Source organism: Medicago sativa, chromosome 3, assembly GCF_051527215.1.
Source record: "Medicago sativa cultivar Bolivia chromosome 3, Bolivia_mono, whole genome shotgun sequence".
Classification (NCBI taxonomy): domain Eukaryota; kingdom Viridiplantae; phylum Streptophyta; class Magnoliopsida; order Fabales; family Fabaceae; genus Medicago; species Medicago sativa.
In genome coordinates this window covers 88,517,032-88,660,264 of record NC_140751.1, presented here as the reverse complement: position 1 = coordinate 88,660,264, position 143,233 = coordinate 88,517,032, and the positions used below count along the sequence as shown (strand labels likewise).

The 143,233-nt window shown below is 32.6% G+C and overlaps 12 protein-coding genes and 4 long non-coding RNA genes across 28 annotated transcripts; 8 read left to right on the top strand and 8 right to left on the bottom strand.

Annotated features, from left to right (window-relative positions):
• Positions 1–10,120: 10,120 nt before the first annotated feature.
• On the top strand, positions 10,121–13,347 carry LOC146941589 (uncharacterized). 2 transcript variants are annotated; one of them, XM_085755414.1, is made up of 2 exons: positions 10,121–10,631; positions 13,050–13,347. In XM_085755414.1, the coding sequence occupies exons 1-2, from the start codon at positions 10,380–10,382 to the stop codon at positions 13,260–13,262; spliced, it is 465 nt and encodes a 154-aa protein (XP_085611540.1). In that variant the 5' UTR covers positions 10,121–10,379; the 3' UTR covers positions 13,263–13,347. The 2 variants fall into 2 exon arrangements, with proteins under 2 accessions (XP_085611540.1, XP_085611541.1); XM_085755415.1 differs by having other exon boundaries at positions 10,130–10,631; positions 13,053–13,347.
• Positions 13,348–19,276: 5,929 nt separating this feature from the next.
• On the top strand, positions 19,277–25,875 carry LOC146941587 (uncharacterized). Its single transcript, XR_015032443.1, has 2 exons — positions 19,277–20,152; positions 25,554–25,875. It is a non-coding gene; the product is annotated as an uncharacterized LOC146941587 (long non-coding RNA).
• On the top strand, positions 20,182–24,183 carry LOC146941588 (uncharacterized). 3 transcript variants are annotated; one of them, XR_015032441.1, is made up of 6 exons: positions 20,182–21,024; positions 21,138–21,349; positions 21,435–21,504; positions 22,479–22,570; positions 22,929–22,960; positions 23,868–24,183. It is a non-coding gene; the product is annotated as an uncharacterized LOC146941588 (long non-coding RNA). The 3 variants fall into 3 exon arrangements; XR_015032442.1 differs by lacking the exon at positions 23,868–24,183 and adding an exon at positions 23,644–23,861 and having other exon boundaries at positions 20,640–21,024; XR_015032440.1 differs by lacking the exon at positions 23,868–24,183 and having other exon boundaries at positions 20,642–21,024; positions 22,929–23,221.
• Positions 25,876–27,384: 1,509 nt separating the features above from the next.
• Positions 27,385–29,367, bottom strand: LOC146941586 (uncharacterized). The gene is made up of 5 exons (XM_085755413.1): positions 29,080–29,367; positions 28,951–29,001; positions 28,740–28,873; positions 28,360–28,457; positions 27,385–27,914 (listed from the first exon to the last, which is right to left on the bottom strand). Exons 1-5 carry the CDS (start codon positions 29,347–29,349, stop codon positions 27,727–27,729), a joined length of 741 nt encoding a protein of 246 aa, XP_085611539.1. The 5' UTR covers positions 29,350–29,367; the 3' UTR covers positions 27,385–27,726.
• A 792-nt stretch (positions 29,368–30,159) lies between these two features.
• On the bottom strand, positions 30,160–40,909 carry LOC146941585 (E3 ubiquitin-protein ligase RKP). 4 transcript variants are annotated; one of them, XM_085755409.1, is made up of 11 exons: positions 40,748–40,909; positions 38,822–40,446; positions 37,181–37,996; positions 36,450–36,610; positions 34,983–35,121; positions 34,553–34,636; positions 32,790–33,071; positions 32,563–32,694; positions 32,041–32,240; positions 31,588–31,792; positions 30,160–31,044 (listed from the first exon to the last, which is right to left on the bottom strand). In XM_085755409.1, exons 2-11 carry the CDS (start codon positions 40,301–40,303, stop codon positions 30,745–30,747), a joined length of 3,801 nt encoding a protein of 1,266 aa, XP_085611535.1. In that variant the 5' UTR covers positions 40,304–40,446; positions 40,748–40,909; the 3' UTR covers positions 30,160–30,744. The 4 variants fall into 4 exon arrangements, with proteins under 4 accessions (XP_085611535.1, XP_085611534.1, XP_085611538.1 ...); XM_085755408.1 differs by having other exon boundaries at positions 38,822–40,396; XM_085755412.1 differs by lacking the exon at positions 31,588–31,792.
• Positions 40,910–43,973: 3,064 nt separating this feature from the next.
• On the bottom strand, positions 43,974–47,605 carry CPR5 (protein). 4 transcript variants are annotated; one of them, XM_085755407.1, is made up of 5 exons: positions 47,212–47,605; positions 46,659–46,761; positions 46,244–46,279; positions 45,376–46,095; positions 43,974–44,788 (listed from the first exon to the last, which is right to left on the bottom strand). In XM_085755407.1, exons 3-5 carry the CDS (start codon positions 46,277–46,279, stop codon positions 44,222–44,224), a joined length of 1,323 nt encoding a protein of 440 aa, XP_085611533.1. In that variant the 5' UTR covers positions 46,659–46,761; positions 47,212–47,605; the 3' UTR covers positions 43,974–44,221. The 4 variants fall into 4 exon arrangements, with proteins under 4 accessions (XP_085611533.1, XP_085611530.1, XP_085611531.1 ...); XM_085755404.1 differs by having other exon boundaries at positions 46,659–46,715; XM_085755405.1 differs by lacking the exon at positions 46,244–46,279 and adding an exon at positions 46,168–46,180 and having other exon boundaries at positions 46,659–46,715.
• A 4,867-nt stretch (positions 47,606–52,472) lies between these two features.
• Positions 52,473–69,693, top strand: LOC146941583 (protein ACTIVITY OF BC1 COMPLEX KINASE 8, chloroplastic-like). 2 transcript variants are annotated; one of them, XM_085755402.1, is made up of 21 exons: positions 52,473–53,007; positions 53,269–53,404; positions 53,821–53,987; positions 55,134–55,254; positions 56,250–56,350; positions 56,611–56,709; positions 57,683–57,793; positions 57,901–57,980; positions 58,099–58,168; positions 59,507–59,580; positions 59,708–59,777; positions 59,902–59,990; positions 65,047–65,171; positions 65,658–65,738; positions 65,820–65,880; positions 65,988–66,042; positions 66,127–66,225; positions 66,339–66,428; positions 67,065–67,124; positions 67,266–67,393; positions 69,197–69,693. In XM_085755402.1, exons 1-20 carry the CDS (start codon positions 52,579–52,581, stop codon positions 67,380–67,382), a joined length of 2,235 nt encoding a protein of 744 aa, XP_085611528.1. In that variant the 5' UTR covers positions 52,473–52,578; the 3' UTR covers positions 67,383–67,393; positions 69,197–69,693. The 2 variants fall into 2 exon arrangements, with proteins under 2 accessions (XP_085611528.1, XP_085611529.1); XM_085755403.1 differs by having other exon boundaries at positions 69,149–69,693.
• A 1,766-nt stretch (positions 69,694–71,459) lies between these two features.
• Positions 71,460–72,890, bottom strand: LOC146941582 (uncharacterized). Of its 2 annotated transcripts, none has more exons than XR_015032432.1 (3): positions 72,572–72,890; positions 72,234–72,393; positions 71,460–71,769 (listed from the first exon to the last, which is right to left on the bottom strand). It is a non-coding gene; the product is annotated as an uncharacterized LOC146941582 (long non-coding RNA). The 2 variants fall into 2 exon arrangements; XR_015032431.1 differs by having other exon boundaries at positions 72,234–72,378; positions 72,572–72,881.
• A 9,690-nt stretch (positions 72,891–82,580) lies between these two features.
• Positions 82,581–87,979, top strand: LOC146941581 (Leucine-rich receptor-like protein kinase family protein). Its single transcript, XM_085755400.1, has 3 exons — positions 82,581–83,654; positions 85,339–86,934; positions 87,170–87,979. The coding sequence occupies exons 1-3, from the start codon at positions 82,733–82,735 to the stop codon at positions 87,748–87,750; spliced, it is 3,099 nt and encodes a 1,032-aa protein (XP_085611526.1). The 5' UTR covers positions 82,581–82,732; the 3' UTR covers positions 87,751–87,979.
• Positions 87,980–93,632: 5,653 nt separating this feature from the next.
• Positions 93,633–95,088, top strand: LOC146941580 (LOB domain-containing protein 15-like). The gene is made up of 3 exons (XM_085755399.1): positions 93,633–93,920; positions 94,146–94,410; positions 94,497–95,088. Exons 1-3 carry the CDS (start codon positions 93,907–93,909, stop codon positions 94,926–94,928), a joined length of 711 nt encoding a protein of 236 aa, XP_085611525.1. The 5' UTR covers positions 93,633–93,906; the 3' UTR covers positions 94,929–95,088.
• A 5,191-nt stretch (positions 95,089–100,279) lies between these two features.
• Positions 100,280–102,151, bottom strand: LOC146941579 (peroxidase P7-like). Its single transcript, XM_085755397.1, has 4 exons — positions 101,777–102,151; positions 101,370–101,561; positions 101,060–101,225; positions 100,280–100,928 (listed from the first exon to the last, which is right to left on the bottom strand). Exons 1-4 carry the CDS (start codon positions 101,993–101,995, stop codon positions 100,537–100,539), a joined length of 969 nt encoding a protein of 322 aa, XP_085611523.1. The 5' UTR covers positions 101,996–102,151; the 3' UTR covers positions 100,280–100,536.
• A 621-nt stretch (positions 102,152–102,772) lies between these two features.
• LOC146941578 (uncharacterized) lies at positions 102,773–107,023 on the top strand. Of its 2 annotated transcripts, none has more exons than XR_015032438.1 (3): positions 102,773–103,116; positions 103,265–105,194; positions 105,279–107,023. It is a non-coding gene; the product is annotated as an uncharacterized LOC146941578 (long non-coding RNA). The 2 variants fall into 2 exon arrangements; XR_015032439.1 differs by having other exon boundaries at positions 103,234–105,194.
• Positions 107,024–107,739: 716 nt separating this feature from the next.
• On the bottom strand, positions 107,740–110,085 carry LOC146941577 (receptor protein kinase TMK1-like). Its single transcript, XM_085755398.1, has 3 exons — positions 109,794–110,085; positions 109,585–109,675; positions 107,740–108,248 (listed from the first exon to the last, which is right to left on the bottom strand). The coding sequence occupies exons 1-3, from the start codon at positions 109,983–109,985 to the stop codon at positions 107,938–107,940; spliced, it is 594 nt and encodes a 197-aa protein (XP_085611524.1). The 5' UTR covers positions 109,986–110,085; the 3' UTR covers positions 107,740–107,937.
• Positions 110,086–111,280: 1,195 nt separating this feature from the next.
• On the bottom strand, positions 111,281–118,164 carry LOC146941576 (peroxidase P7-like). Its single transcript, XM_085755396.1, has 5 exons — positions 117,864–118,164; positions 114,993–115,184; positions 114,739–114,867; positions 112,581–112,617; positions 111,281–111,966 (listed from the first exon to the last, which is right to left on the bottom strand). The coding sequence occupies exons 1-5, from the start codon at positions 118,080–118,082 to the stop codon at positions 111,575–111,577; spliced, it is 969 nt and encodes a 322-aa protein (XP_085611522.1). The 5' UTR covers positions 118,083–118,164; the 3' UTR covers positions 111,281–111,574.
• A 5,070-nt stretch (positions 118,165–123,234) lies between these two features.
• On the bottom strand, positions 123,235–124,972 carry LOC146941575 (peroxidase P7-like). Its single transcript, XM_085755394.1, has 4 exons — positions 124,674–124,972; positions 124,277–124,468; positions 124,027–124,192; positions 123,235–123,900 (listed from the first exon to the last, which is right to left on the bottom strand). Exons 1-4 carry the CDS (start codon positions 124,890–124,892, stop codon positions 123,509–123,511), a joined length of 969 nt encoding a protein of 322 aa, XP_085611520.1. The 5' UTR covers positions 124,893–124,972; the 3' UTR covers positions 123,235–123,508.
• A 12,567-nt stretch (positions 124,973–137,539) lies between these two features.
• LOC146941574 (large ribosomal subunit protein eL6-like) lies at positions 137,540–141,520 on the top strand. The gene is made up of 4 exons (XM_085755393.1): positions 137,540–137,835; positions 139,553–139,659; positions 140,920–141,101; positions 141,200–141,520. The coding sequence occupies exons 1-4, from the start codon at positions 137,579–137,581 to the stop codon at positions 141,353–141,355; spliced, it is 702 nt and encodes a 233-aa protein (XP_085611519.1). The 5' UTR covers positions 137,540–137,578; the 3' UTR covers positions 141,356–141,520.
• Positions 141,521–143,233: the final 1,713 nt, after the last annotated feature.

Sequence of the window (143,233 nt, the reverse complement as noted above, 5' to 3'; positions counted from 1 at the left end):
ACCGTTTTTCAAGAATTTAAGCAAGATTTGAATGTCTGTCATATATACATCGTTTCTTATTATGAAATTCGTGAAAATTTATTATTCATTTCATTGATAAAGTCTTTTATTGTTATTGCACTATCTTTTTACAATATACAAATATATGTAGAAGGCTCATACATTCAAAAATAAGGAATGCATTTCAATTTGAAATTTCTACCTAAGGCATGTGTTAAAGGATTTGAATAATATTTATTTTTTCTCGCATCTGTTCTTCTAATTTTCTGACTTCCGTTTTTTTTCTTCTTTCAAAGCATTATAATAAATTGCATATTAAGGACTGATTTAACTTCTCTCAAACATCCTAACAAGACCGACTCACATGACATGTTTTAGGACCCTGCGAATGTCGTTATTCTCTAATAATAAAATATATGAATTAATTTCGTCCAAAATATATATGATTTAAAACACTCATTATGAATAATTTTTTTTTTTTAACAAATCAAAATGGAATATATTGCTCAAAAGAGAGTGAATCACCCCGCACAAGGTGTGCTAAAGTGATGAAACACCCAAAGTCTGTTACAAACCACAGTCACCTAACAAGAAAGCCACCATCTAAAAAAGAAATACAAAGAATAATTACATGACACTCATACAAAGTAGTGGGTATCTCCACCAATCATGAAAACTGAACGCAATAGGTACTGGATGCGAAGAAAGCCACAAAAAGGAAGTTTGCTTCACTTTATCAACAATACTAGAAGGATCAAATACAGCATTTTTGAAGACACAGTTGAGTACATTGTGGTAAGCCTGCCAAATGAATAAAGTGAACATAATGGTCTGTAACTCATTATGAATAATTAAATGTCGCTTAGCTCAGTTTGTTGGGACAATGCATAAAATATGCAAGGTCCAGGGTCCAAACCCCGGCCACTACCATCCAGGGTTCAAACCCCGCCCACTACCAAAAAAAAAGAAGAACTACAAAAAAAAAAAATAAAAAAATGTCACAAGCATTTTCTTAATTACAATTATGCACATTTAATAAATGCTAAAACACTCTTATTTAACTATTTTTTTATTCTATCATTAAAAATCTCAATTAATAAATGCTAAAAAGTCAGAATCGTTTAATAGTTTATTGTCATTCAAGAAAAATAAAAAACTTACTCTACTCAGTTAGCAAATTCTTTTTTAAGGGAGTGAGCCAATTTTTTTTAATGTTTTAATATATTCATTTTAAAATTAACTTTATATTGTAAATTTTGAATCTCTATCTCTATTATAAACATTTGCCTTAATTTTTTTGAAAAGTACACATGGCATCTTCAAATTTCTCATCTCATTTATTTTTTTTTATCAACCAATCAAAATGGATCATGACTCATTTATTTTTTATTAGCCAATCAAAATGGATCATGACTCATTTATTTTTCATTAGCCAATCAAAATTGATCATGACATGATTTTTTTCTTATATATAGACAAATTGTTTTTCATTATTTTCATCTACCTCTTCCTCTCATAAAAAAAAAAAACCACTTTCAACCACATTATCTTTTCTTTTATTTGTTTATTTCCTATTTTTTTTATTGTTTGATTAACATTTCTTATTCTTATGTTACTTTTTATTGTGATTTTGTGTGTGTGAAGAATATTGTGATTTCTTATTCAAAATTGGTGTTTATATGTTCTTTGTCTTTTACCGGATTCTTATTTTGGACTTGGAAGCCAATCAAGAGAAAAGAAGAAATGCATCACATATCATCATTGTAAAAGTCTTATAATGACAAAAGAATAATTGAATTTTTTTATCACTTATTAATCATGTTTCAAAGGCAACCATCAAATTATCATCATTGTTTGATTTCTCAACCAATCAAATGTAGTCATGTACTCTTTGCCTTAACTTTCTGCCAATTAGAGTAACTAAATCATCATAGGTTTCAATCATACACGAATTTGTTAACAAGTTGTGTGTGTGTGTGTGTGTGTGTGTGTGTGTGTGTGTGTGTATGTGTGTGTAGGTACAACAAATATAACTTACTAACAAGCAAAATCTTCAACTTTCATCTAGCATGTTGACGTGACATTTTTTCTTGGGCTTTAATTTTTCCTTTTTTTTTTTTCGTTTCTCAAACATGAAACATATCATTGATGTCATTACAAGGACCATTGAATTGCTTCTAAAATGCAAGGACCAATGAGTACGAGTATATGATATAACATAACAAGTATGTGTAACATCACAGTTTAAGTATTAAGAATTTAAAACCTTTTCAACTCAAATGGAGTTTTACTTTAAGATTTGAACTTAAAACATCATAAAAATGACTTTGAATAACTTTATTTAGAAGAAAGATTTACAAAATATTTACATTTACATAAAAGACACCTTTTAAAATATAGCGGATAATGAGACCCTAAACTAGACTCTACTGTGATCCGGCCTCTGATGATACTTTGAAAATTACTTATACCTGATAAATAGAAATAAACATGGGTGAGAGTATGAGTGTATGTCATTGCAAGGACCTTTGAATTGCTTATAAAATTGATTTAATTCAAATTATTTTTGGTCAATTTGTTTTGATAAAAAAAAACGGATCCTAAAAATATGTCAGATTATATAGTTGATTTAATTATAATGTTACGAACAGTATCATTTTTTTTTCTACAAAAGATGCAAAATCATCTTAGCATTTAATGAAATATCAATTATCTAATTGAATGTATTTATTGATTTCCTTGATTGTGTTTTTCCGATGATGTTAGAGGTTCTTGGTACAAACTCGGATGAAGAAGAAAAAAATTAATTTTGTTTTGAGAAAGAAATAAAAATTAATCTAACAACTAATTATTAAATTTGGCATTAAAAAAGCCTTTGTTAAATAGGATATCTTTTTTCTTAATTAAATACATTAAATATATAACTTTTAACCTATGATGATCAATAAAATCTCATGTCTTTCATTTTAAATAGTATTCTAGACATTTTTTAAATTAAAAATAGAAAATAATTGATATTTTAAGGATCGTTTCTAATAAGTATTCTTAAGATAAAAATTTATGGAGAAAAAAAAAAAAAAAACTAGAAGACGTAAACCTAATCTGATAAAAATTTAGGGACATAAATTGAATCCAAGAAAAGAGCTAACATGAACTAAGTTGTATAATCACATTAGGTTAAAAACAACCACATTAATTGACACTACATCTTCGTCAAAATCCTTAAGACATTAGATATATGGATCATCTCATTTATATGTTTCTCTTCATCTACTGATGCATTCAATATGGAACTTTAACTCACATATGACACATTAACATCACTCTATTTAGTGTGATTTAATGGATGAAGCTTTATGTTCATTTCTTTCATGAGTAAAGAGAAAGTAAATTAGGAAATGAAAGATGATAAAAAAAAAATCTAAACATGAGAAAAATGATAATGAATATCTCCACAATCAAAAGAATACATCATAGAGTTCAGAGCTATGAGGAAGCCTACAATGAATTGGATGATTACATTTGTCTAAGAGAAACCTCACAAATGAGATTGACACCACATTTTTATCTAAAATCTTTAGATACATGTATATGAGTCATTTCACTTCTATGTTATTCATCATCTACTCTTCCATCTAATGTAAAATTTTAACTCTCTCTCTCTCTCTCTCTCTCTCTCTCTCTCCAATGTGCGACTCTGTGTCCATAATTATGTGACATACTACATAGTCAAACAAGGTCACACGGAGGCACAACATGGTCAAAAAGGTGGATTGATGTAATTTAATGGATTGGGGTTTATGTTCCTATCTTTCATGAGAATAGAGATAGAAAAATTAGAAAAAGAAAGAAGATCATGAAAAATAAATTTCAGATTAAGAGATATGATAGTGGTAAAAAAAATAAGAATTGTGTGTTTTGTCCATAAGGTTATAACAAATAGAGTGATTTTATAGTAATTTTATCGGTTTATTGAAGGAGTTTGAGATATTTGGGTAATTAATTTATCAAAAAATTAAACTCAATTAAAAATACGCCACAACATTTAAAAATGTTCAATAAAGATGTATTTTGTCAACTCAACATAACACGTCAACGTTTTTCTATCGTGAAATCCCAACGAAGACCAAAACTGAAGGAAGTTGAAATAATAGAGATTGATATTATAAAATATTGCATGAAAGCGAACAAAATCAAAAAACTTCAATTTAATATAAAAATTATACAAACATCGTTGAAAAAACTAACGAAATAATTCATCAAAATGTTTAGAGTTTCAAGGCCACCAACAATGAGTTAGATCATCACAAAGCACACAACTGAGATTGACACCACATCATCACCCAAAACTTTAAAATATTATGTATAATGGTCATCTCACTTATATGTTTTTCAAGATCTACTTGCATCTATTGTGGAACTTTAAGTCACAATTGACACTTTAACATATCTCCCATAAGTGTGAGACTCTTGCGTATGAAGTCTGGTGACATAGCCAAATAAGGTCAACCAGAGGCACAACATGGTAAAAAATGTGGGTTGATAGTGGTTTGATGGATGGAGGTTTATGATCATCTTTCATAAAAAAAAAGAAAGAAAATTAGAAAAAGAAAGAATATAAAAAAGAAATTTAAAGATAATAGAAATGATAAGGGAAAAAAGTAGTGTGTGTTTTGTCCATTGAAGTGTTAGGAATAGAGCGAGTTACTGATAATTTTATGGGACAGTTGAAGGAGTTGAAGATTTATCAGTAATTATTTCAGCCAAAAAGAGAATCAATTAAAAAAATATCACATCATTTTTAAATGTCTGATAAATATGTAATTTGTTAATTTAACATAACACGTCTACATTTTTCTATTACTAGATCCCACCAAAAACCAAAAGTGAAGGTATTTAAAATAGTGGAGATTGGATAATTTTTTTCTTTCATGAAAGTGAACATTGAAAAACTTATATTTAATATAATAAAATTAAACTAATGAAATCCAAAAACTAAAAAAATAGTTCATCATAGTGTTTGGAGTTTTGAGTGAGCTTATAATGGATTGATCATCACATTTAACTAACAGAAACCCCAAAAATGAGATTGACACTACATCTTCACCAAAACCTGAAAGACATTATATATATTGGTCATCTCACATTCATGTTTCTCAATATATACTTTTGCTTTGAATGTAGAAGTTTAACTCACACATGACACATAAACATATCACTATTATGTGTGAGACAATCCGTATTTCTGATCTGGCGAGAGAGCCAAAAAAGATCAAAGGCATAACATGTTAAAAAATGTGGGTTGGTAGTGGTTTTATAGAGAAATATTTTTGTTCCTTTCTTTCATGAGAAAAAAGAAAGTATATTAGAAAAAGAAAGAAGACGAAAAAGGAATTTGAACATGAGAGAAATGAAAAGAGAAACAAGTAAGGAGTTATTGTTTTTCTCTAAGAGTATAAAGTATATAACGAGTTACTGGTACTTTTATACATTATTGAAGGAGATAAGAATTAATGTTCAATTAATTTACCAAAATATTAGACTCATAAAAAAAATGCCACGACAATTTAAAATGTCTAATAAACATGTATGTATTTTTTATGTCAGCAAAACACATCTACATTTTACCATTGTCAGATCTTATCAAAGATCAAAAGTGAATGAATCAAATATAACAGAGGTTGAATAATTTTTTGACATTTGAAAACTAAAATTTAAGATAAAAAATTAAACAAAACGACATTCAAAAACTAACAAATAAAATTATCACAACGTTGGAACTTCTGTGAGAGTCTGAGTTGAGTTGTATGATCACATTAGGCTAGGGTATTCGCGGTGCAGTTTGGTTCGGTTTTGAGGCTAAAAGTCATCTGAACCGCAAGATAAAAAAGCATGTGGTTTGGTTTGGTTCGGTTGACTTTTAAAGCACAATCCGAACCAAACCAAACCAAACAAATACGGTTTGAGTTGGATCGGTTGGTGCGGTTTTTTTGAGACAATACAATTTTTTGTTTACAACATTAAAATCGAGTTAAAAAGGTAACACACAACATATTTTCAACAAGGTTCCGACAATGTTTTTAATTTCATTCCACATTAAATTTTCATTTTCACCAAACAACATAAACCAAATTAAAAATGTGGACAAAAATTAATTCTATTATGTAAAAAATGTAAAATACTTATATTTTATCATTCTCTAAAAGTTCAAGTAGAACATAAATACATTTTTGAAATAAAAAAGCAAAGAAGAAACTTAACAAGAGAAAAAATATGTCATTTATAAAAGTTTTCATTGAGTTTCTATGAGTATTGGTCTAGGTGACATAGATTTTAATTAGTGTTTTTATTATGTTGCAGTTTGGTTTGTTTTGGTTCGGTTGGTAAAATGAAAACCGCAAACCAAACCAAACCATGTGGTTGAGTAAAAAAGTGATCCGAATACATCCAAATCAAATGCAGTTTTTTGCAGTTTCGGTTTGGATTGGTTCTGTTTGTGGTTTTTGTATTGGATTGGTTCAGTTTTGAACACCCTTACATTAGGCTAAGAGCAATCACACTAGTGAGATTAACATCAAACCTTCATCCAAAGTCTCAAGGCATTACAACATGGATCATATTATTTATATGTTGTTCACATCTACTATTGCATACAATATAAAATTTTAACTTACACTTAACACATTAACATCTCTCCATTAAGTTTCAGATTCTCCGTGTTCGTGATCCACCACCTAGAACACTCCCTCTCCCCTACAACATTGAACCAGGATATCATACCACAGTTGGACTTTTTGGTGGAGCCAACAATAATGTGGATCAACACATCGGAGAAAGGGCAACAACACAGTGAAAATGAGACTACAGTTTCATCCAAAACGTTAAGGCTTAAGTATGAGTTTTTCACTCTTTTGATGTTCAACCTGCACTCTTTCATCTAATGTTGAACTTTAACGGACTTCTGCTACATCACAATATTATCTCCCTTAAGTTTGACGGAATTCTAGCCCGTGCTTGGCACGGGTGTCCATGCTAGTTAATATCAATTGCATAACTTCCAATTCAATATCTTTTACTTTATGTTTGCGATAATTGTGAATGCATTGATACTTGACAAGTGTACTTAAAACTCTCTCTCTCTCTCTCTCTCTCTCTCTCTCTCTCTCTCTCTCTCTAGCATGCACACACTCACAATTTTTTTGGTCATATTTAAGAAAATGTCACAATTTTTAAGGTATAATTATTATTTAAAAGACATTTATATCCCTCATTTAATGTTGCATTGAAATATGTAAAGTGACACTTAAATAGGAACAAAAAAATTCTCCAAAAGTGACACTTAAAAAGGAACGGAGGGAGTAGTAGATTTATTTAAGGCTTAAATATTGCATTGGTCCCTGCAAATATGGCCCGGTTGAGTTTTGGTCCTTGTAAAATAAAAATTCAGAAATCAGTCCCTGCAAAATTTTATGTCTTTTAAAAAAGTCCCTGGGCCCATTGTAGCTGCTAGGTGGCACTCCGATGCTGACGTGGCACATGCTGACTGTGCATAATTGCCCACGTGGCATCTGACGTGGCATATAAATTAATTTAAAAATGTAAAAACAATTTAAAAAATCTGGAAATTAATTTTTGAAATAAAAAAATAGAAAAAAATGGAAAAAATAAAAAAAATATTTTTTTAAATAAAAAATATGGATTTTAATTTTACAAAATAAAAAAAAAAATTAGAATTTTTGTTTGAAAATTATAAAAAAAATTCGAAACAAAATCGGAAAAATTATAAAAAATCTGAAAATTATAAAAAAAATTCGAAAAATCTAAAAATAAATTTAAAAATCATAAAAAATTTCCGAAAAATCTGAAAAAAAATTTAAAAATCATAAAAAAATTCTGAAAAATTCTAAGCCTTTGTTTAATTACATATTTGATCGTTCAATTCAGGAGGGAACATACCAAATGGAGCTAATGTAATGGCTTCTAAAAGCAAATTTGATGAAAAGATAGAGCCATCTTCTGCAAAAATTATTTTTTCCTAATATTCGGAAAATATATTTTATTTTTTAATTCTGGATTTTTTTCCAGATTTTGGAAAATGCATTTTAATTTTTTTAAATATAAATTAATAGTTTTTAATTTTGAAAAAAATCTGAAGATAAATTTCCTAATTTTTTTTTAAATTCTCAAAAAAAGCTATGTAGCTTTTTGTTTTTTTTATTTACGAAAATTAATTTCCGAAAAAATAACGTTTTTTTTAAAATAATTTTTTCCAAAAAATTTAAATGTTAATTTTCGAAATTTTAATTTTTTTTGTAAATTGCGAGAATCAATTTTCATATTTTTCCTATTTTTTTTTAAATTAAAAAAAAATCTAATTTCATGTTCTTTTATGAAAATTCTAATTTTAAAAAAAAAATTCAGAAATTTCAGAATATATAATATTGAAAAAAATTAATTTTATACAAAAAAAATAAATTCAGAAAATTATTTTAATATTTTAAAATTTATTTTCAGAGTTTTTAAAATATTTTTTTAAAATTTAATATTCGAAAATTTTTATTTTCAGATTTTTTTTAGAAATTTTTTATGATTTTTAAATTTATTTTCAGATTTTTCGGAAATTTTTTATAATTTTCAGATTTTTTACGGAAATTTTTTATGATTTTTAAATTTATTTTTAGATTTTTTGAAATTTTTTTATAATTTTCAGATTTGTTTTTATAATTTTCGAAAAAAAATTCTAATTTTTTTTAATTTGTAAAATTAAAATCCATATTTTTTATTTTAAAAAAATAATTTTTTTTATTTTTTCCATTTTTTTATTTCAAAAATTAATTTCCAGATTTTTTAAATTGTTTTTACATTTTTAAATTAATTTATATGCCACGTCAGATGCCACGTGGACAATTATGCACAGTCAACATGTGCCACGTCAGCATCGGAGTGCCACCTAGCAGCTTCAGTGGGCCCAGGGACTTTTTTAAAAGACAGAAAATTTTGCAGGGACTGATTTCTGAATTTTTATTTTACAAGGACCAAAACTCAACCGGGCCATATTTGCAGGGACCAATGCAATATTTAAGCCTTTATTTAATCTAGAATATATTGATGCATTTAAATACAAGACTACCCAGAAGTATACCCTTAGGCTTTGTTTGGGAGTTTGGAATGGAGGAGAAGGAAAGACATTGGAGGGTTGGAAATATAGGAAAAATGGTAAAATCTTTCAGATTTTTTGAAAGAGTAATTTTTTAAATCATGATAAATTAATGTTTATTATTAATATATTTTTAATTTCAAGAATATTATAATTACATAGAATTTGAAAAATTGATATGAGCCCTTCAAAACCCCCTAAAACTCTCCCCCAATACAATTTTTGAGTTCCCCAAATAAAGAGGATCATGTATTATGAAGAAAAATGAACCCTTAAATCCTTTTCCTCTCAATGTGTCATATATTTCTTCCACTTGCTCCTTACTTTTTTTTCATACCCCTCCCTTCCATTTCCTCCAAACTCGCAAACCAAGCCTTAGAACGTTGTTATTCATCTAGAGAGATTCTATCTAGAATTAATCATGAAAAGGTTTCAACTATAAAGTTCTTATTGGCCGGAAATCCATGGGATATACTAAGAAAATGTGTTTAGCAAAGTGCCGTGACATTTTCGTGAGACTTTTTTTTTGCTATATCTATAATTCGCATACCCTTAATAATACTATAAATGTATTTTGGAATGTGAAAAATTAACATTATATATATATATATATATATATATATATATATATATATATATATATATATATATATATATATATATATATATAAGGACAATTTGATAATAATCATAAATATTTGTGACAAATTTATTATTCAACCAACTTTTCTAAATATTCAAAAAAATTGTAAAGGAAATACAAAAATAAAAGACCTTGAGATAATTAAAATTGAGTTCCTTTCAACTTTCTTCACCCAAGATAAAAAGTTGTTTCCATGTTACCGTCATCACCCACCAACGGCACACCGATTTCAACACAAGACAAGTAAACACACGTGAAACACATTCCTTGGAGCCAACAGTCATCATTTTATTTCTTGTTCTTCTGAAAGGGTAAAAAACAAACAAGGAAAGGTTTGCAAATTGCATACGACGCGTAGAAACACGCGTGACTCGTGATCATTATTCATATGTGTTTATTTTATGACTTTAATATTCATTCATTTTCCTTATTCTAGACCTTAACGTATCTTCCACTTCAATTCAACTCAACCAAAACTTCTCATAATTCATTCCTTTCTTTCTTTCTATCCGTTCATAATTTTTTTATCATCACAAATCAAATTCAAATCCTATGTTATGTTAATAATCACCGATTAACATGTTAGACGAGTTCATTACAGAAAGCTATAGAATTCCATGGTTGATTTGGATTCAACTAATTGTCCTCTTTCTCCTCCTTGCACTCTTTTATATCTTCATCTTCGACGACGATGACGCCGCCACCGTCTCTAACTTGCCGGAATCTTCCTCCGCCTCTTCTAAAGGATTTCTTTTCGAGGAGATTCAACAGATTGACTCAATTGCCCCTGTTTCAACTAACCATCAACACCGCAATATTACGCAGCAGCAGGTTAGTTTTACCTAATTTTTCTTCTAATCAACTTAACCATTTCAATCTTGTGCCAACAAATTCAAGTATAGTTTTTTTTTTTTTTTTATGTTTATATTCTTTTGTTTTTGTGTCTTTTATTAGGGTAACACTTTGCTGCCATTAATGACACCGTGCCATTAAATCTGGGCCACACAAACATATTGTCATTGCATCTGGGCCACACAACACATCTATTTTGGTGCCATTAATGACCCAGATTTAATGGCACGGTGCATTAATGACACCAAAGTGCGTTATTAAGTATTAACTACCACAGCTGTTGCAGTCGGTGAAAAAATTCAAAGTTTTTTTTTTAGTAGTATCTAAATGCATAATATATTTTCATACTACTACCTCCGTCCCTAATTATAGGACCCTTTTGAAAAAATAACGGGAATTAAGATAGTGGATATTTGTATTAAATATGTTTGTAATTAATATTATTTTTACAATTTTATCCTTTAAGAGAGAGGGTTGGTTTATGTTTTCAACATGTTATTTATTGCTGATTGAAGAAAAAGATGTATAATAAATAGGGGCATGTATGTAAAGAAATAATTAATATAGTTGGAAATAACAAAAGGGTCTTATAAAAAGGGACAAAAAAAATTCTCAAAAGGGTCTTATGATTAGGGACGGAGGTAGTAGTTTAAAAGATTGTAGCCAGATTCACTACCATAGATCAAACTAATCTAAAAGATTGTAGAGTATTTTGTTTCAGGAAAAAAGATTGTAGAGTTAAAACATAATTAATGCACGCGGATTCAAATAATGTGCGTTTAGTCGTTATCATATTAAAAAATAATAATTTATTTTCCACCAAAAAAATTAATTTATTTATTAGATAAAGCATATAGTTTTTACTATATTTTACACATTTATTATTAAAAAAAAAGATATTATTCTCTCAATTATTGTTTGACAAATTTGATGGCTTTTAGAATACTTGGCTAGGTAAAGAGGATTTGTGTTAAATTTATGATTTATTTATTAATTAAAGTGATACTAACGAACTCCTTTACTATTGTTTTTGAGAAATTTGATTGAACATACCTTAAAATTACAAGGTTAAACTCCTACTAGTAGTATTGTTCTTTGTGTGTGACCGAAGTAGTATTCTATGAAATTGGATTAGTGTTGCATATGTACATTGCTATGTTTCTATATACATAAAAATTGCCTAAATTTATGCTCATATTATTATGTGAGATAGTGGGTTCTAAATTAAGAAAATTATTCATCCAATAATTCTTCTATTGGACTTTATCCTTTCTAAGTGTTAGGAAAAGGATGTGGAGCCACGACACTGGCCCTCTTATCCAACCCAACATGCTGCTAGTATTTGATTATTTGGTACTTATTATTTTAGGAAAATTGGTGTCTTAAAAAGAAGAAATTGAAGGCTGGCACTCTAACTGTTTCGCAGTAATCATAAGAGGCTAACGACAAAACAAATGTACTTAATCCTATTCCAATTCATCTATTCTAAGAAGTTAAGAAATTTTTTGTCAAAAACAAAATGTTAACAATTTCACTCTTTACTTTTCATAAATTCTATCTCTAGCTGTTTCACATTCACAATGTGTCTGTTTGATGTGTAGGTTTGTTCAAATCACGTTGGTTTAACGTAATTTTGTTAAACTCAACCATAATTTCAAACATACAATATAACCATTACGTGGGTCTGGACCTTGAGCAGGCTAAAGATAGCGTCATTCCTCTTTTATGAGTGGACTTGGAATCCTAGAGAGTGCCTAAATAGAAGATGAATGCCGCTGTCTTTTTTGGTTCGGCTTTTGGGTGTTGGTCTGTTTGGTTTTCTCGGCTGTTAGTGCAGTTTTTGCCAGTATTGGTTCAGTAATTGGGAGGGTATTCTTTTTTGGGTCTTGTTAACTTGTGCCCTAAGGGCACAGGATAAGAAACTAAATGTAGAAACTTAATCTTGGAAATTGTGCATTCATAACCTTAAAAACTTCAAAACTTATATTTTCAATGCAATATTTATTTTTATATTCTATTTTAATATCCTTATCTTGTGCCCTGAGGGCACAAGTTAACATTTTCCTTCTTTTTTTGGTTCTTTGGCTGTTTTTGCCTTCCCTGTTGCTGTTATTTTTTCTGCTCTTTGCCTTGCTGCTGTTCGTTGTTGGTTCAGTTAGCAGGGTCCTCTTTTTGTTTCAGCCTGCCGGTTTAGCACCTCTGGTGCCTGGCTTTGGAATATATATGCCGTTTCAAAAAAAAAAAAATCTCTTTTTCAATAAACATTAAATAAATACATTTATTAATTATCTTTTGCATTAGAAGATTGGGCATTATTGTACCCAAGAAAGAGAGAAAAAAATGATTATGCATTATAATTCGAGGTAGGTGAATTGATGGTATATTTGGTTTTTCTAGCAGGATGGACAGAACCTAAGTATTGCAGGTGAAATAGCAACATGTTCAAACATGAGAAGTGGAGAGATTAATGAGGGGGAGTCTTCAACACTGAGTTCCCACACTTGCCATTTTTTCCAATTAGCCACTGTAGCATTTCTCAAATGTTTTGGTCTTGATTCCACGTCGGATTCTTCATCAAATCAGAAATGTAGAAAAAGGAAAGAAAGTTGAGTGTGAAAATTATGCTCTTGTAGATTATTGTAAATGTCATTCGTGGAATAAATTAAAATGAAAAAGAGGAAGGGTTGTCATTTAATCAGTTCCTTGATTGATTGTCCTCGTGAGCTTAGTTCAGTTGGTTTGGACAATGCATAATATATGCAAGGTTCAGGGTTCAAACCCCGGCCACTACCAAGGGTTCAAACCCCGGCCAAAAAAAAAAGTTCCTTGATTGATTTTCCTATTTTTGCTCGAAGAAAGAAAGCTTCCTTGCTCCACAATTTAACAAAATTAACACCGTCAAAATGTTATGAGAATTTTTGTTAGTTTGGTAACAGTGCGTAGTAATAAATAGGATCACATCAATAAATTTTAAGAACATCTGATAACGAATTTAAAAGTTTTTTTTTTTTTTAACAAAACAAACATTGTCAAAATGTGAATGGAAAGTTTCTTTTTTTGTTATTTTACTAATAGTAGTAATAAATAGGATCACGGTAATAAATAGGGGTGTTCGCGGTGCGGTTTGGTTCGGTTTTGAGCAAAAAAGTCATCCAAACCGCGAGATAAAAAAGCATGCGGTTTGGTTTGGTTCGGTTGATTTTTAAAAAATCATCCAAACCAAACCAATGCAGATTGGATTGGTTCGGTTTGTGCGGTTTATCACGAGATAAAAAAAAATATTACATCAACTATTATATTGCCAACTTTTTACAAAATAAACATAGGACATTTTATTTTGCTGTTTACATGATAAAATATTAGGTAAAACTTATATCAAAATAGGTAAAATTAAGAAGAAACATAAGCATGAAACAAATTATTGGGAAGAAAAGGAAACAAATTCATCACTGAAAATGAATTGAATAAGATGGAAAGGAATTAGAATTGAATCTGATGGTGCAACAATGGAAAAGTCAAATCAAAAGAGATTATTCTTGGGCTATGTAATTGGGATATTACATGTTTAAGTAATATTCATTATTCTTGCGGTTTGGTTCGGTTGCTGAGATGCAAACTGCAAACCGAACCGAACCGCGCGGTTCATTGCAAAAGTCATCCGAATTCATCTGAACCAAGTGCGGTTTTTTGCGGTTTCGGTTTGGATTGGTTTGGTTGGCGGTTTTTCTATTGGGTTGGTTCGGTTTTGAACACCCCTAATAAACATTTTAAGAACACTTGTTAACGAGTCTAAAAGAAAATAATCATATCAGAAAAAAATACATTGTTTAGACTTTTAAAAAATTGTTTCCGCAAGTTCCAAAAGATTATTATTATAATTGCTTAGCATTTTCCTAATAAATAATACCTCCTCCGGTCCTTTCTACAAGAGATAAATGGGTCAACTAAAATTGATGTATTTGGTTCAAAATGTAGACCAAATACATCAACTTTAGTTGACCCATTTGTCTCTTGTAAAAAGGATCGGAGTGAGTACAACCATTTGTCTTGTGTACGTAAACTAAAAAACAATAGGAACATTAGATGTGTTTTTTGAAGTAGGGAACATTAGATGTGTTAATGCGTGAATTTCAACAAGCAAAGTGTGTAGTACAATTTAACTAAAAAAACCACCATTTTAGTTTTTGGAAGTGTAATTAGTTGACACTTTGACCCTTAAATGTAAAATTGCAAACATATCTCTATTATCTCTCTTTTTTCAGTAATTTTTTGGGCTAAATTGTACAACCAAAAATACATAGGGGAACTGAATTAACAACTTAAAAACATATTTGAAGAATAAATGACTACAAATTCAAATATTCACAGAGCTTTTCCAATTTCAATATATTCAGTGATCAATGTGGTTTATAAACTTTTTTTTTTATGCTAACTACTATATTTTTGGAGAAAGTCTAAGTTGGTCACAAACACAAATAAAATGACTTAAACACACACATAGATAAAAAAAAATTAAAGATAAAAGTAAAAAATGATGTGACTAATTTATTTTTCTTTTAATTCTCTCTATTTATGTATGTGTGCCCAAATATTTTTGATTTAGGGTTGTGACTAGATAAGAATTGCTCAACAAGTCCACAAGTCCTAGCTCAACTGACAAAATGCCGAAATTGTTAGGCCGAACGTCATGACCGGGGTTCGAACCCCGGTACCTCCACTCAGCCAGAAATTTTAACTAGTGGAGGCACAATTGTTCTCTATGATTTGCCTTTTTTTTTAAAAAAAAAAATAATGAATGATTTTCTCATTTGACAAGGGTCCATTTGAAAATAGTATCTCCTAATTTTTTTTCTCCATCACTTGGATGATAATCTGAAAGTCTTGGCCTCAACCCATGATCACCGGAAAGCTTTTCCAAATTCAATTCTAAAATTCTTTTTTTTTTTAAAGATGGACCCAATTTTATACTTTCACATTCATCAAGTGTTTGAGGATTAATTGTTGATGATTGCTCTAAACTTGACTTTTTTTTTTAAATATTTATCCATTGTACATAATTTACTAGAAATAACAAGTTTATTGATCACAATCAACTATAAACACTACTATTTTTTTATAACTACCCTATTAGAGAGATAAGAATGAAACACTAGGGTGTGTTTGTTTCAAGTTTACCAAATTTATTCATAGGAATAATATTCCGTGGAACATAAAGATGAGAATATTATTCCAAGGTATCTAGAAAAAAGATGTTTGTTTAACATTATAATATTCCTGAGAACCATAAAAATAGGAATTATAATAGAAAATTACTCATGAATTTATTCTCATCTCCATAGGAACTTTATTCCCACCTTTTTCTTTGGGAATTTTTTTCTATTCCCAAGAACATTTTATACCCGAGAATAAAATTTACTAAACTTGTAACAAATATAGGCATGTGTATTCCTATTGTTTTATTCTCAGAAATTTACGAAGATAACTTGAAACAAACGCACCCTAGAGGAAGGAAAATGAAATTTTTTGATAGAAAAGTTGATGTGGTTGATTTTTTTATCCATGAAACAAGGATGAAGGGCGTTTGTTTTGTTCACTGAGAAGAGAGAGAATTTCGCATGGGTGGGATGGTCGTGTGTGATATATGGGGGCTTTGTTTATTTATTAAAAAAAACTTAAAAAATATGAAAGAGAGAAATGGTTGGTTTCGTCGTAATGGGTGGGGGTTTGAGTATTGACCATCAATATATGTATATGTAGTATGTATATATGAAAGTAGTGCAGGAGCCCACACAATCTTGTGTGTGGCTCCGCCACTACCTCCACTTATGTGTGTGAGTTTATAATGACTTTGTCATTTCGTCTATCTAACAAAAAAAATGCTCCACAAAATCAAGCGCTAGCCTGCAAACTCGTTTTATTTTATTTTTTAAAAAAATATTTATATATAAAGTTATAGTACGTTTTTTGAAAATCGAAAACTTAAGAAGCTGATTCTCATGTTGCTTATCTAATTAGAAAGTAAAAAACATGAAAGTAAAGTTATAATTTAATGAAAATAGAAAACATTTTGTCAAATTTTATATGTAAAACCAAATGCATGCTGATTAGGCATGATGTGATTGATATGGATACCGTCACACCGACCAACATATTTTTTACTAGCACCATTGGTTGCTATGAGTACAGGATTTTTTTTTTTTTTTTTGAGGGAATGAGTACAGGATTTAGATAGTAGACACCACCCCTTTATCATTTGAAGAAACTTATGTAGTATCCAAGAGACAGCACTTTGTGCCATTAAATCTGGACCATTAATGACATCAAGATAGATGTATTGTCAGTCACGGATCTAGTGTGGGGGCAATGGGGTCAAGCGACCCCACTTGTCTCCACATGTGTATAGTATTTTTAACCTAAAATTAGATACTCCCTCCGTCCCATATTACTTGACCTATTTAGAATATTTGCACTATTCATGTAACATGCTTTGACTCTATTTTTCTACTAATATATAAAAACAAAATATAGCATATAAGATGTTGTTAGATTCGTCTCGATTAATATTTTCAAAATATCAAATTTTCGTAATTTTTTCTACTAGATTATTAAAGAAATTTAAGTTTAAAATTGTGCATTGGCATACGTGACAGAGTCAACTAGGTCAAGTAATATGGGACGGAGGGAGTATATATTTAGTTTGACCCTTCTTTATATAGTATTATTTTCTTCAAATAGTCTATTTATTACACTATAAAAATTACAAAACTAAGAAGGATCCAAATGAGTGTTCTAAGAGCTCTAGTTAATAGTTAATAAATCAAAAGAAGTAGTTTTTATTTATAAAAAGTTGTGATAATTATTATATTGATACAAATAATGCTTAAATTTAAGATAAAATTTTCATTTTCTTTTATGAAATCTTTAACCAATTATCTTAGAGCATATCGTTGGCAAGACCATACAACTACTATTATAATATAAATTATTCTTATATTTGTTGAAAAAGGTTGTGACTGACGCTACGTTGGTGATGAAAAATTAATTAACTATGGTTATATTTTTTATACTATGCTAGAAATGGACAAATATTTTTAAAAAATCAACATTTTAGGGCAATTATAAATATAACTTGTATAATTTTCGCACGCTTACGCGTTTATAAAATTTTATATAAATTTTTATGATATAACTTGACCCCACTTATTAAAATTTATGGATCCGTCACTGTGTGTTGTGCGGCTCAGATGCAATGACAATGTGTTTGTATGGTCCAGATTCAATGGCACGGTGCCATTAATGGCACCAAAGTGCTACTCGTATCCAAGCTGTTGTTGATAGAGATGGTTTTGTGCCTTTTTATTTAAATGATTAGGTTTAATCTAGCATACCCTACCACTTGTGATATTGAGAAAGTAGTGTTTGAAAAAAGTATTTTTTACTGGTTAATTATACAATTAATCAAGACAGCTAAAGCCTATTCAAAACTAAAAATACAAGGGGGCGTTTGTTTCTTAGATGAGAAATTTATACTTAGGAATGATGTTCCCATGAATTAAGAAGAGGAATCTTAATCTAAGGTACTTTTTAAAAACAATAATGCTTAATGTCCCGAGAAACCACTTCCTGAGAACAACCCGAGCTTTATGCCAGCTACCTCATTTTCTGAGTAGCACCCATGATTTGTGTGCAGGGGACAATCCAAAGGCTGGAATTCATTCATGATAAATTCGGGATGTTATTTGTCGGGAAAAATAGCATAGCTCTTTTAAAAAAAAAGTGTTTGGTTAATATTTACTACATTCCTAAGATTATTTATAAACATGAGAAATATGGGTAGTTGATGGGTGGTTACTTGAGTTCTATCCCCACCTTCATGGGAATATTTTATTCCCACCCTTTTTTTTGAATAAAAACATGGAAAATGAGAAGTTATTATATTCCTGAAAATGCTATATTCCCACCCTTTTTTTTGAATAAAAAACATGGAAAATGAGAAGTTATTTTATTCCTGAAAATGCTTTATACTGGGAATTAATTTCCTAACTTTGTAACAAACATAAGAACCTTTCTTTGTAACTTCAATATTATTGGGGAATGATTTTTACAGCCAGAAAACAAACATCCCAAAGTGATTTATTTACCAATTTGGATTTGAAGATTAGTTCTTTCATAGTCTTATAATAATTGTGATATTTACAAAGAAATTTTTGTCTCGATAAAGTGCAACTTGCAGTTTTTTATGTAATTTTAATATGTTTTTGGTTTGATCCCTATAAATATTTAAACTTTTCGGTTTGGTCCTATTAATTTTTTATTTTGATTTTTGATCCCAAAAGCTTTGCATCACCACTTTCGTATACTTTTAACTCAAGTCATGTGTTTCATTCAAAATTTTGAATTACTTTTGCAGGAAAATTTGAAACATCAGAAAAATTTCTTCCAAGAAATATTAGAATTTTTAAAGAAAATGTGAAGGTCAAAATATTATACATCTACCACATCAACTTCTCTATCTATTTCTTTTGGGTGTCAAAGGTTTTGGGTGTTTATCAATAATTTCCAAGTTAGTCAAACAAATTAATATGGCCTAGAGTAAGAGTTGTGTTATTTGAACAACCATTTGATTGATAATTTTTAGGACAACCATATTTTACAAAGAAAATAAGGTATTGGCACAAAAACCAAGACAATAAAGAGAGAAAGTAAAAACATAATGTGAGTATAATATAGAAAATTGTCATAAAAGTTGTCAAAAATGGTTGTACAAATATCATTTCTCGTAGAGTAAACTATAGGCACTGTTGTGCGATCTGATATTTCCATGCCCAAGTACAGTGCATCGTATGTTAGCTATGACATCGATATCACACAAAATCCTATACAGCTAAACTATAGACACACACGTACACATTTTGTGGCAGGTGTCTCTTACTAAGACAACTTCCAAATGCAAAGCGGCTTGTTATTATATTTAAAAGAGAAATGATATTTTGACAACCATTTTTTGACAACTTTTGAACAACTTTCTCTCTCATACTCACATGATGTTGTTATCCTCTCTCTTCCTTTTTCTCTCTCCATTGTTTTTGACCAATAAGAAGTGAGAAAAACAAGGTTGTCAACAAAGTTGTCATCAAATGGATGTCAAAATATCATTACTCTATTTAAAACCGCTAAGCAACACACTAAACTAGACAAGTAGTGACATATATACATCAAAGAGAACGGAGACAGCAAAATAAGAGGAAAAAAACATGGATACGGAGCCTAGAGAAAGAGATTCAGCATGCCATTTCATTGAACAAGTAGTGAAAGCTTTCTCCAAATGCCTAGGTCTTGATCCAACAGCTGAAAAAATTCAATATCGTACTATTGAGAATGATGGTGAAGTAACATCATCCATAATATCACGAGCCTTCAAAAGGCCACCAAAACCTCGTTTAAGTGCAGGACGTGGAGCTCAAATTAATATTTCCTCCTCTTAAAATTTATACAACAACGTACACTCTGTAACCTTTATTTTATTATATATCTTAATAATATACAAATGGGGAACAACAAATAGCAAAAAATTTTGCACCAATCCAATGTGTCAAAATTCTAAGCCACTTCATGTCACATCATCATTAAAAAATAATTTTATTTTTGCCACTTTAAGCATTCACACAATGCAAATAATAAAATATCATTATCACACATTTTCCCTCTTCAATTCAAAATTCAAATCTCAAAATTTTTCAAATCCTTCTTTCCCTCCTACTTTTTCTCTTATCCCAACAAACATCACTTTCAAATTTGAACTCACCTTTCTCTCTAATTCATCTCAAATTTCTTTACTTTTTTTCCTCACTAACACACACCAACATTAAAATGTTATTTCCTCTCATTTTCCCTCTTCAATTCAAAATTCAAAATTCAAATTCATTTAAACCCTTTTTTTCCTCATACATTTTCTCCCTTATCCTATCCAACATTAATTTCCCTCATTCCATTTTTTTACTCTCTCTCATCCTGTTTTTCATCACTTTCTCTTTCATTCCCAAACATTCCACCACTCCCGCTCTTCTCTCTTACGTTACAACACAAACCTTTTTCTTCATCTTCTTCTTCAAAAAAATCACACCCGAACTCTTTCTCATCTTATTTCAAACGTTATTTCGAATCAATCCTTTTCTATGCATCCTTCACGAAAAGATTATGGGTTTCATGATTCTCAATCTTCTACTTTTGCTTTCTCTCAGTCGCTCATATCTTCGACCCTTTTCGAAAATCAGTTTATGGGTATCAGGATTTGAGTTTCACTGCTGAAAGTTTGTGGGTATGAAGAAGTATTCACTCAACATGAGAAAAAGGGATCAATTTTGAGTGTGAGGTAAATTTTTTTCTGTCTTTGTTAATCTCCTATCAATTTTAGTTAATCTCTTATCAATCTTCTTCCCTTTTCACATTTAGTCTCATGTTTTGAGTTATTTCGTTTTCGTACAGGTTCTTTCGGAGAAAACGAAGAAGAAATTAGGGAAGAATAATAATCAAGGTGAAATATGAATTTCGAAACCCTAATCCATTATTTTCCCATATCAGAAAATAGTCTATTAATTTATCTTTGGTTTTGAATGATTCTGTTTTGTGCATGTTGGAGAAATCTTCACTGATCCATCAAAATCACTTTTGAGAATGACTAATCGGATGGGAACAGGGTATTATTGCTAAAAACTCATTTGAGATTAATTTCTTTTAAATTGAATTTTGTATAATGTTTACAAAAATTCTCTTTTAATTCAGGTGAAGATTCTAGACAAGAAGGACTTTCTTGATTTAACTACATATGCGTGGGTATAATCACTACTTGAAGGTATATACAATTACTTTTATCTATTTTCTGTTGGATGTGTAATTTGATGATTTTTTTAGATTGGTCTTTTGTTGAATATGAGATTTGGTTTTTTTTTAGATTAGTCTTTTGATGAATGTGTACTTTTGAAAATCTATTTTCTGATGAACATGTACTTTGAAATGTGAATTGATTGAGATTAAGTTTATGCTATGTGAAATGTTACTATGATTTTTAGCTTTAATTATGTTACTCTCAACGCTTTTGAAGTAATACTAATAATGTTGCATAGAAACCTTTGTATAAGTTATGTGATTTGGCAATTTAGCTGGTGAACTTTACTAGATCATAGTTACAATACCAAGCAAGTGGGGGTTGGTCTTAGTATCAATTTAATGTTAGGAAATGACATAGCCCTTCAATTGAACTATTGTGCAACAGAAAATCAAGTCATATGCCATCCAAAATGGGTATTTGTATATAATGTTGTACATCTTGAGTTTGAGCACGTCGGTGCTTTAGTTTATAGTGATTTAGAACTATAAGTGATTGAATGAGTAACCTTTGCACGTCATTGAGTGGCCATTTTCTGCTGTTTTTTAGGCTTCTCTACTATAGGTGCAATATTTGTTTGTTCATAATGCATAATAATTTTCAAAACTATATGGATGCATCCTTCAAAATTTGAGATATTTTTGGTTCTATACATTGATATTTTGTTCTTTTGGGATTCTGATTTTTTGGTTGTTTGTAGAGTTTACATATCCTAAACTACTGTGTATCTTTTATAAGCTAATAAATTAATTTGGTATCAACATTGCTAATGCAAAATTATTTATTATGCAGAATTATTTTCTAGGATTATGAGTAGTTTTTTAAGAGAACAACATAGACATGTTCAAGTGAATTTTATATGATCATTTGAAATTTTCTCCAGTAATATAAGGCTATTGATTTTCGTATTTTGGTATTGATTTTATGCATTTTTTTTGCAGCAAATCCTGAAGTACACTGATTTTGTTAGTTACGTGAATGTGTAGATTTATTCAAAGGAATGGAAATGAAGGGTTTATTAGATATGACTCAGGTACGTGCAAATTTTTAGTACGTACATCTTGATCTCTGGTAATTTTGTTCCATAAGGTATGTTATTTTCATGAAAATGAAATTTGTTTTGTTCTCAATCATGTGATTTTATTTTAATTATTTCTTTATTTCAGAATTGTGCTTCTTCGATTATGGTGTTTGATGTAAAAAATGAATGGTTTGCATTTCATTTACATTTTGGATTTAATTTTTTCATTGTTATAGTGAGCGCTCACTAAATGTTTAAGGAAATGTCTCAATATGTATTAAGTAGGATTCGTCTTGCTTCAATTATATTCCTATTTGTATTTCATTAATTGAGATTCTAAATTACGTTTTTCTCTAATATTACTTGGCAGGCTCAGAGTTGTTGATGAAGGTTAGGAATGAGGTAAGTCTTTTGATCAGTTGCCTACAAAATGTCCGTCTATGTATAGTTCTAAGAGAATTCAGAACTAGGTTTTGCTTATTTGTTGCTTGATTGTATGTAAATTTGAAGGTTAAATTTGAAGTCTCTCTTTTTGAAAACTTAGATTATAATACTTAATTATGATCGAAGATTCACATGGTATAACATTAATAATGCCAAACATTTCAAACTGCTCATACAAGATTCTTCTTTCTAATGTCATGAGCTTAAGCTTTTGTAAAATTTTATTATTACATTTTTATAATGTGTTATATTATTAGCTCTTAATGGCAATCTCATATGACTTTTGATATTCCTTAAAGACTTATGCATCAAATTTTTAACCTGTTTACCATTAATATTTCAAGGCTTTTGGGTATAATAGCATTATTAGGTTATAGTCTTATAACTCTCTTCAAGGTTTTCATTAGACAAAGAGAGGTTATCATTAGTCTTATGTATGCAACAGAGAGATTGACATTATGAGCATAAAGTAGAATACATGCAAGTAAGTTTGGCCTCTAACTTGGTTTCTTTTTTAATTTGGTTCAACTATGAGCATATTGTTTTTGAATCCACTTTAAATTCCAAAGCATCTTTTTATCTCAAATTTCTTTTTATTTATTTATTGAAACGACTCATTTTCCATTTACCATGGGATATAGAAAAGCTATGAAAGACAAATATATAGTACAAGAGAACTAAAGTTTTTTGTTTTGCTCAAGGCCATCTGAAAGAGTAAGATAGGTATTGTAACCATCCATAGTTTTCCCTTTTGTTTAAAAAAAAAATGTTGTATGTTTTAGAATAACGTAGTACAAAGGTTACATACACTTAGTAGATTGTGGAGATATTAAGAAAAGTTCACAATTGAATTCCTATTTTGTAGTCTATTCTGAGATAAAGTTGGAGCTGAAGAACAAGCAGAGCGACCAAGAGATAAAGTTCAAGGGCAATGCCAAACAAAGACTTTTCTTGATTAATTCTATTGTAGGAGATAAAAAAAAACTTTTAGAGTTGATTCATATCATATTCATTTTATTTATTATTATTTTGACAAGAGGTTTGAATTAGACATTCAAGTTAACATTATTCAATTATTTATAGACTTTAGATAAAGTGATTGTGAGTATTTTGCTCATCTTTGTAAATAATTTTATGATTCATATTCATAATGGCATGGGATCTCATGTGGGAATAGATAACTTGATAGGTCAGAATTCATGCCGCCACACTCATAGGTCAGAATTGAGAATACCAATTTTGCAAAAGAAGGTTTTTAATGAACATAATATTTTGATTATGAGTAATCAAGTAATATGTGTAAATATCTAAAGTGGATTGGCAGGGTCTCTATTATTAGTTACTAATTCTGCAGAAACCAACATTGAACCACTCATTTTAATTTAACACACATTTTGATCATTAGTTGAAATTAGTAATTACGTTTCTCTTCTATTCATTCTATACTCTATAAAAAATGTTGTTTATTATCACAAATTTTAAAATAGTGTCGTGATTTTTTTCCCGTTGCTATCGATAATTTGGATGGTCCTAGCTAGAGAACATTGATTTGGAACACAAATGCTTTAGAGTTATATGTCAATGTCTGAATTTATGCTAGACATAAGTGAATGTATAAAAAACATATATGCTTTAGTGTTTGAACATCTATTTTCTACTTTTATAAGTGGATTATTTTTGCTTATTGTCTCTTATTATAATGACAGATAATGAAAATAAGATCAAATGAATTTGTCTATCAATACCACCCAAGTTTCTCAAACAAGATACAAGCTCAAACCAAAACATTAACTAGACTGATTTTATTATTGAAACTGGTGGGACAAGGGAAATTTGACTACAATCACACTTATGACTTATGAGTATGACCAATTTATTTTTCTTTTGTTTAAGAGATTATGTTTGAGGATTAAAATAATAGGCATGCTAATTGTATTAGTATTGGATTACGACCATTTTTAGCTTCATTTCAAATGCTCTATCAAAATATACTGTAACATTCTATGAACTGATTCAAATTAATTCACATTTATTAAATTTAGAGTGGAAAGTGTCTATATAGGCATGTGTCTATATGTAAGTTCTTGACTAAATATAGATTCCATGTAAGTTCTTATATATATAAGAAAAAAGGTAATTTTTAAATGCCAAATTCATATGTCCTATATAGATTCCATGTACAACACTAACTATGTTGTATTTGCTCTTCAAAGTGTCAACTACTTTTTTGTGTCAGTTATAACATATGTAGTCATTAATTATCATTGATCAGAGATATGTAATTGCTTTAGATTAAATTGAACTATATGTCAAACGATGACATCTTTAATATGATGATGACAACATAATCCGATTTGTCTAACAAATACATTGTATGTTTTTATTTTGGTGATACGTTCAGAGTAATAATTTGCTAACGCCACAAAAAATCTTTGTTCGCCCGTGCGTTGCACGGGTGGAAATACTAGTAGTATAACATATGTGCTTTGATTTTTATATATATCATAACATGGTCTTATTAGATTTCCCTGTTATATGTTGCATGTGGAAGTGATTTCAGTTGTACTCAATATGGAGCAGGGAATCAAGAGACTTAATTGTTAGACGGAGCACGTTAGAGTTGAGACAGCATTTCATGTACCGTTTTCCTTCAAAAAAAAAAATGTAATTGTACCGTTCCTTTTTTTTTTTTTTGAAAGATTGTACCGTTCCTTTTGTTAGGACAAACACAAAGGTTTTTGATATTATACAATGTTTTAATTTTGTAGCTAGATCGATTATATCCTTTAAAGTTTGAAGCTTTAAGTCGCTTCCATGTAATTGTACTGTGAAGTTTGAAAGGTACAGTATCATTTTCCTTTTATTAGGACAAAGATGAATGTCTTTGGTTTTATTTATTTATCGTTAAATATGAGGACATAATATTAATTGATAATCATTGACCAAAAAAAAATTATTAATTGATAATCGACTAGATGACTGCCAACCGCTTGTCAACTTTTCTTTTGGTGGTGGTCGGGGTTTGAACTCCGGACCTTGCATAATTATTAATTGATAATCGACTAGATGATTGGTGGTGGTCGGGGTTTGAACTCCGGACCTTGCATAATTATTAATTGATAATCAACTAGATGACTGCCAACCGCTTGTCAACTTTTTTTTTGGTGGTGGTCGGGGTTTGAACTCCGGACCTTGCATATTTTATGCATCGTCCATACCAACTGAGCTAAGCTCACGAGGACTACTTTTAACATATAGATATATTCGTAGAACCTTATGCTTCACATCTGGAAGCATATAATATAAAATTAATTATGAAACAAATCAAATATTAAACTGATTTTAATTGTAATTATTGACTTTCCTTTATTAAACTATGCTAAGTAAAAAAATAATATTTAAAGCGAGAACCTCCCCTCCCCACCGGCACCACTTACTCATTTGTTCGCGCCAAAAAAATTTTAGTTTCAAAGCTTCGTCCTTACTAAAAAATAGGAAGTAGATCACATACTCCATAAACGAACTAGTTATGTCTGGTCTTCGACCCAAACCAAAACTTAAGGACTAGTAAACAGTTCAACTAATCTAAAGACTAGTAAAAAATTGATTCTAAACGTTGATCAGTAGTTAACACGATGGTTTAATGATTAGTCATTGGTTGATGTATTTGTCACCACGAAGTTGAGTGGTCAAAATTATAGTTCAAGAAGCTAATGGCTAACTAACTACTAAGGTAAGACGCTTGTACATTGTTTGGGAGTTGGGAGTTTAGTGGAGAAGAGAGAGAGGACTTTAGGAGGAGGAGGGGAACAAGGGAAAAAACAGAAATCCTTTTATATTTTTTTGGGAGTGTTTTCATTAATGCTTTTGATGAATAACATATTTTGTAAGACCGAAAATAATACAACAATCTAGATTGGATTTAGAGAATTTATCCAAATCCTTCAATACAATTTTTGAGTTCCTTCAAATTCTAAGAGTTTTTTATTATGAAGAAAAATAAATCTCAAAATCTTTCTCTCCTAAAGCTATTCAAACAAATCCGGGTAAGTCACACCCAACATCCGGTTCAACCTGGTGAATCGTAAATGGGCGTTAACTATAGTATGATTGTTTTTACAGTTTGATAACATTTTTGTTTCCATTCCTCACTTTGTATTCAGATTTTAACAGATTAATTTTGGAACAGTCTAAGTAACAAGCATTCCAGAAACAATTTGCATTTTTTTTTTAGCATATGGACTTTTTTAAAAGGAAACACATGACTCGTATCTGGCTTTATTACAGGGCATTTCATCAACATGTGCTTGGATAAACAGAGTTCATTGATCAATAGCTAGACGAAACCACAACATTGAAAGCAGAAAGCTACTTAATCGTAATTTTATAACTTCAATTTTTCCATCTTATATTTTCATAAACACGTTATTACATTTACGGTACACAAGAGTTTGAAACAACAGATTCAAGTATCAAGGTAATTTAGAGTGAGAAATGCACTCAATCTGATGTTCCTATTAGATTTCTATACACGTCATCGATTCAATAGACGCTATAGCCTCATCTAAGGGGAAATATCTCTATTGCAATATGTAACAAGAGAAAAATATCAAAAGTACCCAATCAACACATCCATGAAAATGAATTGAAGATCATATAACAATAGAGAAGAGAGCGTCGATGCTGCTGCTAACAACGAAGAAATCTGGAAACTTCTCTGGCCTCTACCTTTTTCCACGTCCAGTGATGAACTTGAGAGCAAAACTTGAGAATTGAGCAAGGGAGAAAAACATCTTCAACATAGAACGACCCTTAATAATTCCGTCTCTCGCGCCTTTTGCGGATCTTGCCACCGCAAGTGCACCCGAGTCAGGCTCAGTTTTGGGCCTTTGTTCGATTCCCTGCAACGAAGCTAAATAGAACCAAATGAACAATATTTTATGACACCATAGTTCTAAATTGCATTCTACAGTCGCAATTGTGGCAGCATTATAATAGTGTTATAGGTCATGACATTTGCAACCGCAATTTGCAATTGTGGCTGCATCAGCTGCATTTACGAATATTTTACCGCAGTGTAATTGTAGCAATTTAAAATCATTTTGACCTATCTACAATCTCAAATTATAGAAACCTAACACCTATATGTTGTAAGACCGACGCATATGGTTCCTTCACATTAACGGCTTGTCCGTAATCCAACATGTATCTGTTGTAAGGCCGACACGTATGACTAGATCGATTTTGTAAAAAATTATTACTGATGTCAACATAACAATATTGTGTCCAGTATCCATGTATGTGTCGACGCTTAATATCAATGTCATAGCAACACAAACTCATGATTAGTAGGTAACCTGAAGATGAAGAAGGCATGGTGGTTAAACGGCGAAGCCCCTCCTCAGCCGAGCGAACCACGCGAGTGGATCTTTTAACTCCTTGGGTAATTTCTTGGCTGCATCGCAGAAACAAAAACCAAATACTGTTTCAATGTGTGTTTGGTTCTTGAATTTGTAAATCTTGATTTCGACAAAAAGTGAATTGAATATAAAGTGATTTAAGTTTGAATAGACTATAGATTGATCATATAAAAGCAGGTTGAATAATAAATTTGACGCTAAAAATCAATTGCAGCTACAAAAATTTCGAATTCTAACTTGAATTTAGAACAAATTAATTCAAACATGATAAAATCAATTACTCATGACTAGAATGAATTCAAAATGGAATTACCCACCCAAGATCACTGAGTTGAGTGGTTAAGTCACTGATTTCCATTCCAGATAATCGAATTGCAGCCATTGTATCAGGAAGTTCCTCTCTTGCTGTATCCATAAGCTTTTCAAGTGATTCCGCTGCTCTCTTGAAAGCCTTCATTATTTATTACATCAGATTCTGAATTAAGCTATTCCAGAAATAATTATCTACGACTACCAAACAAGGCTTACCAGAAGAGTGGGAATTGCAGAACAAAACAACCACGTTGTACATATCGCTGTCTGCAGAAAATTGCAAAAAATCAATTTGAGGAATCAACAAATTCAATTCAGTAACGGATTTGGATTCAGAGTAAGTACCACTACGGCGAGAGCTTGGAGAAGAGTGAGGTGGCGTTGGGAGAAGTTCCAATGAGAGAGGTGAAGAGATGAAGAACCAACGGTGGAGATGTAATGCGAAGGTTGTGGCGTAGAGAGGGATTGGGGAAGAGCGAGGGGTTTAGTAGTAAAAGAGAGGGTACGTTGTGAATGAGTGTTGGGGAAAGGATTCTTCAAGCTTAGACAAATCGGTGGTTTTGAACTTGAAGCTTGAAATTGCAGGGATCTCAACATCTCTTTTCCTCCTTGCATTCTCCGAAACTAATTCATGCAAACACAAGGAACAAATATTACTCATATCTAATCTTTCTTTCTTTCTTTTTTTTTTAAGAAATTACTCTTATCTAATCTATTATATAAAAAAATAGGAAAATTAGGGGCAGTTATGAATATTTATACATTAGAATTTTATCGTTTCTTGTCAATTAAAATGAAAAAACTAGACACACTCGTGTTGAGGCTACTTATTATAAATATTTTTTTTAGGAATAAAAATATATTATTTAACTTCAGACTAATATATCGTCACACTTCAAACTAATATTTATTTTATTAAAAAAAGCACGATAATCATCATAGAAAATCACTTAATGTTTTTGTATAAAAAAAAAACATTTTATGACTTTGTGTACTTCGATTTTTTCTCATTTTGCATTCAATTGAACAAGATAAAACTTCTACTATTTCTTTTTTACCCTATGGGATAGATCTGAATAAGAGATTTAATTATAAAAATGAAAAGGAAAAAAATTGTAAATATTAAATTTAAATACATGTCTGAACCTCTATAATTTACATCAGCGTACTAACAGCAGTAACATGTAATTTTTCTAATTGAATGAAGTGTAATTTGCAGATAAACAATCGACAAAAAAAATATGAATGATGTTATTTTAAGTACAGAAGAATAATATGTATAATCTACAATATTTCCACCATTCAATAAAAATGCATTGTTCCTTCAAAAAAAAAATGTATTTAAAGCGTTGCTAATCAAATTCTTGGCAAGCCACGCCTATAGCTTGCTAGTACTACTGAAACGTGATGATCAAAGCATTAGTATTTCTTTACAATTATGACTTTTTATTATATCATTTTTTAATGTGATGAACAAAGATATGTGACCCCCCACTAACTTAAATTAGTACTGCATGCTCACATTGCATTTGTCAAGGAAATTGTTTTGATGATACTGTACCTGCCATCTAAAAATTAATCCCCATGCGGCCATGCATCGAATCTAACCATATGATGTTGTACTACTGCTGAATATGATCTTGTGGCCATCCAAGCCAACCCAGTGACTACTGCAAAGTTGTCTTTCTGAAAGAGATAAAACTATAAGGATTTTGCTTCCCATTTACATCGCATATTTACAGCATAATACCCTCTAACATTACGTAGCCTACAAAATTTCCCGAAGGCAGTTCTAGCCCATATGAATAACTTAACCACCTCAAACAGATTAACTCCTACCCAAACTACCCCCTTTCCCAGCCTCCCTTTATTTTTCATTACTTTTCCCCTTGTTGTTCTTTCTCCTCCAGTTCTTGTTTCTCAAGTAAGAAGTTCATAAATAGGCAAATAATCTGTCACCAACCAACTCTCGTCAAACAGGAACCAAGCAAAGCACAAAATAAGAGCTCCTTAGCCTGTCTTCTCATTAATTCTGCTAACATCTGTCACTGTAGCATTGCAAAAGAAACATCTCTGACAGTTCAAAAGATGCCTAGTTACACAGCCATAGCAAGACCTATGTGAACAAGGTGCAATCTGGGCATCAGCTTCACAAGCGTAACATATGCAGCATAAGTTATCATCAAGGTCTGTATCTACAACACTGTCCACTTCATCACGTTCAGACATAAGGCGGCAAGCAAGAAGAGTCAAGAAATTTTCTAACTGCTTATATTTTGCCGCGTAAGCTCCCCCTCGACACGATCCATCCTGAGGAATGAAACGTCAAAATGATGATAAACACGATTAATTTCACAGTATAAACTTCAATTCAATAAACTAGATCATTAAATCTTTGAAGATTGCGGAAACTGGAATCCTGACGTGAACAGGGAAGAATATGATATTTTATGACAGCTCTCTATTCGTTTGAAATTATTCATAAAATGTTCAAAATGCTAAAACTCTATTGGTTACAAAAGAAACAAGATATCCATGTTTCATACTATAATACAGGTCCAGAAAAATGTGAGGGACTTGTACCAATGAAAGATCAATATGATTAGTAATGTATAACCTAGCAGTCCTATAATTAATATTTCCTTGAGGATGTTTTCGAATGAATGCCAAACTTTCCAGGGTTATTAGCAATTAGTAGCACCGAGTTCAAATCGAAATAAGCAAACTAGACCAAATGGAATTTTCAAAATGTTGGATAACGAGTGCGTTTTGAATCAATCTAGGTGATCTGCATACAAAGGCCTTCTAAATACTTAGGGAAAAGAAAAACATAGAAGAATGACAACAACTAACCCAGTTATAATCCACAAGAAATTGGAAACCATAAAGAACAGTATCTGGACAGTCCATGCTTAGCAAAACATCGACAAGATCATTGTTCTCTCGATACTCTGCCAACTTAGTAGCATCCAATATATTTAACATGATCCCTACAAGAGGCGCCAATATCATGCCTCGATTTACTTTCTCTGAAGATTGGCTATGCCGTCTAAGGGACCTGAAATTGAATAAAAAAGAAAGGCAACCTCTCAAAAAAAAAAAAAAACAATGATGGAAACTATTTTCAACAAAACCACATGGTTCCAAATTCTCGAGAATCTTTTAAAGGTCGTTTTAGGAGATAATAAGGTTGGACATCAGTCTCTCCAGAAGCAATATCAATATATTGAAGATGGATAAACAATAAAAAAAAAAAAATACTTCTGGTCTATAAGCTCGAGTTTAAGTCACAGGCTTGTAACTTACAATTCAAAGAATTCAGCATCAGCTGAAGAAGTCATGTGATTCAAGATAAATACAACCAACTCAGTTAACCTCCTGAGGTTTGTTTCTGGTCCAGACAGGAATGCTTGAGGAATCTCATGAGTGCAGAACTCCAAAATCCTTGCAAGATTACATGAAAGATCAAATATGACACCACATTTCTTTTGCTGAAACTCCATTACCTGTGAAATAAGTGTATGGAGTATAAATCAATGGAAAGAACTACGCATATAAGTAAAACAGTAAACTATAAATTTGACCAGCAATGATTATGTTAATAGATATAAATTCAATTGTATCCACGCAAGATGTCTTCCAAACCAAACAAGAAGTTAGAATTAAAAAATTGATAAGCTACAAGAGTGAGTACATAAAACTGAAATCCCAGACCCTGTGTATGTACTATTATACAGCTACAGAACACTATCTTAAATCCCCCTGAATGAGAAGACAGAAAGAAACCAAGAACCAAATCCAATAATGGATGGGAAAACAATACCATACCTGGTACTTCTCTTGCATTTCTCGAACAGAAACTGAAAATTCTGTCATGGCCCAGCTAAGTGTATTAAATAGACGGTTTAGAAAAGATGAAAATAATCCTTCATCATTTATGCAAGCTTCTTTTAGCAACCTCTGCATTGCATCGAAAATCAAAGGGGAAAAACCTATATGGTGAGAAATCAATCCACGTAAATATTATTTGGTAACAAAAAGTGGTTGCTACATACTTGGAAAAGAATTGATGATGAAGATGATTCCCCGTTCTTTGAAAAACTAAAACCAGAACCCTTGCATAATCGCAGGAGTATGTTCGTCACAGGGATCCAAGATCTGTTATCAAATGCTGATAATAATGCTTTTGGCAGCCTTTTGTTGGCTGCCTCGTTGCTCTCAAAAACTGCCAAATACTCTTTGTACTGCACCAGGACGGATATAGACTGGAGAAGAAGATCTCTAAGATCCGCACTTGATATCCTTGGATCATTGAAATGAGTAACAACAAAAGTGACCTGGCGAAAATGATATCCAAGCATAATAACTTAGAAGTTAGAACCGATGCTAGAAACACTCAACAACCTTGCTAAGGCAAGTTTACAAACATCGGGCATGCTGCAGCATAAATGACAGGTTATTTTCTAACATTCATATGTAAGACGGTAAATTCAACATCGTGGCTTGTATAACATCCGCTCTTTAACAAAAGTTTTGGTTTCTTTACTTCTTCCAAAACTAGTCAAACAACTTAGGATGCACCCAACAAAGAATTACATAAAGCAGTAGCAGCAAGACAATGCAAGTAATGGAAACAAACTCTAAGCTCACACATAAGGTCATCAGGACATGCATGTGTAGAGGGAACTTCAAATAAAAGAGGGAGCGTCAGAGAAAAGACTTAATCTTAGAGGGAGCTGGAGGATTTCAAAGGGGCTGCGACAGAGCCTGGTTCCATTAACACATATTGCCTCTTAATTTTTTCCTCTGCCCCATTTCCCCACCTTGTGTAAACCTTCAACACCTGTGGCCCTCATGTCTCATGGGAGACAAGCTGCTCATCTGGGTTTGTTGCAAAAGCATGGGCTCCGTTAACTTAAGAATTGAAAATAAATCAGATTTGCAATGGCAAGGAAACACCCCAGAAGGATGGAAACGCCAAAATTTCTTTATCTGGATTGGTGGACAAAACAGAATCAAGGAGACTCACAAGAACCTCCAATTGAAAAGATTCCCTATTATTTAAGTTGGGGTGGGTGGGGGAGCAAAAGAATTTTAAATATCTTGTGTAAAAGACCAAGGGAAAGCTAAATGACAAGGCTATCCCAACGCCTTCTATATTGTACTTTTATTCTCTCTCATACTCTCATTGTACTTTTATTCTCTCTCTTCTTTTTTCTCTCTCTATTGTTATTGTCCAATAAAAAGAGAGGAAAAAGGTTGTCACTAAACGTTGTTGGAAATTGCATTCCTCATAAATAAACTATCCCTTTCCTATATTGGTTGTTTCACAGTACAAATATTTCTAGATGCAGCTATGTTAGAAGACAACATATGAAATCTAAAATATATGAATTGCATAAACAATTCCTCGCAGTTCTGAAGATTCAAATCTCATTCACTAGAATCAAGTAATAAATACTCCCTCCGTTTCAAAATGAGTGTCGCTTTAGCCAAAAAAAATTGTTTCAAAATGAATGTCACTTTACATTTCCAATACAACTTTATTTTCTTTCTTCCATCTTTACCCTCTCCAACTTTTCTCTCACACAATTTTCAATGCAACTTTAAGTTTGTCTTTTTCTTATAAAGTAAGGGTAGTTTAGTAAAAGTGTTATGTCTAATGATTATTTCATTCCATTCCTTAATATGTGTGCAATTGTCTAAAGCGACACTCATTTTGAAACGGAGGGAGTATAAAATAGACATTTACTCCCAGAACAAGTCAAATATAAAAAAGAAAGAATGAAGTAACTGAAACTGAAATGTTGGAACATACAAATGAAACAAGTCCACGCTTGATCAAAATTGTGGACGGAACAAATGGAGGATCACTCTTCCGCAACACATGAAAGCAATCAACCTGTACGAAAAACAAATGTTACTACCAGGATATTTTCTCCCAAATTATAAGAAATGCTGTGAGAAATTGTAATAGCTGAACTAATATGCCCTTAATCAAATTAATGAGGCGGACAAAATATGTGTGATTCAAAATCAAAATTAATGTTTTATATCATGACCCCTCTACCTCTGAGACTCTGCATAATGCGTCAGATATTTACTCTAAAATCTATAATGGATAAGTGCCACCAAAATCAAAAAAATGAAGTGTATAGAAGCAGATAACTGATAAAGATATGTGTTCTTTGAAGGTGAGTGAATCAAAACTGCTGTTAAATTTAAACCAATGGAAAATGCTTATTTACCAAAGCTTCCAGATAATATTCAGGGGTGTAGATAAACACTGAATCCATATTGCTAAGAACCAGTAGCAGCTGGACAACCCACATGCACATTGCATACATTCCTCGCTGCTTCCATCGTGATAACAAAGAGATGCGATACCTGTAAAGCAAGAAGTGGCCCCATAAAGAAACGCAGAATAAGGAAAGAAAAATTAAGATTGCTGGTTTTTTTTAAGGAAACTAGTATTTGAGATTTGAGAAGGATAAAAAACTCAGACCGAAACAACACAGTGAAATATATTCTAATACAAAGTCTCAAATTTTTATCGTGTCTACTTCATATGAAAGAGAGGTATCTATGAAGTATGAACTGTGTTACCTGAAAAGTTAAATAAGTAGTGAAGTTCTGAAGTCACCAGCATATGAGTATAGAGTAATAATTGATTAAGAATTAACAGAATAATCTAAAATATGGATCCCAGAACACAACTATTATAACTTAAAAGCATATTAAAAAAAGAGTGAACATCAAACTGATAGCACAATTATCAGAGCTGACGCAGGGTATTGCAAGTCATTGAACTTTCAGTACAGCAAGTATTTTACTGAACATATGCATATATACAACAACAACAACAACCAAGTCTTATCCCACTAAGTGGGGTCGCGGCTACATGAACCAAACGACGCCATAGTGTTCTATCAAAGACCATGTCTTTCTCTAATTCATATATATCTAGATCCTTCCTAATAGTTTCTCTCATAGTTTTTCTAGGTCTACCCCTACCTAGTGATCTGACTTCCCTCCATCTGATCTACTCTCCTTACTGCAGAATCCATAGGTCTTCTCTCTACATGCCCAAACCACCTAAGTCTAGTTTCTACCATCTTTTCTACTATAGGTGCTACCCCAACTCTCTCTCTCTCTCTCTCTCTCTCTCTCTCTCTCTCTCTCTCTCTAATGTCGACATTTCTAATTCTATCCTGCCTAGTCTTACTACACATCCAACGCAACATCCTTATCTCCGCTACGCTTAGTTTATGTACATGTACAAAACATACAAAAAATTTGAAAGCACGCTCTTTCTGTTTTAACATCCAAATCATTTTTCTATTATTCAAAATTCTATTTTTAATCTTAGGGCCCAAAAAACAGAAAACAAAATAAAGTGAGAAAGGGGACGGTTTAACAGGCTTTTAAGCTAATCAACCTGAGAGCTTCTTATCAACTGTACCATGAATATGTCTCACCAAAAATTTGAAAATAAAAGTAATAATAAAATCAAACTTTGTATCAAAAACCGCCTCAAAATCTGGTTAACAGCAAGAAAATAAGAAGTTGAGAACATAAACTATACTTCAACCACGGCTGCTGAAAATTTCAATCATACCTTAAGGAAGTAGAAAGGTACTTGAAAAGCAAAAAGCTATGAGGGAAAGAATAAATAGTAAGGTAAAATAAGCTTAAATGCTACTTCATAATCTTACCAAGCGCAGTGCCTAACACAATCAATGACCTCTTCTCTATACTCATTACGAGCTTCTTTCAAATGCTTCAACTTTTCACCACAAGCTCGTTCTCTTATTTGCTTATCAGTTTCCTCCAATAGGGAGATTGACTGTGCCTGATGAGTCATGTAGTACGATGCCTGCAAAAACAGAAAGAATAAAATTCTTATCTCTTTTCCATCTTTTCTTTATAATTTCAACGATATTAAAAACCAATTACATGATTGAAAGTTTAAAAAATCAAACCAGCCAAAGTAAATTAGCCTTAGCAGAGTGAAACAGATTATTCTGGACTCATGGGCATAGAGATATATAAGCATCTTATTTGACCACAACTCCTAACATTTCCTTTCACAATAAAAATTCGAGGAACTTCTAAGAAATTCAAGTCACTCACCATCAAAACATGCTACTCCCTTCAGTCCTATTTATAAGAGACAGTTAACTATTCTTTTTTTTTGTTCATAAATATAAGAAACAAATTACATTTTAAAAGTTCATTAATTATTGAAATTCTTTTATACCCCTTATTTTATTGTGAATTTAATTTTACCGAGAAATTCATCTTTCCTATGAAAGTCTGCTTCATTGAATAGTTGTTAATGGTATTTTTGGAGAGTGGAGAGAGAGAAAAAGTTAGCATTAACGCCTTTGAATGTGCTTTCTCGGTCTTTGTGATATCACAATAAATTTGGCCAAAATGGTCTCACCTGCTTAAAATTTGGAGCAAGACCAACTTGATACAGCCATAACAGTGCATCAAGCAGCTCTTCTTCTTGCAGCGTATCCATATAAACATCAGTATCCTTAGGTACAGATTTCAGATGGTGCACTTGGCGGTAACCATACTCGGGTTCAGATTGATCACTGGAACTAGGTTTATCTGTTATCTCATCATTCAAACTCCCATCACTGCATTCAGCAGCAACATGAGCAGGTCTTTCTGGAATAGAGCTGCAATGGCCCCGAGACCCTTTGGCCAGGTATTTAGCAGGAACCTTCAAATCCCTTGAAAATTCAGAATCATAACTAGAACAGCAGCACGGCTTCTGCCTGGTTGAATGTGTCACTCTGGTTTCGTCATTATCCATGCAACCTTCATCCCATTGAACTACTTCCCTTTCATGATCAATTGTAGAGTGTAGCTTTGATAAATGGGTATAGGATCCCCCAAGCCTGGAAATATCAGTTCTATGAGGATCATTTTTCAAAAACAAGTGTATGGGAAAACTTTGTTGACCACCTCTATGAAGGAAACCAACATCTGCTTTGTAGCTCTTTAACCAGCCACAGATATCACCCAAGGCAAATCCTTCAGATAGAAAATGGAGCACAACTGTATAAATTGAAACAAGAACTGAATTGCTAGAAACTCCAGGCGGTGGGACATTTCTTTCTGCCCCTCTGTTCTTCAGTAGAAGGTTTTGTAAAAATGTCCTAAATACTGCTCCAGGTAATTGTGGAGGTGTTGTAGGCGGTATAAATTGTATAACTAAGCGACAGAGGTCCCGATGCTTCTCCTCAATCTACAAGTGGAAGAGATATACTCAGAAAATTAAGGAAGCTATAAAAAAGTAACCAACAGCACAATGGTGTGAAGAATATTGCCCTCAAATAAGAAAGAAATGTTATTCTTAAAAACTCAAAGAAACAACCTGATCATTTCCATTACATTGTTAAATAGTGAGCAAATTATCTATATGATAAAAATGAGAGGGAGTATTTGACAAATGGGAAAAAATTCTTTTAATTTATAGAAAACTCCAAGGACATAAGGTTTACCATAACCCCTAAAAATCCTAATCCTTAGTCTCATGCTATGATCACATGGAAATATAATGGGGAAGATTATGACTTGATGTGAAAGTGACTTCATAATGAACAAGAATAACAACTGAAAGAAAATCATAAGGAATAACATAAAATTCCCTATAAACTGATTAGATCACCTGATTAGGTCAAAAGGTAATGTTAAGTTGATACATTTGACATCATAATCGATGGTAAACTTATCCTATTTTTCTAATTTGAGTTAAGCTTTAGGCATAAAAGACAGGTACCAGCATTGCTTATGTGTTCTTAGAACAATAAGAGTGGCAGTAATATGACGCAAAATAACTGAATAATAACATGTGAGAAAAATAAAAGACTCCATCAATGTACAGTAAAAGAAGAATGTACTACATGTTACTCTTTATATTAACTTTAAAAGCACTACCCATTACTTCCTACCACTCTCATACTCCATCAGTATTACAATGCCATGGATAATTTTGATCATTGTATTGAAAAAATTCAAATCAGTTATAATAACTAAAAATGCAGCTAGGTCACTGAGAAAAATAACATACCTTGCTGATTGACTCAGACAAAGCTGTGGTTGCCAACATCATGTTACCTTCACAACATGCATCTTCACATGAACCAGGCCACCAAACAGTAGGTATCATGGAGTCAAGATCCTGCTTGTTTGGAGTTTTTTGTGACATAAAACCTTCAAACAAAAATTCAAAATCTGGTGATTTCCACCAAAGCACCATAAGTTCCTCTCGTCTTAGTAGATGACATGCCAATGCTAGGTAAGAATATGATCCAGAGTAAGGACATTCAGTTAAAACTAACTGTGCCACTTTGCAACCGCATGAAAGTGCATTTATGATGTTTTCAAACAGCAAGTGTGATCCTTGAAATTGTAACAATACTTCAACTACTTTATCCATGCTTGAATAGTCATGGGGTGCATGCAATTCAAAAACTTCAAACATGAAGGACATCAATGGACCCCAAACCATATACTCTGCTTGTCCAACATCTTCTTCAAGTATACAGAATAATTCTTCACAAATAGCATACGAGACAGGACGGAAAATTTCTTCCAATGAAACAAACCTCTTTGCTCTTCTCAATTTCTGTGCTAAAGAATGTTCAGTTCGTTCCACTGAATGCATGTCCAACAGCCTTGACCAGCACTGTAGCAATCGTGTGACAAAGTAGCTCTTAGAGGGAGGAGCCTGAAGAGGACGGTAGCCTTCAATTGCGTACTTGAAGGGTCGGGCACCAAAGTTCAATTCACATCTTTCACCCTGCGAGAGAGAGATTGCTGGATGATAACCAAAACCAGGACCCATTTTTCGAATTCCTTCGAATGCCACCCCAAGTGAATTACCATTCCTATAGAATAATATTTCATCTCGGTCCAAATCTATGCAACATCCAATGACATCACCAACAACCCATGACTGACCATACGTCTCAGCATCCTTGTTCCACTTGCTAACTCGTCTCCCATCATAGGCATACGAATCATCGGCATCACCAACACCTTTATGGTCCGTGAAAGGGCAAGAAACAGTGGCCCAACCAATCTGCTGTATACCTGATGTTTCTAACATAACTTCATACATCCATTTTCCTTTCCAAACACATTTATTTGCCCTGACACTACTGAACATTTCCAAACTCTCGACAAGTAAAGGCGACTTGATGATTTTAATATCACCACATATGCTGGACTCATCAAGGCCTACAACATCCGGTCCACATATCATATCTCTTTCACTAAAAGAATCGCCCGATTTTGCAATATATCGTGAAAAAACATTCTTAATGACAGACCGAATAAAACTACAGTCAACCGGACCATCCAATGAATTCAACGATCTGTTGGGGAGACCAAACACGTATTCAAGTGTTCTTTCCACAGACTGCTCACCTAAATCATCACAACAAGAAAGTAGTCTAGTATTCGGCAACTTTTTCTTATTGTCGTCGCCATTCAATATAACAGCCAGACCAGCTGAAAAACCTCCAAGTCGCGGACTATCTTCAGCCATTTCTGAAGAGACACAAATCACTATCCCTCAACTATCCCAAATTCAGCTGAAATTTTTTCCAATTTCAAATTCCACTAAACTCAATATTGCTTGCTAGATACATATCAGTGATGACCCATGTTACAATCAAAATTATGAAATCACTAATATGAAATCATAACAGAAAAAGAGGAATCTATAAGAAAACGTACAAGTAAATAATTGCTCAAAATTTACAAAAAATGAACACGAATTAAAAAAACAAACAACAAATCAGAAATTGAAAAAGGAAATTATATGAAGGATTGAAGATTTGAGAAGAAGGAAAATGAGCGAGAAATTGAAGCAAGAAACATACATGAGCGTTGTTAAAATAAAATGAAAAGGATTAAGAGGTGGTGATAATATTAATAATTAATTAAACAATAAACTATTAATTAAGAATTAAAAAAGGGATATACTTACAGAAGGAAAGTTTGATTTCATGGTGATGGAAATGGCGGCGGAAGAATGTTAGGGTTTTGTAAGCTCCATTTCAAATTATTCGATTCCATTTTTTTTTTCTTCCAATAATTCGTGTGACAGTAACACTGTAACAAACAACAATTGAACGTGGAAATTTCCTCTAAGAGGATGGAGAGAGAAGTCGTATTTGATTTGAACTTTTTTCTGTTTTTTATTTAATATTAAAAAATAAACGAAAAACGAATGTGTAAAATATTTTGGGGAAAAAGTTTGGGAACGAAGTAGACGGCGAAAACCCCGTTTGGCGCTGACTCTAACCCTAGTTGCGGGAAAGGACTAGTGACTGACACGTGTCGAAAAGTGGGTGAATTAACCGGTTGGGTTGGTGACTAGGATGATGACTTGACGTGTAGTGGTGTGGTACTGGCTAGCTACTGGAATAACAGAGACCATCCGTTGCAGTGGTGGACAGGACTGTGTTGTTTATAGATCAAACATGAATCCTACAACAGTGTTTCTTTTGGTGAAAAATGTATGTATCACCATTTCACTTTCCTGCTCTATCTTTCATGTTGTAGTAATTTTTAGTTAATTTCTTGATATTTTATTGGTATCAGTCAAATATGTTTTATTATAATTTTTAGATAGAAGAAATGACAAAGTCATCGTATACTCACATATACAAAGTGGATGTGTCGAGGTTCGAACCCCAGTCATGATGTACGATCTAACATTTTCGGCATTTTTGTCAGTTGAGTTATGACTTATGGAACACAAATTTGTTAAGTATAGCTTATAAACAACACTCACGCGCATTAACAAATATGTTTTACGATGGACAAAACTAAGGGATTTGGATTCTATTCATTGAAAAAAGTTTTCTCAAGTGAAATCTCAATCATTAAATATGAGAGAGAAAGTGAGAATTAAATTATAAAGAAAAATTGTTGCTGTATTTTAATGGTAGAGATTGAAAATGGAGAAAATTTAAGAAAATTTTCAATGGAAAGAATTCAAATCCAAACTATGAGGGTTCACACAATGTTTGACAAATGAACATACTTTGGAAACACAATGATGTGAAATTGAGGTCAAAATATTTACACGTTAGATAGGAGTCAAACATGTGTAGTGTTAACTCTTAGTTTTAAATGGCCTACTGTTTCGATGCATAAAAAAGTCTTACAGAATCGAGACTAGGGATAATTTATAAACAACACACTTCTCAATCGAACTAGATATCTTTTTAGAAACGGAAAAATTGTGAGGACTAACAAGGCTAAAGTGGAGTTGAGGCCACAATAGTAAAAACAAGGTTTAATTGCATGTTCGGTCTCGTATCTTTATTTTATGTTTATGATTGTCAACATAAGTTCGTCATTTCTGTCAAATTTCCGTCAACATAAGTTTGTCATTTCCGTCAAATTTTGAGTTATCTCTATCCAAAATGTTCATGTGGCACACTCTTCAAGGCTAAATGAATAAGGTAAGGGACCAACTTCAAATTTTTTTAAACACAGGAAACAAACTTAAAATATACGCAATGAACCAAACATACGATAAAATGAAGGATATTGCGAATAAGGTTTGTGCTTTTTTAAAAAAAAAAAAATGAATAAAGTTTGTTTTAGCTAAAGCAGATGGCGATTGGAGTGCCATTGATTACTTGAATCTAAATCAAAATTGGAGTACCCTCGATTTTCTTACACTGAACGTAACATGTACTTTTTTAAGAACACAACTTCATGTGATGTTCGTCCATTTTAACTGAACTTCAATTCACTGTTGTAAATTAAGTCACAAGAAAGTGATGAAATGTGAGAATCTTCTTGACATTAAGAAGAACTAATTGGAAAGCGAGTGAAGTGAAATGATACATCAACTCGTGGAGGACAATGCTCTTTATGATTGTGGGAAGATCTATTTGAACACATTGCACATTTGACAGGGAGCACTACAGTAGTGGCACCAATGGCTTAAGATAATAGGACTTTGCCTTTGTTTGAGATGGCCATTCTGCTTTCTAAATCACTCAAAGTGCGTGATGGGCATTAGGACTTGGTTGGACCGGTTGAACAGATACCGTTAAATTCTCCTTTTCTTTTTATTCTTTTTCTAGTGACACCTCAGTTTGATCCCTAAAAAATAAATGATTGAAACTAATTTTTTATCATTCACTAAATCACATCAAATACAAATTGTCTAAAATAATATTTTGTCCACCAAACATCGTATAAGACAAAATATTGTTCAATACTATAAAAATTTGTCATGTATTGATTGTCTTGTATTGTCTTGTCCGATACTTATTTTTAACATATCAAGGACGTCCTGCATCTAGAGATTAGTCATCATTAAAGCAAATGTTGCATAGACATAGGATATTTGGTATGTTGGATGTGGAATCAAATCCACAATTCTACACTTCTTAACATTTAGATCATGCAACTTTTGCGGTTGAGCTCTTTATTAGATATGAAAAATATCAATGACCCGCTAAAGAATTTCAATTCTCAATTTTGTGTCGGGTAAACCCGTCGGTTAACATGTCTGTTAATTTATTACTAATTTTGGCTTTACAATTGGAGGTGAGGTGTCAAAGATAAGTTATAGAGAGAAAGTACAAATTTTCGTTCATATTTGGATTGTGAAAGCAAGGTAATTAGGAGTTGGTAAAAGGGCTATACTTGGTGTGATAAATGTAACCTGATATTCTAAATCATGTGAGAAATCTTAGAATTGTTATCCACTCTTACTGTGATTTATTCTATCAATTAAAACATTTTTATCCTTCATTCTAAAAGGATTACCCATCATATCATATCATAATCATAATCATAATTTAATAATATCTTTGCTCTTTGTGACATTATCTTGGGAAAAGGTTTTTTAGATACTTGTTTTACTTGAACCGCCAAAACTTTATCGCTTAATGAACTAATCACTTGTGAATTCAGTTAATGGCCTGTTGTAAGTGCGGTTATCAGTTAATGGACTGATACGGATTCAAGTATCAGTTTGTAGTAGAATTGATCAACCTTACTAAAAACACAATGTGTTCAGAATCATGATATAACCGGGATCAACCTTACTAAAAACACAGGGATCTACACAGGGATCAGAATTGATCAACCTTTCTAAAAACACAGTTTGTGTTCAGAATTGATCCACCTTACTAAAAACACAGGGATCTACACAATTTTCCAGCTGCAATGACATATCAGAATTGATCAAATCTTTATTTTATTTTTTGATGATAGACCAGATTTTTAAATTATAAAAAGAAGCCGGTGTATAATAATACATCAATAATAGTGTAACTTTCAACATTACACCATAGGAGATGATAATTAACAAAAATGAGCCAAACAAAACAAGCTGCAGGCAAATACAATTGATATTGTAAGTTGGCTTACCACAAGTTAAGTTGCTCTTGGTATTATACATAAATAGTTTCCATGACCAACCAGTGCTTTACAATTCTAATCCTTGGTCATCAAACACCGTCGACATAACTGATCCTTGGTCATCAAATACCTTCGACATAAAATGGTCTTTCCATTGACCTAAGCTAGCAAAAGGCAGAAGACCACAACACAATGGTAGAACCACAAGCAAAATAGCATAGAAAAGAAACCGGCGAATCCAATACTGGACAATTGGATCCCCTTTCTTTGTCTGCAGTGTTGTGACTGGTCCGTGAAGGATTGCGTACAAAGCGGATGTCCAGCAAATAGATAAGAAATGCACCAAACACAGAATCTCCCAATATAAGAGCCAAATGTAACCACTTCCTCCCAGTGTGTCTATACACATGGTTCCACAATAGCCACAGCCGATTCCTAGCATCAATATGATGAAAGTAACTGGCATAGTTTGTGATGACAATGTTGCTGACCGTTGGAAGAGCAGATACGCAACAACAATAATCATTAAGAAACCAAACACCATTCGGCTCACAACTCGAACTTGACAAAAAAAAACATGCACACTTGAATTTAACCAGGTCACTGACTTTGGAGTCCACCAGTAGGAAGGTTCCTAAAATAGAAAAAACACCGTTAATATTCCCAAATTGAGCAAAGGAAATGCTGAAAAGTGCTGTCATAATTACCTCCTATTTTACATAATATGCACCTTAGTTCTTAAATTAGATTGCAAAGAAAGTAAATATGATAAGTAGAATATTTGATCACGTATATAAAAAATAAAAAAACAAGGAAAAAAAAAGCATATAAACAAATACAATTTATTTTGAGAAAGTGGGACATGCACCGTCGGTGTAAACTAATATCGCACTGACATTCACAAGAATTTAATATTTGCTAATTATTCTTTAAAAAATGGTTATAATATAGGCTTTACATGACAATATGATGGATTTTATTGGATGACGTTGTAAAACTAGTTTACATCGTCAATGCATCTTCACTAAACTCAATTTTTTTTGAAATAATATTTCAATGATATGGCCCCTATCAGTGATCTTTCAAATATGATTTCTTTTCTAAATAAAATTTTAATGACGCATCCCCTATAAGTTATTTTCATCTTGCGATAACAAATATTTTAATTGCCTGAAGCATAGAATAAAATTGGAACAGGGAATAGAAAAATATTATACTTGCCTCTTCTGGAGTACATGATCCAGCAGCTTCATTAATCCGTTCAAAGTTATAAACATAAGCACCATAAAAAAGTGAGGATGACATAATGAACAGACCAGCAATAAGACAGTCTATGCACTTCTTATTCAGTTCACCATATCTTGTATCTTCTAACTGAGTCTTAAACTTTTCAGCTTTGAATGATGTCTTTGATATATCCACAGCTAACTTGGATCTCTGCAGATCATTTAAATCATATCTGAGAGCCAATTCTGTCTCTTTCAATTTCATTTTTTTCATTGTAAGACCAAGTTTAACAGTCTTGAGGTCATTAGAACGGCATTGCTCCATAATAGACTTCTCAAATACTGGATTATTAGCTAAAGCTCCAGAAGAGGGTGGAGCGAAACAAACCATTTGGTTTGACTGCCCACGCAAAGCAATATCACGAGTAACTGACTCCATGTGGAAGTTATCCCCAACCTCTTCACGACTAATTGATTGATCTACGATTTCGGCGTGTGCGTGTGATAGTAGCCCTGGTTGATCATCCTCTATAGCAATATCACGTGAGCAATCTCCTCTGATAAATTTAGAACTTGGAATTTCCAACCTCATATTATTCAATTTATTCCCTTCATTGCTAGCCGATGATTCATAAATTAATCGAAGAGTACTCAAAGTGCTGTCAAAAGATTGCTCAAAGTTCCTTGTCAAACCATCTAGCTTGTCTCCAAATACCTGTGGCGGGATAGGCAGAAATCAAAACAAGCGTCACGCGGACATCACTTCAACAGGATGAACTTTGCTTACATCGACAAGAAATCTGTCAGGGAAATGTAGTAAAATCACAATCAAGGGATGAATTAACAATTGATGTCTGGCTTACACTGGATAGAGATTCTTGGATCGCAGATGTGCACATCTACAAGGCAGACAAACAGTGGAACGGTCAAGACTCAAATCAAAACCCAAATTTTTTTATAACGGTTTTGTGTTATCAGTAATCAATAATAGACTACTGTTGTACTTTCCCTAAACATCATTGTTTTAACAAGAGTTTGATTTTGATACACTGTTAACAAACCACAACCAATAATATGTTTGACTTTAGAAGTAATTATGATTCAAGATCAAACGTTTTGAATCATCTAACGATTTGGATTTGATTAACGATGTAAAATGTTTACATGGACAGTGTGGACGAATTAAATTCATTGTAACAACAAATGTGCATAAGTCGAAAACAAATTTCGTTAAAACTAAAACTTGGGTTAAAACTTAAAAATAAGGAAGAAAATTACCGACGAAAGATGATCTGGAGACACACTCTCAGCTGCTGCATCTCTTCTGTACAACACCTAAAAACAAAAACAAAAGCTTTCCATGAACAGAATCAATAAATACCTGTACCAATTAAAAAAAAAAAAAAAAACTTAGTAGGATCGATTGTTTTAGTGTGTTTGGTTTGGCAATTGAAGAGCCAAAGTACTTCCAGACACATAAAATTGGTTTTGAGTTTTGACTTGTCTACATAATGTCAATTGAAATTGATTTTGCCTCTAAAATTGATTCTAACTTGAAGCTTGAAACTACAATCATAGTTTTGGACTCAAAAACATGATTTTTACACTCAAATTTATTGTTTGACTTGCTTTTGTATAATTGTATACAAACATAAACAACTTCGCATTCAACTAGCTCTTAACTAAGGTCAATTCATTCAAAATCAATTTTTGTAACACATCACATCGGTATATACAGAAAACATAACAAAAGGTTTCAAACATCACCCAATACAGTAATAATCAGAAAGCAATAAACTTTAAAAATTAAAGCTTTAACGGTACCGTTTACCTGAGCCATAACAGCGGCGACCGACATTCCAAGAGGAAACCCAATAGCTGCAACATTATTACCCCTTGTGCGACGAACAGAGACTCTAGGGTTTCGTCGTTTGCACGCAATTCCCTTCCCTTTAAGTTTAGTTCTTTGTAATTGCGATGAATTATACGAATTGGTTTCGCAAATTTCCAAACCTGCCTTGTTCTTGGAACAAGTGTCGATCTCAGCCATTGGGGTTTCAATGAAGAGAGGAAATGAAATTTGAAATTTTGGAGCGCCCAACGTTATAAAGATGAATTAATAATTATCATTAATTATTAATAATGAAGAAGAACGCGACACAGAGAGAGTGTTGTGTTGGTTTTGTGAAGCGTTGTGATGTGTTGTGTTAGATCGCGTCAATCTTATGTTACTTTTGTTCGTTGAATTTGTTTTGTACTTTACCGCGTCATAATTACTCTATCTGCATCAAACTCATTAGTGTACTTGTCTTGTTTTTTTTTTTTTTTTTTTTGCGCAGGCGTGTTTTTTTAGCTCTTTCTTTTACCAAGGGTTTAGCATTTTGGGAAATGTTAACATGCACGTGTTAATTAATGATTTAAATATAGAAATAAATTATTGGAATTTGTGCATTTTATTTAGTCTTTAACTTTTAAGAGAAATGTTAACTTGTGTTGTGCCCTTAAGGCATAAGTTAAGAGTTGAAATATAGAAACATTTTATTGGAAATTGTGCATTCTATCTTTTAGAAATTTAAAATCTTATGTTTTCAAGACAGAAATTATGTTTTACTTCCATTTTTACCTTCTTAACTTGTGCCCTCAGGTCACAAGTTAACACAACCCAACTTTTAAATGCATAAAATGCACAAAATTTTAGAAAATATTTCTTTTTTTGGATTTCTTAACATGCTCTGAGGGCGCAAGTTAACACTACCTTAGTATTTTTAGGTTGATTTTTTTTTTTGGGTCTATTAGATTGGATTGTTTTAGTTAAAAAAATGAATTGTTTTATTATTAGATTTGATTTTATGTGGTCTAATTGATATTTTGTGACTTATACTAACAATGTGGTCAATAATTAGTTGAAATTTAACCTCTAAAAAAATAGTTTAAATTCCTAACCTAAAAGCACTTGCAAGAGATGATAGAGGCTATTTTTCAACTTAGTTAGAAGTACGAGTTTGAATTTAGTCTTTGATATATATATATATATATATATATATATTAATGTTAAATGTTTTAATGGGGGAATGGGTATGATATTCACATGATGTTAAATGTCCTTTTTTTTTGGTAGTGAGATGTTAAATGTCCTTGATATATCTTTGAATTTAGTTTTTTTTTTTTATGAAAGACGATGTAACTTTTTTTAAGATATGAACAAATCACAACATACAGTTAAAACTCTATAAATTAATAATGTCAGGACCGGAGAAATTTATTAATTTAGAGAGTTATTAATTTATCGATAAATTAATAATTATTAATTTAAAGAGTTTTTAAGTAATTATACTGTACATACCAAACAAAAAGGCAAATTAGTCTATGCCTCTTAGAATTACGTTGCAGCGAACCTTGAGACTCAACGTAAATTACTAACTACTGTGTTCATATGCATTGGAAATCAATAATGACTTTTGAAGTACAGTAAATGTAAACAAGAGGAACAAATGTGTTCAATGTATTCTTAATATATTTTTTTCAGTTTCTATGAATTATTAATTTATGATTTTCTTGGGACCGAAAATTATAAAGGGATCTCCCGAAAAATTATTATCTTATTATTTTATCAAGTTTTTCAATTTTTTACATTGGCCCAAGTCGGAACCGGACAAATTTATTATTCTAGAGAGTTTATTAATTTATCGATTATTAATTCAAAGAGTTTCTACTGTACCTTCTTTTTTAAATTTTAAGATAAATATGATTAAATCAAAATATTTTCAAGGAATAAATATTTGTGTCCTTATTAATTTTTAAACTTTATTTTTAGCTCTCGCAAAAAAAAACTTTTAACCCCATAATATTTTGACCCGTCAAACTAGGGATGTGAAGAGGTCAGCCGGTCTACAGGAGTCTGCAACTTAACCTATGATAGGTCAGAGGGTAGGTGAGAGTTTTTTCTTAAATAAATAAGACCCGTACTTTTAAAAGTCTACTTAGATTAAAAAAAAAAAAAAGGTCAAGCCACCAGCCATATAATTTTTTTTAGACCTATCAGGTCGGACTACTTATTAGTATATATCAATTTTCGCATATTTGAATGTTTCATTATAAACTATAATATAAATATGATATAACATATCGGCAAATTCTCTAAAAACATTTTTTTTTAGACCTATCAGGTCGGACTACTTATTAGTATATATCAATTTTCGCATATTTGAATGTTTCATTATAAACTATAATATAAATATGATATAACATATCGGCAAATTCTCTAAAAACTCGTGTTAAATATCAAAAAAGGGTTTAATCTCAATGATCTATTAGTTCTTAGTCTATTTAAACTTAGATCACACTACTTATTTAAATACGTTCACATGAAACAGACTTTTAAATATACTAACAAATCATATCGTACTTTCAAATGGTCCGAATCAAACTTAAAAAATAAGCCAATGACAGATCGACATCCACGCTTAAACCTTAAATTTTTTTGCGGGTCATGCTCAGGTCTTGCAGAGCCTACCTTGTTCCCACCCTTTCCTCAAACATACCATAAAGGTGAAGGCGAGGTTGTTGGAAGAAAAGTTACAGTGAATGATCTCCTAAAAGGTCGCGTGTGGCGCTCATGTGTTAGAGACAAATGTTAATAACGGGTGTGAAACGTGGGAAATATGTGGCGCGTGGCAGTGCGTATGAAGAAGGAGGACGACTATTCTTTGGACTCATAAATTGGTGGCGATTTTGATGGTTTTGGTCATAGACTACAAACCGTTGTACATGATGTTCAAACACGCATGAATAGCAGCATGTTTTTGTTCCTTAATTTTCCGTTACAATGCTCATAAGTTTTTTTTTTTTAATGACAAAATTTATTACACATGAGAAAAGTAAAAAAGTATCTAACCACAATTCGGGAAAAAATACAAGGGATCCTTGACCCGTAAAAAGAAACACTCAATCAAGAATTAAGACAGAGAAACGGGTTTCAAAACCACTCATAATAGATATTCGGCTTAATTGCATGTTTGGTCCCTTATGTTTATTTTAGTTTTCAAGTTGGTCCCTTATGTTCTGAAAGTTTCAAGTTGGTCCCATACGTTTATTTTAGTTTTCAAGTTGGTCCTTTACGTTTTGAAAGTTTCAAGTTAGTCCCTTATGTTTATTTTAGTTTTCAAGTTGGTCCCTTATGTTTATTTTAGTTTTCAAGTTGGTCCCTTATGTTTATTTTAGTTTTCAAGTTGGTCCTTTATGTTTTGGACCGACTTGAAAACTAAAATAAACATAAGGGACCAACTTGAAAACTAAAATAAACATAAGGGACCAACTTGAAACTTTCAAAACGTAAGGGACCAACTTGAAAACTTTTAAAACGTAAGGGACCAACTTGAAACTTTCAAAACGTAAGGGACCAACTTGAAAACTAAAATAAACATAAGGGACCAAACATGCAATTAAGCCTAGATATTCCCTCCGGTCCTATTTATACGAGAAATTTGGGTCAACAAAAGTAAATGTATTTGGTCCAATTTTTTAACCAAATACATTAACTTTTGTTGACGAAAATTTCTCTTATAAATAGGATCGGAGAGAGTATAATACTCCTTTTTTTTAGCTAAATATCCTCGAGTAGGAAGTCTCCCAATAATAAGTTGCCTCGCGAAAGTCTGAACCTTTGTTGATGCAAAAGAATTTCAATCACCCCTCAACCCCTTTCCACACAGGTTGTTAATGTCACCTAATTATGTAATCATGTAAGAGACAATTTATGTAAGAGACAATTTGGCCATCCATTTTAATTCACAAACCAACTTAGGTTTTATATTTATTTATGTTGCGAAACTATAATTTTTTCCTGCAACAATGTTATTATTGTGAAATTATTTATTGATAATATTATGATAGAGAATGTGTTGTAATTATTTTTTCCCTTAAAATTCATAAAATCTTCTGAAATCTTATAAATCCATAAAATCATTTCAAATCTTTTAAAATCTTACAATGAAAATCCATTGAAATCCAAACAGTCTTTTAAAATTATGAAAGTCGTTAAAATCCTACAAAATCTTTTAAATCTTCGAGACTTTTTTAAGCAAAAATTGTCCTTTAAAATTCTAATTCAAATACACAAATACACCCCCCTTCCCTATGAGTTCTAGTCTCAATACGAATACTAGTTTTATTTACTGTTCATATATTTAAGGCTCTGTTTGGTAAACCCAAAAAAAGAGCTTTTAACTCTTAGCTTTTAGCTTATAAGCCCATTTGACAAAAAAAGCTCTGTTTGGTAACACTTTAGCTCTGTTTGGTACAACGAGCTTATAGCTTATTTCAGGAGCTTATAAGCTATTTTTCAGAAGCTACTTCAAGTAGCTTTTGAGCTTATAGCTTTTAGCTTCTCATTTTTTCTTCCATATTTACCCTTATTATTCAAAGCAAAAGCTATCAGCTAATTTTACCAAACACTTCAACTAGCTTATCAGCTAAAAGCTATCAGCTAATTTTACCAAACAGAGCCTAAATTTGAATCTACCACCACCTACTAGGACTGAAATTGAGTTTTCGAATAGGACTACTTCTTTCTTTTCTGTATGTTAGGGCCGCCCTGTTTATTTCACTCGAACTAATACGATGTTTTGGAATATAATGTCTGTTGTGAATGTGTAGAATGAGAACGAGAATTCACATTTATCAACGAAAAATGATACTCCCTCCGTCTCGGAATAACTGACCCATTTTCTAAAAAAAAGTGTCCCAAAATAACTGACCCATTTCAATTTTCAATACAACTTTCATCATTCTCAATACAATATAACACTAAATAATACTACTTTTATCATTCCCAATACAATATATTCCACTTTTTCCTTTATTTATACACTTTTTTTAATCTGTGTGAAAAACCAAAGTAGGTCAATTATATCGGGACGGAGGTAGTAGTAGTAATTCTGAATCAAATTGAAAATATTTTATTCTACTAAAAAAAAAAAAAAAAAAGATTGAAACTTGAAAGTATTTTATGGCTTAGCTTCATTGACGCCACGTGTCCGTTTCATCTCCACCCCTTTCCCTCCTTTCTAACTTGTTCCACTCCGTTTCTTCTTCACTGTCACATTGAGTTTTCCTTCCACGCCATGAAAATCAATCTCTTATATACTAAATACTAATCCTCCATAAGCTCTCTCTCTCTCTCTCTTGAAACTTCCAATTCATGGCTACTACCTCTTCTCTTCTTCACCTACCCGAACTCCATTTCCTTTCTCCACAAATCACTCTCCGCAACCGTTTATCTTTCTCCACACGCTCCATTTCCCGCTTTTCCACCTCCAATGTCACTCTTCGCGCCACACGAATCCGCTCTTCAAAAGATGAATCCGCGATAGCAGAACGAGTTAACGACGTGGAATGGAGCGGAAACGGAGTTGCCTCCCGTGCCGGCCGTAATGGAGCAGCAGGAGGTTATGTTAACGGCGCCGTTAACGGAAGTTCAGTAAAATATGGAAATGGAAACGGTGTAGCTTCTACGGTGGTGGTGGATGTTGAAGCTTCTAAGGTGAATGAGGATGGAAGGAAAAGAAGGTTGGAGGAGATTGGAAAAGAAGACGCGTGGTTTAAACAAACTGAGGAACAAAAAGTTGAGGTACCGTTATTGTTAGTTATAATAACGATTTACACATTAGTTAGTTAGTTATATTACAATTCTTGATAGAACTCACAGATGAGAGAAAACTATAGAAAAATATATTGATTAATTAGAGAATTATCGATTAAGTGTAACTTAACTAACTAATGTTACTAATTATCGTGACCATTACATCTAATAACATTGTTTTGATTGCGTTTCGATGTTGTACAAATTTGAATGAAGTATGAATTATGATTGTCCGATTTTTTTTGGCAGGTAGCCGTTGCTCCTGGAGGTCGTTGGAGTAGATTCAAGACTTACTCTACAATCCAGAGAACCTTAGAAATTTGGGGATTTGTTGTAACCTTCATCTTTAAGGCTTGGTTGGACAATCAGAAGTTCTCTTACAAAGGTTTGTTGTCTATTACTTGTTTTCATCCGTTGGAATTTTGAAGAATCATACGTTGTTTATGGCGTTGTTTTATTATTCTTATTTACTTGAATAAGCTATGTTTCTTCAGTAAACAGATAAGTAGATTTGTGGTTTATGCATAGGAAGGTTATTTTTGTACACCTATTACCCATTCTACACCAAATGAGAGATAGAAATAGACAGAGTGATGTGATAGATGTGATAAGTAAATGATGTGATAGGAAGAGAGATAGAGAGAAAATAAGGTGTTGAATGAGTGTAGGAAAATCAAAGGTTGCTATGCATACGCATCTACAGTAGGAGTGTTATGAGATGAAATGTTTCTTTATTGAATTTTGAGGAATTGCTAGGAGGCCATTGTCTGGTTTTATTTGATTTGAAGATATTACTTACAGGAGGAATGACCGAGGAAAAAAAGAAGTTAAGGCGGAAGACCCTTGCCAAGTGGCTTAAGGAAAGCATCTTGAGATTAGGTCCTACATTCATTAAAATTGGGCAGCAGTTCTCCACTAGAGTGGACATTCTTCCTCAAGAATATGTTGACCAGTTGTCTGAACTTCAGGTAAATTATACTCCCTCCGCACATGCTATTATGGTGATATGAGCAACAAGAAAAAAGAAGAGGAAATTATGACATGTTCAATCCTAAAATAATGCTACTCACAAACAGTCCCTCTCAAGCTGGTGAATGGAAGTGGCACTATTTTAGGATAGAACATTTCATTATTTCCTCTTTTTTTTCTTTTTCCTTTCTTTCTTTTCTGCTACTCATACCACCATAATAGTGTTTAATTATTAGGGCATTTTATTTCCTTTTACCCTCATTATCATTTAATAGGATTTTGTTGAATATAGTCATAAATAATTAGAATTTATATCGAGCCACCCAGCATATGTATATGCTACCATAGATAAATTTCACTCCTCACTGAATAGTAGTCCTTTCCCCGGACCGGCCTTCAAATACTGAATAATTCTACTTTACTCTTTGTAAGTGTCTTTCCCATGGATCAGGCATAAATTGACTAACTATGTCTGGCCTGGTGTGAGATAGGTAGCAGAGTTTTCTCACAAGTCTCTGATATGAAGCCTTATCCACCTTTGGGTTCTCCTCACCACTTTACAATCCTGTGATACTCTATGTTTTTTAGCTTAGCTAGCATTCTGCTAATCCTTTAGTCTGTTAATTATTTCTTCACAATCACTGCACAAAGGAAAATGCTTCTACATGACCTCTCCCATAGTTGCTTCCAGTGAAGCTGCACGCAACTTACAGTCATGAACTACAATGTGTATCATTGTCCATGGTGCTATTTATCTTGAACTTTTTATTTTTATGATAAATAATTGTCAACATTTGTTAAGAAATCATGGGATATTTTTATGTCAAATTCTTGACAATCTAAATACATATTTTATGTAACTTATTGCATGAGAAACAAACTTTCCAGTTATAAGGTTTTTGTAATCCTTGTATTATTGAGTTTATAATCTCCATCTAGTTCACCTAATTGGGCAGCAAGTGATATTAAAAATAACTATAACTATTAAATGTGAAAATGTTCCCCCTTCGAATCCAGAAAAACCGGTGACTTGATAAAATTGACATATATATATGTATATATTAATTTAAAAAGCTTAAGCTGAAAAGAAAAATATAAAGGTTGTATTTCTTCAGGGCCTAAGTTACCTCTTGTTTTGGGTTCAGGATCAAGTTCCTCCATTTCCCTCTGAGAGTGCTTTAGCTATTGTTGAAGAAGAGCTTGGAGCTTCTGTAGGTGATATCTTTGATCAGTTTGACTATGAACCAATAGCTGCTGCAAGTCTTGGTAATCAATGTTATACTCCGCATATCTTTTTAATAATATGTATTATATTAAGATAATAACAAATTGCAGTTTTAGTCGAAATAAATATTGCATAATTGAAAGGTATTGCACTAATTTTCATACTGTCTTGTTTGTGTTGTGTATCAACCACCAAATAATATTTAGGAGCATTTGGAAGACCCTATTTGGGATTATCTTATGATATAAGCACCCACATAAGTTTTTCGAAGAACATATGTTTTCAGTTTACCCTATTTGGGATTATCTTATGATATAAGCACCCACATAAGTTTTTCGAAGAACATATGTTTTCAGTTTATCCAAAGTATATCCTCGTTCACAATTCGATTGTAGAAACAACTTGTATACAATAAAACTGGTCAAATAAGCAGTTAATCAAGCCGTGTATCCAAACGCCCCCCAAAAGTTGTGTTGTGTCTCAATGTGCATCAAACATAGCCTAAAAATTTTTATCATATAGTTTGATGGAGATGTGGTGCCAAACGGTAATAGGAGGAACAGATGAACGGGTGCGGTTTTTGTTTATGAGGGAAAGATGGGGAAGTCTGGATCGAGAAAATGCTGATGATACCATATTAGAATTTTGTTGCTGATAAGGTGTGAGGAAATGACAGAAAATGAAAGAAAGCCGAAGAGAAATTTCTTAAGAATCTGATTTTGGTATTTCTGAATTCGGAATGAACAGTATGAATCTGATTATATGACATGTTTGTTTATAGAGTAAGTGAAAGTTTGATCTGTAGCTGCTAGTCTGTTACAACTGTCGTATTATGTTGAAACAGAACCTCAACCTACAACTGAAAACTAAAACATAAATACACTGCAGCTGGTGTGAGCCCAATCCACAATCTTTAGTAACAGATGAAACTAACTAACACACAAACTACTACTAGTTTTAAAAAAAAACATACAAACTAATACTTCTTATATTTGATGAGAAGGCTGGATTATCAAACTTTTTCCCCCTATTGCAGGTCAGGTTCATCGCGCAAGATTGAAGGGACAGGAGGTTGTTGTTAAAGTGCAAAGGCCTGGTCTCAAGGATCTTTTTGATATTGATCTAAAAAACCTTAGGGTTAGTGTTATACCTTATAAGGTTTTCCATATAAATCTTATGCTCATGGCGGTGTGTGCAAATGTGATACTACTGTCTGATAATTCTTTTAATTTCTCTTTTTTCCTTGCATACAAAAGTTTTTTGCCTGCATGACTAGGAACAAAAATTTCATTGTATTCTTTATGAAAGAAGTTTGATAACAGGATCTTCAGTCCATCCCTTTAAGATTCTATACCAGTGCATATAATGCTGATACTTGATGCTTTCTTTAATTCCAGGTTATTGCTGAATATCTTCAAAAAATTGATCCAAAGTCAGATGGTGCAAAGAGGGATTGGGTTGCTATTTATGATGAGTGTGCCTCTGTCTTATATCAGGTGATGATATCATGTTAAGTTGCTTAAGTTTTAGGTTAATTGGCATTACTGAAAGAAATCATTTGTCTAATTCTCCATCATATTAGTTTAATTCTGCTGAATAGAAGTCCGATAATACTACCGCTGTCCCTAAATGTAAGACCCTCTTGTAATTTTTTTTTTGTCTCTTCTTGTAAGAACCTTTTAAAATTACAAGATGTATTCATTACTTTTTCACAAAAGTACCCTTAATTAAATGGAGAGAATTAAAAGACTAACCATTTATCTCTCTTAATAATTATGGAAGGAGAGTGCAAGTACATTATTGACAAATTTAATGTAAAAACTACTTCTCTTAATTCTTGTGTTTTGGTCCATTAGGTCTTACATATAGGGGCGAAGATAGTATGACGGTAGAGAAACACTAGTTTAAAGTTTGGGTGCATGGGGTGGGCAAAGAGGCTGGCTATGATTTTATGGAATTGCATGCGAGTCGCGAGAGACTTCTCTAACAAGTAACAATGATCGTAATTAAGATTTCAACAGGTTGATTGAGCTTTGGGAGGATTTTTTTATTCAAACACATGAGAGAAATATAGTTAAGTTTTTTGAAGGGAAAGGAGAGGTGGTCTGCAATGTTATTTCTTTGTGGTATTAGACAATGGAGTAAATCGGCAAAAGAAGATTATTCTGCGCAAGTGCAACGCTTCAAAAAGAGGCATGGTTGTTGACTGTTCCATATTCCATAGTTATGAACTGTCAGATTGCTTACCTCACTATGCTAGAAATGGCGTTATAAGAAACCTAGCTGTAAGATGCCCATCAATATAATGGAGATAGTAGACTTACGTTGTACACGCGAATCTTTGCTGAAATTTTGGTTCCTACTTCGTACTATGTTTTGAATCTCATTCTTGGTCTGATGTACGTGTTTTCTGCACATCCTCAAATTATCTCTTGTTCTATTAGTGAAATATAAATTAATGATTTTCAGGAGATCGATTACACTAAGGAGGCTGCTAATGCAGAATTGTTTGCTAGTAACTTTAAGAACATGAGTTATGTGAAAGTTCCTTCAATCTACTGGGATTATACCACGCCACAGGTTTAACCTTCATTCTTCATATATATAAAAAATGTATTAAAGTACATATTTCCCAGTTTATATCTGATAACTTATTCATCCATAAATTAACTATGTTTCCAATGCAGATTCTGACAATGGAATATGTTCCAGGAATTAAAATAAACAAAATACAAGCTTTAGATCAACTTGGTGTTGATCGCGCAAGGTTATTATAATACTTATTTTCGTTGGCCAAACCACTGCAAACTTGTTACCATTTACTTTTGTGTATCTCCGCTAACTTAATTCAAAGATTATTCTGATGTTTGTGTTATGTCCTATAGGTTAGGGAGATATGCAGTTGAATCGTTCTTGGAACAAATTTTATCGCATGGTTTCTTCCATGCTGACCCTGTGAGTTTGCCTTTTTAGAATTGAAGTCAAAGTTCACTTTATATATTATATTACATCTGGATTGGCTATCTGGTAAAGTTTTTAGTAAAGTCAAAATATCAACTGCCTTTCGCTCTTATGATGCAACCCTAGCATCTATTGCTGGAGCTACAAGCAGTATGCTTGTGTTTTATGATTATTCTTTTGGAAGTCTGTTTGATGTTGGACTTGTATTGTGACATTCTCAGTTTATCTTGTTGCCCTAGAGTAACTTTTGTATGTTAAGCAATGTGTAAATTACTAACGCTAATTGCCAACTCTTTGCTTCCATTGATGGGTGGGTCTTAGCTATCAAGCTCTCTATGTCTTTGCATCGTAAGGCAAAACAATATCAACTTGGTGTTTGGAAACCTTTTTGTGCTACCTATTTTGGGAGATCTTCGCCTCATATAAACTACCTGGATGTCCTGTGATTGTAGGCAATCTAGACACAAGTTTAATAACTGTAAAATTGTACTGACCAGGGTTGGGGACCTTGGGTTTGGGGTACCCATCAGCATTTAACTATCATGCTGAAGGTTTTGGATGAGAAAGTTACCCACTAATTCAAGCGTTTTTCTGCCGGGCGTGACTGCTTTACTGGAATATCAGCTAGTTGGTTATATATAATAAACGGGAATGTAACTCCGTTATGATTTTTCAACACCCAAAGAAATCTATAAATATTAAAAAATGATAATATCATTTTGTTCCTAGAAGCAACACGTCCTATCTGTCATAAGCTCAAACTTGATACTTGTAAAGGAAACATAAGAACTAATTTGTCCATATCACTAATGGATGTGATATCTCAACTCACCCCTCTTTCACGACCGGACACCTGGATCTTTACAACACACCTCCTCATGCCAGGATTGAACACCTAAAGTGTGAAGTTTGCAACACTAGAAATATATGGGTTGCCCTATAATATATCTTTGAAAGGCTTGGGCGGGCTCCTTTGAATGCTACATCTAGGATAGGCTTCGATGGGCTGCAATAAAAGCAACCTAGGGTTGACTGGAGTAAAGAATGCTAGGGTTTTGATGTGATGCAAAAGTAGAATCTCCTAGATTGGGAGCTTTGTTCCCATCATAGAATTTGAGTTTCTACCTCAAAAGCTAGCTCAAGAGAGATGATTGTCCATGCCTCATCAGAACCTACTTTGGATATGTGGCCATATTGATGTGGGATCTCAACACAGATGAAACTTTGTGTTAAATAAGGAATAATAAGTTTTAATGTCTCATGATTATTGTTAGCAAGTTTGACACTTGATGTTTTGTGTGCAACTAATATATGTTTACATTATTCCTGCAGCATCCTGGAAATATTGCAGTTGATGATGTCAATGGTGGAAGATTGATCTTCTACGATTTCGGAATGATGGGGAGGTATATTCTGGTCTTTTATGACAGTTCAAAGTTCAAACTCAATCAAATATAAATTCACCAGTAGCACATATTTAAGCTTTATGATACAATTTGCCTTTACAAATATGATTGGTTTTGCATCTTGCAGCATCAGTCCAAACATCCGAGAAGGCTTGCTTGAGACATTTTATGGAGTCTATGAGAAGGATCCAGATAGGGTAGATGCTTTTAATAGATACTATGTCAAAATCTTATGAATACTCTACAATTTCCCATTCTTAAACTCACAAATAACTTGAACTGGCAAATGCTTACAAATTGGAGCCTGTGTACTGGTGTTAGGTTCTTCAATCAATGATTCAAATGGGTGTTCTTGTTCCTACCGGAGATATGACTGCTGTTAGGCGAACAGCACAATTCTTTCTTAACAGGTAATTATAGTATACACGTTGTAAAATGCTGTATTGGAACGTTGTGTCCTATGACTACACAATGAGTTATTTACAATCACAAGAATATATCTCAAGAATTAGGAGGATCAATCAAATCCCTAATTAATTGCAAGTACTATTCATAGTACCATAATTCACTGTTGTGCCTAGGAACCACTTACCAATTAGCACGTACCGATTCATGGTATGTTCACGAATTGGTTCGTAGAAATTCACCTAAAATTCATAGAAGGCAACAAACCAAAAACAAGAAAGAATGGTCTTTCCATTTGAGTGGGGAAAGAACCTATCAGACTGAAAAGCGATCAAGAACCGCTGTACAATAATTATTGACTGTTGGGAAAAGATTTATCAACTTTCTTGAAGCTAAATATCCTCAATCTCAAGTCTTCTATGTACCGTGTCATACACTACTTATTTATAGTTGTTGTGAATTCGGACTCAAAATCACACCAATACAAACTATGATGTGTGGAGCAAAGGAAAGTAGTAACCAATATCAAAGTAAACACAAGCAATAACAACAATAACAGCACCTAGATCTAATCTAGGAATCAAAGTGAAAAGCACAAAACCACAAGCAAAAGATAAAGGGAGAAGAGAAACAAAACACACCAAGAAATGTTCACCCAGTTCGGTCCAACTTGACCTACTCTGGGGGAGAGATTGATCTCTCCAATCCACTATCAATGAGCTCTTACAAAGAGATACAAATGGGTTACAAGAAATTAGCTTCAACAAGCTCACAAAGAACAACCCTAATTTCTACCCATTTTCCTAATCTCACCAATGAACAAGACACTCAATGATTTTCACTCACCCAAGGTGTTTACAATGTTTCCCAACCCAAGAGAACCTCACTACAAAGACACTCAACCCTAAAGTTCCCTCCTTTGCAGTCCCAAGTTTCTCTCTCTTCAAGCTCTCCTTCAAAATCTGCAAAGAACACTTAAATAGTACTCAGCAACCGTCAAAATCGTGTCACGTTTTCCCAAATCGTGACACGTTTGGTGCGTACGACCCAAGGTACGACCAACCTTATCCTCAAAACTTGCCCAGCAAGCCGAAAATCGTGTCACGTTTTCCCAAAATCGTGTCACGATTGGACACCCTGCAAAACATGCTCACGGCATTGCAAAAATCGTGACACGCTTCACAAATCGTGTCACGATTCCAAGTTTTCCCAACTTCACAATTTTGAAGCCAATTACAACATTCTCCACCTTGACTTCTAAATTGATGATGATGCCACCTTAACCATCAACCACCAATCCCCTTTTTCTTTACCTTGCATCCAACTACACCAAGTAGCTCCACAAGTCTACACCAAACCCTCTTCAACCACGGAACGTCTCCCGCTTCCTTGAAGATCACCTTGCATCCAATCACCCTTGGTCTTTTAGGCAATCACACAAGCCACATTATACATTCTTCAAACCCCGGAATGCCTTCCGTCCTCATGAAGAATTCACATGCTCACAACTAGAGCATAACACCCAAGGCCTCCATAGTCGTACCATTCCCGGTGTCACCAACTCCACCTCAAGTTGAGCTTTCTCTACCTCAACTTCCGAATGCGTACACACACTATGCCTTCACCTTGAAACTCCACCTCAAAGGTTGATCACGAGTATTGTTACCTCCGCCTCTCCAGACTGACCATGAGTATTCTTCCCACCGCCTCTCCAGGCTGATGTTGAGTGTTTAACGTCTCTCCAGACGAACACCGCTCTACAAAGAATCAATACCAAGGTGAGAAACCTCACCTTCATCCTCCCAACAACTCACCACCAAAGCACCCGCATCCTCATACTCCTCGGACACAACTTGCGCGGAGTTCTCATTGTCCTCCGGACAATCCCTCTTGAAGTGACCAAACTTGTGACACTTAAAGCACTTATACTTATCCTTGTTACCGCTCTTTGAGCTTCCTCGGTTACCTCTACCTCCACCATTTTCTCTTGAAACACTAAGGCCTTCACTGTTTTCATCCGCTCTCAAGTCCTTGGACTTGGTCAACTCCTTGGTTCTCAAAGCCGCTTGAACTTCTTCCAAGGTGACAGTGCCTTCTTTGCCATAGAGCATGGTATCCTTGAAGGATTCAAATGATCTCGGTAGAGCACACAACAAGAGTATAGCTTTGTCTTCGTCTTCAAGTTGCACCTCAATGTTCTCCAAATCATCAAGGATTTTGTTGAACTCCGCCAATTGCTCCATCACGGTCTTTGACTCCACCATCTTGAATGAGTAGAGTTGTTGTTTAAGGAATTGCCTATGAGCCAAAGACTTGGTCATATACAATGACTCCAACTTTGACCACATCGACGCCGCGGTAGGTTCCTTCGCGACATCCCTCAAAACTTTGTCCCCGAGGCACAAGACAATGGCACTCCTAGCCTTGTCCACCATCTCGGTCTTCTCCGCTTGTGTCATGGTGACCGGCAACGCACCTTCACCCTTCAAAGCTTTCTCACACTTTTGTTGTATCAACACCGCTTGCATCTTCACCTTCCATAACCCGAAATCATTACTTCCGGTGAACTTCTCGATGTCCCACTTTGAACCCATGGTACTCACTTAACCAATTCACTCCTATGCCCCACGGTGGGCGCCAATTGTTGTGAATTCGGACTCAAAATCACACCAATACAAACTATGATGTGTGGAGCAAAGGAAAGTAGTAACCAATATCAAAGTAAACACAAGCAATGACAACAATAACAGCACCTAGATCTAATCTAGGAATCAAAGTGAAAAGCACAAAACCACAAGCAAAAGATAAAGGGAGAAGAGAAACAAAACACACCAAGAAATGTTCACCCAGTTCGGTCCAACTTGACCTACTCTGGGGGAGAGATTGATCTCTCCAATCCACTATCAATGAGCTCTTACAAAGAGATACAAATGGGTTACAAGAAATTAGCTTCAACAAGCTCACAAAGAACAACCCTAATTTCTACCCATTTTCCTAATCTCACCAATGAACAAGACACTCAATGATTTTCACTCACCCAAGGTGTTTACAATGTTTCCCAACCCAAGAGAACCTCACTACAAAGACACTCAACCCTAAAGTTCCCTCCTTTGCAGTCCCAAGTTTCTCTCTCTTCAAGCTCTCCTTCAAAATCTGCAAAGAACACTTAAATAGTACTCAGCAACCGTCAAAATCGTGTCACGTTTTCCCAAATCGTGACACGTTTGGTGCGTACGACCCAAGGTACGACCAACCTTATCCTCAAAACTTGCCCAGCAAGCCGAAAATCGTGTCGCGTTTTCCCAAAATCGTGTCACGATTGGACACCCTGCAAAACATGCTCACGGCATTGCAAAAATCGTGACACGCTTCACAAATCGTGTCACGATTCCAAGTTTTCCCAACTTCACAATTTTGAAGCCAATTACAACAATAGTGAATCCTCCTCTTTATTTTCTAAACACTTTTGATGTGAGACTTCATGCATTTTCCTTTGAAATCAAAGCTTTCACTAATAGATACTACCAATGTGGTGTTAGCGGCCAACACTCGGGTGGGATTTAGTCCCACATCGGATAAATAGGATTCTTGAGAAGAGTTTATAAAAAGGAGGCACTCCTCACCGTACAAGCCGGTTTTGTAGGGATGAGTTAGGCCCTGATTTCCGTGACATGTGGGACTACTCGGTGTCCATGCTTCAGGCCCATTGGGCTGGGCTGAAGCGTGAGGGGGGGTGTTAGCGGCCAACACTCGGGTGGGATTTAGTCCCACATCGGATAAATGGTGGGAGGGATTTAGTCCCACATCGGATAAATAGAAATAGGATTCTTGGGATTCTTGAGAAGAGTTTATAAAGAGGAGGCACTCGTTTATAAAGAGGAGGCACTCCTCACCGTACAAGCCGGTTTTGTAGGGATGAGTTAGGCCCCGATTTCCGTGACATGTGGGACTACTCTAAGAGAAGAGTTTATAAAGAGGAGGCACTCGTTTATAAAGAGGAGGCACTCCTCACCGTACAAGCCGGTTTTGTAGGGATGAGTTAGGCCCCGATTTCCGTGACATGTGGGACTACTCTAACACCATCATTGTAAGATGCTGGCTTTGTTTATTTACTATTTTATTTTATAGTTGTTAATTAAATTGCTATTGCTTATACATGCTGGCTTTGTTTATTTACTATTTTATTTTATAGTTGTTAATTAAATTGCTATTGCTTATACAGATTAATCAATTTAGTCATTAATATTCCCTACATAAACAATGTAAATGAATATTAACATGACAATATTTCCATCTTTTAATATTTTAAGTTAATTTTTATTGATATTTATATCTTATTAGCATGTACTTTATTATTTTTAACTAGTTTAGATAAAAATTATTTGTAGCGTACCAATAAAAATATTAGAACGTACCACAAACCCAGATAACATACCGGCTATGTATACCCCCCACGTACTGAATACTTCATGAGTAGTACCGTGTACCCGAACCCACATGCCAAAACGAATTGCAAACTAGTTGACTATGGTACCGCTTACACAATAAACACGTTAAGTGTGTTTTTTAACACAAAAACACCTCTAGTGCTCAGGACAATGATATTTCTACAAGTCAATATTATTATATATGGGAAGTATAAAGGTTGTAACTGGTAGGTAAATTGTTGATCGGTGTACTCATTAGAATGCAGAAGCCTCTTAATAGGATAATCTTGAATCAAAACGTTTCATCTTGAAGACAAGTTTTGCTAATTCAATATATTGTACTGGTAGTAGATAATGGCTTTTCTTCAGTTTGTATCATTTATATCTGTCATGCCAAAGGCTTAAATGCATTGCTTTTTTACTAGGGTGTGTGCAAAAGTACTTGTCTGTCCTGATTTGTTATGTTAGAAATATACCAATGTCTATTTGAAAGCGTACTGCACATTGGTTTCATTAGATTACTTTTTATTGTCGCTACTACTTTTCAGTAGATTAATAACTTGGGGTATTGATGATTTATGTTAGAAACTATGCGACATCTGACCTTGAATTCTTCAATATCTGTCTTCTACAGTTTTGAGGAGCGCCTGGCTGCACAAAGGAAAGAGAAAGAGGAAGCAACAGGCGAACTTGGATTCAAAAAACCATTAAGCAAGGAGGAAAAAATAATGAAAAAGAAACAACGTCTAGCTGCTATTGGTAATGCATATGGTGTAATTGGACGGATACTTTATAGCTATAAATGAGCGCTTACGACGATCTTTTGTTGACTAATCTGTCCAAATGTTAAAATAACTAATAAGTGAGTCCTAAGGAAGCATGTAGGTCATCTCCCAGACAGCACAAAATCACAGGAGCATAGGCTCAGTAATGATAGTGGACTATTAAAAAAGTTATGTGGTATCCTACAAGCAGACAGAAATTGAACGGAAAAATTTGCTTATACTATGATTTTTTATGTTTTTTTTTTTCTTTTTAACTTTTGGTTGTTTTTTTTAATTGGTCTAAATGATTTTTTTCCGTGAAGTTTGATATCACCTGCTTCCGAACATCAATCATCAAAACTAATTGAATATTATTTTTCATTAGTTAATTACAATATAATGATATATGACATATGTATTGTTTGTTTACTTCGAAAAAGGAATGTTTAGTACTCAGTCATAGCTGTCTTGCTTTAATCAGGTGAAGATTTATTATCCATTTCATCAGACCAACCCTTCCGGTTTCCTGCTACATTTACATTTGTTGTTAGAGCTTTCTCAGGTAAATGTAACAAGTTAAATACTTAATTTATAAATCCTATGTATGTGATTGTGAGGAAACAAGTTAATGTTTTCTCTACAGTGTTGGATGGCATTGGAAAGGGCCTTGACCCACGTTTTGACATTACTGAGATTGCCAAACCGTGAGTATTGTGTTCATAGTTTTTACTTTTGTAACTATTTTTAATTATTCATCTTTTAAGTTGTATATTTTGCATATATAACACAACTAGCCTTTTTGGCCTTGTAGTTATGCTCTAGAGTTACTAAGGTTTCGTGAGGCAGGGGTTGAAGTTGTCTTAAAGGTGGTCACAAACACTTTATACTGTGTGCTTGAATTCAGTCTAATATTACGACTGTCTTTCTCTTATCTATCTTTTGATATACAGGATTTCACTAAGAGATGGGATAGACAATCTCAAGCTTTTTACAACTTATTTAGGCAGGCTGACAGGGTGGACAAGCTTGCTTCAATTATCCAAAGACTGGTATTGTTGGATATTTATAGATACAATATAAGTTATTTATTTGATCTGTACCTTTTGTTTGTTATGGACCTCTGGTACTCTAGATAACTGCTTATTGCACTTATTTTTCTCAGGAGCAAGGAGATCTAAAGCTCCGAGTTCGAACTTTAGAATCTGAAAGGGCATTCCAGCGTGTTGCCACAGTCCAGAAGACTATAGGAAATGTGAGTTAAGCTGAGATGTGGTTCATTTGAATTATAAAAGTTTATTTGTTTCGTTATATTTGATTAGGGTCTACTGCCTATAAAACATATTTATCATTCTTTGGGACATGTTTGTCCTTCAAACTTATTCTCTAATGTATGTAGCTGTGGACTGTTGTATGCTCCGATCAATCAATGTCAACAATTTATTTGATTATAGAAATGAGAATGAATATATTGACTTATTACATAATAAACTGTATGTTTTCATGTAGCTCTGGACTGTTACATTATTTTTTCACTCTAGATTTGTGAGTGCCCATGCATCCACGCACATATTCATATATTGTACTGATTGACTGCGTTTGGTCCACCTTTTTAGATACATAATCAAAACTTCAATTTTTCAGTATCTCCCTAAAGCTTTTGAATGAGTGATGGATGTGCATATATATTTAACTCTCAGACACAAGAACAGTCCATGCTTGTATCTATTGTCTGCCAATATGTCTTTAATTTTCTTTTCATTTTTTGATGGAAAGAAAATGTCTTTCAATTTCAATCCTTGTTCAAATTGATGGGTGATATTATTAGAACTAAGAGTGAGAAAATCTTTGGGATGATGTATTTTCTTGTCGTGTTTTTGTCAATTCACAGGCAGTAGCTGCTGGAAGCCTAATAAATCTTGCGACAATTTTGTATCTCAATTCGATTCGCGTAAGTTGTTCCCATCCTGCATCCTTGTTTTTTCCTTGTGGTGATTACATAGTCAATTAGTTTATGGGTCATGCTAACATGTGCCCTTAGTTTATTATCTGGTGTGACTCCCATTGTTTGGTCACGTGTTACCTTTTTCAGGTGCCTGCAATTGCAGCATATGTCTTCTGTGCATTCTTTGGTTTTCAAGTGCTCTTGGGCATTGTAAAGGTCAAGAAGCTAGATGAAACGGAGCGATTGATAACAGGAACTGCATAAACAACTACAAGGTGAATCTTATTTCCTTATGAAAATATTATATACTTAGTAAATAGTAAGGGAAGCTTCTAATATGCACCCAAAAAAAGAGTATCATCGGTGGACCCTTCCACTTTTACATGCTATAGCAGGTTTTTAGTTGTTTTTATTATATTATATAATTAAAAATTAAGGTCTTTGAAATAAATTTTTGACAAAATCTGGGTATAGATCCCACCATTCTAATTCTTCCTGTAATGTATATCTTCACCATCGATCCCACCACAACTTTCCGCATCACTCATCAGTCTTGTGTTGTATGGCAAAGTCTATGTGGAATATTCAAACTAAGAAAAACTTGTTCAAACTCAATCCTTTTTTTTTTTTCTACTTTTAAACACCATTGTTTTCCCTCAAGTTGCTTCATATTTTCTCTATGACCATCATATTGTCCCATTTATGGTACTCAAAATCCTCAAGGTACAATTACCAATAAGAATTAGAAGGATCAAGTATCTTCTTTTTCAAAATTGCAAACTTAATCAGTTTTTCTCTTTCATTACATAACTATTATAAACTACTGTCATTGAAAGGGTTGAGATTCTTTTTCTTGTGATAACAATAACGGTACATGAAAGAAGTTTAGAGCTTTAAAACGAGATTCTTTTTCTAAGATATCAAGGGAGGAAGATAAAGTAAAAGGGCTATTTTCTAGTTATGGTTTGCTAAAACAGAAATAAGCCTGATGTGAAACACAACAACCGGCTGTATCAGGTAAAAGTGGAAGGGTCCACCGGTGCATCTTTTTTTAAGGGTGCATATTAGGGGCTTCCAATAGTAAGATAGTGAAAAGATTATTTAGTATTTTCCCAGCATGAAGGTTCTTTTCCCAATAAGTTGTTTTATGGTTTTTGAGACTAAGAATGCAAGCTACAACCTTTTAGATTTGAAAAGATGTCATACGATGACACCACTCAAGTATCATTGTATCAACTATTAACTGTCAAGTGTACTTTGTTTCTTCCAACAGGGTTTAGTTTTTTGTTTTGTGATACTTATTTTTGTTAACATAACGTTTCATGATACTTCAAACTTTAAGGTTGTACGTTTTTAGTGTTTTGCTAGTCTGATCACTTTCTAGTGGTTATCCTTCCGAGTTCTGATATCTTTCACACGAAGTACATCCAAGAAAAATGTTAAATTGGGACTAGTGTGACAGTGACACTCTTCTGTTCCTCTGTTTTTATATTGGAAAAAAATTAGTGTAGTACTAGTATTGTTTAAGTGAAACACTGTTTCTTTTTGTTTGCAACTTTGGAAGGAAATGAAGTGGCATTTGGTTAACTTTATGTTTTATATAATTAAGTTAATGACTGACAAATGCAGTTTCCAATGTATATTACCGTTATAGCTTATCAATGTATATTAATGTGGTTTTGTATACTCCAGTCTCGGTATCATAGTATATTATGAGGTTTTGGGTATGTTGGCATTTTCTCTTTTGTATGTAAGATACTGGTCTTCTCAGGCTATTTTTTTTTTCCATACTTCAAAAAAAAAAGTGATGTCCAGTATGATTAAAAATAGTCTGTCCAACAATGTGAAAGTCTTGGATTCCTAGGTTTCATATATTTTAATGTGATATGATGCTTGCATGTGCTACGCAAGCATGCAAATTAAACTTGCATGAAAACACTAACAGAATCAATTGTATAATCAGACTGGTTAAGGATACTTTATCTGTAGATGGTTTAGCATTTAAAAATGATTCTTCGTTGCGTCTGTAGGTCTTTGACATGTGCCTTACTTATTGGGTTTGCTCGGGCTTATTGCAGAATTTGGACAATATGTATCACATGTTAAGGTCATTTTCACAAGTCAATCTCCGGATCATGAAAGGATGACTTACGAGGACAGTAATGCTCGACATTTCAGAATTCATCAGCAGATGCAAAATCTTTCTAGTAGCAAATCTGATGGAGGCATTTTATGTCACCTGGTCTTGACGCTTTGTAAATGTATATCGAGTTCTGCATTAGCTAGCTGCATTTTTGTCATTAAATCACCACGAAATCATGCATAAAGTCATTGTCGCACAAAACAACTTTTATAGGCATGATGTGGGTTTTGTAAATATTCCACTATTTACATAGTACTTGAATAGGAATATCATGCTTGAATATAACTTATATTTGTAAATTTTAATTATTTTTTCCGGCTATGTAGAACGACTCTTGTAATTTCCATATGGTATGATAATGATTGTAGCTTCCTACAAATAATTGGAGAGGAAGCTTAACCTGACATTGACATTAAATTTGTTCGATGAAAATGTCAGCATGTGCCATCAATATGCATGTTGTATTTAAATTGCTGACTAAACAGCAGGTTTTTTTTGGCTATGTTTCACACCGTGAACACCGTACTGACACATGCTATTATAGTGTCTTTTAGTACGTTACGTCTCTCCATCTTTAAAATTTGGGTCATGTTAAATTGTGCCCTTAGGGCACATGTTAAGCAACCTAAATAGATCAATTTTGCATTGGAAAACACAATATAACAACTTTTAAGAAGTTGAATGCATGTCTTTTGATATGTGTATTTCTATAATGAGTAACTTAACATGTGCCTTGAGGGCACAAGTTAACATTAGCCTTAAAATTTCTGCGGTTTGCTATTCTGGACCTTTGATTCGTGCTTTTCATATACGTGCTTCTCCAAAATGTCATTGAGTTAGTGCAAAGGCTTGATATAGCATACTGTATGATGTAAGTGAGGACCAAATATGCCAAGAACAACGATAGAGCATCATCATATAGAAGCAATTGATAGGGATGGATCAGAATAAGTTAATGTTATTGTTATCCAATGTGGTTGATGGGTTGCAGTCTTCTAAAAGGACGGCAATTTAACAAGGTATACCACATGGGCATGTTCTGTTAACTCCACGTGTTTCAGAAAACGAGAACCCTCGATGTCACTAGTTTGACTTTGGTCTCTGGAATCTGTGTTATAGTACTAGGAGTTGCCTATTCTTCTCCTTAATTGCCATTTTTCAAATTGAGATTCTCAGAAGACAGTGCCTTTGTTTATGTAGTAAGCTGAACTCAATTAAAAAGGCACATATCCTGTTACTATAAATAAATCTCAATTTCAAGAAGTATGTCGGCAATTTGTTTAAGATAATTTTATGTCCAGTCGGTCATATATAAATATACTAACAATATACTCAACTTTTTATTTCCAATATTGTTCATTGAATAAAATTCATATATATCCCATCATTTTAAAACATGTTTCACCAAATAGGTAATGGTGTCCACTGATTTTAGTGGAGTGAAGATCGTCCCTCCATTTTTTCATTGTCAAGGTTTTGAAAATATAAATGTAAGAATGTGATATTGGGAGAGTGAAGATCCCATCCAATTGTTTAATAAACACTTCAAAATTATAGTAGTGGAGAGAGGGAAAATAGAGAGAGATAACGGAGAGGATAATAATTCATTTTAGTGAGATTTGCCGTGAGCTTCATCCAATTGTAAAAAGAATGCTTACGAGATAGTGTTAGAAAGTGTATTACTTCTTTTTTAAGCAAGTTATCACTAGCAGTCGCCAGTCTAGCACTATACCGTTTATAAATGAAGAAATGCAAACAGAGGGACAAATTCATTACTTTCAAGATGATCCAAATGCATGTATGAAGAAGAGGGGAAACACATCATAGACCAATATAAGAAACGATGAAGGATGAATATAATATCAAATACTTTCTGTCCCACAACGTGTAACTTGCGAAATTTTTTTGTTCCAAAAGACCTAAACGAACCAACCTTTCACTTTTCGAAGTGTATTTTTTAATTAATAGTTACATCACTTACAAATTAATATTCAATCTTGACTTTTTTTTTTTTGTGGTGGCGGGGTTCGAACCTCCGACCTTGCATATATTATGCATTGTCCATACCAACTGAGCTAAGCTCGCGGAGACATTCAATCTTGACTTTATGACAACACTGAATGCACCAATACTTCATAAAAATAATTTTAAAAAAGTAAATATTGTTGCATCTCTTTATTTTTACACGTATCATGGTATTGACAAATTCATCATGTATTATGAGATAAATATAAACTACTCTTAACATAAGTCATAACAACATCTATCCATTCCTTTACAATTACGAATATGACTAGCTTCAAACAAAATCACAACTACAATACATCATCATTCAGTAAAGGAAAAAGTAAGGAATAAATTACTTCATAATACATGCAAGCAGATGTGTTTCATCTAAGGCAACACTGAGTTGGTGTAGATGTAGTCTTCACTATCCAAATCGTTATCTTCATTACCACCATTTACTTGCTTGCACTCAACGCCTTGTTTTTCACATTCACCTCTTCTCTACATAGTAAAATAACCAGTTACTCGAAAAAAAATCTTTGAGTTATAACCCCTAATATTTTCTTATTATTTTTAGCAACAATGCAGAAGCTAAATTAATTACAATTTACTATAATATAATGAATTCTTTGGATCAACTTATTCAAGCTTATCTGTTGGCATAAACACGTGTGCGAGTGTTTGGAGGAGCTTATAGAAACAATATATGACGTGTTTATAAACCGTTTCCGGTTCTTTTCATAAGTTTTACGAATTTATTGAAAACAATTTGACTTTATTTTATATTTTGTTATAGAAATAGTCTATACATGATTACTTATAACTTACAAGATATATATTTATGCTATAAATGCTTAATTGAGTTGTTAACCTAAGTAGGGCAAAAGCAAAGCTTTAAAACATAAAGAAAGAAATATCAAGTGATAAAAAGACTTGGAGGAAGTTTCAAAGTCCAAAAAACTCACAACAACATTGACAGAACTACTTCCAGAGCCAGCATCAACAACTCGTTCGTTGATCACTGCTTCCAATTGAACAACACACGTTATAGTGAAGATGAAAAAGACAAAGAGAATCAATGTTGGCTTTGAGAGTCTCATTTTATTGTACCTGCTCAGAAATTAACTTTAAAACATGTAAGGTGTTATGTTTTCGAATGATCTTTGACAAACCAAGTATAAATAAGATATGATAAATATCAAGTATAGCACCGACGATATGTTTGTATTTATATATAATGAATGTTAATAAAATGTAGCTTATAAATTGTATTAAAATTGAGAGTTTCAGGTTCGATTTGGACCTGTCTCTGGATTCCTAAGCAGAAAGCTCGACACTCAAAATGTGAGTTGGCTAATCTTGGTGTTTTCTCACTTTAACTAAGTGGAAGAGATGCAAATAATCCTCTCAATTATACGTTGTTAAGAGGATTCAAATTTTTGGTGATGGTCGGGGTTTGAACCCGAACCTTGCATATATTACGCCTTATCCTTACCAACTGAGCTAAGGATTCAAATGAACACAAATCTAATGTTCGATTTTATGGATAAACAAAATAATTCTAAAGTAAAATTTAAAGCATACTAGTATGATAATAAATAGTCAACAACATAATCAGTATTTATAGAACGACACCTAACTTTTGTCCTAAAAACTAAAAAAGGTGTTTATTTTTCTCTTTACACAAATAAAATAAAATAAAAGAGGGGCAATATTTTAATTTCATTGTAAAGACAAATATAATATTAATATAGAAGAGGATGTGTACTGTTCTATTCTGCCTACCTATATGGCATACTTGCTTGATAATTTCTGATTTCCTCCAAAGGTCATTTTTGCATATAGTCATGCCTTTTCAACTCATGGAATAATTTTGTAAAAAAAAAAAACTCATGGAATAATTAAAATTGGAATTTATAAGTTGATATATAGTGTGAGAGTGGAGATTTTTACACCGCGAGTCAATCATAACCGTCAAATCAATAAAAAACGTTTGACTTTAGTCATAATAACTTCTAAAGTCATATATATGGTATACTAGGAGTGTAAGAATATGAGACATGGTAACTTATGCCCTAAGGGCACAAGATAAAAAACCAAAAATAGAAGTAAAATCTTGAAAATTGTGCATTTTAATTTTAAAAGCTTTAAATTTTATCTTTTTAACTTATGCATGTATTGATTAATTCATTTTTTAACTTAACTTATGCCCTTAGAGCACAACTTAGCATGACCCTAACAATATATCAAAATTAACTCTTACATGCATCAATTATATCATGAAATACGTGCAATAAAATGTAAGCTATTAAAATGAAACAGATGTGTGTGGATTCGTATACTCAATGTCTTAATAAGGTTTTGAATGAATATATGGTGTTCAAACCACTTCTGAGATTGCTCTTAACAGAGTGTGATTACTTCCAAGTGGTATCAAAGTTGATGGTTTGACTAAAGGTATCAAGTCTTTGAATCAAAAGTTTTACCGACAATGTGGTCGTTAGGCGGGTAAGTGTTGAACACCATTCTCTCAATTTTTTGGACTCCTCTCATGACCCCGCAATATAAAAAAAAAAATATGCATTGAAGTTATGTATTATTTTAATTATTTATAGAAAAATACTAACACGTGTCATAAGGAAACTAATGCACATGTTAAAGAATTTAATATGGTAACATTGTTTTTAAAGTTGTGCAGTCACTATTTTAAAAGTCAAAAAAATATTTTTCCAATGCAAAATTGTATTTTTGAAATTCTTAATATGTGCTCATAGGGTTGTACCTAAGTAAATACTATTATTTAGCATATAACGATGAAGTCTTACTCGAACAGAACCCCAGATAAAATTTATTTGAGTACACATAAATGAAAAAAAATAAAAAGAAAAACAATATAGTCACATTATTTAATTAGCTTCAACTGTAGTTGTCTGTCCAAGTAAGATTTATCCACATATAAGAGTCTCCTAACTTTCTCTATGTGGACATGGAGTCTGTGACAGTGCCAGTAAAATTTATATCTTCTGAAAAACAAGCTAGAAAAAAAAAAGTTTACGCTAAAAGAATGCTTTTAATTTTTAATAATAGTTTTACGCTGAAAGAATTCGTCAATATTGATAATCCTCAAAACATGTTTAAACTGAAGTATTGCAAGTGCACATCTGGTGACTCCTGATAGTTGATAATCATGTTCTGATCTGATTGAGGTGGAGCAGCCTAAGACTTAAAATAGTCATATACGTGGAAACCGGAAACTCTACCATAACACTTCCATGGTGAGACTGAAATGAAAGAATACTAAAAAGATGTTGAAATAAATGAAGAGAAATGATATTTTGACAACCACTTTTTGACAATTTTTGGACAACTTTCTCTCTCATACTCATATGATGTTGTTGTCCTCTCTCTTCCTTTTTCTCTCTCCATTGTTTTTGACCAATAAGAAATGAGAAAAACAAGGTTGTCAATAAAGTTGTCATCAAATGGATGTCAAAATATCATTACTCATTTCTTCAAAAAAAAAATATCATTACTCATAAATGAAACAACGCCTAATCTGTAACCTCATGCTTAATGAGTGGGAGCTACTTGTCTTTCGGACAAGCTTTAAAAGTGTTTTTTTTTTTTTTAAGGATTTAAATGTGTTTTTTATTTTTTATTTTTTATAAAAACTTAACTATCATTCGTGATCATTTGAAATAGATGTTTATAAATAACTTAGCTTTTTAAGTTTTTTTTATTATAAATTGGTCTTTTACATCATAAAATATATGCACAATTATCATCAAACACAATTATAAAATATATGGACGATTTTTTTTAAAAAAAAATGGACAATTAATGTTAAGTAGGTTCTTGTCAAAAAGAAAAATGTTAAGTAGGTATATCCAAATTCACTTCACATGAGTATTATTCAATCTTGATTTGAAACAAAATTGAAGGATTACTTGATTCATATATAACATTGTTGATGAAATATATATTTGGAAAATTATACTTGAATTAAAAAATTAGAAGAAAATGTGCGTAGCTAATCAAGTTTGATATTATAAGCACTTTTGGACCTACAACCTCAATGTTTATTTTTTTGACAAAAACCTCAATGTTGAATAGTCCATAAACACTTTTTAACAAAGTTGATTGAAAAAATGAATAACGCTATAAATATTTTATGACTTGAAAAATCAATTTGTAACCAAAAAAAACTTAAACAACCAATTTATAAAAAGGAACCGGACAAAATAAACTACTATATATCTATCCATTTTATTTTATTATATTTAACCCAATATTTAAGAAGTAAAATTTAATAAAATAAAGAACAAAACCAATATGATTTAGCCATTAACTTTCACGATTTCAGATACTAATATCAAGTGAGTTCAATGTAAAGTGACAGCAAAGTGATTTTTTATCCGGTATGTTGGTAATTTAGATTAAAAGAATGTCTTTTTATCAAGTAGTATGGCTAGAAATTCATTTTTTTTTAAATCAATGCCAATAAATCCACGAGATTTTTTTTAGTGTGTAATTATTTGTTTTTTTGAGCGATAAAAAAAGTATTACAAATTAATCCACTAAAGAGGTAATCACGCTAACACTGATAAAACCTACGACTCTATAGATGAGTCAACTATTTACCAACTGAATAAACGTTTATTGATTTTGCTTTCTTGAAAGTTTGAATGTTTAGTTATTAAAATAAATTTGAACTTGTAGTTAACAAAGTTTTGAAATGTTTTAATTAATTAAAGATTAAATTAAAAGCCACAAATAATTACTTAACGTAACTCGGTTTTTTTACTCAAATTTAACTTATAATTGATTCAAAAACCAAAACCAATTCTTAGAATAAAAATGTTAGCAACACATTTTTTAATACTCATTCTTCTTAAGTAAAACTTATATATGATTCTTAAAATTTTATACATGATCCATTTTTAAAATAAGATATCCACATAAATTTTATCTAATAAATCAGAGTGTTAGAAAAATAATGTTTATAATAGAACTCTTTTTATAATTAGAACCAAACATAAAGTAAATTTGATCAAACTACAAAACAAACATAAAGAGAATTTGATCAAACTACAAAACGTGAGTCCTTGTGAGTTTAACTCAGTTAACAGAGATAATATATGCAAGGTTTGAGTTCGAATCCCATAAAAAAAACTGCAAAACGTGAGTTGATTGGTGAAAATTATTGGGGTCCATCTATTCTAATTAAGGGAAGGAGAATGATATGATTGATGGTTCAGATTCAAAGCTAAGGTCAAAGTAAGAAACCCAAAATGGCAATAAAAAATAGGAATAGGAGTTGAAGTTGAGGTGTAGTAGTTGCATTATTCTATTTGCACCCTACCATTCCATTCTTCCTTCCCCTCTCCTTAGACATCCTCTTTTATTTCTTTCCTTCGTTGTCACCCATCTACCCCCAATATTCTGTTTCTTAACGCCGTTCTCTTTTTGTTTTTCTTTCCCTTCCTTGGCCTTTTTCGTTTCCCTCGTTTCTCGTAGATTCCTTTCGGAAAAAATAATTATATTTGACACACCTGATTCTATCTCATATTCAAACTTTGATTTCCTATTTTTTTTTAGAGGAAACTTGATTTACTATGTTTGCAAGGAGGTCTTTCAAAAAAAAATGTCTGCAAGGAGATCACTCATTTTAGTATTGGTATCGTCTAAACTCTAAACACTTAACATTTATCAATGTTGATATGATCACACTCTAATTTTTTTTATTAATAGAAAATGTCATTATTTTAGAAAAAAAATGGTTCTATTTTGGTTTCTTAATTATAGGTTTTAAACATTTTCATCCCTTATTTTTTTTCTTTCTATTTTAATCTTTTAAGTTATAAACATTAGATATTTTGAGTTTTTGACCGTTTAAGTTACAAACATTTAGGGATGTACACAAGTTGGGTTTGGTCGGTTTTGGCCTAACCCATTACCCAACTATTACCCAACTGGTTGAGAATACTACAGGTTGGGTTCAACATGGAACCTGTGTTTAAATTGACAAAACCAAACTAAAGCAACCCAGTTTGAACCAGTTGGTTCAAATTGGGTTTACGAATATCCAGTTAATTATAAAAAAAGTTTTTTTTTTAAGAAAATAAAAATTGAAAACAGTACCATCTTTCAATATACAACCGTAATTCATGGATAAAATGATTAAAACAATTGTATAATCTTTGTGCTTTGATATAGATTTTCATGTTTGTATACAATTTAGTTTTATTTTTGCTTATGCTTGCACACATTTTTTTTAATGTTTGTACACAATTTAGTTTTAATTTTGCCTATGCTTGTGCACAATTTTTATGCATTTTGCTCAACATTGATTACTTCCGACAAAAGCAATCAAAATACCAAATACTTGGCATGTTCGTTGTTTATATACTGATTCAACGCCGGTGGCATCAGCACATCAGGAAAACTGGTTTAGAACAAACGACAAATACTAAAATTTACTATGCTACGAAAAATGAATGCATAAACTATTAGAGATACTAGTTGTAGTAGTATATATATTTGTAATAACCCCATTAGTGGGATAACTTTCTCATATTGTAATATTCATTTTGATCATCAATAGAAAGATTCTCTTAGTTTTCTCTCATCCTTCATTGGATATCATGTTTCCTAACATGGTATCAGAGCTAATCTGGTATCCTCCTTGAAGGATTTTCTGCTGCATTTTCTTGAGAAAATTTAATCTTCTCACGTCAGTTTTGTTTTCCCTTTCTCGTTCATTTTTCTTACTGATTCCGTCTCTTGTTTTCACATCTTTGATTAGGTTTCACCTTATTGATTCCTTTCTTTGTTCAATTTCGTTTCTCTGATCACGTAATTGACGAATTGCTTTCATATTTCTTTTTTCGATTTCGCTCATGTCATTTTTCCCAATTACTAGGGTTTCACGATTCTAGTGTTTGTTTGTCCGTTGTTCGTACTCTATTTTTCCATCTATTTTCAATTTCGGATTCAATTTCATATTCAATTCGCGTTTCTTGTTCGACATCCTTTGTTATCGCAATTTTCCCCAATTCTTAGGGTTTTGCGATTTCAATTCGATTTCACATTTTCTGTTTTGTTTTTGATTCGAGAAAGATATTTCGATCTCTTGATTGAACTCCATTTTATGATTCCATTCCATCCTATGTTCTTTGATTGAACACTGATTCATCTCCTATCTTTTTGATTTCGAGTTCACTTTCATGATCGATCTAGTTTTCTTGCTCGAATTCTTGATCGATCGAATTCGTTTTCGCGTTTTCTGAATCATTGAATTGTCACTCATGTCTGCTTCTTCTCCCAATTACTCAAGTTTATGACTGGTGTGCACATGAGGTGTTTGTTGAAAGTCATCACCGTAAACAGGTTGGTGTTATGTTTGGCTTGAAGGTTGGGTTGTTTGATTTGAGCATTTTATGGTGAATTTTCGATTCTTGTTGTTCTGCGGGAAATTCAGTTTGTTCGATTATGAAGATTTGGAGTCATCTGTTCTTGTTACTCTGCTTCGACCTCGTCATTCTTCGCTTCCGATCGGATTCTTGTTCTATCTGATTTCGTTGAAAGTGGTGAATGCTTTTGCTCAATGGTATGTTATGCTTCACTTCTGTTCCGTTGCAGTTTTAGTATTATTCGTCTACATTAGAGACAATTATACCTTCTAAGCAAATTTTATGATTACTCAATTTTTTTTACCATGAAGTATGGTTGGTATTGTTGTTTGCACTTGGGTTGGAAATTCTTGATGATACTATCTTGTATTTACAAATTGCCTCTGTTCATGGGAAGGCATTGAAGCAAGGGAATGTGTTTTGGATTTTTTTGTCATTTCATGTCAGTTGCCACATGTTCTTTGAAACATAGTTACAGGAATAATCGTGTGGGAATTGCTAGCTTATGGATATATTCTCTTGAGATTTTTTGTGAAGCACTTGTCAATAAGTGGTTGAAGAAGGTTTTACATTGTTAGCAGTCACTAAAGTATGAGAATTGGCATATTTTGATCAAGTTGTGAAACTTTGGTGTTTTATGTTCTCAACAATGTTTGTGAGCCTATGTCCTGTTTATCTTAAAGGCAAATTCACACTCATGTTTTAGTTGAGTGTTGGTGATGATTAATTCTCTTGGGATTATTGTTTGGACCTCCTTGCTACTGTTGCTGCTGGAATTACACTATCTTTGACAATTTTGGTTTGCCACCAAAGGAATATATTGGAAGGGGTTCTGTTTGTGTTTTTTTTTTGATAGGGTGATTCATCAAGCTAAGGATTTTTTGGAAGCTTTGGTTTGATATCTGAAGCATGGGATTTGTCCATGTTAAGGTACTCTTATATGATGATTGAAGATTGGAAGTCCCAGGCTTATGTGTATGGCTATGTTGCTGCAGTGTTATGTCAACTTGGTTGTTTGTCATACATTTTATTTGGGTTTAATTAGTTCTAGCATATTCTTCTTGTTTCTTGGCATTGCACGTTCACATTGCAATTGCTTCTGGTATATACTCCATACCTAAGACACATGTATTGGTTTGGATTTGTTAATGGCTTTCTTAGTTTGGACTGGTTTGCTTTCTGAAGCTTGTGATTTGGCCTATTGTTTGCTTCTGGTTTGCCTATTATTGTGACAATTGAAGACTATTTTTGGATTTGTTTTAGCTTCATTATTGGAAGCATTGGTTTTGGCCTATGGTTTGAATGCATCAACATGGATATGTTTTCTATGGTTTGAAGACACATCACATGGCTATGCATCTCTATTGGCTTGCTTTTGATTTTTCTTGTCTCGGCTCGGCATAGGAGGGCATCACTTTTATCTTTGGAACCTTGGTCTTGTTGCTTCATGATACCTTTGGTGTGAAGTTTGTTCAACATATGACCTCCTTCCATGATAGACTATGGCCCTTCCTTGCACTTCTTTTTTGGATATCATCATTGATTTTGGATATCCTTGTATTTCTTGTGTTGTGCTTATGTCTTGAGTTATTGAGAACTCTTGATGGTTAAGCGTTGTGCCTTAATTGGCTTTGTTGATATTGGCTTCTACCGGATGGTGGTTAAGCGTTGCTTTGATGCTCCTTCCTTCAATTGGTTCAACCTTGAGTTGTGGTTGCTTCTTGTTGGATAAGCACTTGTTTGATATTTTTTTTAGCCGATGTATTTCCGGCATCTTTCCTTGTATTTTCTCATTTCAAGTTGGAAGTGTTTTGAACACCTTCCAACTTGAGGGGGACTATTAGAGATACTAGTTGTAGTATTATATATACTTGTAATAACCCCATTAGTGAGATAACTTTCTCATATTGTAATATTCATTTTGATCATCAATAGAAAGATTCTCTTAGTTTTCTCTCATCCTTCATTGGATATCATGTTTCCTAACATAAACCTAAATCCAATATCCGAAACCAGAAAGTCAAATATTTTAAAAGTCAAATACATACCATTGATACATATAAAAATTACGAAGGCAAAAATACATAAACAAACCAAATTATCAATCATATCAGCTCAACTCAATTTTTCTACGCATGATCAATGACTGAGAATAATAAAAGATTCATAATCTTTACTTGCATTTATCCTAAAAAAAAATGTTATTATTAATGTTCGCTCACTTCGACTATTGGCGTGCCACCTTGATTTTAGACGGCAACTTCAATGGACAACAATGGTGTTACCGTTTATCCAAATATGGTATGTAAAGAATGAATGCCTTATCATACATTTTTTAGCAGACCTTACCATATGTTATTTCCATAAAAAATAACTTTTTTTTTTAAGGAAAATAAATGTAAAAATGTTAATTATAAATTATTAATATACATGGTTGTACAAAACTAGTGTAATTATGCTAATATTCAATAAAGTTTAACTATTTTCATAATAATTGTTACATAGGTAAAGAATTATTCCAAATAGATTATCACTTTTTTTTAGATAGCTTAATGACTAGAAATTTATATTATTAAGATGAGTAAGTGAGGTGTACAAGATTCAAATTCTAATTCATATATATTATAAAACATATCAATTGAGTTGAGCTTATTGGAGACTAATTTTATTGCCACTAAAGTTGCTTATTTTATAATTGTATTATCCAAATCAATGTTATGTACATCACTATTATGTTATTAACTTATTATTTCCATATCGTATTGATGAGGTAGAACTTTTACTTTGCACCACTAGTATAAAAATACCAAGTAGAAAGAAAAGATAAAATAATGAAGGTAAGAAGGTGACGGCGTTAAGATAGATAGATAGATGCATGTGCGTGTAGGGCTGGATAGAGAAGGAGAGAGAGACCGAAGCCTAAAATTGCCGTTTCTGTCTCTAACAAGAGAGAGAGAGAGAGAGTGTATGGGAACAAGCAACAACAGCACACAACACAACAGAAGACAGTACAACATAACATAGTGAAAATTAATAAATGATGCAAGAGATTTTGTCCTTTACAGACTGTAGTTAGCTCCCACCAACAAACACTCTCCACCTCACCCCCATTTCTTCCATTCTAGTAGTATTTTCTTACTGTTTTTCCTATGGAAACTATTTTTTAATTAATATTGTCATTAATTATTACTCTAATTTAAGATTTTCTTTTCTGGATTAGATATAATGTGAATTCTCACCTCATCCATTTCTTCCATTCTAGTAGTATCATATATCTTTCCTCTATTTATTCATAAAGTGACTCATAAAATTGTTTGGGCTTCTATTTGTAAAGTGACTCATAAAATTGTTTGGGCTTGTTTAACATACATAACAAGCTTTTAGAAAATACAAATAATTATCGTCAATTATATTACATATATAAAAATTTAAATTTATACGAAATTTTATATGTTTTTTTATAAAGAGGGTGTAAAAGAAGAGGGTTAAAAAGAAATTTTATGCGTTGATCATTAATAAAATACGACGATAATTTTAGCTATGCTAAACTCAGTTAGTATGAATATTATATAGTATATGCAGTTGGTAACGTTCAAACATCAAATTCATCATTTATTCATTATAAAAAGGCACGAATTTTCGATTACCAGACCATTCTATTCAAAAAAAATATAATATATGAAGATTGAAGTTCGAACTTTAAATTATTACTTATTGATTTTAAAAGGTGAAAAACGAAACAAAGTTGATATTTACTCTTGAATTAGGTTGATCGTTGTTGATAATTATGATATTATAATAACACAAAAAAAGAAAAAATAAAAACAGTTCGTGATAATTATGATATTATAATAACACAAAAAATAAAAAATAAAAACAAAAATGAAACCCTATAGTGCTACACTACACTGAACTTTCTCTCTCTATCAAACTCTCCTTCCACCTCCGTTCAACGTTGATGTCAACCTCCTTCTTCTTCTAGGGTTCATCTCTTTTTCTCTCTTCTTAAAATGAATCACTAAAACTTATCTTATCTATCCACATTAACTCCGATGAATCCTCCACCGTACTTCTTCCTCCTCCTCATTCTTCTCTCTTCTTGCTCCGCCACTTCACCGGAGCTCCGATCTCTACTCAAATTCAAAAAAGGCATAACTTCAGATCCAGAAAATCCACCTCTCACTTCATGGAACCTTTCTTCTCTCAGAAACGACAACATATGTCCACGTTCATGGACAGGAATCACCTGCGACGACCTCACCGGAAACGTCACCGGAATTAACCTCAACAACTTCAACCTCGCCGGTGAGTTAAAATTTCAAACACTCCTCGACCTTAAACTTCTCAAAAATCTCAGTCTCGCCGGAAACAGCTTCACCGGAAGATTACCTCCGTCGTTAGGTACAATTACTTCTCTTCAGCATTTGGATCTTTCAAACAACAAATTCTACGGTCCAATTCCAGCGCGGATCAACGATCTTTGGGGTTTGAATTACCTCAATTTTTCACATAACAATTTCAAAGGTGGATTTCCAGCTCAACTCAATAATCTTCAACAGCTTAGGGTTTTAGATTTGCACTCTAACAATTTCTGGGCTAGCATTGCTGAATTAATTCCGACTCTTCACAACGTCGAGTTTCTCGATTTGAGTCTAAATCAATTCTCTGGTGGACTTTCACTTACTCTTGAGAATGTTTCATCTTTGGCGAATACTGTTCGGTATTTGAACTTGAGTTATAACAGATTGAACGGAGAATTTTTCTCAAATGATTCAATTGTATTGTTTCGAAACTTGCAAACTCTGGATTTGAGTGGTAATTTGATTAGAGGGGAGCTTCCTTCTTTTGGTTCATTGCCTGGACTTCGAGTTTTGAGACTAGCGCGCAATCTGTTCTTTGGCGCCGTGCCTGAGGATTTGTTGCTGAGTTCAATGTCATTGGAGGAATTGGATCTTAGTCACAATGGATTTACAGGTAAATTTTTTCTACTTTTAGGATCACTAGGTAGTTAGTGTAGGTATAGTGTAGCATTGATCTCTGTTTATTTGTCATTTATTTATTTTTACTCTTGTTTTGGTTTGTATGTTTTCATGTTTTGTATAGACAGAATTACCACTATTTATAGCTCAAACTATGCTTGTTTAGTTTTACGTTTATTAGCATGCAATGCAATATGCATGTTGGATTTGAAATTTCTAATTAAGAGAAATGATTTCAATTTGATACATCTACTTAAATAAAATGAAAAGTAGGGTAACCGAAAATGGCACTGGTATGCATCTGATTTTGTATTTACATGCATGCACATGCGTTTTAGTGTACGGAAAAGGTGCATTAATGATAACGGGAAGTGTTTTCGATCATTGAATTTTTTCCTGCCACGAAGGTCATTGGCGGGTAGTGCACGGGGGTAAATGCTTTCATGCACATGTGTTTTAGTGTACGGAAAAGGTGCATTAATGATAACAGGAAGCGTTTTCGATCATTGATTTTTTTCCTGCCACGAAGGTCATTGGCGGGTAGTGCACAGGGGTAAATGTTTTCATGCACATGCGTTTTAGTGTACGGAAAAGGTGCATTAATGAGAATGGGAAGCGTTTTCGATCATCGAATTTTTTCCTGCCACGAAGGTCATTGGCGGGTAGTGCACGGGGGTAAATGCTTTCATGCACATGCGTTTTAGTGTACGGAAAAGGTGCATTAATGATAACAGGAAGCGTTTTCGATCATTGATTTTTTTCCTGCCACGAAGGTCATTGGCGGGTAGTGCACAGGGGTAAATGTTTTCATGCACATGCATTTTAGTGTACGGAAAAGGTGCATTAATGAGAATGGGAAGCGTTTTCGATCATTGAATTTTTTCCTGTCACGGAGGTTATTGTCGGGTAGTGCACGGGGGAAAATGTTTTAATAAAAGTTTATAAATTCCATTTTGCACGTGGCTTGAATAGAATCAATGAGCTTGCAAATAAATCGACACAATTGCTGTCTGTCGATTGCAATAGAGAGAGGTCGAACAGAGGATCGGTAGGGAGTGATGTTTAATCTTTTGTGTCATACATTTCTTCCAGTAACACTTCCTTTGTGAAAGGTCTTCCTTACCTTCAATCAGGCATTATCTGTTTGGTGTCTTCACCTCTTTGTATTTTTATTTTAATTTTTTTCTGAAAAAATTGACTCTTTGTATTTGATTGAACCTTACTGTGCTTGGTGTTTGGCTCATTTGTTTATCATATTTTGTAGTTCTCTGATGACCTGTGAGATCTTTTTCTTCAAGTTGGGTGTTTAATTCTGAACTGTCTCGTCGTTTTCTTAATTCTTTTAATACATAACTTTTTCTTCTCAATTGGTTTATCTTATATTTTTCTGTATGGATACCTCTTGTACATCACTTGCTAGTGGCTTTCTGAGTTTATTCTGCTCGCTTTATCATATTATAACCATTTTTTCCCTTTTGAATTAACATGTTTCAAGTTAGATTACCAATTTCATTTAGCAGTTGTAAAATAAATTTTCATGAGGATCTTTTGTATATAAATGATTATTGCATCATGGTTTGTAAGTGCTTAAGATTTTGGGGATTTAAATTATTTACTAAAAAAATGTCAGTAAACTCAATACTGTGTTAATTTATTTGCATATCTTTACTTATGTGCAGGCTCAATTGCTGTAATTAATTCCACCACTTTAAATGTATTGGATCTTTCATCGAATAGTTTATCAGGCTCACTGCCAACCTCTTTGAGAAGATGCACAGTCATAGATTTGAGCAGGAATACGTTTTCTGGCGACATTTCTGTATTAGGGAACTGGGAAGACACTATGGAGGTTGTTGATCTGAGTTCAAACAAGCTGTCAGGATCCGTGCCTTCTATTATAGGGACATATTCAAAATTGTCTACCCTTGATTTAAGTTTTAATGAACTTAATGGATCCATTCCAGTTGGTTTGGTTACTTCACAATCGCTGACAAGACTGAATCTTTCTGGAAATCAATTTACAGGGCCACTTTTGCTTCAAGGTTCAGGGGCAAGTGAATTACTAATTTTGCCTCCTTTTCAGCCAATGGAATACTTTGATGTATCTAACAACTCGTTAGAAGGTGTCTTACCTTCTGATATAGATAGAATGGTTAGGCTCAAACTGCTGAATCTAGCAAGGAATGGCTTTTCCGGACAGCTTCCAAATGAATTGAGCAAACTTATTGATTTGGAGTACCTCGATTTGTCTAACAACAAATTTACCGGAAAAATTCCTGATAAGCTTTCATTTAACTTGACTGTATTTAATGTGTCCAATAATGATCTATCTGGCCCTGTTCCTGAAAATTTGCGGCGGTTTCCTCCTTCATCTTTTTACCCTGGAAATGAAAAGCTAAAGTTACCAGATAATGCCCCTGAACATTCTGCACTGCCAAATATTCCAGATAAAGATAAACATCATAGTTCAAAGGGTAATATCAGGATAGCAATTATCCTTGCTTCTGTGGGTGCTGCTGTGATGATTGCTTTTGTTTTATTGGCTTATCATCGAACACAAGCAAAAGAATTTCGTGGGAGAAGTGATTTTGCTGGCCAAACTACTGGAAGAGATGTCAAGTTAGCAGGACTTTCAAGGCCTTCCCTCTTCAAGTTCAATACAAATGCTCAACCCCCAACATCTTCGTTGAGCTTTTCAAATGATCACTTATTGACATCCAATTCAAGATCACTTTCTGGACCACAGTCAGAGTTTATAACCGAAATTTCTGAGCACGGCTTGCCGCAGGAAGTGGTAGCAACCAGTTCAGCACCTCCTAATTTGATGGATAACCCTCCCATGTCATCTGGAAGGAAGTCTTCTCCTGGTTCCCCATTGTCGTCCTCACCACGCTTTATCGAGGCTTGTGAAAAGCCTGTGATGTTGGACGTATACTCACCAGATCGACTAGCTGGGGAACTGTTTTTCCTGGATTCTTCACTAGCATTCACTGCAGAGGAGTTATCTCGAGCTCCGGCTGAAGTTCTTGGTAGAAGTAGCCACGGCACTCTGTACAAAGCTACTCTGGACAATGGTCATATGTTGACTGTAAAATGGTTAAGAGTGGGGCTGGTCAAACATAAAAAGGAATTTGCGAGAGAAGTTAAAAAGATCGGTTCGATGAGGCATCCAAACATTGTCCCATTACGAGCATACTATTGGGGGCCTAGGGAACAGGAGAGGCTTCTTTTAGCTGACTACATTCATGGAGACAACTTGGCCCTCCATCTCTATGGTAATAGTTAACTTTTCCGTCAGCACATCTCAAACCCCCACTTGTCTTTATTGTTTTGTTTAAAATTTGGAGAACAGTAAAAACAGCACACTAGGAACTCTGCCTAAGTTTTGTTCTTTTTATTGGTAGCATTTATCATGTCCTATAGTTATCATCTGCATTGTTCATGCTGGAGTATTTACATGACAGTAGCTTTTTGTATAGTTAGTATAATATTAATACATTGTTTGCACAGAGACCACTCCCCGGAGATACTCGCCATTGTCATTCAGCCAGAGAATAAGAGTTGCAGTTGAAGTTGCTAGATGTCTTTTATACCTTCACGATCGAGGGCTTCCCCATGGAAATCTGAAGCCGACAAATATTCTGTTAGCAGGCCCTGATTACAGTGTTTGTCTTACTGACTACGGTCTGCACCGGCTAATGACACCGGCTGGAGTTGCAGAGCAGATACTAAATCTTGGAGCACTCGGATACCGCGCTCCAGAACTTGCTTCTGCATCCAAACCACTTCCATCATTTAAGGCCGATGTTTATGCACTTGGGGTGATCCTAATGGAATTATTAACAAGGAAAAGTGCAGGCGACATAATATCTGGGCAATCAGGTGCTGTTGATCTTACAGATTGGGTTAGGCTGTGTGAGAGAGAAGGAAGGGTAATGGACTGTATAGACAGAGACATTGCAGGCGGTGAAGAATCCTCTAAAGAGATGGACCAACTGCTTGCAACATCTCTCAGGTGTATTCTCCCTGTACATGAAAGGCCTAACATCAGACAAGTTTTTGAAGATCTCTGTTCCATACCATTGGCTTGAATTTTTTGTACATGTGTCTGGGGATTAGGTTTTTTATTTTTGGTTCCTTGACCCATTGTTATTTTCTGATTCTTTGTACTCATATCTTCTCTCCTCCTTAATTGGTTTCAGGCCTTATTTTGGGCTAATCATCATATTCTTTTCTTCTATTATTCTCTTTTTCTAGAAAGATATTTCTTGTAAAGCGACAATCATCGATTAATCGACAGTGTTGGTGTTTAATTTGAAATGGAGATGTTTGAATTCTTTTCTCCTAGCCTCTAGTGGAGTAGTTTCTTTTCCATTGTATTTCATCCTTGAAGTCTTTTTTTTTGGCACAACCTTGAAGTCTTTTTTGATTGGTATTTTATTTTAATTGATTTTTTGATTGATTGTACTTTGGGTAAGTGTTCATACAAGAATTGCTTTAAATTTAACCCTTTCAGTTAGATTGGCCAGTTGATAAACTAGCCATTTCCTGCCAACCAGTCAAAAGGGGTTTTATAAGAGCATCTTATTAGGTGGCAAAATTTTAAGAGTTCATTATGGGTGCATATCCACTACCAAGTGACCTCCATTATGACATATCATACTTTAGCAACTCAACCATGTTTTGCTCCAATAGTAGATTTTTAAGCAATTCACTTTTATAATTTTTATTGCACTTAACCTTTAAGCCATTATCAAGTAGTTTCTCAGTTCTCAAGGTATCTGGCAAAAAAACTTTTGAACCCTAACTTGCCAACTCAGATTTATTCTAATGAAAAAGCATAAGTTAAAGAATCATTCCACAAGGCTATAGAATCCTATTAGAGACGCTTTAAGACATTTGACTCGTTTCTAATATGTAGTGACATGAGCTCATTTACTCTTGCTAACCTGTAAGAACACAAAGCTTATCATGAGAAACATCTTTTTTTCGTTGATAAAACTTGAAGTTGCCCCAGTTCTGGCAATGAACAATTATTCTAAAATGAGTGTGCATATATTATGAATCGATTAAGATAGCTACTTTTACCCCCCACTCTACCGTTATCTTAAAAACCGCACCTCTGGATCGGCGGTTAACTGCCGCGAAACAAAGAATATTGGCAGTTATCAGCCTCTGGGTAAATTTTTTTAGCAATCTCAAAAGTGGGAACAACAATTATCAACAAACTATCCCAACTTAAAGTCCTACCAATTGGTCCAAAAGTGCACACAAGTATGCTAGCCCATTTTTGACCCAAGCCCACACAGTAATAGAGAGCTTCCTTCCACATATCTCTTACAGCAATGTTGCAAATTGACTATTATTACATGCCACTTATTGCTCATCCAAAACTACCAACTGAAACAGTAGTGAGCTGCCAATTATAAGATGCAAAATAATTCATGCATGGGTATGGACTTTTTCCTTATAACAGTTAGGGAAATTATGCACTCTGTTATTGATCAGTCCGATGAAGATTAGAGAAATATCGTAGTGGTTCTCCAGAAACTACGGTTGATGCCGCGGTGGTTTGCGGTGCTTCGGTGTGGAGAGCCAACTTCCTCGCTAGAGAAGAATGGTGCTTGTAGGCACATTAACACTCCAACGCTCAGGTCATTATGTAAAAGGTGGATTGTGTGCGAAAATTGGATGAAAGAAAGTGCGCATTTGAGGTGACACTGAGTCACGTTTATGTAGTCGAGGAGGTCAATAACCTCCTCCGTATTATCATGGCGTGAATCGTGAAAGCCGTTAGAGATAATTCTGATGGCTAGGTTTTGATCCTGACGTGCTCATGTGCAACAAGGTGCACATGACTTCACGTAATGGATGTTTATGAGATGTGATAAGAGATGAATTTGGGAGGCTATTTTTCCAACTCTAACATGATGATGAGTTTGGATGTAAAACATTTAAAAAATAAAATGATGTTTAGTACGTAATAAGAAGTATCTCACTTCAGAAAAACGAAGGTAATATTTTCATCCGTCTTTTCTGCCAAATGCTGAATATCCATTTCCCCATCCACTTATAGTATGTCACATATGCTTTCTTGCTTTTTCGTTGATTTCTTTTCCTTACCAAATAGCAAAGCTCGTGGATGAGTGTCTATTAGTCGGTTATTAACCTTTTTTATTAGAGAAATGACATATGTATCATAATTTTGTAACAATTTTTTTAAAAGGAAATTTTGTAACAATTTTAGAACAACTCTTTATCTCTTCTTCACATTATGTTCTTATTTTATTTTCCTCTACATTGTTTTTGACTGATAAAAAGATAGAAAAAGAGGATAATGACAAAGGTTGTCACCAAATAGTGTACACATATCATTACTATTTTTATTAGTAAGAATGAAAGAAAAAGAAGTTAAGATTCACTTTATTTCTTTCATTTAAAGAGATAAATATACAAAAAAAATTTAAAAAATATATGAAATAGTTAATGACAGAGAGATCTACTTAACAATAGAATCTACTATTGTCCTCGTGAGCTTAACTCAGTTGGTAAGGACAATGTATAATACATGCAAAGTCCAGGGTTAGAATCCCGGACACCACAAAAAAAAAAGAATCTACTATCCATTAAAAAAAATAGAATCTACTATCTATCCGTTAAAAAAAAATAGAATCTACTATCTATTTATTGTGTATATCTTTCTAAATGACACCCCTTATTTATTTTTTTAAATTGGAGGTGATCCTTAGTAAAAAAAAAAATAGTCGATGTGACTCACACTACCCTAAGTTTGATTGGGTATATTCGTTTGATCCAAACCCAACATTAAAGTGAAAAAGAAATCCATAGAATATAGGGTTCAATTAACTTCTAGTTCATTCTTTAAAAAAAAAATTAACATTCTAGTTCATACTCATAACTTCAAAAGTAGGATGAGATTAAACTGTCCTAAAAAAATATAAATATTTTTAATACAATATTAAAATAAAATAATATTCGACTTAGTAAATATACCATATACATTCATACTTTTTTTTTTAGTAATATACATTAATTTTTTTCTTAGCATGTATGCCTTTTTTCATCATGATAGTTTCATGACAATGTTAAGGAAAAAAATACAATAATATATAGCTTTATTTTATGTTTTGAATATGTTTACAAATAAATATAAATTTGAGTTAATTTTAAGAAAAAGATTTATAATTGATGTATATAGGAAGTCACGTTACAAATTAAAAATGAAAATATATTATAAATTCTCATATTCAAGAACAAAGACTAAAAATTATAAATACAATATTACATTCATTAATCCCAACGATCACTACCAAATTTTATTTATATAATACCCAAACCTAGAATTATTATGATTCTTTCCCCTTAGAATCAAAGGGTTAAACCAAAAAAAAAAAAAAAATACTCACATGAATTTCTTAAAACATAAAAAATATATAAAATGGAAATTTGAGACTGAAAAAAATAAATTTTGAAATGAAATGTAAATTTGTGATATCAGACATACTCCCTTCGGTCACTATTATAAGCAAAAATCAACTTTTTAGGTTCATTCATTGAATGATGTATTTGGTATATATTATTGGACAAATACATCATTTAATAAATGAACCTAAAAAGTTGATTTTTGCTTATAATAGTGACCGGAGGGAGTATTAGATTATTGATAATTTCTAAGTACATTTGTTAATGTCATTGAGTCTTGAGACTAACCGTAATGAGTTCACGGAACCCAACTCACCTAAACTTTATATTAAGAAAAAAGTTTAGTGATAATCTATTTTCATCTTTCCGCAAAAACAAATATCATCTCTCCTCTCCACGCCCAACCCAATTAATCTCTCAAGAAAATAGAGAGGAAAAAGAAGATAAAGGCACTAGTGGAATGTCTTTGGTCGTGTTTGAATCAATATTATATTGACGGTTGTAGGGACCATCTTATTTAAAGAAATATTGAGTTTTTTTTTTTTAAGGAAAAGAAATACTGAGTTATCTTTTTTTAAATTCAACGATCGTAGAACTGCAAAACTTTAGTGAAGTAAAAATGGTGGTGGTGGGTTGTTTCTGGGTTTTGGTGCCCTGCCCTAATATAGATATAGAATTATAGTGGAAGATGAAGTTTTAAAGTATTGTGAAGTTGGGTTGGCAGCGAATTGTAAGCCACAAAATACGGGTCAAACAAGAATGGATGGTGCCACTCCCTTACACTCTAAGCATTCTCTTTTATATTTATATACGTAATTTCATTATTAATTATTATACAATACACTCTTCTATTACCCTCTCTTTCACCACCCACTTTGATACAACACATTTTCAAAATCCTAGTATATGTGTCTCTCATTCCAACTAATTAATTATTAATTGAGATTATTATATATAAAGATAGTCATCAGTTGTGCCAACTTGATTTGTATGTACTAATCCCTGCATAATCTAGTTTAGGTTATTTTCATTGATAAAGTACAATATCAATTAGCTCTCTCTTAGAGTGAATGATTCTAGACTTTACATCAGCATCATGATATATATGTATATGAGAATGAAAGGTAGTTTTTGGTTTCTTTGCATTAAGTTAAGGTGTGGTTCAAGGGAAAAATATTTGTGTGAATTAGACAAATATAGTTAAGAAGCTAGTGTCTTAATCATCTACATTCAAATTGTGAAATTAGAGTTCTTGATCAATCAAGCAAAGCAACTGTGTGAGATTCTTAAATCTGAAAATGATTTTAATTTCCACATGATATAGCTTGGGTGAGATGTCCCAAATCACTATCCATCCATCCATCCATCCATCCATCACACTATTGACAAAAGTCATTTTCTTCCAAATATTTATCAACTTATCTTGAAAGATGTCCAATCTTTTTCCTTGTTGCAGTACCATAATATTGATAAGGTGGCTTAAAAGTTTCTAAGCAATTCCATTATTATCAACTTAAAGAATTGAATGTGTGTGTGTGTTTCTTACTATATGCACATGATATAATTGATTTACTATGCTTCCTTTCGAATTTACACTCAATTAATTTCTACCCGTTGAATGTTGTGTCGGTAATTGATATGCTATTTTGAGCTTCCCAACTAAGAAAAACTAGGAGGAAACATAAATCTTTAACATACAAGTAACTCTAAATTAAACAAAATGATAGGTATAGTGGAAATTATATATGTTTTTTTTTTTGAGAGAAGGAAATTATATATGTTTCTGATGTCTATACAAACACTTCATAAATATATTTCATTGTACAAATATGTTTTCTCACTATTTGTCTCATATATCACATCATTTGATCCAATTATAAGATTTCTTGATCCAATGATAAAAAACAAGTTTGTGCATGTGTAACACTTGACTAAATTGTGCACCTTAAATTTGATCTCAAATATATCCGTTGCTATAGCTAAAATGTAAAAGATCCAGTTTCATTATTTTGATCATATACCAACATATTTAAATTGGTGAAGTGGTTTTTATGTTTGAAAAATAACTATGATCGACGTGAATAAGAAGAATAAACAACATACAAAGTTTTTTTTCTTCCCCATCCATATATATAATCCGATAGCAATTAATATATTAACACAAACATACTCAATTTATTGGTATTGATAATATACTATTTAGAAGTACAGAAAGAGTGACAAAAAGGTAGACCTGTCCTCCAGCTACCTCAATAAGAAGCAAGAACCACATGCATGGATGCAATTGAATCAGAAAAACTATTAAGAAAGTCAATCACATTTAAGAACTCACACGTGAGTAACCACACATTGAGCTGGCATTTATACCTCACAAACAAATATATATATACACACACATATATATATATATATATAAAGTTTTTATAATTAGCTTAGTAGTCAATATTTATATAGTTCAGAAAATCCTCGTACAAGAAAAACAATTATCTTTTTCTTCTATATATCACTCTTTAATTTCTCACACGCTTTGTTTCTAGTATTTCTCTGTCAATATTACAGCACAACAATCCTATTCTTGTCTATTGAATACTATTTCTTTTACTTTAAAAATATAGGTGGACAATTATGTCCTTTGTATATACCTTGCCTTTTAAGTACACTTATATTTTCTACCAATATTTTCCTTTCTTCTTCTTCTACTTCCCTTCTGTGACTCTCTTGCTAGCTATCAACTCTCTTTCTCACTGTCTTTTCTCACACTAATAAGTGACTACTACTTTCATACTCAGAGAGGGCATGCCTGAATGTCCAGAGAAAGGTATATAATAGACACAAATCTTTTCTAACTCTTAGCTATATTTTTACACACATGCTCATGCGCTATGCTAATTCCTAGCTTGAAATTAACTATTGATCCATCATATTAATTTTATTTGTTCAATTTTTTTTCTTGTACTGCTCTATAATAACAATGTTTTTTCTTGGCATGATATATATTATATTCTGCTTATTAATTAAATTATTTGATGCAATTGTACGGCAGGGAGAGATTTGATGAGATAGGGAAGAAGATAAAAAGAGAAGGAGATCATGATGTTTCAAATTCATCAAATCAAATGGGAAGAAGACATATGTTAGGTCCACCAGGAACCCTAAATACTATAACCCCTTGTGCAGCATGTAAGCTATTAAGAAGAAGATGTGCTCAAGAGTGTCCCTTTTCTCCCTATTTCTCTCCTCATGAACCACAGAAGTTTGCTTCTGTTCACAAAGTTTTTGGTGCCAGCAACGTCTCAAAAATGCTAATGGTAAACATTAATTAAATATATTTAATTATATGTCATATATTTCATATATAAAAAGCAATTAAGTAATAATATATATAATGTTTTAGGAGGTAGCAGAATGTTCAAGAGCAGATGCAGCAAATAGTCTTGTTTATGAAGCAAATGTGAGGCTAAGAGATCCAGTTTATGGATGCATGGGTGCAATTTCTGCATTGCAACAACAGGTTCAATCTTTACAAGCAGAACTCAATCTATTAAGAGGTGAAATACTTAAATATAAATTAAGGGAAGCAGCAAATATCAACATGAATATGAATATGAATATGAATATGAATAATATGATACCTTCTTCTCATCAACTTGCAATGCTCCCTTCTAATTCCTCTGTGGCTGTTTCTATTGCTGCTCCACCGCCGCCGCCTCCTCCACCTCCTCTTCCTTCTACAACTTCTAATTCATCTTCTTCCATATACTTTCAACAGAGGGATCCCAACTATAGCACAATTTCAAGTGATGATAATATTTCCTATTTTGGTTAATTTTTGCTGCTCACTATAAATTATTATAATTATTCCATTTGTCATCAATCAATTAAGGATGAATTAAGTACAGAAAATGAGAGTATTGATGCTGGATTTTGTTTGTTGTTATCACCCTAATGTATGTCATTAATTATTATTATTTTGGTTATTGTCTTAATCCATAATATTAGTAATGCCTAACTTGCATTTTAACATGCATTTTGCCTATGTGGAATTATTTAATTGGTTAAACGTTAATTTCTAGCTCATTGATCCTGTGATTAACTTTATTAATCTACTTCAAAAACTTGCTTATTCTGTATCAAATTTTTTTGGTTTGGGAAATTATGATTGCAAGGGAAGGATAGAATTAATGGTAATATTGGTTGTTAGAATTAATTGAGCACGTGACATCTGTGTTGTTAAACATGTTAATCTGTGCCACTGAGTTTGCTGTCTGAAACAAGTTGCGGGAGACAAAAGGAATGCTAGCTAGCTTGCTTGTGATCTTCAATATGCATGTACTATCAGAATTAATAACTTCTAAGAAATATAGCTACTATATATATATATATATATATATATATATATATATATATATATATATATATATGTGGGAACCAGGAACATATTTTCAATTCAGCTATGATATTTTATGACAAGTTATGTATCACTTGTGCATAATAGTCAAACTATAAGTTATTGCTAGCTTGTAGAAGAAGTTAAATATTTTTTATGGGATGTCTAATATGAATATGGTCTAGATGGAACTTTACAATTTATACTAAATTTTAAAAAAATGTTATATTTGTTTTCATTTTTAGTAAATGTTCATCTTTGAACCAATTTTGAGAGGTTCATAGATGCACCCAATTTTATTAAAAAATAAACATGCGTGTGAGTTGTATGTTGTCTTATATGTTCAAGCTCGTGCTTCATTAATTTCGCAGAAATTATAGATGTCATCTTTTGATGCTTATTTTACATGTGTAATTAGTTTTAGAGTAAAGGCAAATGCATGCAATTTAATTAAATAAATTGAAAACATTAAAAAAAACGAGGCTTAGCACATTAAAGATGTAGATATTTTGTAATGTAGTTGGTGGATGGTCATACTCCATTAGGAAAACTAGTATTTAAATTTCTAAAGAGTGAGTGATATATGTTAATTTCCTTGGCGTGAGGATTTCAGCTAGTACCCAGAATTGGCGGGAAGAAGAAATCTTAGTCGTATAAGCAAGAAATACATAATATAAAGATAAGACTTGCACTTTCTTCTATTTGTTTTAGACCTTTCTTTTTCTATATCATCGATGATGCACCATAAACCATACTCGTGCAAATACATATTATTGCTTTTGAAATCTCTGTTTAATTGAGTAAGAAAAAAAATATCTGTTTAATCAAAACACTTAACTATTTATATATAGATGTGACATGTATTGGTCCGATGTCATGATTGCTTAAACTCGTGGCCTCCTCATGGTGTTGACATAAACCAATCAATATTCTTTGTATTTGGACCAATTTATATATAGTAATCCCTTTTTACCATTTCGATAACATAATCGATACTGTATAATTTCTGCGTTTTATTCCAATTCATGACTAATTGACTATATATAGTCTTTGAGTACCCTGTAATATAAGAAATGTTTTGCTACTTTGTGTGTGTGTGTGTTAATTATAGTTCTCGAACTCGTAATCGATACATGTGAAAAGAGGGGCTCCAAGATTAAGCTCTCCTTGGATCTCACTCAACTCTTCATCGGTTCATCCAATTTGCCTATATGATTCATAGTGAATAAGTAGATTTGGATTTTCACTTTCATCTTAAATTAATCTGTTGCAAATCAAAGATTGAAGAATTGAAGATTTATCCCATAGAAAAAATAAGTTTGAGAGTTTTATAGAGAGCAAAATTCTTAAAATTCATATTGATCCATGAAAATAATAAATGAAAGGGAAATGTTAACTACTCCCTCCATTCCTTTTCTTTTGATGTTTTAGAACTTAAACTTTATTCCAAAACTTTTGATGTTTTAGAATTTTTAATACTTTTTATCCAATTTTACCCTTGTTGAAAAACACACTTTGAAAATTGGAAGTTTAAATAATAAATGCAATTTGTGTGGTGAGTTTCAATAATTAAGGAGATTAGAATTTTGAGAGAAAAAAAATCAAGGAGTAAGTAAGGGTATTTTAGTATAAACCATACAATTATTCCTATAATTTAATGATTAATTCATTAATATTTGTGCAATCACCTAAAACATCAAAAGAAAAGGAATGGAGGGAGTAGTATTCTTGAGACATTAAATAGGCCGTCAATAAATATTAACTACCAATGGATAAGTTAACTCTAGGGACAAGCTCTAATTAACTTTTATATTATATTTTGAGTTCCTAATAAGTGCCGTAAAACCACTAATTAAAAAAGTAAAAAATTTGAATTTAGCATTGAAAATAACAAATTTTAAGTTTCAAAAAGTTGACTTAATTCGAATACATCATTTTTCAAAACATTTTTTAACAAGTGTTCTAAGGATGTTCTTTAACATTTTCCTATATTTTAAGGAAAATGCTAACAAGTGTCGTTGAAGTACTAGTTAAGAAAATGAATTTAGTAAAAATATTTTAAAACTTGTATAGTCAAACTCTTAAAATTGACAAAAAATGTTTTTCAATGCAATTTTTTTTTTGTTTTCTTATAACTAGTGTCCCTTGTGCTCGAGGGGCGCTACTTATCATGATCCTATTTTTAATACCCTCCATAAAGTTGATAATGAGATGATCACAATCAACTTGTACTACGAGCGTGCACATACAAAATTATAATGAAACATCTATAACAAACAAAAAATGAACAATCCATAATCGATCGGTTGAAAATAAGAGGTTGCAAGGCACACAACATAGGCGAAATTGTTGGGGTGGAGATTGAAGACAGTATTTGAGTTTTGTGGAGATGTTACAAATACATAATTGATGTGCTCTGCGAAGACACAATTGTCGAATCAAACTCAAAGCAATAAAGGCGGACCAAATCTAGAGTGAAGAAAATGAAATTGATTGGATTGGTTCTTGAATAGCAAGACAAAGGAGCAAAAGATGATAAACTCTTCTTGAATTGACACAAAATTAATGGGGGTTAACGGATTTTGAGTTGGTCTCTAACTCTTCGTCGTTTATTCATCCTTCGTGCAAGAAATTATTGCATTGGTGGAGGGGAGGAAGTGGGGAGTTTTGAAACTGGGTATTTGTTTCCACGACATTGGAGGGTTGAACGTTAATAGTTAGGTTATGGATTTGACAAGTTTCGATTTTGATGGATAGAATAAAAGAGCTTATTTCATTGGCAGTGACTTCCAAGGAGAAGGAAATGGAGAAAATATAAACACTAGAAAGTTTACATTTTACACAATCAATTTTTTCTTATATAGCTTGTTATATGGCATAATTTTTAAAAGAATATGGTTTTGTATTATTCCAACCATTCCTTTTTGTATATATTGATCTTATAAACACTAGATAGTTTACATTTTACACAATCAATTTTTTCTTATATAGCTTGTTATATGGCATAATTTTTAAAAGAATATGGTTTTGTATTATTCCAACCATTCCTTTTTGTATATGTTGATCTTTTTCTCATATTTCTTATTGTATGTAGAACAATTTTTTTTTTTTTTGACCGAATGTAGAACAATTTTTTAAAGGGGTAGTTTTGTGTTTTTCACAACCATTCCTTTTATTGTATTGATTGATGGTATTGATCGACAGATTTGCGCAAAATCCTTTTCTTATATTGAGTGATTTAAATTGGTTTTTTTTTTTTATAACAAAAGAAACTAAAAAAGAGCTCTTTTTAACTTTTACGGTTAAAGAGAAGAAAATCCAGTTTGAAATGTGGCTTGTCTGCCAAACTAAAGCCACACAAGTGGACGTATGCTCTTTTGACCTAAAAAAAGAAGTGGGTGGATGCATGGTCATTAATAGAAAGTGTCTTCTTCATGTTCAATTTCAACACCATACAATTAATACGATCATAAACAAAAAAAACTTAAATTTTGGTTATCAAAGTGGAAAAGATTGTGTGCCTATCCAGGGAGTAGGTGTTGGTATGATATTTAGTAGGCATGTCAATGGGAGAAACACTTGTGTGGACCAAGACCAAGAATTTTGGTTTGGTCACACACACACAAGTTTTTTCCTTCTCTCTCTTCTCTTCTCTCTTCTCCATTTTCTCTCTCTTCTCTCTTCTCTCTCTTCTCTTTTTTCTCTTTGTGTGACCAAAGACCACTTGTGTGGACCAGGACCACACAAGATTTTCTCCTACCCATACCCAACGGGGATGAGAAATTGAATCTCATCCCCGCCCCCAATGGGTTCGGATATTCACGCCTTATCCCCGTCCCAGCACTTAATCAATTTTTTTTAATAATTTTTTTTTTAGCTTCAATGGTAATGTTATGATGCATTATCCAACAATTTGTGCTTATTTTAACATTTCCTTACTGAATAATTCAGTTGCTCCTTTAACTATAAACGAAAGGTCTAATATCATGACAATTATCAAACCAAATAACATGACATATCATTATCAACCCCCTCAACAAAAACAAAACAATGACCTTTCTACATTCGGGTAGGGTTTGGGTATGGATTCGGGGTGGGTACATATATCCCCGTTACCCGTCCCATATCCGTATTTTAAAATCGGGTAAAACCCAAACCCATACCCAAACCCAGTCAAATCGGGGAAAACCCATCAAATCGGGGTTGGTTTGGGCGGGTACCCATGGACACGGGTTTTGTTGCCATGCCTAATATTTAGTCCATGAGGTACCAGGAATAGTGTTTCCAATCTATACAACGTTTAGTTTAGCGAATGTCATTGACTTATTAGTAGAAACATGTCGGATCTTAGATCCACAAGTCAATGGAATAGTGTATGTTATGCACTATGTAGATTTTATAGTGCTAAGAAGAAATAAGTGAAAAATTATTATAAATATGGAGGGTTAGATTGAGTTTTTTTACACCATAACAATTCTAGTCTTTTGGGGTGCATTGGGGACTTGAATATTTGTGTCTTTGGTAGAGTTTCCAATTTTTTGCGCAAAATTGTGGGGAAGGTTTATAATTTTTCATGAGCTAGACATTAACCCCTCAAAATAAAAATTTAAGGTAGACTTCGTCACTCATAAAGTAGACAAAGTCACAAACTATTTACATGTTACTCCCCAACAAGATTTTTACACCAACCGTAGGAGTTCAAATCACAATATTTTTAACAAGGAACACAGAGACCCAAAATATTTTTTTCAATAAGGAATATAGACAATTAAACATAACTAAGAAGCAAATAGAAAAGCTTAACCCCTTTTTATAAATTAAAATAAAAAAACGTACTTGTAGATCATGAAACCAATCTCATTTCTTACAATTTTGTAAATGAAACAAAAAAAACACACAATAAAAGTAAGACAGTACACATACACAACCCTCCGAAGAGCACAAAATCAAATAGACAATGAAAACATGTTTAACAACTTATTATGCGCGCAACACACATGTATATAACACAATTTTGTTGTATGGGTATAACTAGGACCATTAACTCTTAGTTAGGTTTTCTACAGTTCTTCCTGATCTCTCCATTTGATCCTGTGAGAGGACTAATATCACCCATCTTTATCATAGCAGTGGCGAAATCTGAGGAAAAAGAGCTTGGATTAGTACTGTAGCCACTCACTATGGAGTTGGTGGATCCGCCGTTAAAAAGTTGTTGGTCTGAATGTAGAAGACCCTTGTTTTGAACAAGGTTCTTGAAGTAGTTGTTGTCAAAAGAAGTGGGAGTCTGAAGATCAAGAGGTGCCAAATTGTTGTCCCCTGACCCTACTGTGTTTGGGCAATTTGATTGTCTTGTACTAGCAAATGAAGTATCTATGTTGGTTTCGTTGTAGATTCGTGTCCTAAAGGTTGTGCACCTTGCTTGTCCAATTGTGTGCGCACCTAGTCAATTAATTAAGATACCAAATTAATTATTTGAAAATTATGTGCTCTTCCCAAATGAGAAATTATATATTTGAATTAAATATAAGTAAAACAGCATAGGCTTATCGTCCAAATCATTGCAATTGTACCTGACAATGTGACCAAGTCCTTGCTAGAAAGACCAACAGCACTAAACATTGAGGTGAGTGTATTAAGGTTTGAAGTTGGTGTCGGGATCGCGGTGTTAGCAGCAGATTGACTAGCCGTCTTGGCGTCTCTTCTTCCAAGTTTTACGTTCCAGGTTGGGCCACCAAGCTATCATGCAAATTAAAAGAAACACGACAATTGAAATATTAATTAATTTTCACTTAATTTACTTTTGCATGGTTACACTTGCAATTGAAGTATTAATTAGACTTTGATTGTTTGAGTAATTCATTGATATATGACTACACTTACAATTGCAACGGAGTCTGCGGCAGCGATGGCAAGGATATCAGCACATGATACAACGCCAGGACATACATTCTCTACGGCTGTCTTTATGTTGTCAATGACATCAAATCCACGAGCAGAGTTTCTATTCGGGTTTGCGTTCTTCTCTCCAGTAAAGTTTGATGTGTCATCTAGTAGAATTGACCCATCACATCCCTATAATTGCAAGCAGCATAAATTATAGTTTACTCATTGTGCTTATAAGGTATCAACTAAAGTAATAAAAATTTGATCGTATATCACAATAGATAAAGTTTAAATCTTCTCGAAGACAATGGTAACATGATGTCGCTTTAAACATCAATAAAGAAAGTGTTTTTAAAATGTATGTGGTGTTATAAATGAAATTAATGACGCATGAGAAGGCTTACATTGACAAAGCAATCGTGGAAGAACAAGCGGAGGATGGAAGCACCCATTCTGGCCTCGTTTGATATGGCCGATTGCACTGTGGATTCAACAGTGGAAGAGAGTTTGGGACAAGAACTCGAGTAAAAGTTTGTAGAAAGTTGTGCATTGGCACTCCCTATTATGAGGACAAATAGAACCAAACTGATCATGGTTAATCTAGAACAATTTAAAGATGCCATTGATTAAATCTTTTAACTAAGAAGTTTCACTAAGCTAGCTCTAGTGTTTATTTCTCTTCGTTCTTGAGAAGAGTGGTGTGGTTTATCAATTTATAGAACTAGTTCAATATTTATAATGGTTTCTTTGTAAACAAAAAAAATCTAGAGTTGTTTATGTCAACTGCGTAACACGTAGAATATAGACAAAGTCATCTATGCATGGCCGTGGGAATTATTTGGCCATATATATTATGCGATTTTTTCCTAGTTTCCTAGAACTAGAATAGTAGTATTACGAAAACTTCAAAACACTGCAATGATTATTGTTGACACATATGATTAGATATTCTGTTTGCACATATTGTGATCTGAGTTCAAGTCCGAATTTCCACAATTAATTCAAGTTTATAATGGTTTTGTCATCCAAAAAGGTTTAGCGGTGCAGCTTGTTGTCCGATTGCCTTCTATTCAAATGTAAATAATGATTTATATATTATAAAGTTTTTCTCTCAAAAAAAAAATTATACGTAAATTTTATCATAGAAATTTGACGAGATTGTAATTCAAGTAACTTTACATATGTGAGTTTTCCTAATTTAAATTTTATATTATAAAGAATACATCACAATAATTATTAATTTATGATTATGACGGATTAGAAAAAGAGTCCTGATAGGTATACCACCTTAGGTGGCAATACCACTTCTACACCCACATAAAAAAATGACATGTGGCAATGTGGGGCCCACACTCCCACAACTCTTTCCAACCATTCTCTCTCTCCTCTCTACTTGCATTTCTTCTCTCTCGCATCTCTTTCCAACAGAAAAAAAAAAAAAGAAAAAGCTCTGTTCTCTCCCGTAACCGCATCTTTCCGGCCTCATCACCGGTCATTTCTGGTCCATTCTCTTCGTCCTGCTTCACTGAACGTGATTTCATCATCAATTTTGCTTTTTGAAGACTCTGTGGGTTTTTGGTTACCCGGTGAAAAAGTGCAAACGCACATTCATCTTGTCAAAATCAATTTTGTGATGTTTGGTTATCTTTCACCCTTATGCCGCTGCCGTGCTTTTGACCATGCTGAAGCTATTTTCACAGAAGCTGCTATTCCTAGCTTCTAGGAATCGATTTTCAATTCCAAGGTTTGTTTTTTCTCAATTTCTCTTTTTTGCCCCTGATTTCACTATACCTTCCCCATTATAAATCCATGCTTATCGGATTTTTTTCAAATCTCCTTTCAAACATTGAAAACATTGAAGATAAAGTTGGTTAACTATACCTTCCTGACAGAGTAAACCAACAGGTTCGCCTACATCAAAACTTATGTTGGCTCTTCTCCCACCCTCTTATTCTCTCAAAGTCGCAAGAGAAGGAAGGAAAATAACCAGAGTTCTATATAGCAGCAGTGTAGGATACCTCAAGGGAAGCTCAAATTCTCCTCTTTTGTCCATTAATTTAGTTATGATAACAATGCATTTGACGTGTTTGATAAAATGCCTAAATAAAAACTATTGTTTTCTTTTGTTTTCATTGACCATAGATGTGAATGCCTCTTTGTTTTGCTTGAAATAGTAATGATATTTTGAAAATAGCTTCTCTTATTTTCATCAAATGATAATGATGTACAAGTGTTTTATATGGACTCTTAAAAGGTTTTTTAGGTGTTTCAGATTTGTTGTTCACTTATCCTCCATATGCTCTATATTTCAGTTTTAACTGGTTATATATAAGCTCTATTTTTTGGTTCAGTTTTAACTAGTATTTTGGCTCTGATTTGCTGGTTTTCTTGTTCAGTTTTTACCACCCTTTTCCGTTCAGTTTTACTGATTTTTTTTGGTCCAGTTTTGCTAGTTTTTCAAAGCAGTTTTTACCACCTCTTGTTCAGGATTCATTGAATGCATTAGACTGAGTGTTTATGTTTCAAAGCTGGAGTTATTGTTTTAGATTGTGTGAAATTATTGTTCTGATCATAGTCATTTGCAATGCCATGATTTCTTATGTTTTTTTGTGACATTCAAAGCATGTTTCCTATGACAGTAGATTATGTGACATTATGATTTCTGATTGTTTTGATTGTTCTAACATGTGGGTTGCACTTGGCAGTTTGCTGCAAAATGCAATACATAAGAGTTACTTTGCTAGTAAACTTATTTACATTGATATTACCTTCTGAATATACACAATAAAGACAAATATGCCAAATAAGATGCAAAAACAATGCAGACAAGTATATGTAATCCGAGTAAAAATATAGTAGATGGCTGACAGGATAATTAATTTCTTCTACATACTTTCATTTCTATTTCTTATGCACTTTTTTGACACTGATTGTGTTTCTACCCGACTCGAGTTATTAGTCTCCGACCCGTAGTTACGCGTAGATATCCGATTCACACTTAAAGTGTGTTACTTGTTTCATAAATGAAGGAGGTTACTCTGATTTTAAGTCATCAATGCTTTCTGATGGAAATTGGTTGTGTGGTTATATACTTCTATATTTGTCTCTGTATAAGAAGGTCCTTTTTGCTTCCAATTGGGTTATGATCTCTGTTAAAAAAAATCCAATTTTGTGAAAATAAAATAGTTGGTAACTGTTAGAGAGTAAAAGAAGATACTTGAGGTTGCAACTTCAATTACAACATTTTGTTATGTCCCTCTCCAGTAATGGCACGTCTGATGGTTGTTGAATATGAACTTGTAGATTTAACACTCTTTCAAGTTAATACATCGTGGACCAAACAAGCACTAAAATTACTCATAAATATATGGAAAATGCTTGTTGGTATGAAGACTAACAAGCTCGACTAGCGACGGATATGTTTTAGCCGACCCTTAGATGAAACACGGCACTTTTATTTTCTCTATCATGTATTGTATTTCAACATTTGTTATGTGTCATCAGTTTGTCGTGGGTATATAAGTCTTGCAATATATGCTTCTGATTGTTATCATTTTGTTGTCCATAGATATGTTCCAGTGATATTATGCCTTTCTTTTACTTGCAGTTGCTCTACATTGGTTACTGGTTATTGATGCTTGTTTTACTTTATTGTAGGCATTAGAGGAAGTTGAAAAGAATTTCGTAACAATGAGAACTATGCTTTCTGGAGATGGAGAATCAGAACCGAATTTAGATCAGGTTTCACAGCTTGTGGAGGAAATCTGCAAGGAGGATGTTCTTACTCTTCTAATTCCCAAGTTGCCTATACTTGGATGGGAAGTAAGATTCTGATACACTACACTATCATATGCATGCAGTTGACTTAACTGGTTGCTCATCGTGGGTGCATGAATTTTGATACAGACTAGAAAGGATTTAGTCCACTGTTGGACGATATTGTTGAAGTCTGAAAAATTTGGTGAAGGATTGCATTCGTAGTTATTTTTAGTTTGTGAAGGTTCGGGTATCCACATGATGAAGATCATCAAATGTATCAGAGGATGAAGATCACCAAGGATCTTTTTTGGTTTTAGAAAGCTATATCTGTTTTTTATGTTTTGTTTTCAGTTTTGATTACTAAATGACACATTGTTTTCACTTTGTTTACTAATTTTAAAGCTCTATGTAGATTGTTTTTATTGTTTTTTGTACAAAACTTTGAAAAAACAAAGTGAAAATGATGTGGCATTTCTGTAAGTAAAATGGATAACAGAAAATAAAAATAAACTGAAATTGAAAGCCCAACAGGTCCAAAACATTTCAACTGTGTTCATTGGATTCATTGGCCCAAAGTTTTTGATTTGTTTTTCAACTATGCAAAGAGTGAACTTAGCAAGACAAAACTTGTATCAACTCCCTAGCAGATACATTAAAAACATTGACATTGTAGTCAAATAAGATTGGTGTAGCTGCAGTTGTGGTCGCAGATAAATTATAAATATTGTAATTGCAGTCATAGTCGTAAACATTTCAAATTTATTCATTCGACTAATTGGCCAAAGTTTTTGATTTAGATTTCTACTACGTGAAGACTGAGTTTGGCAATACAAAACTTTGATGAACCCCTATTTGTTTTGAAGACATTCGGCTGATATGCTAATAAGTAATAATTTTCATCTGTTCAAATTGTTGGTCGCAGGAACCTGAAGCCTAAGATTCAGGAGAAGTTTTGCGAGTACTTGGACGCAAGGGGAGTAAATAATGAGCTCTCTGCTTTCTTACACGAGTATATGATGAACAAGGATAGAATTGAACTTCTAAGGTGGATGGACCGTCTCAAGTCTTTTGTGGAAAAATAGGCTGGTAAGTTTGGCCACTAAGAGTTGATGTAGGATTTAGTTATACCATTGTAGGATTTAGTTTCTTCAATAGAAACCCATTTGGTTTGTAGTATTAGCATCAATTTATTTAGTTGATGGCAATATTCCGTAAGAATGTTAAGCAGTAGGGGCTTTTCCCTGTCAAGAAGATTCGAGATAAACCTTTATTCATAGACATTAAAGCCAATAACATCCCCAAGGGGCTTTTCTTTGTACTTTATGTTGTTGCTTTTGGCTTGACTAAGCTTTTTGAGGTTGGTGATTATAGTTGCTCTTCCACTCTAATTGCTCGTCCCTTTGGTTATCTTATTTGGATACATGGCTATTTGCTACAAATCCATGCCAAGATGTCATTTGAAGAATGCGTGTTTGCTTTCAATGTTGATGACATTGACATGTTTATTTCAACAATGTGTAATTGCACAGAGAAGTACCATGAAGCAATGGCATTAACAATACCTTTCTGGACTCACAAAAGAGAAACTCATTTGACATGCTCACAGTGGAGAGATGGTGAACATTGGTTCCAGATTGAGTCACACATTATTGATGTTCTCTTGTTCATGGGAAGACCCACTTGATATAGGAAATAGACATGTGGACTCATAATAAATAAGAGAAGGCCAAGGGAAAAAGGAGATTGTGATAATCTCATTCATTCTCTTTGTTATTCTCTGCTCCTCTCTGTAACTTCTTTTCTTTCTGTACCTTTCTGTTATCTTCATTCCGTGTAATTGATCCATTAGAGATCTTCTTTCACATCAATATTATTGAAACTTTCCACTGCAATTTTAAGTTCATTACACTTGATGTCTTTATATTTTGCAGCATCTGAACAAATATGGATTAATTTAAGTCATTAGCATTTAAGTTATTTTCAATCGACTGATTATAGCTTATTTTGAAGGAGTTAATTGCTTTTAAAAAAAATTAAGACATCAATAATTGTCCCATGAGTTATCTCTTTTGAACGAAATTATTTACATTTGGGAAATATAAACTAGCCAAATATATGGTCTGTATGACCACATTTTTACAAATACGTGACCACTATTTTTTCATAAATTAGAACTTGTCCGTCCTTAGGCGTGATAAACTTGTCGATTGTTAATCAGGTTATTTATGGTTGGAAAGGTTGTTAGTGCAGTGATCAAATGAGATCATGCGTTCGATTCGCCTAAAACGATATTATTTACACCTGGGAAAGAAAAACTAGCCAAATATATGGTCTGTATGACCACATTTTTACAAATACGTGACCACTATTTTTTCATAAATTAGAACTTGTCTGTCTTTAGGCGTGATAAACTCGCCGATTGTAAATCAGGTTATTTATGGTTGGAAAGGCTGTTAGTGCAGTGATCAAATGAGATCATGCGTTCGATTCGCCTAAAACGATATTATTTACACCTGGGAAAGAAAAACTAGCCAAATATATGGTCTGTATGACCACATTTTTTCATATGCGTCACCACTATTTTTTCATAAATTAGAATGTCTGACAATTGGCTCGAATTGATAATTCTTGGTAACCAAATAATTGAAGTATAATTATTACATATGCATACTACTAATTCAAGTATAATTATTACACTGTTTGCAATTGATGCTACCATGTCGTGTATCAAACATTAATCATGAGACTCCAGCTATATAGTAAAGTACAAATTCAAATATAAGAAATTAGAATAACCATCTAACAATTATTCTACAAGAGAAGAAAGTAGAGTAACCACATCGGACATATCAAGTATTTGATCTGGCTCGCTTGCAGTGCAATGAACAGCTAAGTCTGCTACGGTGTGAATGCTAGCAAGCGATTCTTCAGTGATAATTGTGTGGTCAATTACGGTGAAGAACGTGTCCTTGGCTACATACATGCATTGGAACCATGGTACAAGATGCATGCTATCCTCAGGCTGGCTGCTATCAAATGCTTTTCTTCCTGTTAACAGCTCCATCAATATTACACCGAAGCTGTACACATCAACTTTAGTAGTCACGCCGCCTGTAGCTGCAATAAGATAGACGGATTTGCTCAAACAAGCTCTATCCTGAATCATTTTAGATTGGAATTTTACAAGCATTCAAAAACAGTTTGAGTACTCAACACAGTCCATGGAATGGTCAATTTGGGTTAAAATAGAGAGTTAATTCAATTTGTAAGAAGTGAAACGGAGCTGCAGAAGTCATATGTCGGATCTGTTGTGCCTATTATTCATCTTCTGCTTATCAATTCCTGCTTCTATTCTTTTTATTATTTTTTCTTTTATCGGATTGCTTTTTGTTGTGTGATTTTTGGTGTATCAAAAATTTGTAGATTTTTTTTTTTTAGTATAGTTGTTTTGATAATTTGGTGCTTCAGGTAAATTGCATATCCCATATATCTCTGCACAACAGTCTTCCCTGCACAAAGTTTTAACTTCAGCTATAGTAGACATGATGTTTGCACAAAGTTTTAACTTCAAATTACATATTATGAAAATTTAAGAGCTTTGGATTCGGATAATGTTTCTACTGCACCTTCTACGACCGAGGAAGTTTTCTGTCCACAAAAGTAAGTTACCGAGAGGTTCTTATGTTGTGTAGCCATTTAATCTGCAATATGAAGAGGTTCTTAAACTCTACCATCTATATTAGTGACTGACACCTGAAAGCTTTATATAAGTTTGTGAGTCGTCGTCTTAGCAAGTTAAAAGGAGATTGTTTATATAACACAGTTTTAGTAGTCATAGTCTTTGGTGCAGATTTGTTATCTTACTCTTTACTTATTCTTCACTTTGGATATAACAATTTCATTAAATGTGTTATAGGTTATGTTTTTTTTACTTTGGCTCTATTTTGTTTAGCGATTTCTTTTACTTCATAACGTTGATGGTTTAACAGATACATAGATGGCAGAGTACTAATTTTTCCGTAGCTATGTATGTCACCAGAAGCTTTGAGAATTTGGTATCATGTAAATAATGAAGTAAGTAAATTCTATTACATTCTACACAAGAATGAAACTTATTAATTGGTTATAGTTATTAGAATGATTATCAGTAATAACATTCAAATTTTGATGGTTATTGGCGCTTGTTTGTATCATTTTAAGTAACAATTCTCATAAAAATCACAATTATGAGTAGCAATAATTTTTTATTTCAACCTGTATCCAACATTTCTAAACTTTAGTTTTGAAAATTATTAGTCCAAAAATATAAGTATGTTATACCATCTCTAGGCATTAAGAAACATAGACATATGCTGATATCTAAGTCATTAAAACATCCTAATTCGACTTAGTTATGATAAATAATCACAATGAACCCTAATTTCAGAAATTTTCAAATAGTTATAAAAGATACCTGTTGTGCATTCTGGTGCCAAATAACCGAAAGCTCCTGAGGATTTCCCGTGTTGAGCAATACCGAAATCTGCTATCTTAGCACTCATATCCTTTTGAAGTAAAACTTAGTGAGTACCAATTGTGGAAAAACAAGATTCAATACACAAAAAAACCTAAATGTAAACCTTCAACCAAGAAAATAAAAAACAAATTCGAGATAGAGATTACTTTCAACCCATGATGAAGAGTGTGAATCAATTGCGATTGGGAGGAGGCGAAGAGATTAAGTTGTCCACGGCGAGTGAGGGAACACGCCGGTGACTGAAACCAACGTCCATGAGGAAACGAAGAGAGTGGAAGGAGATCGAGCGGTTGGGAGGAGATCGAGCGGGTTGGAGAGACAACGACGGTGGGCTTCATCCCCGAATTTAGGGAAAGAGGGGGAGAGAGAGAGAGAGCGGTCTGGTTGAGGGAGAGAGATGTAAGAGTGGGATTAAACAAATCTGTGAACAGAGAAGAGGAGCAAATTGTGGAAACTACCAAACTGTCCCTAGCGCATGAAATTACCCAACTACCCCTGCCACATAAGCGGTGGTACAAAGGGGTGTATAGAAAAGGGTGTACATGAATCTTTTTCCTTAAATGGGGGTTTTTAGGTGTGTGTGTGTGTATGATTTGATTCGATGATCAATTCAAATATGCAAAATTAAAGCAGCGTCAATTTTTCTACGAGCCTAACTAACTACTCTGTTTCCTTTTGTGCTTTGTCAAAGTGTTTACAATTGTTTGGGTCCCATCAAACAAATAAGCCTTTAACGGGTCATATTTTTCATGCTCTATCCATACAAGTTGCAAAACGACGAAAAACAGCAAAAGAGCAAAAATTGACTCCATAGATCAAAGACTCCAAGAGCCAATAAAACAAGCATAATCTTACTTAGTCATACATAATTGACTCCGGTTAACAGAATGATACACCCTCCGATCACTATTATAAGCAAAAAAACTACATTTTAGATTCATTCATTAAATGATGTATGTGGTCTTTATTATGAACCACATACATCATTTAATGAATGAATCTAAAATGTAGTTTTTTGCTTATAATAGTGACCGGAGGGTGTACTAGTTTAAGTGCAAATTGATTAGAATATTTGATTAGTTAGATGGGTTTGCTTTGGCAAATTAACTAAATCAAAACAATCATAGTAGTAATCATCATAATCATTACTGTACGTCTCATGCGGGGTGTGAATGCCACGAGGCAAGCCCCCACAAATTTTCAACGACTTCTTGCCTAGAGAATTCATATAATTGCCGCGTTTAAGACAATTCATGCAAGAAACTTCTATGCTTGTCTATTTTCATTAACATCCGAATTTCATACCAGCAATGAAACCGAAAAAATAAAGGTGCGTTTGTTTCAGGGACTTATTATTCTTAGGAGTAACATATTCGGGATTATAAAGTTGGGAAAAAAAATAAAAGGGTGTTCGTTTGACGGATTCAAAAATTATTCTTAGGAATAACATATCTGAAGATATAAATTTGGGATTTTGATTCATAGGTATTTCTAAAAAAAAAAAAATGTTTGGCACACTTTTTAGCATTTCTAAGAAATTTGGAAGTTATATATTTTTATTTGAAAAAGTATATAACATTCCATAAGAATCCACTTTTTATGGAAATATTGAAAATTATAGGAAGTTATTTCATTTCCAGAAACCGATATATTTCGGATTAGTTGTTTCTCAATCTTGTATCAAACATGGGTATGCTCATTGCCCACTCATGTATTCTCATGAATGTAATTCATAACCTTTAGACAAACATCCCCAAAAGATCATAATAAAACTAAGACAATACACAACCCTCGGAAACACGCATAATTAAAATGATAATCAAAACTTGTTTAACAACTTATTTTGCGCACATGCACCCACACATCTATATAATACAATTTTGTATGTGTATATCTTGGACGATTAATATCAGTTCAAACTTAAATATTAGTTAGGTTTTCTGCAGTTCTTTCTAATCTCTCCATTTGATCCAGTGAGTGGTTTAATATCTCCCATCTTGATCATAGCAGTGGTAAAATCAGAGAAAAAAGAGTTTTGATTATTAAAATAGCCACTCACTATTGAGTTGGTGGACCCGCCGTTGAAAAGTTGTTGGTCTGAATGAAGAAGACCCTTGTTTTGAACAAGGTTCCTGTAGTAGCAGTTGTCAAAAGAAGTGGGAGTATGGAGATCAAGAGGTGCCAAATTATTGTCCCCTGATCCTGATGTCTTTGGGCATTTAGATTGCCTTGTGCTAGCAAAACAAGTATCTATGTTGTTCTCATTGTAGATTCGAGCCCTAAATGTTGTGCACCTTGCTTGTCCAATTGTGTGAGCACCTAGTCAATTAATTAAGACACCAAATTAGTTATTTGACAATTATTAGTTCTTCTCAATTGAGAAATTACAGGCAAAATTACACAACTCGGCCATTAACTTAATTTCATGTAACACTTTCGCCATTTATCTTATTTTTTATCGATTTCATCTTTTATGTTATAACCAGATAACGCTTTCTTCCTTTATCTTTTTCTTTTTTCGATTTAGTCATTTATGTTATAAAATATCAACATTGTTATCATTTTTTACGAAAAAATAAAAAAAATCATAAAAAAGAACTTATAAAGAATTCATCAAACTCATAAACGCATCCAAATGTTCATCATATTAATATAGAAACCCAAATTTCACTAAAAAAAATCCCATAAAAAGGATAACATTGTTTACATTTTATAACATAAAAGATTAAATCGGAAAAAGAAAACGATAAAGGACAAAAATGTTACATGATTATAACATAAAGGATGAAATCGGGAAAAATAAGATAAAGAACGAATGTATTGTTTGAAGTTAAGTTAAGGAACGAATTGTGTAATTTTCCTTAAATTATATATTTGAATTAAATATAAGTAAAAAAAACTATATGTATATGTCTAAAGCAATGCAATTGAACCTGACAATGCGACTAAGTCCTTGGTGGAAAGACCAACTGTAACACCCCGTTTTCCCAACATAAAAATTTCATTTAAAAATCAGAGTATTTTGATCACAACGGAATGTCACATACTTCATTTAAATCATAAAATGGATAATAGTAATTATCCTTCAAATTCAACATCATGAAAAATCTTAAACTATTGCAGCGGAAATTAGTTCAACGTTTAAAAGTCTTGGCACGCAGGCCTTATTGAAAAATCTCATAAATTAGTTCATGAAAGAGACACGTAAGGAATAGAAGTAAATGCAAGTCCCCATCCCGTTACGTATCAGAGCACCTAGACACCAACTGAGAGTCCACTCATGAACGCCTCTAATCTTTATTACCTGCACATTACCCACGGTCGAGGCAACATATACGCAGAAGGGGTGAGATTTCATAGTCAATACATTAAGCATATAATCCAATAAAATGCATTTAACAACTTAAACATTAATAACATGTCAACAATTAACAATCAGTATATTTTTCATTTCATAACAAATACAATCATCAAATATCATTACTAATTTTCATCACAAATCATAATCAACTTAACACTCAGCTTGACGACACAACTCATCTTTGACCATGCAACTCTATCAACTCAACAACAACTTGACAACTTAACATCATGAACTTCTTGATATGCAAATGCATGTGGTACCAATCAACAACAAATGAGCATAATAGGCTCTTCAACGTGTGAGCACAAAGGCTGCCGGGCCTAAAGCCCCCAACTTTAATGAGCACAAAGGCTGCCGGGCCTAAAGCCCCCAACTTTAATGAGCACAAAGGCTGCCGGGCCTAAAGCCCCCAACTTTAATGAGCACAAAGGCTGCCGGGCCTAAAGCCCCCAACTTTAATGAGCATGCAATGAACTCGACTTCCAACAACTTAGACAACGACGTGTACAACTCATACGACTCATAATCATGGACAACTTCTTAAATTCCAACAACATAGACCGACTCATGCAACCTCAAGACACTACAGTCGACAACAGAAAACAGCAGCAACATACAACAATTAACAACACTGGAATGTGTTAACATTCACATAAGGAATTAATCAATATAAATAGCACAAAACATCATTATAGCATTCATGCAGCAACACTTCTAGTTTCAGTCACCATAACAGACTTCTGGAGCTTATGAAAGCATCCTAAACAGCTCTCTAACTTACTTCTAAGGTCATCTCAAGACTACACGTGCGAAAGGATCGCATCGGGACAATTTTGGGCAACTAACAGCCTAACTCGCAGTGGCGAGTAACTTCACTCGCAATGGCGAGCAAAGTGTGCATTCTGGGTTCCTACGTATTTACTCGCAGTGGCGAGTTATTCTGCTCGCAGTTGCGAGCTCACAGGTCACTCGCAGTTGCGAGTTGTGTTGCTCGCAGTTGCGAGTTCTGGGTTCTAGCTCGCAGATGCGAGTGTTCTTGCTCGCAGGTGCGAGCGATGAATGTCAGTACGGCCAGAAACCTAAAAATTCCAACTTTTCACTTAATCTCCTAATTCTAACCTCAATTTAACATCTAATTATCACCTTATGGTATAACTAAGTTCTGTACACTAATTTAGCATCAACCTAACATCTTTTCATGATTCAATCATCAAATTCGGTCTTAAACCTAATTCCCAATTCTCACCAAAACTTAACCTAATCATGCTAAATTCATCCTATAGAATCATACCCTTAATAGTAATGAAAATTAGTCTCACCCTTACCTGATAATAGCAGAATCGCAGCTCTCCCTCTAGTTCTCCTCTTTTCTGACTTTTCTCCCTTTTTCTCCAAAAACGTACGTATTCTGTTTTCTAACTTTTGTTGTCTATTTATCTCTTCTAATTACTCTTATCACTACTAATTGCTCATCTCACATCACAGCCCAATTTTTCATATTTTTATTTTATTTATCAAATCTTATTTTATTTAATAATAAAATAAGTCATAACAACATAGCAACTTCACCACAACAAAATACTCCACATTATGCAGTTATAAATCATATAACCCACTCAACTTCATGAATCATAAAATTCACACATATCAATCATGAAAATCACGTAAATCATATATATAAATATATTTTTAAATAATCGAATAATTAAGACGGGCGTTACACCAACATTCTTAAACATTGAGGTGAGTACATTAAGGTTGGAAGTTGGTGCTGGGATGGCAGTGTTCGCAGCAGATTGACTAGCAGTCGTGGCATCTCTTCTTCCAAGTTTTACATTCCAGGTTGGGCCACCAAGCTATCATGTAAAGTAAAAGCAAGACAACAATAAAAATATTAATCAATTTACATTTCATGGTTAGTGTGTGAGCTAGATTTTGATCGGTGAATAAATTCATTGATATATGACTACAATATACTTACAATTGCAACAGAGTCTGTGGCAGCAATGGCTAGGATATCAGCACATGATACAACTCCTGGACATATGTTCTCTACGGCTGTCTTTATGTTGTCAATGACATCGAATCCTCGAACAGAGTTCCTATTCGGGAGTGCGTTCTTCTCTCCAGTAAAATTTGATGTGTCATCTAGTAGGATTGACCCATCGCACCCCTATAATTGCAAGTAAGTATATTATAGTTTAATCATTATGCTTCCTAGGCATCAACTAAAGTAACAAGAATTTCATCTCGTATTTAGGTGGATAAAATTCAAATCTTCTTGAAGACAATGGTAAAATGAAGCCGCTTTAAATCAATAGTAGTAACACATACAAAGTAAGGTTTTTATATCACATGCCACTTTCACCATTATTCTCAATATTTTTATTATTTTTTCTACTTTTTTAAAATTAATATTTTATTTGACACAAATATCTCAACAAACTATATATATTGCTCTAATCTTATCCACTAAATATTTTATGTATGATTTTAATTAATTTATAATATTTTATATAGCATAAATATCTCAATAAATTACTCATTATATTTGAATATTCTAATTTTTTTAACATGTTTTTATTTATAAATTTAATTATTTAATCATAAGTTAAATTTAAATAATATCATATATTTTTTATGTAAGCATATCACTCCCATTTTATTTAAGTTTAATTTTTTTGTATTTTTTTAAATTAATTTTTTATCTAACATAAATATATTAACAAAATACATATATAAATTTGATTTTTTGAAATAACATATATTAATTTGATATTATCCGCTATATATTCATTTAACGTTTTAATTGTTTCTTAAACTTTAAGTAGCATATTTTTATTTAGATTTAACCATTTCATTAAGTAGCATTTCTTTCAAAAAAAATTAAGTGGTATAGATATCAAAATAAAATACACGTAAATTTTCATTGTATTTAACCATATTTTTAATTTATACTTTTATTTTAACATTTATTTTTCAATAAATTAATTATTTAATCATAATTAAATTAAAAAATTTACTTGAACCAAAAAAAAAATTAAAAAATTTACTTTATTTTATTTTTTTTCCATGTTAATTTTCATAATTGTTTACATTTACAAAATTAAATATTTTTTTCAAACATAAATATCTCGACAAACTAGACCAATTTTAAGTCACATATACATTTCAAGATATTAACTTCGGAGCCAAATGTTTTAATAGGGTTTGATTTATTATCACTTCTTTATCTTGAACATCTTAATTAGGTTCTAATTTTAACTACAAAATAATTTCACTTAATATTTTTTTAAATATTATTTAATTTTGTATTTAATTTATTATGCACATGTCCTACTAACACTTTTTTTTTTATGTAGAATAAAATAGCTCAACAAACTAGATATCTAAATTATCATTATAAACTTTATGTACAAAAATCATTACTTCAACTTTTGTATCAATTAGTTCAGAGTACTTAAAATATAAGTGTATTTTATGTACATGCAGTAGTTAAGTTATCCACTTTATCCCTATGATGATTTGTGGGGAAAAAAAAAACTTAATACCCATATGGTGGGTTTTATCCTTGCATATCATGCCTTTTTGTTTGTCATCCCTAATAACTCTTACTATTACTAGCTATTTTTTTTGAAAGGTCTATTTTATTTTTTGTCTAAATCGAATGTCCTCTACATCCGACGGTAGAAATTAATCTCTCGAACCGGGTAGGACCATAATGTTTGGCAAAGTTCTCTTCAAGAGACATAACATTGTTGCATTCATGGAGTTGGAATCAAATCCAATAACCCATCACTTCTGGTTAAGCTTGATGAGATGTCTTACCATCATCCTAGTGCTTTTGAGTGACAAGTCTATTAATATTATTTTTGTTATTATTATTGTTGTTGTTGTTGTTAAAACTGATTATATATATACAAATTTTTTGTTCTTTTTAAATATAATCCGACATGTTAATTTTAATTTTTTATTTGTTTCTCAATTTTTATCTTCATTAAACTCCGGTTTAAATTATATTTAAGTAAGCGTAGCTTTTATCAAATTTAATAGACAATTGTCAATGATGGTTGACTCAATTAATAAGAAGTTGACTGATGCACAAGTTCATGAGTTCAATTACCGTTGTCGTCGATGTGATAACATCTTTGATATGGGTGGTCTTTAATTACCTTTGTAAATCTTCTTTGAACTTGAAGCTTGCCCTGATCTGGTGAGCACCCAGAGTTCACTTCAACGTTTTGTAACAAATTTCTTTTTACGTGTGTCAATTCTATTCATTCTAAACCTATATTTTTTATTATTTCAACTTATTCTAGGATTTTATATTTTACATTTTATTGATATATTAATAGTTCATTTAATAAATTTTAGGTTATAATATGAGTAATTCTTTTTTTATTTTATTTCTTAGATATATGAATTTCAAATGAATATTATATACAAATAATACAAAACGTAATATTATATACATAACCCGGACAACACCGAACAAATATACTACTCCCTCCGTTTCAAAATGAGTGTCGCTTTAGCCAAAAAAATTTGTTTCAAAATGAGTGTCGCTTTCAGTTTCCAATGCAATAATAACTTTTTCTTTTCAATTGTACCCTCCAATTAATAATATGCACACTACTTCCAAAGCATTACTTTTAAAACTAACCAATAGTTAATAAGGATAATTTGGTAAAATAATCATTCTCTTTCTCTTAATCATTGCATTTCTTAATATGTGTGTAAACACCTAAAACGACACTCATTTTGAAACGGAGGGAGTAGTATCAATAAAGAAATTGCTTTGAAAAAATATATGGTGTTATAAATGAAATTAGTGACACATGTGAAGGCTTACATTGACAAAGCAATCGTGGAAGAACAATCGGAGAATAGAAGCACCCATTCGTGCCTCCTTTGATATAGCGGATTGCACTTGGCGTTGGACAATGGAAGAGAGTTTGGGACAAGTTTTTGAGTAAAAGTTTGTAGAGAGTTGTGCATTGGCACTCCCTATTATGAGGAGAAATAGAACCAAACTGAACATTGTTAATCTAGAACAACTTAAAGGAGCCATTGATTAAATCCTCTAAACAAATAAGTTTCACTATGCTAGCTCTTGTGATTTTTCTTTGTTCTTGAGAAGAGAGGTGTGGTTTATCAATTTATAAAACTAGTTCCATATTTATAATGGTTTTTCTTTTGCAATTATTAAGCGATCTTTTCGTAAAATAGTGTTATGATAACCTCAAAATACTATACTATAGTAGTACTAATTATTGTAGACACAAATAATTAGATATTTTGCTCATACATGCATGTTGCGACATGTGTTCAAGTTCGAATTCATGCAATTAATTCAAGTCCAAATTTTTACAATTAGTAGATTGTACATAAATTTTACGGTAGACACTCAATATGATTTGTGCTTCATATGACTTTTCATAGACGTGTCTTCTAATCTAAATTTTTATATTATAAAGAAAATTTCACGAACAAATTCACTCTGATTTGTAAGACGAGAGAAAAACTTCTAAGAATCGAAGATGAATGAAATAAAGAGAGTACACTATCTTATATAGCCAATATTATATGAGATTCTTCCTAACAAAGTAGTGAGTTATCAATCTTCTAAAACTAATAAGTCACTGCTTAATAACAACATAGTTATTTATTTTTATCAATGATCCTTTTTTGCTGGATCATTGCTCTGTTGTGTCTCATAGCTATTGCCTCATTGTTGCTAGAGACTATGCTCATAACACAATACTCATTAATTTATGATTATGACGGATTAGAAAAATGGGGTTTTTTAGGTGTGTGTGTTTATGATTTGATTCGATCATTTTAACGATAACAAAGATGCAAATTAAAGCAGCGTCGTTTTTTCCACGAGCCTAACTACTCTGTTTCTTGGTGTGCCTTGTCAAATTGTTTATAATTGTTTGTGTCCCACATATTTTTCATGTGATATGTTCGAATTAATCTAATAATAATTCATTAATACAAAACATGCTCTATAAAGATTAAAATTATTTTGTCAAAAAAAAAAGATTAAAATTATAATCATACTATGAGCTCGTTTGCTATAGTTTTTTTTTATAAAAAAATCATTTTTGTAAAGAAAATAATTATTTTAAGAGTATTGTATCCGTTTGTAACAACTTTTTAAAAAATTCATAATCTAAAAATATATTAAAATCGTCTTCAAATGAGAAGTTGCTAAAAGCAGTTTCTCAAAAATAGAATTTTTTTAGAGGATGGGGAAAATAAGATTCAGAAGATTGAAATAATTTTGTAACAAAAAATCTCTTTTATATAATTGTATTCAAACAAACTAAATTATTTAAAAAGTTAAGCAGTTTCTCAAAAATATAATTTTTTTAGAGGAGGGGAAAATAAGATTCAAAAGATTGAACTAATTTTGTAACAAAAATTCTCTTTTATATAATTGTATTCAAACAAACTAAATTATTTAAAAAAATGATTTTTATTATGGTAAACAAACGTAAAATAAACTCTGATTTTTTAACAATTAAAACTCAAAAAAATAATCTCTAAATTATTCATTGTCAAGGTCACTTTTATTTTAATCTCTAACAAACGGGTCCTATAGTGCAAAAAATATACGAGCATGTATATAAACTAGGATTTACGAAATTGAGATTTATCAAACATGAAATTAGGTGAGAGAGAGAGAGAGAGAAAGAGAGATGAAACACACAAAAATGTTAGTGGCGACTAGTTTGGTTCTTCCTCAACTGATACTCATAATGTCTCAAACAATCTTCATATGGTGCGACGATAGAAAATGTTTATGTACGATATATTGAGAATCATATCCTCTTGTAATATGATGATCAATTAGAGTTTTCCATTATTCTGTTAATGAAACATCTAAAAATCCACTCATATTGAGCCCATATAAATTAATCAAATAATTAAACTAGAGGGAGGTATGTGTTAGTTAGATAGACAAATAAGGGGAGTTCAATGTTCATTTTTAAACTAGAGGGGGTTTGTGTGTTGTTTAAAGAAACCTTTAAGAAAGGTGAATGTAATTTATCCTTTAGTTTTTATATTTATGTATTGATAGTTGAAAACTTTGCCTAATATTTACATTTAAATGGAGCTCAATTTGAATTATGACATCTCTCCCTAACTAAAGTTGAGCGATACTTGGTCACAAACTCGAATATGTCTAATTTAGATATGCACATAAAAATACATGTCAATTACTCATTTTTAAAAGAGAAATGCTAACAAGTGTTCCTGAGGCATTAATTAAAGTTTAAAAATAGATAAGTTTGAATTGAAAAGTTGTGTAAATATTGCTAAGACAAAAGTAAAACCTTGTATTTCTAAGAAAAAGTTTCTATTAAGGGGTTCCTTAATCAATGTTCCTAAGACACTCGTCAGCAAGACACTTTTTAAAATATACATTATTTAATTCATTATTTTATTTTTATTTTTTTGTCATTTATGTGTGTCCAAGCTATTTTATTCACTAAAGCCAAACAAGTGGACACATCTCTTAAGTAAGACCCCGAGTCTTATAAGATCCCGAAAAAGATTCTCCCTAAAGGGGGTACCTAATAGGTATCGGGTCTTAAATGGTTAAGACCTTCTCATTGGAGATGGTCTTAAACCCTAAAAAGAAGTGGGTGGACACATAGGCAACTCAGAGCCAAAATAGAAACGGTCTGCTTCCATGTTCATTTTCTAATATTTAAAGGGAAATGTTAACTTGCGCTCTTAAGGCACAAGACAATGATTCAAATATAGAAATCATTTATTAGAATGTGTGCATTGCATTTAATATTTAACTTTTTAATGAATTGAAATGCATAAAATATTAGAAAATATTTATTCTTTTGAGTTTCTTTCCATATTTAAATTAGTTTAGCCAATAGCATTGACTTAATAATTTTTGGTAACGAGTGTCCGAGACCTTTTTTATTAATTTCAAATTAAAAAATTATTATTTAAAAAAGTTAAATACTACAATTTTTAATTTATTGAATACACAAATTTTACGTAAAATTTTATCATTTAAGACTCTTAATGAGTTTTCTCGGAACATTCATTATCCTTACAGAAAACAACTATGTCCTTATAGAAATTTTTCATCTTTATTACTCTTTTCCACCATAACAATTCTAGTCTTTTGAGGGTTGATATGTGGGAATAAAGACTCTCACGTTAAATGAAAAAAGTAAATGTCAAACAACATGTATAAGTGATCATTTTTTTTTATGGCACACATCAAAGAAGTTTCAACATCTTGACGCCCCTATTTAGATCACAAACTTGCATTATTAAACTTGACGAGCAGATTTATATATTGAATGACTTAAAGTTTTATATTAAAATGTGTTTTAGATTTCTGGTTATTAAATAACTATAGTTTGAGATTCATGTAAACTTTCAGTTTAGGCTAAATTAATGCAATGGTCCCTCAACTAATTCTCAGTTTACATTTTGTTCTCATAAGTCTTAAAATCATCATTTTGGTCCATCAACTATTGCTTCATTATTCAATTTGGTCCTTTCCGTCAAAAAAGTAATTGTGTCGTCAAATATCTTCAGAAGTCACTATTCCTCTCTATCTCTCGTACCTTCACTCCTCTTCTCCATAATTTTTTTTCCATAATTATTTCACTCTTATTCTCTCAAAACAATACAAATCCAAAGAAACAACACAACACAAATCTGTTTCTGCACAACACAAATCCGAAACAACACAACACAAATCCCACCTCCGCCGAACATGAAAACAGCTCCGGCGAGATCCGAAGTGAGTTCCGGCACTGTTCAAATCCAAAGTTGAAAATGATGAAGGATTGAGGAGGAAGTTCCAATCATTTCCATCAGATCCTAACTTGTCACTTTCCACCTCCATTTCTTCGCCGGAATTTCACCGGAAATTGATGTTTTCGGCAAATGGGCCGGTGAATCGGGTGAAAAGTTTTTAGTTTTTTGTTTGAATAAAGTGATGGGTCTTTTGTAGAAGATGGATTTATTTGGTAGTTGTAATAAAAATGATGTTTTTGGTAGTTGTTGTTGTGATAGGTTTGTGTTTGTTGATGATGTGTTTGAATGAGTTTGTTAAAGAATTGTTTGTTGAGGAGGATTGTTAAATAATGTTGAAAAGGTGAATGTGTTATGTGGGTTGAATGTTGATGATGATGAATGTGGGTTGAAGGTTGTGTTGCTGTGTTGAGTTCTGTCGCTGGAGAAGAAGAAGAAGAAGAAAAATGGTTCTTGATGATGAATAATGAAGAATTAAGAACAAAGATGATAATGATGATTCTGGGACATGTAGGATACCAATTGTAATTATAAATCAAATGTTGAAGTTTTTTTATGGGTTTATTATTGATAGAAATCAATGGTGATGATGATGTTGTTGTTGTTGATGATGGTTGATGTTTTTGAATTTTTTTGAAAAAATGATGAAGATGATGATGAAATTGATGAATGTGATGTTGAAGATGATGAAGAAGAGTGAAGAAGAATACGAAGAAAGGGGGAATTAATTAGTTGTTGTTGACTCATTGTAAGATAAAATACACCTGCGTAATCTAATGGTTCTTCTTTTAAAAAAAGATCAAATGGTTTAAATTAAAATAATTAATAGGATCTATGGTGGACCACTCTTAAAGTTGGTTCACCATAGACATTTGAGGTTAAAGTTAATGGCCAAAGACCTTTTTGAAAACTATAGCAAAAGTTGAGGGACCAAAATGATGATTTTAAGAGTTATGGGACCAAAATGAAAATTTCAGTTTAATAACAAAAATAGTTTCTGATTCATTTGGGGTGGGGATAGGTATGAAATTCTTCTTAATTTCAGGTTGTCAACAATAATGAGGAACTTTTAATTTTGATAAAAATAATAATTACAAAAATAATAATTGATATTTTACACAAAAATTATCTATTAATTATAAGCCTTCCTTGTTCTTTCTTTTTTAAATAAAGTTTAGGGGATTCTTGGCCAAAAAAAAAAAAGTTTAGGTGGATTAAGCTTACATGGACTCGCTGTCAAGGTAGACTTTAATACTTCCAGAGTATTGACTGAGTTGCTTATATATTAGTCATCAACAAGATTAACCGGAGTAAAAATCGCAATATTATTTTAGCAATGAACTCATAGACACAATATTCATTTACGCGAAACATAGAGACACAATCAAACATTAAAGTAAAAAGACAAACTAAACCCATTTTATAAATTAAAATCACAATTGAACTTGTAGATTACCAAACTAGTTTCCGTTCTTACAATTTTGTAAATGAAGTAAAAAAAAAACATAATAAAACTAAGACAATACACGACCTTCGGAAGTACCTCATAATTAAAATGACAATTCAAACATGTTTAACAACTTATTTTGCACACACGTGCACATACACATCCATATAATAAAATTTGTATGTGTATATCTAGAACGATTATGTGTATATCTAGAACGACTAGTACCAATTTAAACTTAAATATTAGTTGGTTTTTCTGCAGTTCTTTCTGATCTCTCCATTTGATCCGGTGAGAGGTTTAATATCTCCCATCTTAATCATAGCAGCGGCAAAATCAGAGGAAAAAGAGCTTAGGCTAGTACTATAACCACTCACTATTGAGTTGGTGGACCCGCCGTTAAAAAGTTGTTGGTCTGAATGGAGAAGACCCTTGTTCTGAACAAGGTTCTTGAAGTAGTTGTTGTCAAAAGAAGTAGGGGTCTGAAGATCAAGAGGTGCCAAATTGTTGTCCCCTGATCCTGATGCCTTTGGGCAATTTGATTGCCTCGTGCTAGCAAATGCAGCATTTATGTTGGTCTCGTTATAGATTCGTGCCCTAAAGTTAGTACACCTTGCTTGTCCAATTGTGTGTCCACCTGTTCAATCAATTAAGACTTCAAATTAATTATGTGTTCCTTCTCGATTGAGAAATGAGTATTTCAACCGACTTTAAATATAAGTAAAAAAGTACACATATTTTGTCCAAATCAATATAATGATACCTGACAATGTGACCAAATCCTTGCTGGAAAGACCAACGGCGCTAAACATTGAGGTGAGTGTATTGAGGTTGGAAGTTGGTGCTGGGATGGCAGTGTTAGCAGCGGATTGACTAGCCGTTTTAGCATCTCTTCTTCCAAGTTTTACATTCCAGGTTGGACCTCCAAGCTAAACAACACAACATTTGCATGGTTAGTGCACTAGCTAGATTTTGATTGGTGAATTAATTCATTGGTATATAACTACACTTACAATTGCAACAGAGTCTGCGGCAGCAATAGCAAGGATATCGGCACATGAGACAACTCCGGGGCATACGTTCTCTACGGCTGTCTTTATGTTGTCGATGACATCAAATCCACGAGCAGAGTTTCTATTTGGGTTTGCATTCTTCTCACCGGTAAAGCTTGATGTGTCATCCAAGAGAATTGATCCATCACATCCCTGCAATTTCAATGCGTACAAATATAATTTCCTCATACGATAAGTCAACGAAGAAAGCGTGTTGAAAAAATATATATGATATTAAAAATTAAGCTACATAATATGTGTGAAAAGACTTGGTGTGTATTTCAAATATTTAGAACCTAAAAACTTATCAAAATTAATTTTAAATATTTAGAATCACTTGAATCAAATATGCACTTACATTGACAAAGCAATCGTGGAAGAACAAGCGGAGGATAGAAGCACCCATTCGGGCCTCCTTTGATATGGCAGTTTGTAGTGTGGATTTCACTGTGGTAGAGAGTTTGGGACAAGTTTTGGAGTAAAAACTTGTAGAAAGTTGTGCATTGGTACTCCCTATTATGAGAACAGATAGAACCAAACTGATCATGGCTAATCTAGAACAATTTAAAGGAGCCATTGATTAAATCCTCTTACTCAGAAGTTTCACTTAGCTAGCTCTAGTGTTTCTCTTTGTTATTGAGAAGAGGGGTGTGGTTTATCAATTTACAGAACTGGTTCCGTATTTATAATGATCCTTTGCAATGGAAAGGGTTGTCTATGTCTAATGTGTAACACGTAGAATATGGACAAGTCATATATCTATGCATGGGAAAATTAAAGCCATATATTATCTTTCAAAAAAAGTGTTACGAAAACTTCAAAATAGTAATTAATTTATGATTATGATGGATAGGAAAAAAGGGGTTTCTAGGTGTGTGTACATGATTTGATTCGATCAATTCAAAGATAACAAAGTGCAAATTAAAAGCATAGTCATTTTTCTACGCGTGTAACTACTATGTTCCCTTGCTTTGTCAAAGTGTCTACAATTTACAAATGTTTGGTAAACCATATTTCTCCATGAGGGTCCCATTACATAATGACAAATGATATTTTGACAACCACTTTTTGACAACTTTTGAACAACTTTCTCTCTCATACTCACATGATGTTGTTATCCTCTCTCTTCCTTTTTCTCTCTTCATTGTTTTTGACCAATAAAAAGTGAAAAAACAAGGTTGTCAACAAAATTGTCATTAAATGGATGTCAAAATATCATTACTCTTACATAATATTGTATCATATTTTTATGCGATATATCCATGCAAGTTGCAAAACGACGGAATAGAGAAAAAAAATCAAAATTTGAGTCCATATATCAAAGATTCCAAGGACCAATAAAACAAGCATAATGATGCGTAAAGACTTAAGTATAACAGAATTATTATAGTACTAATAGAAGTGTAGACCGATTAGAATATTTGATGGTTGTTAGATGGGTTTATTTTGGCAAGTTAACCAAATTAAAATAGGGTTAATTATGTTTCTAGTCCCTATAAAATAGCGACCTTGTGAGTTTAGTTCTTACTTAATTTTAATAGCATTTTTAGTCCCTAATTTTGTTTTTCTGCACTGAGTATTAGTCCCTACTCAATTCAAATTTGTTTAATTTATGCTTAAATTCTTAAATTTTTGAACAATTTTTTGCAGACATGTTTAGAACATTACTAAAAGTTCCTCCGCAAAAAATTATCGCAAAATTTGATTTCTACATCCAGATTTTATTGCTTTTTATCTTTAACTTTTGTCGTTTTAAAAAATTCATATTTAATTCATTTCATGTCAGAAAATTCTAAATTTTAGTAAACGAACCTTTCATAGTGTTCTAATCTTGTCTTAAAAAAATCGTTCAAAAATTTAAGAGTTTAATGATAATTAATCAAACTTTGTTTTAGCAGGGACTAAAATTATAAGTAATTTTTTTTATAGGGACTAAAAATGCTATTAAAATTAAGTAAGGACTAAATTTACAAGGTCGCTATTTTATAGGGACTAGAAACATAATTAACTCATTAAAATAATCTTGATAAAAATAACTTTACCAATTTCATTCTATAATTATCAATCCATGTCACAACGCGGTTTACCTTATGGTGTGAATGCCACGAGGAAAGCCCCCACAAGTTGTAAACTACTAATTTTCAGCTTTTGCTGGCCAAATGTTGCCTACAGAAATCATTTACTAAACAAGCATGCAAGAAACTTCTATAGTTGTCCTTTGAGGTGGTCTACTACTGTTGATATCGACTAGTAGTTGTCTAGTACTACTAATTAACTAACCACAATTATTTCAAATGTTTAGGGGTGTTTTTGTTGATTTTCCGAGTTTAGTTGAGCAGATTAAAATCATATCTTGCTACAACGTAAATCTAGTTTCGTGTTTTTTGATTGGTGTAGTAATCCTTTAACATGTTTACAAAGCGTATAAGAATTTTTTTTTGTGAGGGTTTTAGTACCCTTTATACTCATTATTTAATATCACTATTTCTTTGTATAAAAAAAAAAATAACCGCATTTATGCTTCTTTTTTTACCCTAATAATAACCACAATTAATTCGATATTACAATAACCACAATTAGTAAATTGGGGGGGGGTTCTTGGGTAGGTAGACCATGGATTTGAGATTTAGATTTAAAATATGGTGGAACATTGGGGAGTATATGAAGAATTAAGATATGCTCGAGGGTTGGGGTTTCATGCGATAGAGTTGAATGTCGACTCTTTGGTGGTTGTTAGTCCTATGGGCCAGTCTCTAGTTGCAAAGATTCTCCATTTGCTAGATTTAGAGTGGGAGGTTGTCGTTAATCACTCTTATCGCGAAGCAAACTAGTGTGTGGATGCTTTGGCTATTTACAAGTGTTCTTTGAATAGTGATATGTGTTTCTTTGAATCGTGGCCAACGTAGTTTGGCCGTTTGCTTACCGCTGATATAATAAGATTTTATATCCTTCGTTTAGTTTCGGTGTAGTATCCTATTTCGTTGGGTGTTAGGTTTCTTTGTAATAAAAAATAAAGTTAGATCTAAATAAAATTTTCACCAAAAAATAGATTTAAAATAAAATAATTAATGTTAAGTTAAAAATATATTTAACACTATTATTTAACACAATTAACACTTGCTTTAAGTCGTCCTTTCCAAAAAAAAAACACTTACCTTAAGATGAACAATTTTTTTTTTTGAAGAAAGATGAACACCCTTCTCTGGTCACTATAATATGCAAAAATAACATGTTAGATTTATTTATTAAATGACGTATGTGATCTATAGTAAAGATCATATACATCATTAATTGAATGAATTTAAAATGTTGATTTTTGTTTATTATAGTGGTCGGAGGGTGTAATATGTATTTTAAGGATCTTCTAACGAATGTCTCCGAAAACTAAAAACATTTTAAATTAAGGGAAATGTTAACTTGTGCCCTCAAGGCACAAGTTAATGAATCAAATATAGAAATAGTTTTTGGAATGTGTGCATTATATTTAATCTTTAACTTTTTAATGAATTAAATGCACAAACTTTTAGAGAATATTTATTCTTTTGGGTTTCTTAATGTGTGCCCTAAGGGCACAAGTTAGCACTACCCTTAAATTAAGTACTCCCTCCGTCTCTAAATTATACTCCCAACGGTCACTATTATAAGCAAAAATCAACTTTTTAGATTCATTTAATAAATGATGTATTTGGTCTATATTATTGACCAAATACATCATTTATTGAATGAACCTAAAAAATTGATTTTTCCTTATAATAGTGATCGGCGGGAGTAGTCGTTTAAGGTTTGTGTACGATTATTAAGGAAATTATTTATTGTGTTGATTACTATAGTAAAATACTTTTATTAATTGTAGTTAGTGGAGTAGTTAAGTTGAATGAAATTCATTAAATAAGGGTATGATAATGGAAAAAAATAATAAATGTTGCATTGAAATTGTAAAGTGACAATTATTTTATGAAAAATAAAAGATGTTAAAGAGACAATTATTGTGAGACGGATGACGTACTAATTATTCTTTAAAATTAGTATCAAACTTTTTTATTTTACTCCATCGATTACACAAACTTTCATAAACATTTTAATTTTCAATACACTTGTTACTCAAACTTTTTAATTTTCAATACACTTATTCTAGAGAAATGATATTTGTACAACCATTTTGTGACAATTTTTAGACAACTTTCTCTCTCATAGTCACATTATATTCTTACTCTCTCTCATCCTTTTTCTCTCTCCATTGTTTTTGACCAATAAGAAGAGAGAGAAAGAAGGTTGTCATGAAAGTTGTACCAAATGGTTGTTCAAATATCATTGCTCCTTATCTTTTCAACATATAATTTATTGCTTAATTCTATTTTAAGTTCCTTAACTTGTGCCCTTAGGGCACAAGTTAACATGACCCTTTCTTTAAAGGAATATCGGAGGAAGTTTGATTCAATGATTATTTCCATGCTTTACTGTTTTCGTTGACATTTTTCATGTTGAAAAGCGTAGACATTCTTAATTAAATAGGGTTGACGAATAGTGAGCTTACACAAGTCTTGTTTTGCTTAGTACCTAAGGTTCATATTAATTTCTTCTTCTACAATCTTTTTTAAGCACTCAAACCTCAGATTGAGCAAGGTCTTTTCTTCTTTTTTTTTTTTTTTTAAAAAAAAAACCTCTATTATAGTTGTAGGATGAGAACTTTGTTGTGTTAGCATTATAAAATACGCAAATAGTAGAATGAAATATTTTTTACATTCCACTTCTTTTTTTCTTTAATTTGTCTAATTGTTAAAAATTTATCTTTTTAAGGTACAGAAGTAAGGGTCTAGAGAGTCGATCTGACCTCTACATATATTATGTAATGTTAATATCAACTAAGTTAAACACACATGAAGATTTCTGCTTCGTTTTACTCTATTATAATATGTTTGTTTTGCTATGGATCTAACCCCTTTTTATTCGAAAAAAATAAAAATTAACTAATTATATTGACGTCATGAAAAATACACTTATCTTAGTCTGAACTCGAAATCACACAGTTGTGTGTGAGTTTTAATAGTACTAAACATTTCGTCAACTTATCCAAAAAAAATATATTTAAATTGATTTCGAGAACTAAAAAATGTTTTAATTAATTTTTTAAGTAATTCCTTCTTGAAATAACTGGGTTCAGTTGTTTTTTTATTGTCGGGACTAACATTAACGTTAAAATAATTCATTAATACTAATATTAATTATTTTAAAATTTTGATACATTTAAAACTTGAAAATCCACTTTATTTATTAGTTTATCAATATATTGAAATTTTAGAATAATAGTACCTATTTATGCACGGTGTTATTCAAAATAATCATTAACGCTAAAATAGTTCATTAATACTAACATTAACTATTTTAAAATTTCGATACATTTAAAACCTGTTGTGACTATTTATTACAGGTTCAGAGACAAAAGAGTCAAGATCCTCACCATTTATTAGTTTATCCATTTCTTCTATTTACAGAGATAAACACACAAATAAGTTTGAAAATAATTAATAGTAATGAAACACACTTAGTGATACGATCTACTATATACTTTTTTATATCTATCTCCTACTAATGATATTATCTATTTATTTTTAGTAAATTGAGTGGATCTTAACTCGAGACAAAAATAATCATTTGTCTAACAAAAATATCTTTAGGGCGAGATAATTGTGAACTTTTACTATTTAATCTTTAAAGTTTAAAAAAAAAAAAAAAACTTCAAAATTGAAACAACTGTCAATGTGAATTCAATTAGTTCGGTGAGATGCTCCACGGAACCTTCGGATTTGATCAAACAAATAAAGCTGGTCATAGCTAAGCTAATCGATTCTTTAAAAAAACTTATTCAAAAAAAAAAAAAAAACTAAGCTAATCGATCTTTATTATTGAATAAAATTTAGTTGAGCCGATTAATTTAGTCTTTCAAATATATGTTAACAATTTTTCTTAACAAAAGAAAAAATATAGTAACAATTTATAAGTTCCAGAAATTGAACAAGGTTAGTTAACTTAGTTTTCTTTTTATATTCAAATCTTGAATCCAATGAGTTGTTTTTTATTTAAATGACGAATCATTCGGAAGAATTTAAGTTTGATTCAGGTGAAAAAATTTGTTGTGTGCAAATGTGATTTATATGTCCCACATCGGATAGAAAAATAAAGGTTGAACAACTTATAAGTAAGAGGACTCGTAAACCCATTGCCTTAAGGTTTTTGGTAAGAGTGTGGCGTCTCTCTCACTTGTATGGTTGTTCCGGCCTCGATGTGGGCGGTCCCCCTGGCTCCCCTCAGTGACCCAACAATATTCTTATTTATTATTCTTATTTATATTTGATATTTGATTTACCTCTCAATCTCTCAATCGAACTCTCATTCCTCTAGGGTCTGTTTGGTTCGACGAAGGGGAGGGGTTTTAATGGAGGGGAGGGAATGGAATGGGAGATATTTCAATTAAATATATGTTTGGTTCAAATGATGGGAGGGAAGAGATTTTAATCAAATATATGTTTGGTTCACAAGGGGAGGGGAGAAATTTTAAAACTAAATTACTTTTTTATCCCTCTAATATTAAAAGGGTCTTGTTAACTAGTGCCCGGGGCACTAGTTAAGGAAGTTAAATATAGAAAAATTTTATTGAAAATAAATATGAGGATAATTATGTCAATGTAATTAAAATTGCATTAACTCATTTATCTTTCCCTTCCCTCCCCTCCAAAAAACTCCAATTTGAGGGGGAGCAATAAATGAGCTTATGAGGGATTTTGCTCACCTTCCTCTCCCTCCCCTCCCTTTCTAAAAATTAAACCAAACACAACAAATTTAAAATATTCCATCCCCTCCCCATCAAATCCCCCGAACCAAACGGACCCTTAAAATCAAAGGGTTAAACAAAAATTATCCTTGAATCATGATTTTAGATTTTTTTTTGAGGGAAAGGTGCTTATAGCATTTCATTAATAATCAAAGTTTCAATACAATTGGGTATATGAAAATAAATAGCGGGACTAGCGAGAAATGTGGCTTCCCCTGCAAGAGTGTGAGCCACCACATTAGCTATCAGCAGCGAATTCCCCATATAGATAGGGCTGCCTGCTTAATCTTAATTTTATTCCCTAGAATAGAAGACATGGAGGCTTACCTTTTCTCCCGGTGTATGTGAAAAAGAGTGTTGCCTAACAAACTCCACCCTAGAGTTGGTAAATTTGGACAAGAGTAAAGATCGGGAAGCTGTGATGATGTTACCAAATTCGGTTATATCTTCCCGACTCGAATAAAGAGCGTCTTTTATGTTTTTAGAGTCGACCTCAAAATCAATATCGCCAAATCATGATTTTAGATGTTCTTTACTTATTAACAAGAGACTATTTTTTACCAAAAAAAAAAAGACTTTAATTTAATGCTAAATTAAATTTGTGTCTTTAATTTATTTTGAAGTTTCACTTTGGTCCTTTAAATTTTTTCTTTCCATGTTAGTCGCTTAATTTAAATGACGAATCATTCGAAAGAATTTAATTTTTAGGTGAAAAAATTCTTAGTCATATTTTATTTACCTCTCAATCGAACTCTCATTCCCTTAATAATCGAAGGGTAACCAAAAATTATTCTTGAAAGTTGAATCATGATTTTAGATGTTCTTTACTTAATTTATAAACGTTAGACACTTTCGTCCTTAAGTTTTTACGTCCTATTATAGTTCCTTAAATTGTTTACATCTCATTGCAGACATAAGACACTTCAACCTTTAACTTACAAAAGTTAAACATTTTAATCCTCACTTTTGGTGTCTAATATTTGCAACTTAAGAGAACAAATGTCTAAAGTTGTTCATTTATGTGACAAAAATGTCTAACATTTATAACTTAATTAAAAGACCAAATTACAACAAAACAAAAAAGCATAAAGAATCAATAATCAATGTGTCTATCGCGTAATTAAGCCTTAGGTTATTTGCTAGAAGATATTTTTATGGAAAAATTAAATTCTTGACATTTTTCCAATTCAATGTACTAAATTACTATCGGACAGAGTTGAACGGCTGAAAATTGCTCGACTCTTGCAACTTTGAGAACTGAAATGGTAATTTATTTGATCTTTATCGGCAGGGGAATCACAAAACATTTACTTTATCCGATCTCAACTATAGGCAGAACTAGCTAAGTAAACGCACGTTAAGATTATTAGTTACGATTATCCGAGAGTCGTTCCCCACCACAAATAGACTATAGAGGCTGAGTGAAATTTTTTATCCTTAAAATCTCAGTTCTTTCTTGATCAAACATTGACTTGAGCTTCAAAGTATTTGTAGGTATCACCCTCACCTTCGAGGAGAATAAGTGATGTTTTACATGATCTACAATCCGGTCATCCTTCCCTGTCCCTTCATATCAATGACATTTTTTCAATAAATATTATGAGTAGAGTTTGGACTTATACTATATCACTTTTTCATCATTTTTATCTTCATTAATATCATAATTGAAAAGGCTGAAGTATTACTTTAAAAAATATATATATTATCAATTAGTTCAATAATTTTATAAAACCTTTCATAGCCAAGGTGATTTTACTTTTGAATTGATAATAAAAACGCCAATAATCGGTTTGTACATGCGAGGGAAAAAAAAATACCTAATTACGGTAGAATACTTCTTTGGTATTTTTTATTTATTTTAATGAAAGTAATCATAACATTCAGTCTAACAATTTCAACAATTGAGTTACAGACATTGTTTTCTCTATTCTAATAACTCATCGGCTAGTACAGATTTAAGGGCAACACTTCAGTGACTTTGAGTTCGATAACTTTGACGACTTTATCCCTTTCTCTCTCCTAATCAAAAATTCTCTCTAATTAAAATAATTTATTTTAATTACTTTTTTTTTGAGGAAAATTTATTTTAATTACTTATCTATCGTTAATACTAATCAAATGTATGTGCGTATGTATGTATAAACAGGCTTTGCCAAGGTAACCTTCTTAATTCAAAAAAGAAAAGTTAGCCGGCTTTTTTAGTTTCACCAAAAGAGATCAATGCGGACAGCGACATCAAAGTATGGAAGTCCACCCTTGCCAATCATGAACAGCAGCAAGCCATTGGATTTGGATAAATTTTGAGGTAAACAATACAATTATTTGATTCCCTTGTCAAAAAAAAAAAAAAATTATTTGATTCCAAAATTATACCCCTTCCTGTATACTCCTATCTTAATTATAATAGAATTTTTGAAGATTTTTTTATATCATTCATAAAAAGATACACTTTTTAAGATATATTTATTGATTAATTATTTTTTAAAACTCGTTTAATATGTTTGTCTAAGTCTCGAAAAGAACTCGTTAATAAGTTTAGTGAAAATTGTATATTTAACATTGAAACATTAAAAAGTCCTCGTGAGTTTAACTCAGTTGGTAGGGGCAATGCATGATAATATGCAAGGTTGGGGTTCAAACCCCGGCCACCACCAAAAAAAGAAACAACTTTTTCTACTACATAAGACTTGCCAATTCTTTAAAAAAAAGAAGAAGGCTTATCAATTGTTTATGTATCTTTTAAAAAAAAGACTTATCAATTGTTTCATTTTTTAAATTATTAATAATATCTTTAATTCCTTTAGGGCGTTTGTTAGCATGACTTTAATGATACGGGTTATGCTAACAAATGTCAGAAGAAAACTTGTCAACTCTAATAATTCAGGTCATGCTAACAAATGTCAAAGATCATTTGCTTGTTCAAAAAAATGTCAAATAACATTTGTTAAGAAATTAAAAAAAATTAAATAGAAGTGTTGTATTGAAAAACACAAATTTTAGGGGTTATAGCTCGGTGTCATTAACTTTTGGTGTCATTGGTGTTTTTGTTCATATCCATCTCATAACCACTTGTCAAAAAAAAATCTCATAACCACTCACCATCTTTTATTTAAATAATTTATTTTAACCATTTATCTATCATTTTCTCTCATGTAAAATGAACTAAAGACGCCAACGTTAATCAATTTACCCTCTGAAATTACACAACGTTAATCAATTTACCCTCTCCCCTCTTATTCAAAACATATTAGAAAATATTTCACCCACCTCCCTTGAGAAAAACTTGAATTACATTTCCCTCCCCTCTTGTGTTAAAATCTACGCTTTACTCCCTCAATAATTTTTTCTATTTCTAATAATATAGCAAAAAAAAAAAAACTAATACACTTTGAAGAAAAATAGTATTACAAGTTCATTTTAATATAATCAAAATTTGAATGCATATTTTTCGCTATTTTTTATTCACAATTTCATTAACATGTAGTTTAAACCCTATTATAAAATATGAAACAACCCAAAATAAAATTAAAATATGTGAAAAATTACTAAAGTCAAATAAGTAATGCTTATTTAAATGTGAATTTTATACTCCAAATTATAAAATTAATAACAAAATATTTAAATTTAATTAAAATTGACATTTAAATTATACTCCCTCCGTCCCGCAATAGATGACCCATTTCAAGATGTGCAATTTTGACATAACTTACTTTGACTGTATTTTTCTACTAATATACAAAGATAAATAATACTCCCTCCGGTCCTTATTATAAGAAAAAGTTGACTTTTTAGGTTCATTATGTAAGTGATGTATCTAGTCTATATTTATAACAAGATACATTAATTATTCTATGAACTAAAAAAGTCAATTGTTTCTTATAATAAGGACCGGAGGGAGTATCATATAAGATGTCGTTAGATTCGTCTCAATGAGTATTTTCAAAATATCAAATTTTCATAATTTTATCTAATATGGAGTATTATTCAAGATATTTAAGCTCAAAGTTATGCATTGACATGCGTAATAAGGTCAACTGTGTCAAGTATTATGGGAAGGAGAGAGTATAAAAAAACAAATTCATATTTTTTAAATCGAGATTCAAAATTAGTATATATTATAAAAATATTTATTTATGTTAAAATAGATTAAAGTGTAGTGTATATTTAATTATTAAGGGATAGGGTAGAAATTCAAGCATCTCATAAGTGAGGGGATTATCAAATTTACTTTTTAAGATAAGGGAGTGTATATTTTAACATAACAGGGGAGGAGAGTGTAATTCAAGCATCTTTGAGGAGAGAGGAGTCTAATCTACTCTATTTAAAATTTGTAAATTGTTTTATATTTGAGGACAAACATTTTTTTTTAAATGGTTTTATAATTATGGACGGAAGAAATATTTATTAATCAAGTTGGTAAAAAGAAAATGTTAAATCAACATTCAACAAAGTCTAAATAAGGGAGACTAGGGAGTATCTTTTGTGCAAAATTCAAATAAATCGGTTCCTACTCATCATTCGTCAAAAAGAGTTATTGTGTGTGGACCGTAGACGGTAGATTTCTAGAAATAGAAGTCTGACCTAATAACTGCTTCGGAGTCTCGGCTTGTGAGCTAGTACTACCTATTTTGGTTCGGAAGGAAGAATTAGGGATGATGATTGGATAGTAATTTATTTAGTTCTGCAAAGTGCGTACAAAAAGAGGTTTGATTTCCAAAAAAAAATGCTTGGCACTACAAGTCTAGAAGTACAGTCATATACTCCCTCCGTTTTTTAAATATAAGCAAATTTTAAGTTCATTCAATTAACGTTGTATGTTGTTCATAATATGAGCTACATACATCATTAATTGAATAAACCTAAAAAGTTAAATTTGCTTATACTCCCTCCGGTTCTATTTACAAGAGACAATTAATTTTTTAAATACATTAAATAATTTATGTATTTGGTTTAGATTCTTGACTAGATACATAAATTATTCAATGTATCTAAAAAGTCAACATTCTCTTGTAAATAAGACCGGAGGGAGTAATTATTAACGGAGGGAGAGTGTGTATGTATATATATATACTCTATCCAATCACATTTATAATTTTTTAAATTCATTGAATAACTACAGTATCTGATCACGTTTATAGACAAATATATTAATTATTTAATCAATTTAAAAAGTTGTTTTTTACTTATAAATACAACTGAGGGAATATAAGAGAAGAGACATACTACTAAGGGACAAACTCAAACTTAAAAAGTTTGGGCACACTCACGCAAATACTTCTTTTTTAAAGATAAATTGGTTTAATGACGCGACTAAATATTACATGTTAGACACGCACATATGAAATTAAAAAAATTAAAAAGAAAAAGATTAAAGTGATATTGATTGATGTGACCATTTCATTTATCTTTTAATTTTTTTGATTTATGTGTGTGTCTAAATACTTGTGCCTAGGCAAGACTGTCTCTAATTTTTTTCATTGTTGTGTGTGCGCCCAAATCAATACCGAGCCAACGCCACAAAAACGTCCACGTGCTGCCAAAGATGTCAGAAGCTAGAAAAAAGGTGAATTGCCGTTTCGGGGCAGCCACATCCTCCCACAAACATAATATCATCGTGATGGAGAACTCTGCGATGCAATGGATTATCTTTGGTAGACAGCCTATTACGAAGCAAGCGCCAAGCAAAAACAGAAATATTTTCGGAATAGCCTTATGCCAAACATTCAAGTCGCGTCCCCCATCGAAGACCTCATCAAGAGCCGCCAAGAAATGATAGGTTTCGCGAACTGAATAACCGTGAGTGGGTTCAAACAACCACCTCCAACGGTCAGTAACATGTTCTTGCAAAACAACGTTATGTAACATAACACAACACTCCCTCACACTCTCCTTCTCCCACGCCAAAAGGCCTCTTCGCCACAACCATCCGGCCCCTCCTTCCTCCCAACCTAACGCCGCCATATTTGCCACCAGACACTCTTTATTAACGGCTAGATCATAAAGTCGACAAAATTTAGTCCGCAATAGAACTCCGCCAACCCAATTTAGTGTTAGACACGCCTCATATATGTCACTTTTTTTTTTTTGGTTACCTCATATATATCAATTCAAGTGGAAGTAATTGATGAAAAATAAAAAAAAATTGTAAATACATAATATTGCTTGTACATACATAATAGTTTTTTTAAATACACGTATACAGTATTAATAGAAGAAAAAGAGTAAAGTAGTCTTGTAAAAAAAAAAAACCACTGTACCCAAAATATAATAGATGCGGTACAAAAAGTAAAAAGAAAAAAGTGTTGGGCTGGCAAAGAGCAGAGGGAGGCAAAGCCCACTAATAGCAATGCGTCGTTGAAGCAAAAGCATATTGTCTTCAACTAGGGTTTAGACTCACCGAGGGAGGCAAAGAGCAGAAGCAGCAGCTTTCAGCAATGGCACCCAAGCAAAGAACTGCAAGAGTAAGCCGTAACCCTGAATTGATCAGGGGTATCGGAAAATACTCTAGGTCTGCCATGTACCACAAGCGTGGGCTCTGGGCCATCAAAGCCAAGCACGGTGGTTCTTTCCCTCGTCACGATCCCGTCGCTAAGCCTGCATCTCCGGTCGAGAAGCCACCTAAGTTTTACCCCGCCGACGATGTGAAGAAGCCACTCCGCTACAAGCACAAGCCAAAGCCCACTAAGCTCAGGTTCGTCACCGTTGTTCATTTCTATTGATAAATCTTTTTGAATAAAGTTGGCTACGAATTGAATATTACCACCGGCAAATTCAAAGTGTATCTAGAGCTGTATATGTAACGTGCGTTAAGTTTGCTATTTGTTTATTTTGTTTTGGTAGATAAGTTTGTTATTGTTAATTACTCCCTCCGTTTCAAAATGAGTGTCGCTTTAGCCAAAAAAAATTGTTTCAAAATGAGTGTCGCTTTCAGTTTCCAATGCAATAATAACTTTTTCTTTTCAATTGTACCCTCCAATTAATACTCTGCACACTACTTCCAAAGTATTACTTTTAAAACTAACCAATAGTTAATAAGGATAATTTGGTAAAATAATCATTCTCTTTCTCTTAATCATTGCATTTCTTAATATGTGTGTAAACACCTAAAACGACACTCATTTTGAAACGGAGGGAGTATGATATGTTGGACGGAAATGGATTTTGTGAATAAAGGATGGAGAAACGGGAAAGTATGGAAGTATGGTGTAGGTCCCTGCTAACTGTATTTTGAAGTTCAAATATGGATTTTGGGGTTTGATTTATGTGTGATTAGGAATTGTATTCGTGTTTGGGAATTTGAGTTGTTTTAGAATTCTTGGGTTGTGATTATCACTTATTATGAATATGAATGCGATTTTGTGATTAAATTTGAGATTTGATTCATTGGTGCATAAATTTATAGTTAGAAATTAAGATAGAAAATATACAAATTTTCATAGGGTTAGGGAAATTTTTTCACTGTGATATTAAACACGCACATAGGGTTTTGTTAGAAGTTTTTAGCAACGAATCTTTCTGTGAATATATGGAAAATATGCGGGCATATACAACTTTCCTGACCTGCTTTCGTCCATGTGTTTACGGTCGGTAGGTACTGTATTGTCGCACATGCCGTCGCACTCGTGTTGTTTTTCATTAACTTTCTGAGCTTTGTTAGTCTGGTGTTAGGCATACTGCTCTGCTATTTATCTTGAGATGCTTCTTTTGTATGAATTTTTTCCTTTTTGATGTTGTTTAGCTTGTGTGCTCTGTTTGGTGTTATGTCCAACTAATAGTCTGTGTCTTGATTGTGGTCCATCCTTAGTACACTCTATTGGTTTAGGTGGTTGTTTTTTTATTACTTTTTTTAAATGCTGTTTCGTTTTTGGAGATGTGATGAATATGATAAAATTTATGATGTTAGGAATTGAAATTAAGTATCAGGAAAACATGGGTTGGCTTTGGTTTTATTAACATGTGTTGAGTGGGGGATATTTTTTTTGGGTACCGGGGGGGGGGGGGGGGTTTCAGTCAAGTACGATGTTGGCTCAAAGAGACAAAGAATGATGGAACCCAATCCATACTTCGCAGTGAGCAGCGGGACAGGCAGCTATCAACATTATGGATATGCCGGTGGCGGCTTCCAGCCCCCTCCTCCTTTTCCTGTTGTTCGTCTCAGGGGGCTTCCGTTTAACTGCACAGACATAGACATTTTGAAGTTCTTTGGTAGATAAGTGTATTTCATGTAAATCATAGTGTATTGATAAATAATCAAATAACTAAGTGAACATTTGAAATGCTAAAACAAATATGTTAACTGATACAGAAGCAGATAAATTAAGAATTTTGTTAGTGTCTATATTGGCTTATTGATTTGACAAGTTTTCTGTGAGTTGAATGATTTATATAGTTCATGGTTTTGTTTTCAGGGCTTCCATTACTCCTGGAACAGTGTTGATTCTTCTTGCCGGAAGATTTAAGGGAAAGAGAGTTGTGTTTCTCAAGCAGCTTCCTTCTGGACTTCTTCTCGTTACCGGTAATTGTTTTTTTGGTTTAAGGAATAAACATTTTCATGTTATTACCTGAGATTGGTTGTATGTAACCATATATATTTGCTTGTTGTACCATGAGTTATATTGATGATGCATATATTATGAAGCCAAAATTATTTACGTATTTGTGATTGAAACTAAATCAACCTTGGTCAGTATTTTATGTTCCAGGGATATCAGTTAGACAAGTAATGACTTGTGAGATATGGACAATAGAGACTGTCATATTTGGACCATTTAAACCTTTAGATTTGATTGTAGTACACTAGAAGAAAAAGATAGTCCTATAGGTTAGAAAGTGAGTTGCTGTTGGAGGGGTGTTCGGTAAATCACTGTGTTAGGTTGAAAAGTGAAGGAGATAAACTGTCTAATTTAAGATACTAACTAGTATAATAACATAATAAATTCAACAAGTATTTTCGACTCTAATTTTTATCATAGTTGTAATTTCACAGACCATAATGTGTGTAAACATTCAAATTTTTATACAGAAAATTGCTTCTTATACATGTGGTAATTTATTCTTTCTCAAGAAGGAAACAAGAAAATTGCTTCTGCTTCTTAGTAAACATGGAGATATACATATAATTTTGGAATCACCGTAATCATCCTTAGCTACATTCACATTTACTACTTTAAACGAATAGTAACATCTAAAGAATTCTTCCATTTCATCTACCCTTCTTGTATCATGAGTCTACATTACATTTTGGACATCGATTCCGCAACAGTCAAGGAAAACATGCAGTCAGTAAGGGATCTCAATAGTTGGGTGAAGACCGAACAACTCATTGTGGCTTAAAAAACCAGTTTCAAAATAATGTCTAAAGAAATAAGCCATCTGATCTTCATCCAACTAATGACTGAGATTCACAACAATTAACAATACTACTGACCATCAAACTTATGTTCTGAGCGGCGACCATGGGGGAGCCCCGAAGCTGTAATGTAAGAAAACAAGAAATAAGAAAGGGTGAAAAAGCAAATATGGGGGTTAATGATAAGGAAAGTAGGTAGGTACCTTGCACAACAATGCAACAGCCATTGGGTTGTTGTTCAACTTTGACAAGCAAAACAGGACAAACCTCAAAGGTGAAAAACTTAATTGTATAAACGATGCATTTATATTGATGATGCATATTATGTAGAAAACATACATTTATATTGATACTCATCCTTAAAGACCTTCTTTAGTCTCCTCTCATCTCTGACCAATCTTCATTTGTTCATTCTCACTTCCTCAGGTCCATTCAAGATTAATGGAGTCCCATTGAGACGTGTGAATCAGGCATATGTTATCGGCACATCAACCAAAGTAGACATTTCTTCGGTTAATGTCGTCAAGTTTGATGACAAGTACTTCTCAAAGGAATCCCAGAAAAAGACTAAGAAGGGAGAGAGCGAGTTCTTTGAGGCAGATAAGGAGGTTTGTTTGTTGAGTTTTGTTGTTTTGATAATTATTGTTTGATCATCTATGAGTTGCCTTTGTATGCCGATCTTTACAATGTTGTTGTTGCCTTTTAGGATAAAAAAGTGCTCCCCCAAGAGAAGAAGGATGATCAAAAGACTGTTGATGCTGGTTTGTTAAAAGCCATTGACAGTGTTCCAGACTTGAAGACTTACCTTGGTGCCAGGTTTTCCTTGAAGGCAGGTGTGAAGCCACACGAGTTGGTCTTCTAGAGGAAATATTAGTGTTAGAGAATTGTTTTTTGCCCTTGATTTTTGTTGCCCGTCAAACTTGGATCTGACGTTTTAATCATTCACAATTTTCTTGGTATTAGACATCTGAAAAACTTGTATTTTATGTTCTCTGGTATTTTCCTTAATATATTTTGTCCTCGTGAACCATCTTGTTTTATGTTTTTGAAGCTTTATTGCTGGCATCCTAAGAAAGATTTTCCTCATGTACTTTGCAAAACTGATTCATTTTATTGTTTGCCTATTATGTTCAAAATTCACCATTCTGTTTAAAGAATGTAAGATATGCTCTAACAAATTATAATTATTATTATTAGGCAAATGTTAACTTGTGCCCTTATTATTATTATTTTTTTTTTTGAAGAGTTCTGAAAGTTTGTGTAGGGGTAAGTGTTATGTATTTGCTTCATTAACATTTTCCTGCCGCGTGTATATTCTTTATTAACACTTTCCAAACTCAATCGCCACTTTAAACTGCTGTACATGTTTAATTTGTTAAAAATGTGAGGGAATGTATTGTCGCTCTGAGTGCTACAATACAGAACTCCAAAGACATGTGAAATGATTGACAATATTTTCTTGCTTTTGACTAATCTTTTGCTGCAGTGTATCATCATTAATAAACACTAGCATATGCCAATCGAAAAACCGATTTTACACTGTAAATTTTCATCGTGAAAACAGGACTAGTGCTATCTCTAGTTTCCATGGTTAATGTCTTGCGAAATCCAAATGAGTGAGTTGCGAAATCCAAACATGTGAAATGATCTAACACATTTATTTCAGGCATAGAGTAATGTTCAGGTGCGTTGATTGAGCTGTTTTTTTTTTAACAAACGCGTTGATTGAGCTGTTAAAAATAAAATTAAACGAAATTAGCATTTTATCTTATGACTTTTTTCTTTTTTCCTTGGGTATGAGATGATTTTAGATTTTTTTTTCTTCCAGAAATTTTAGATTTTTTTCTTCCTTGAATTCCATATGAATTTGTTTCAAGGGGTTGGTAACATACACAAGTTCATAGTGTATAAATAATTTCTACTTTTATATTGACTACTTTATTTTTTATCTCTTCAATGTTGTGTTTTATCTAAAATAAAAACGGAAATACAACTTGACCAAAAAAAAAAAACGAAAATACAATTTTCCCTTCATTGAAGAGTGTAGAGGTTTTGAATTTGTGATTTTGTGCTTCGTGGAGGAGCTACTGTGAACACAGGTGTCCCAACTTTGACTAAGAACGAGAGTGTAAATGAGGAAAAAAAATCTAAAGATTAAAATTATTTGTGCCCCACAGGCTACATGCCTTGTGCAATTTAGCAATAACATTGGTTCATTTATTTTCATTTCACTCTAGATATATATATCTAGACACAAGATGGAATCGTGTGAAATAAAACATAGCTTGTATTGTATTATTTGGTTATTTTTAAGCGAATAAAAGCATTGATACTGATTAACTGTATTTGTAAATTAACTTGTGAAAATGCCAGGAAATTTATATCCACGCAAAAAATTGTACTTGCTTAATAGTAAGCTAAACTAATTCTACAACAAGGACTCTAGGAGCCTAGGATTACGATTTTTTTCCATATCTGATTTGATACTTATCTGTATTAGATTATCATGTTCATGTGAAGCTTTTCATATACCAAATAATAATTCATTCCACTGTTCCTCAAATGTCCATATTATCGAGTCAAAAAGAAGAAGAAAAAATGTCAATATCATTCACCCATATAATATATATCAGGTGCTTGTATTTTTCTTTGTTTTAAATACATATATACATGTGATTCCCACATAAATACGGCAAAACTAAGAGCATGTGACAAAAATCAAAACATAATAATAGTAAGC

Coding starts and splice junctions, on each gene's coding strand:
- CPR5 (XM_085755404.1), bottom strand. CDS start 47,430: ATGGCTGAGATCGACACTTGTTCCAAGAACAAGGCAGGTTTGGAAATT. Junction 46,716..47,211: donor TCGCCGCTGTTATGGCTCAG/GTAAACGGTACC, acceptor TTTTGTTTTTAG/GTGTTGTACAGAAGAGATGC. Junction 44,789..45,375: donor GATCATGTACTCCAGAAGAG/GCAAGTATAATA, acceptor TTTCTATTTTAG/GAACCTTCCTACTGGTGGAC.
- LOC146941576 (XM_085755396.1), bottom strand. CDS start 118,082: ATGGCTCCTTTAAGTTGTTCTAGATTAACAATGTTCAGTTTGGTTCTA. Junction 115,185..117,863: donor TCCACGATTGCTTTGTCAAT/GTAAGCCTTCAC, acceptor TTGCAATTATAG/GGGTGCGATGGGTCAATCCT. Junction 111,967..112,580: donor GGACTTAGTCGCATTGTCAG/GTTCAATTGCAT, acceptor TTAATTGACTAG/GTGCTCACACAATTGGACAA.
- LOC146941579 (XM_085755397.1), bottom strand. CDS start 101,995: ATGGCATCTTTAAATTGTTCTAGATTAACCATGATCAGTTTGGTTCTA. Junction 101,226..101,369: donor CCGCAGACTCCGTTGCAATT/GTAAGTGTAGTC, acceptor TTTGCATGATAG/CTTGGTGGCCCAACCTGGAA. Junction 100,929..101,059: donor GGACTTGGTCACATTGTCAG/GTACAATTGCAA, acceptor TTAATTGACTAG/GTGCGCACACAATTGGACAA.
- LOC146941585 (XM_085755409.1), bottom strand. CDS start 40,303: ATGGCTGAAGATAGTCCGCGACTTGGAGGTTTTTCAGCTGGTCTGGCT. Junction 37,997..38,821: donor TGTCTGAGTCAATCAGCAAG/GTATGTTATTTT, acceptor TTCCACTTGTAG/ATTGAGGAGAAGCATCGGGA. Junction 35,122..36,449: donor TGTGTTAGGCACTGCGCTTG/GTAAGATTATGA, acceptor CTTGCTTTACAG/GTATCGCATCTCTTTGTTAT.
- LOC146941580 (XM_085755399.1), top strand. Junction 94,411..94,496: donor ACGTCTCAAAAATGCTAATG/GTAAACATTAAT, acceptor ATAATGTTTTAG/GAGGTAGCAGAATGTTCAAG.
- LOC146941586 (XM_085755413.1), bottom strand. CDS start 29,349: ATGCAAGGAGGAAAAGAGATGTTGAGATCCCTGCAATTTCAAGCTTCA. Junction 28,874..28,950: donor CTGCAATTCCCACTCTTCTG/GTAAGCCTTGTT, acceptor TAAATAATGAAG/GCTTTCAAGAGAGCAGCGGA. Junction 28,458..28,739: donor ACTCAACTCAGTGATCTTGG/GTGGGTAATTCC, acceptor TCTGCGATGCAG/CCAAGAAATTACCCAAGGAG.
- LOC146941574 (XM_085755393.1), top strand. CDS start 137,579: ATGGCACCCAAGCAAAGAACTGCAAGAGTAAGCCGTAACCCTGAATTG. Junction 137,836..139,552: donor CCAAAGCCCACTAAGCTCAG/GTTCGTCACCGT, acceptor TTTTGTTTTCAG/GGCTTCCATTACTCCTGGAA. Junction 141,102..141,199: donor TCTTTGAGGCAGATAAGGAG/GTTTGTTTGTTG, acceptor GTTGCCTTTTAG/GATAAAAAAGTGCTCCCCCA.
- LOC146941589 (XM_085755414.1), top strand. CDS start 10,380: ATGTTAGACGAGTTCATTACAGAAAGCTATAGAATTCCATGGTTGATT. Junction 10,632..13,049: donor GCAATATTACGCAGCAGCAG/GTTAGTTTTACC, acceptor TGGTTTTTCTAG/CAGGATGGACAGAACCTAAG.
- LOC146941575 (XM_085755394.1), bottom strand. CDS start 124,892: ATGGCTCCTTTAAATTGTTCTAGATTAGCCATGATCAGTTTGGTTCTA. Junction 124,193..124,276: donor CCGCAGACTCTGTTGCAATT/GTAAGTGTAGTT, acceptor TGTGTTGTTTAG/CTTGGAGGTCCAACCTGGAA. Junction 123,901..124,026: donor GGATTTGGTCACATTGTCAG/GTATCATTATAT, acceptor TTGATTGAACAG/GTGGACACACAATTGGACAA.
- LOC146941581 (XM_085755400.1), top strand. CDS start 82,733: ATGAATCCTCCACCGTACTTCTTCCTCCTCCTCATTCTTCTCTCTTCT. Junction 83,655..85,338: donor TAGTCACAATGGATTTACAG/GTAAATTTTTTC, acceptor ACTTATGTGCAG/GCTCAATTGCTGTAATTAAT. Junction 86,935..87,169: donor CTTGGCCCTCCATCTCTATG/GTAATAGTTAAC, acceptor TTGTTTGCACAG/AGACCACTCCCCGGAGATAC.
- LOC146941583 (XM_085755402.1), top strand. CDS start 52,579: ATGGCTACTACCTCTTCTCTTCTTCACCTACCCGAACTCCATTTCCTT. Junction 58,169..59,506: donor GTTTCTTCCATGCTGACCCT/GTGAGTTTGCCT, acceptor TTATTCCTGCAG/CATCCTGGAAATATTGCAGT. Junction 65,739..65,819: donor TGTTGTTAGAGCTTTCTCAG/GTAAATGTAACA, acceptor TTTTCTCTACAG/TGTTGGATGGCATTGGAAAG.
- LOC146941577 (XM_085755398.1), bottom strand. CDS start 109,985: ATGAAGCCCACCGTCGTTGTCTCTCCAACCCGCTCGATCTCCTCCCAA. Junction 109,676..109,793: donor CTCTTCATCATGGGTTGAAA/GTAATCTCTATC, acceptor TTACTTCAAAAG/GATATGAGTGCTAAGATAGC. Junction 108,249..109,584: donor GGCACCAGAATGCACAACAG/GTATCTTTTATA, acceptor ATCTTATTGCAG/CTACAGGCGGCGTGACTACT.